This window comes from Carassius gibelio, chromosome B1 (genome assembly GCF_023724105.1).
Source record: "Carassius gibelio isolate Cgi1373 ecotype wild population from Czech Republic chromosome B1, carGib1.2-hapl.c, whole genome shotgun sequence".
In the NCBI taxonomy this organism is placed as follows: domain Eukaryota; kingdom Metazoa; phylum Chordata; class Actinopteri; order Cypriniformes; family Cyprinidae; genus Carassius; species Carassius gibelio.
In genome coordinates this window covers 34312140-34456318 of record NC_068396.1, presented here as the reverse complement: position 1 = coordinate 34456318, position 144179 = coordinate 34312140, and the positions used below count along the sequence as shown (strand labels likewise).

At 35.0% G+C, this 144179-nt stretch overlaps 3 protein-coding genes across 3 annotated transcripts; all 3 read right to left on the bottom strand.

Annotated features, from left to right (window-relative positions):
• Nucleotides 1-58735: 58735 nt before the first annotated feature.
• Nucleotides 58736-85619, bottom strand: LOC127948405 (deoxynucleoside triphosphate triphosphohydrolase SAMHD1-like). The gene is made up of 11 exons (XM_052544838.1): nucleotides 85592-85619; nucleotides 84349-84410; nucleotides 76667-76827; nucleotides 76463-76578; nucleotides 76117-76173; nucleotides 73037-73053; nucleotides 70055-70198; nucleotides 69877-69977; nucleotides 69623-69731; nucleotides 59893-59984; nucleotides 58736-58754 (listed from the first exon to the last, which is right to left on the bottom strand). The coding sequence occupies exons 1-11, from the start codon at nucleotides 85617-85619 to the stop codon at nucleotides 58736-58738; spliced, it is 906 nt and encodes a 301-aa protein (XP_052400798.1).
• Nucleotides 85620-92884: 7265 nt separating this feature from the next.
• Nucleotides 92885-117258, bottom strand: LOC127949473 (deoxynucleoside triphosphate triphosphohydrolase SAMHD1-like). Its single transcript, XM_052546810.1, has 15 exons — nucleotides 117171-117258; nucleotides 114908-115002; nucleotides 110587-110747; nucleotides 110247-110362; nucleotides 109700-109771; nucleotides 109471-109502; nucleotides 109235-109378; nucleotides 109054-109154; nucleotides 108611-108719; nucleotides 98353-98444; nucleotides 98080-98192; nucleotides 97752-97888; nucleotides 97575-97667; nucleotides 97395-97499; nucleotides 92885-93049 (listed from the first exon to the last, which is right to left on the bottom strand). Exons 1-15 carry the CDS (start codon nucleotides 117256-117258, stop codon nucleotides 92885-92887), a joined length of 1623 nt encoding a protein of 540 aa, XP_052402770.1.
• Nucleotides 117259-134018: 16760 nt separating this feature from the next.
• Nucleotides 134019-140606, bottom strand: LOC127949479 (deoxynucleoside triphosphate triphosphohydrolase SAMHD1-like). The gene is made up of 15 exons (XM_052546819.1): nucleotides 140519-140606; nucleotides 139426-139520; nucleotides 137948-138108; nucleotides 137565-137680; nucleotides 137141-137212; nucleotides 136958-136989; nucleotides 136706-136849; nucleotides 136528-136628; nucleotides 136029-136137; nucleotides 135652-135743; nucleotides 135342-135454; nucleotides 134916-135052; nucleotides 134622-134714; nucleotides 134371-134475; nucleotides 134019-134277 (listed from the first exon to the last, which is right to left on the bottom strand). Exons 1-15 carry the CDS (start codon nucleotides 140604-140606, stop codon nucleotides 134125-134127), a joined length of 1611 nt encoding a protein of 536 aa, XP_052402779.1. The 3' UTR covers nucleotides 134019-134124.
• Nucleotides 140607-144179: the final 3573 nt, after the last annotated feature.

The window sequence follows — 144179 nt, the reverse complement described above, 5'->3', positions numbered from 1 at the left end:
ACACTTTCATACTGTCAGTGATCTTACAGAACATTTGAATATATTCTAGCCAACATCGAAATATGTCTGTATTGTCATCTTTTGTGTATTGTCAAATGTCTGAAAATTCACTTCTTAAAGCATTTTTATGTCTAACGTACACAATGTAAACTAAACAAATTACAAATTACTTGAATTTGAGATACTTAGACTGAGAATGAAATTCCTTGAATTTGAGATACTTAGACTAAGAATTAAATTGCAGACATGTCAGTCCGGGTCCTTGAATCTATGCCATCAATCAAACCATGACATGATGAGTTCTCAAACACTGATCATATATGATAACTTCACTCTAGCTGATATTTACATGAAATGCATAGAAATGTGCTGTCATCCTGATGGGAGACTTCTAGATATCCGCACAATAGTTCATTTATGTTATATAGCAAAATGAAGTAAACTGTAACATGTTATACCCAAAAACCCTTCATACAGTGGACTACTAGTAAAATTGAATAAATAAATAGGGGCCATAGATTATTCAGAAACTTTGACCTGAGCATGTTTGGCTCTAGTGTTTTTTCTTTAATTGCTAATGTGACCTTTTTACACCACAGACTGAACTAAACAATGCTTAGTAATTGATCGACAAAGTATTCATTTTGTCATTTTTGGTTGACTGTAGTCCATTACATACCTTTTTATCAAAGTTATCCGACATTATGAAGATGAATTTGTTCTGACACAGTTTAACTCTGAGTTCTTGTCATATTTTATTTTAAATTTTGTTTTGACTGTATATATAATTTGTACAGTATAGACTATGCAGTGCTATCTTACATTTGATTATTCAGTTTTTGTACCTGGAAAAAATGTAAACATTGTGTAAATAGCACAAGTAAATAAACAGAACAAACATACAAATTAAACAACTTCAAACAGGTCCCACTGGTACCTGCACCCAGCCCTGTTTATGACAATTTCACATGCAACTACATAAATATTTTTGCTCATTCATATTTGCCAATTGGAAAAGAACAACACATTACCACGTACTGGACACATAAGTTCACTTCCACCATTTCACTCATACAAATGCTGTTCACATTCGAGAATTCAACACAGTGCTGTACTCTAAGAAGCGTTTCCTGTTGGTACTTATCAAGAAAAATCTGTCTATCTATCTAGCCTTTGATTTATTTTTAAAAACAGACAGAACAGTATAGTGAACTGAGACAAAGTATGACTCGTGGGTGGGGATGAGATGCAGATCAGTCGTCTGGTTTCTAGGGAAGGGAGTTTTTTACTTTCGTTCCTCTGAGATGGGTGAGTGGGTGTTTTAGAGGGTGTTGTGAACAATATATCCACTACAGTCATAGCAAGGTTAATGTGAAGAACAATATCAACCACTTTCTGGAGTTTAACCTGAAATCTGGAGAATACAGGACAAAGTGAAGGAGAAAATGAAAGAATACTATCAGTCATCAGAGAGTTTGTTCATGTGAGCTGCTGTTGTCATTCTCACTTCACAGACTCTTCAGAAGGTGTAGTTTTGTCATGTTTCCTGCAGGAGGAGCTGCAGACTTCTGTCAATGTGCTGGGACAGGATCTGGAAATGACCTCATCAAATAAACCTGTAAAAATACTGTTCCCAAATCGATCCATGCATCTTATTATATCATTATATCTATACATATCATTCAATAAATGATAATGTCACACATCAATATCTTAAACAGGACATGCTTTATCAACACAACTATCAATACACAGATAGAAGTTAAGACCTTCTGGGTAACTGCCAGCACAACAATACAAATTAAACGAGTAAAACATTGACCTGATCAGTGAAAGAATAACAAAGCATTTTAGATGTAAAAGAATAAAAAGGTTATTAAGGTATATTCAAATTGATCCAGACAGATTCAACGATTTTATTATTATTATCAGTAGTAGTAGTTTTTTTTAATCTTAATATCGCCTTCAAATGACAAGTAACAAATCACCCTCCAGCTTTTATTAATTTACTTTATTTACCTAACATCAAGCTATTTGTCACAAACAGCAAAACCCTGCAAAAACACAGAACTGTAAAAGTTATTACAGAGTTTGCACACTTCCATTTTTACCTCCACAGATTTATGTTCTTCTTCATCATCTTTTTCAGATTCATCAACTGGCAAACAGATCTCAACAAGCTGTAGACTAAACATTTTGGACATTTTGGACCAACAATAGTTTAAAAATCAGGAGCATGTACAAAATCTACACTATATAGTCAACATCTGAAGTGGGTCAAAAGCTTTCATCAAAGTTGTTCTTATATCAAAATTTGTTCTTGTCTTAACTTTTTTGATCCACTTCAAATGTTGACTACTGTATTAACTTAGACTGTTTTGTGTGGAAACTGCTGTTCTATTGAGCAATTTTTATTTTCATATTTAATCAATTGCTGCAATTTTGTAAAATGATGACAGCTGTATATACAAACAAATAAAATATATTCAGCACATTTTGGTTCACACGATCTTATTTTGATTTTTGTTCAAATCTGCCCAGCTGGTTTCATTAGTCTTTAGAAACTTTCTGATTAGTGTATCAAAACAGATTAATAAGTGATACATTAATCACAGACACATCTATGAATCAGAGGAATTAATACTCTAAATAAAACAAACATTTATTAGACAAGAAATAAATACTTGCTCCACCATTGTTGTTGATGCATTACAGTTTATTTTTGTCAGTTTTTGAGAATAACAAGCTGAAATGCATTACATTTTTCCCCAATAACTTGTTTTCCCATTAATCAGACAATAAATATATAACTACACTCCTGCATCCTAAAAAAAAATTAAAGATTAGATATAGAAAAAGACTGATTCCATATCAAATTCAATCTCTAAAAATTAGAACCTTCCCAAAATATCTCACAAGAACTGTACCAGATCTCTACTCTACACACACACAGTAAATTACCAAAAAATAAAAAATGTTCCATCAGTTACATATATTTATCCATCAGCAAACAAACCTGTCCTAATATAACACAACCCTTCACCATTATCTTCTGTTAACTAGTGTCTATTCACCCAACATCCAGCAGCACATTGTGAATAATAATAATAATAACAACGACATGCATATAGAAAGCTGCTCAAACACTAACATAAATCAGCTATTAGCCCCAAATATCAAGGTGAAATCCCCTAACCCTAGTTTAATAGCTGTTTCTTTAAACTGATTTACTCATCACTGATATTTCATTGCACTGCTCTTTTTCAGCAGCATCTGCCACACGCTTTATTCACAAAATGATCTCATTTAGGCACATGGGGCTTCAGTAGCTGTCAATCAGTTGTAAGCATTCAATCCTGGCGTTACTCCTTTTTTTTTTTGTAGACGCTTTGGATAAAAGCATCTGCGAAATCAAATTAATTGCATGACATGCTATCATAACAGGATACGTAATTAATCAAGTTATTCCCAATTCAGTGTATATATTGCCATTTGCAGAGAAAACAATTAAGATAAAGTAAAACATATTACAATTTTTGAGAGCAGAGTAAATCCCTGATTAGATTATTTTTGTTTAGAAATTATAATTAAGCATCAAATTAATGATTTACATTGACAGTCCTACTTTAAAGATGAATGTGGGAAATTAGTTATAGAATTTACTCTGTCACACGTTTAACAGACCGAGCAGGAACAGTGGGGTCACTGGCACACCACGACCCAGGATTGGGATACTCCTCCCCCTCCATCAGTTGGTAACGGGGTTCAGCATATTCAGGACCCTCATGGAGATCCCAGAGACCACTGAGCACCTTACAGGAGCGAACCTCATTTATACCACAGCCGTCCAATGAATGACGGTCAACTGTTGTCTCATGCATTGGCTCTTCAAAATCTTCCTTTTCAAAAAGCTGGATCTTATAAGATGTCAGACGTTTCACAGACAGAGCAGGAGCAGTGTTGCCATTGCCCCATGACCCAGGATTGGGATACTTCCCCACCTTCAGTTGGTAATGGGGTTCAGCATAGTCAGGACCCTCATAGAGATCCCAGAGACCACTCAGCACCTTACAGGAGCGAACCTCATTTATACCACAGCCGTCCAATGAAGGACGGTCAACTGTTGTTTCAAAGATTGGGTCTTCAAAATTCTCCTTTGCATAGAGGTGGATCGTAAATGGCAGACATTCAAGACACCATGCAGGATCAGGAATGGGAGCGGGAGCAGGAGCAGAAGCAGTGGGTATGCTATTGCTCAATGCCTTAAGATTGGGATACTCTCCCTCCTTCATTAGGTAATCATCATAGCCACGACCCTTCCAGAGCTTCCAGACGCCTCGGATCACCTTACAGGAGCGAACCTCTGATATACTGCAGCAGTCCAATGGTGAACAGTTCCCTGTGACCACACACTTGGTACCTTTAAACTCATTCTGACCGTATAGCTCAATTACACACTTGAAGAAAAAGAGAGAGAAGTGAGAAGGTGAGTTCTTTTTTTTTTATCCAGGTAATTGTGCTGTTTTGAGCCAACATCAAAACACCTTGACTACACAGCAGAGTCTCCAGTGTTAATTTAACACTCTAAGTGTGGACTCACATAAACACTGAAGCAGTGTTAAAAGTAACACTGAAGCAGAGTTGAAGTTAATGAGATAATTAAGAAGTTAATTGAGTTATGATTGACCATTATTGAAGAAACCCGATGTTAACAAGCAGAATCAACAAACCAGAAAATCACAATTTGTGTGTCACCATTATAGTGGTCAGTGTTTGCTTTAATTTTCTCAGTTGGTGATTCTGCTTGTTAACATCAGGTGTCTTCAATAATGGTCAATCATAACTCAATTAACTTAATTATCTCATTAACTGCTTCAGTGTTTATATGTATCCACACTCAGAGTGTTAAATTAACACTGGAGATTTTGTTGTGTATAGCCGGGTTTCCATCCAAAGTTACAAGAATAAAAAAATATATATTTGCACATTTTAAACATCACTTGTGATTAAGCACCTTTCTATCCAATGAGTCAAAGAGAACAAGATTGTCACTTCCTGTTAAACTGGCATTATATATGGAAACACAGCTTATATGCTCATTATACTGTTTTTTTGTGTGTGGCTTACACACTGTGTCTGTGTGTGTCAGATCTGCAGGAATGACAAACAAACCATAAACACTCACCTTGCCAAGGCGCCACCATATAAAGCAGTCCTTAGCATCCTTCTCCTCCTCATCAGAGATTTTTGTGTAGTAAACTCGACCAACATGTTCACTAAACTTTTTCGGCAGCAGACTGGATATCTGAGATACAAGTGAAATCAACTTGTTGATCAGTCATTACAGATCTAGAAAACTTACTTTTTACCCAAAGTAAGTTTCCCTGCACCCCGGGATGTCTTTTTTTGTGACTATTGAAATAAAAGTTGTTATATGACCATCTGAATACCACTCACCTTAAAGAGATTGTTCACCCAAAAATGAAAATTCTGTCATTGATTACACACCCTCATGTCATTTCAAACCTGTAAGACCTTCGTTCATCTTCAAATCACAAATTAAGATATTTTTGATGAAATCCGAGAGCTTTAAGATGGGTTTGAAACAACATGAAAGTGAGTAATTAATGACAGAGTTTACATTTTTGGGAAAACTATTCCTTTAGCCTCACTATTATCAATCACTTTTGGAACAAATTAATATTGACTTATATATTTTTTTTTTTTTTACAGTTTTGAAAAATATATAATAAACAAAACAAGCTGCTGTTTCACTAAAGATAAATTTTTTCTACATTTAATCTGACACTGTAGGCCAACTGTTAGCTCACAACCCAGCTAGATTTTTTTTATTCTAAAAATGTTCTTAGAACATTACCATGATTCTTCTAAAAATGTTTTTAGCGGGTAGTTTTATTTTTGTTCCCAGAATGTTCTCACAAAAGATAGGATAACGTTCTCCAAAAACATTCTAAAAATGTTTATTAATAACATTATTAGAACATTATCCCCTAACATTCTAATTTAATTATATATGATTTAAGCAGAGGTTTAGATGTTGATGTCTGTTTAAAAGTAATGGTCTGGTCTGATGTCACCATAATGATGATAAGTGTTGGTTTTAGTTGTGCAATTTGACACTTGTCTTGTCAGTGTTGATCTTTGGATGCTGTAATCGTTATTATGACCAAAACAGCATGAGAGCATGTAGTTAGCTGATGCTAGTTGTTTGCTGATGACTAATTAATCATCATTTATGAAGTCTGGTTGCTTGTTTTCACTCAATCTAATGTGTGGTGTTGGCTACTCATTATTTTTTAATGTGATGCAATTGGTTAACAGCCTGAGACCCAGCTGAATTTCAAGCAGATAATTTCAAGGATTTGAAAGAAACACATTTCTTTGTCAAACAAACATCAAGATTCAGTGTATGAATCTCAACAATGGTGACATGCCCCATGTTGCAATGTATTCTGGGTACATCACACAAAACTCATCCATGGCACCCAGAATGCATTGCGGCATGAAGCATGTCAACATTGTTGAGATTCATACACTAATTCTTGAGGTCTCTGTGTCTAAGCATTTATTCATGAACAATGTAATTTAAAAAGAACGGACAAAAATAGATATGATATAAATCAGCAGGATCCTGTGCATTGCAACACATCTACTATAGTCACTAATATTGAATTAATAGCATAGATTAGACTCCAGATAAAACCAGATGATCAGGTCATTACACAAGAAAATCTTTAACATCAGCAAGTAACCAACATCACCTGATGACATTTTTCTCTCACTGTTTTTGCTGTAACAAATATAGTTACAGCAGTTAAATGAACAATAACACTGAAAAGACTCATACTGCCAAATACTGATCACCATAATGGTGATGTCAAACTAAACTATTATTTTCAATAAACCACCAACACCTCTCTTAATCTCAATAAAAACTTTTCTTCATTTATGACAGAAATAAAGTCAATCTTGTTTATAATAAGTGAAGTTGGTAATACTGTTTTTGGAGTTATTTACACTAGAGTTTGACACCAAACAGAGGTTGGCTTTTCACTTTGAACCAACATTTGACTTCTGAGCAATGTCAGTCCACATCTAGTGTGATGGGAAGCTTTATTAGAATGTTAGAGGATAATGTTCTAACAATTTTATCAATAGACATTTTTAGAATGTTTTTAGAGAATGTTATCCTAACTTTTAGCAGAACATTCTGGGAACTAAAATAAAACTAGCCGCTGACAACATTCCTAGAACATTAAACATTTCTAGGTGGGAAGCAGCTGTTTAATGGAAAAAACTGACTGTCAATGCAAGCTGCTATTTTTTGCTTCAGCAATCACTTCATAAAATGTTGTAATAAAATCAAGCATAGAGTTAGTTTTGGCAGATCACATCAAGCAAGCTTGTATCAGCAGACTCAATTGATCCATGACACCTTGTGTTGTTATATTAAAATTGATGTTAATAACATTAATGATATCTTTAATACATTGGTGTTGATTCTGTTCTGTCTAGTGCCAGGGGGTCTGCTCTCTCTGACTGTCACAACAGAACCATGACCATACCACCAATCCACACAGTGTTCTAACTGTCAATCATCTTTGATAATAGTGGCCCTCAAATAATTACTTATTCTACAAAAAACGTTTCTAATATGTTGATCATTTTTGAAGTGGCAAGTTACTTGAGCAGCACAGTGGTGTGAGTACCTCATATTTCCGAATCTTGTGGCCTTTATTCTGCTGCTTCTTTCTGTAGAAATAGACACTGTTGATAGGGTTTTCAGCCTCTTTATTATAATCCAGTTTAATCACCTGTGAGAGGAAATTTACAATGTTACAGTTACTAAACAGTTGCTTAAAAAAAAAACAAAAAAAAAAACAAGAAGTGCTAAAAAAATATTAGTGCTGTCAAAATTAATGCATTAACGTAGGCATTTTTTTATTTTTTCAGTTTAAAATTATTTAACGGAATTAACCCAGGGCAGATTTAGAAAGGTCACTCCACTCATAACTGTTGCTTCAGTCTCTCTCTCTCTCTCTCTCTCTCTCTCTCTCTTTTCATAAATGTATTTATTCCAACGTCTTTAGGATCACATCAAACCGGAGATGTTTCAGACGCTCTAGCATTTATAATTTAATATCAAACTGAAAAATAAACTATGTGAATGCAATTTTGGGGTCAGTTAAGTCATAAAGTTACCCAAAAAAATAAAGAGTAGTGATAAAATAATAATAATGTGTCACACCTGACGGAGGTGTGAAAGACTTGATTCGTGAGAACAAAAGAATCATGAATGGGGGGGGGGGGTTATTCAGAGCCAGCACACAGAGACAGCACACAGCAGAGCTTTACATGAGAGTTTAGATAACAAGGGCCATAAATCAATCAGATTAGCCTTCACTAAAAACACACATGACATGGCCTTAGAAAATATTTCATACAATTCACAGTTTTACAGATTATATTATGAAATTTCAAATGAAGCTTTAGTAGACTTGTGGCTTTGGCTATATTGTGTTTCTAAACTCATGTCCTGTATCAACAATTTTTTTATACATTTAAAAAATATGTTTTTAATATTTTTATTTTTGTATTTGAGCTCATATATCTTTATTAAAATAACAGTCTAAGTAATTCTGATTCTTGAACCGTAAACTTTGAAGTGTCAGCTTTTTAAACATAGGTTGATTATGTATCTAGTCAGAACGAATTATGAACAGAAACCTTTTCATTTTGGGTATGTACATTGCGATTAATGTAATAAAAAATGTGCAATTTGTTTATTTATTTATCTGTATTGATTGACAGCACTAATAAAAATATAAAGACTGTAAATGTTTTTTTGAACACAGCATACTTCAGTGCTGAAATCCTCCTTATACAAGACCAGATCTGGGTGACGTGTGTTCCACTCGGCCACTGCTGTTTCCCACTCAGCCTGTAGAAATGTGGATTTCAGTTCAACAAATGAAAACAAATGATCTATAAGAGTGCGTGTTATTATCTGTGTATGTCACCCCCCCACCACAACCAAAAAAAAAAATAAAAAAAATAAAAAGAGATTGAGTGCTATTTAACTGCAAATTTCTGTGGACCGTAATGTTTGAAAAGATGAAATGATGAGAAAATGAAAGTGATGGTTTGTGTCTGGACAGTAAGCACATTTGTTAAAATGAGTAAACTAGATTAGCTAACATGAACTAACAATGAAAGATACTTCTAAAGCATATTAATTTAGCATGTTAATCATATCTATTATTGTTAATTTGAACATTTAGTATAAAAAAGAATGCATCTGTTCATAGATTTTACTGGACCTGAGCTGACATGAACTAATAATAAACAATAAACTAACGTTACAAAGATTAAATGCTTGTTCATGCATTTACTGATACTAATTAATGGGACATTTCATTCATAGAGCAATCTAGAGTGCTGTTATATTTAAGTTAATTTAGTTAAGGATAGAAAAATAATAATAATTTAAAAGGGAGATGGTTATGATAAGGAACACATTATTGCATTGCATTTTTTCCTTAAAATATTATATTATTTCCTTTCTGTGATCTTCATCACACTGTCCCAGTTTGCCAACCATCCACCAGCAAACTGGGATACAAACAGGAACATGTCAGTTCAATGGAGTAACAATACAAAATGCATTTACCAATTCACAATTTCTAACCCTAAAGTACAGTTCAAAAGGGCAAGATTAGAATTATATTTCTGAATGAAGTTTTAATTATATGCTTCACTATAATTCTATTTGTGAATTACTCGCAACAATGAGCCTTTCAGAATACAGCAGATGTGAAGGGAAAAAAAAGAAACAGTGTAGAACAGGCCAGCAGTCAAAGATGATATTTTAACATTGTAAATTCAGTGCCCTCCACAATGTTTGGAAGAAATCTAAGTTGAAGATGGCAGTTAAATAAAACATTGTGTTTTCTATAATTTCTTCTACCTTGAAGGACTCTTCATCTTTCTCTTCAGTTTCTTGTAGTCGAGTCTCTCCCACACACTTCGGCAGGCGTCGCATCACAACATCCTCAAGCTCTTTTCGGCTGTGAGCACTGGAGTACAAGATCTTCTCAAAGATGTGATCTGATAGAATAAGGAAAATTTGATGGAAACTCTTCTGGTCAAATGACAAGTAGAATTTTTTAACTTCTTCCATGTTTACAACTTACCTGTCAGTTTAATGAACTTTGCAGTCTTTTCATCTTCATGTGTCGTCATCTTGCGTTTTCGTGAGCTGCTTGTAATATTTTCGATCTTCTGTTTGATATCATCAGGTGAAAGGGTTTCTGAAATCGTAGAGATCTCAAGCGGGTCTTTAGCTTCTAAGAGAGCTCTTATGATTCTAATGAACAAATTATAAAAAAAATAATGCATTATAAAAAAGTTTTTAACTGAATAATAATAATAATAATAATGATAATAATAATAATAATAATAATAATAATAATAATAAAAATGTACTTGTCTTCGATGATGTTGACGATCTTGTGCTGGTAGGCCTGCTGATAAAGAGTGTAGCGGGTGTGAAACATGTCATAAATATTATCTGCCACCTGTGAGAGAAAGGATGACACAAACACAGTCACATATTAAAAATTCAATGAAAAACATTAAATGGTTTTACGTGATGACTTACATTAAGTTGCAGATATTGAAATATAAAGGTTTTCAATTTTCATTCATAAATATCACTCTTAAATTTAGCTGAAGTGGAAACTTGTAAGATGACTAAAGACTGGGTGACTGTCATAGTGCACAGAGCAACTAAAGTCAGCGTTTTGTTGTTTTATATGGATGTGAGACTTGCAGTGCTTTCAAACAGACTGAAAACAATCAGCCAAGGAATAAGCACTGGTGGACGAGGGATCTTGTGTATCATGTACCTTGTCTCTGAAGCAGATGTGATTCGACCCTTCGACTTTACAGACTCGAGCAGATTTCAGCAGACGCTGATGGTCAAAGCTGTTTGGGATGCCGAGATAATAACAGTCCCTGAAAGAGAGAACATTAGTCAGTACAGTACTGTTGACTGATACGACTGATCTCTGACTTTATACTGACACCTAATAGCATGCGGCATCAAACATGAGTGACAATTTTCACAGTTATATTTTACTATTATAGAGATGTTTTATCCAGTCATGGTCCATTTGTTCCACAAGTGAAAGTGTCCAAACATAAAGGGTTATTAATACCAGACTGCTCATGTGATCCGAACATGGTGGCCACCAGGAAGCGACCTACAGTAATCCATGTAAATCAGCTTTAATGATGCTTTAACTGGCGCGAATAGAATGACCACCTGTCCCACTTTGTTGTACTGTACAGCAATTTTACCCTTTGTAAAATGTGGATTTCTCTCTGGCGTTCATGGCGAGTCCGGATCGTCATCTTCATCTTAGCAGCGACACAGAAAACACCAGTTTATTACTAAACAATTAATTGACTCCTTGCTAATTGAGACACATTCATAATCATTACTGATTATTTGTGGTAAGCTTTGTGTGAGCAGTCATAACGCTTATTTTCCTGTAGGTTATAGCCTATTTAAGTAATAAAATTAATATAAAGGGGCGACACATTTACTACTTTTAAAAAATGCGGGTGAGGAAGCGGGTCTGGTACTTTTTTTGCTTTGGTTGAAAATCTTGGTCGGGGGTGGGTTGTTTATACACTAACCCGCCCATCACTGGTGGATACACGAGAGGACAACATTTGCATTTTCGCTCTCAATTGTTATTTATTTAATTATTTATTTATTATTATTTATTAATTATTATTATTTTATTTAAACAGTCAATGAAGCAGCTGCCACACTGTAAAAAAAATTGCCGTTAAATAACAGTAATTTTCTGGCAGCAGGGGCGCCAGTAAAGTACTGTTAATTTACAGCTCTTAACCATTAATTTACCACTTTTATTTTTTAACAGTATTTTACCGTAAATTCTACCATAGAAATTAACTCCACTCCCACTGCTTCAAACAGTTCGAGTTTTTAAAACTAGCATTCCTACGATGTTAGTACTATGAACTTATTTCGTTTGAGTCCACTGAGAAGGAATATTTCTTAATATAACGATGCAAACACTTAATGTGCAGTAATAAAGTAACTAAATACATGACTTTTACTCAAATCACTGCGGCTCATTGTCAGCTGTATTACACATGTATGTGCTGAAGTACTTAACGCAGAGATCATCACTGTATCAGCGACTCCACATTTACTACCTTTACATAAAGCAGCAGAAAATCAGAATTTGTGGCTCATCATTGACTGAAGCAAAGGCTCTACTCTCCAGCACAATGGTGAACAACAAAACTACATTAAACGATTTCTCTTGTGCAAACACACATTAATACAGTCAAGTTCAGTATTTACTCTAATTATCAGTGTATGACTTTGCCTAGTTTTTTTCTATGGATGTTCACAAATATTTTAGTTAAATTAACTTTTTTTTCATTTGGTAAATCTGACGTTTACATTTTACAGTATATTACTGTTTTTCCTTGACTTAACGGCAACAAACTGTAGAAAAACACTTTTTTTGCTGGCAACCATTAATTTACGGCAAGAAACAGTTGAAAAACAGTTTTTTACTGGCAGCAGGGGCGCCAGTAAATAACTGTTTTTCTACAGTTTGTTTCCTGTAAATTAATTACAGTTTATTACTGTTAAATTATGTTTCATGCTGTTTTTTCTTCATCTTAAATCTTTAACCCTTTAAACCCCACAAGAAAATCCTCAGTTTTAAATGAACACTTATAATGTGTGCACACTACAGAGTGTTAGAGTAACACTGAATCAGTGAAGTTAATGAGATAATTCGGTGATTAATTGATGATTGAGCATTAGTATAAACACCTGCAGAATCACTGAAGGAAAGAGAAACACAAGATCTACAAATGACTTCAGCCACAGCCTTAGATGAAATCAACTGAATAAAAGAATACATCAAATCTCTCAAGATCTGATTAAACAACTATTAAAACAGCTTCACCAGATTCACATTACTAACCAGACTGACTTTATTTCTGTCAGATGTCTACAGAAGAACTTATGGAGAGTTAAATAGGTTTAGGTGTTTTTTTCACTACCATGATGGAGATCAGTGTTTACTTTAGTTGGGCTCTTGAACATGACTTTTCAACAACTAAGTTTTTTTTTAACATGCTTTAACAATGCGTCTTTGGAACTTGTTATAGCAAAACAAAAGTACACAGAAGAAAAAAAAATCTGATATTGTTGTTTATATATTGACAAGAACAAACACTATTATTTCTGATCTAATCCCGTGTCTCTTCTCTTATTGAATATTGATATTACAGCATAAGAATGAACACTTCTGAGCCATAAGTTATAAAAGACTGTTAAGAAAATTTCACTCATAATAAAAAAAAAAAAACATTTGCTGAAATTTAGACAGAAACATTAAGAATCAGCGTATGAATCACAACAATGGTGACAATCCACAAAATAAATGAACAGATCAGTTCTGAACATCACAACACATGCTACTAAAACTTAAAACAAATGCAAAATTATAAGCACATAAGAATTCAAGAAAATAAGTGAACAATTCAGGGGCATAATTTATTCATGCCCCAATGCATGCTGGGAGTCATGGATGAGTTTTATCCTGTGCTGGTACCCAGCATGCATTGCATCATAAACCTTTTGATTGTCACCATTGTTGAGATTAATATGCTGATTGTTGATGTCTCTCTTTCAGTGTTGTGAGGACTGCTGCCCAAAATATTTAAAGCTCAAAATTTCATTAAATCCATATCCAGATAATCACATTACCGTTCAATCTTATAAAATTGAAAAAACAAACAAAAGAAAAGTGTTATTCACTCATATATTTCAACACCAAATTATGAATTGACTATTATAGCAATAAGTCAGTCTAGTAGATCATGCCTGACAGAAACCGTCATAGTCACTTGACCATGAAGATTAATATTGCTGTAACAGATGTATCATAAAGATACAAATATAACAATGAAACAAAAGTTGAAGTACAAAAGTCAAGGGTCAGGAGCCCAACTAAAGCAAACACTGATCTCCACAATGGTGACGTCAGACGAAACAGTAACATTATCATCTAAATCTCTGTAATTCTCAATAAGATTTTTTGATCTCTGATCTCTGATCTGATAGAAATAAAGTCAGTCTGGTTAGTAATGTGTGAAGTTGGTGAAGCTGTTTGTTGATCGTTTAAATCTTCAGTTGATTTCATCTAAAGCTGTGGCTGAAGTCAGTTGTATTTCATGTGTTTGTCTTGTTATGTTTTTTTGTCTTCAGTGATTCTACTCATTAACAGCAGCTGTTGATCATTGTCTGAATTCACTCATTAGTTTTCATTCTCTCTGTCAGGTGGACTATATTAGTAAACTCATGTAGGGAATAGTGAATGAGGGTGTAGGGTATGATTTGAAACACAGCCGCTGAGTGTCGAATTTGAACTTTGTTATTTTACGATATATAGCAGCAGGCTACTTCTCGAAAACGATTAATATTACCCAGAATGCACTGTTTAAATGAAAAACAGTATTTTACTGTCGAAATTTGGCCGTTTTTTTACAGCGATTTTTAACAGTGCAAACAAAAACTGTAAAATTAATTTACAGGTATTACATTACTTTACAGGTATTGTCTGGATTCTTATTTTGAAAGAATTTGACTTTTTTTTATTATTTTTTTGCTGTTAACCATCAGCTAACAAAAGCACACAAGCGAAAACTAATAACTATTACTCTATCAGCAACAGTCACAGCCTTTAAAGAAAGCGACATGCAGCATAAGATCAATGTTTCTTGGTCTTCTTCCGGACTGAAGTGCAGATTCAAGTGCATCTAGATTCAAGTTTCAAGATTTGTTTTTGTCACATACACAATTATACAGAGCATATATAAGCAGGTTGAGAATGATGACTATCTTACTGATTAAGTGAATATTAAGTGGAGACAAATGGATGTTAAGAGGCTGGTTTTGAGTTTAGGAGCCTGATGACCTAGGGGAAGAAACTCCTCCTGGGTCTCTCAGTTTGGTTCATTTATGTAGAACCAAACTGAGATAAAAACCAGTCTTGACAATAAAACCTCTTGTCTGAATGACTATTGTCTATAAAGTCTCCTGTAAAAACTGTAAAGTCTCTGGAGCTGTTCCCATACCACATTAAGTTACACTGAGAGTCAATACACTTTCTATGGCACCGGAATAGAAAGTCTTCAGGATTGCTGGTGAGACTGTGAATTTGCAAGGGCAATGAAGGTGTCAAAGGTGTTTGATCATAAAAATTCAGGAAATACATGTAGAATAAGTGTTGTCAGCTTATTTAAATAAGGAGGTTTTATTTTAATTTTATGGTTTTTCGTTTGGTAGCTGTGGCTGCTAGACATTTGATAATTTTATCATCTAAAGGTTTATATGTTATTTTTGTAATTTTACATATATTTGTTTGTCATTTAGGAAAACTTGAAAAATACTGTAAAAAATACAGTAGTTTTTCTGTATAAACAAATATATATATACAATGTGTGTGTGTGTGTGTTATTGTATTTATTTACAGTGAGAAATTTGTATACTACTATTGAAAAGGAAAAAAATAAATCTGCATATACAATAATTACCTATTTTAAAGTAGACTAAATGAAAGTTAAGCATTTCTAATAAATCTCCTTAAATCATTAACAAAATGTATATAATGCTTACCAGATCATTATATTATATTCAGTATGTATGTAAATCAGACTATCAACCACCCAGCAGGCACCTTGATATCAATTTGACATAAAATAGTATAACAAAAACTATTAAAATTAGTAAAGACTTGATTACCATGCTGTCAAATTATTTTAAGATCAGTTTGGACAGGAATCTCTTCCAGTGGTGATTGGGTCAAACTAGGAAGTTAATCTCACACTGAAATTATATATATATATATATATATATATATATATATATATATATATATATATATATATATATATATATATATATATATATATATAGGCCATTATGTATGATGTTCACTTTATATCAAATCAACGTCATGCCAAGTTTTTGACATAAGTTTGACCTTTTGTTGGTCAATTTGATTTCTTTGTTTGTTTTAATTTTTTTTTTTTTTTATTTAAAAAAAGGTAATTATATGTGTAAAATATTATTTGTTATTTACCGTGCAAAATAGTCCCATCTTCGCACGTCAATGCCATTCAAATTATTCGCCACAACATCACACAGGAAAGACTTGTTCTAATAAAGAATAAATTCAAACATATTTAAAATTCAACTTAAACTCTGCATAACTTGTTTGATATTGAAGTTTACAGGATTTTACCTTTGGAACTTTATCATAATCCCCCTGAATTAATTTCTGAATAAAGGTGAGATCCTGTTTTTTCAGCTCTGTGTTTAGTCCTTTACTCTTTACTATGTCCAGAAATATCCACATTGAGGCCAGCTAGATAAAGAGAGAGAATATAATTATTGTAAATACATTTGCATGTATTCATAAATTACATTTCTAAAAATTTAAATACACTTAACAGTCAGTGTTTCTCATTAAGTTATTTGCAATTTATAAGTGGCCTGTATTTCTATCATTGTCAGTTTCCACAGAATTTAATGTTGTGCTAAAGTTTAGCACTGCGTTTGTGGTGTTAACCCCACATTGCAGTGTAACGGAGGCCATTTAGCCTCCGTGTTAGTGCATCCGCCTCCCATGCCGGAGACCCGGGTTCGAGCCCCGCTCGGAGCGAGTGCGAGGAGCGTCAGAGAGGACCTGGGTGAGAGGGGTTATATTGGTGCCGTGACCTGGACGGGAGTGAGGTTTAGGGGGGTGAGTGTAACGGAGGCCAGCGAGTAGTGCTGTGCAGGTAAACCTCACTCCCTGATCTCAAAAGACGCACTAGCGACAGATGCTAGTGGCTGTAGCCATTTAGCCTCCTTGTTAGTGCGTCCGCCTCCCATGCCGGAGACCCGGGTTCAAGCCCCGCTTGGAGCGAGTGCGAGGAGCGTCAGAGAGGACCCGGGTGAGAGGGGTTACACAGCATCCAACTATTGCAGTGTGAACCGATGTTACAGCTACATTTTTAGCAACAGGCAACCAATTGTGTGCCTTGTATTTACATGATTTGGACAGTCACAGAAACATCGCATAATTTCATCACGACACACTGACTCCACAAATACGCAGGTTAAGAATGACCCAAGGTTAACTAGTTCACGTGTGAAAAGCACATTTATTGGTTAAAAAAAAGACAATATTTGGAATTCTGTTGATCGAATGTTCAAGGTAGAGCTTAAGTTTTTAAGGTTTTTTTTACTGATTCTATCTAGATTGCTACTGATACAGGTACGTGCTATTTGGATAAGCATGTCTTTGGCTGTCTTGTAAACAAGAAAGCATATCAAACAATGATTTATTTTTATTTTTTTATTATTCACCTACATGGACTGTACATGTGTGATTGCATGACTTATGTATTCAGTAAGGATCTTTATTTAGTAAGTTTGTTTAGCCAATTAAATTCTCTCATACAGCTTGAGCAATTAAGCTCCAAAAGATCTACTCTGTTCACCAAATTTTTTCATTTAACATTATTCACTAAACCCAATTAGTGCAGCTTGTTTTCCCAAGCCTTGGTGTAAACTCTGTTGTAAACTCTGTAAACTCTTGTTTTTTTAAGCTCCTTTTCATACAGTGTTGTTTCGGACATCACATTTATTTTCTTTTTCTTTTTTATATAGTATTATAATGTATTTGTGTCAGATGACTGAGTACATCGCAATAAATAAATAGCACATTCATTTAAGCATAATACAATACACAGAGTTTAAAATGCTACTTGTAATACATGTATATTTGGACAGAAGGGTCATGGTGCTTACCTTCCACTTTTCATCTAAAAAGAGAACAAACAGGGGTTATTAAACATGACATGGTAATCAGTGATCTCACAAGAACCGATATGAAATGCAACTAAATTGACAAACATTACATTAATGATAGAGTTTTTTTTTTTTTTCACACAAACACACACACACACACACACACACACAGACGTTAGGTTTCCCTGTTTTATGGGCATTTTCCATAGACATAATTATTTATATACAGTACAAACTGTATTTTCTGTCCTATAAAACCTTACCCTAAACACAACCTTGACTAAAAGCAAAAAAAAAAAAAAAAGTCCCCCCAAATTCTACCATTTTGAGCCAGGAAAGCAGGGAATACCTGAGGCTCTTTCTTTCTGTTCTTTTTCTGTTCTGGTCTTCTCTTCTGATGGACCTGGTTGTTGGCCATCTCCATTGGCACCTGCACCAGGTGTTAAACATCAAAGAAACAAATCAAACTAACAACTATGCCTCCTGTCCAATTACTTCAACTTACTTCTAAATATTAAACATGAATATAATTATGTAAGTATGCAGTACATGTAAACAAGAAAGGCTATCGGTGACTTTGATTTCAACCTTCATCGAATGACAATAAAAGTCATCAACGGAAAGAAGACAATGTGATAATTCAAAACTAAATAAAATTTCAATTTCAGATTCTTAATGTAAAGGTAAATATGCAGCTGAATATGTACATGGTACTAGACAAAAAAGTGAAAAACATTTGATAAATATTAGCTCCAAATAGCACTGTAAAATAATTAACCGACCACAAACATTGGCATCAGTCGAGAGAGAGGCTCAGACTCTTACCAGGCCAGGCTTTACGGATGAATTTCTCAAACAGATGAGAGAATGGACCATGACCTTAAAGATAAAGACATAAAATATACTGATCAACTCATGGTTCATATGTTGCTCAGCACTGTAAAAAAAAAAAATAATTATTAAACGGCGAAATGCTTGGGAGGGTGCCAAACATTAAGCATTAAAAGAAAAAAATAATGCTTAAAGAATATATATTTTTTTAAAGAATGCATATACATTGTAATACTCCCTAAAAGGGAAGAAGACATAACTTCATAACAGAAGGGTTAAGTAAATTATGTTACTTTTGTTTTCTTTGCTCAAAAAAAGTCTCGTAACATCACAAAACTGATGTTGATTCATTGTTGTCACATGGACTTTTTTACTGATGTACTTACAGTACTATGCTTTTGGAACTGGGAACATTTCAGTTCCGTTGACTAGAGAGAGTCAGATAGCTCTCTGATTTCCTCACAAATGTCTTAAACTGTGTTCTGAAGATGAACGAAAGTCTTACAGGTTTGGAACGACATGAGGGTGAGAAATTACTGACATCATTTTCATTTTTGGGGTGAACTAACCCTTTAAATCCCAACAGAACATTGCACACTAACAGATTTCTCTAGATCTCAGCATCTTCACTTACTACAAACCAGTCTGACTTGATTTCTTTCATACAAAACTTCTTATTGAGAGTTAACAGAGGTTTGGTGGATATTTTATTAAAATTAATAAAGTTTGAAGGGGGATACGTGTTTGCTTTAGTTGGACTTCTGACCCTTGACTCTTTAACATAGGTTTGTCTCCGGCTGCTTCAGATTGAACTTCAGATGAAGTTGTATACGTATTGATGATGATTTTGTCATCGTGTAGTGACCTGATTCCCTAACTTCATCAGAAATGTCTAATGGCAGAGCAATGTTTGCTATAACAAATGTGCTTTAGAAACACAGTTACAGCAATCAGAAGAAAAAAAAAACACTGCGATTATAAATTCAAGGGTCAGAAGCCCACCTAGAGAAAATGCTAATCTCCACAATTATGACTTCAAACTTGATTATTTCCAAAAATACATCCATCTTAACTAACTAATCTCAACAAGAAGTTTTGTATGAAACAAATAAAGTCAGACTGGTTTGTAATAAGTGAAGATGCTAGAGATATCTGTTAGTGTTTTGATATTGTATTAAGAGATTATTTTTGTAATTTTACCTACATTAGTTTGTAATGTAAGAAATAAAATGTATTTTAAAATGTTATTTTCTGTATATAAAATGTGAATTACTGTAATTTGTCATTAACGTCATAATACTTAAAATAACCACCACATAGTTAATTCAGAGATAATTTTACAGAGTTTTGACTGCAATTCAAAACAAAGAAAACAACCTGAAAAAAATGTTAGTTTCTGTAAAATAATATTTTTTTATTTATTTTTTTACAGTGAAGAATATTCCATACTGCACTGTTAAAAATCGCTGTTAAAAACGGCCACATTTTGACAGTAATTTACTGTTTTTCATTAAAACTTTGCATTCTGGGTAATATTCATCATTTTCGAGAAGGTAGCCTGCTGACGTTCAGTCGACACTCAGCGGCTGTGTTTCAAATCAAACCCAACACCCTCATTCACTATTTCCTACTTGAGTTTACTAATATAATCCACCTGACAGAGAGAATGAAAATTAATCAGTGAATTCAGACAATGATCAACAGCTGCTGTTAATGAGTAGAATCACTGAAGAAAAGAGAAACAAGACACACACAAGAACTACAACTGACTCCAGCCACAGCTTTAGATGAAATCAACTGAAGATTTACCAACTTCACTCATTACTAACCAGACTGACTTTATTTCTATCAGATCAGAGATCAGAGATCGAAAGATCTTACCAGAGATGTATAGTAACGAAGTAGAACTACTTCACTACTGTACTTAAGTACTAAAAGGCGGTATCTGTACTTTACTAGAGTATTATTTTTTTCTCCTACTTCCACTTTTACTTCGGTACATATTTTCACTGAGTTTAATACTTTTACTCCGATATTTTTTTTTATGTGCTGCATCGTTACTCGTTACAATTATAATAATGTTACGAATCATTCCATTACAAACCACTGCCAGAACTGTAGATGGCAGGTTTGATGAAGCTGGCACATCATTGAGCGAATCAAGCGAGACTGCGCGTGCTGACTGAACTGCTGTGAAGAGAGAGATGAACACCGAGCCGAGCCAGATAATGACTCGTACACGAGTCAAGAACCGGTTTCATCGGTTCTCGGATGACCAGTAACGTTAGTTCTTTCTGACAGTTCGATTCAATAAACCAGTTGAAGAAAACAGTTCACCGATTCTTTTGCGCTCGATGCAATGGCGTCATTGGCGTTGACTGCACCTGGGCTCATAACAGTAAGAATCAGTTCAGAATCAATCACCAAAAGAATCAGTTCAGTTCAGACGCTCTGTGTGTCGGTTTGCTTCACGCTAAATCACACATGCGCAGTATCATCTGCTCCTCGGTTCACGAATCGGACGCGTCTGACAGAAACGGTTCTTGACTCGTGAATGAGTCATTATCTGGCTCGGCTCGGTGTTCATCTTCAGTTCTCTCTTCACAGTAGTTCAGTCAGTGTACTGTTTGAGTCAATGAATTACTCCGGGATATTGTTTTTTTTTTTAACTCAGAGGGAGTGTCAGACACATTAAACAAGTTAACAGCTTAATTCATCTGTGGATTAATGCGTATTGGAGACGCGAACTGTTTAAAACGATTCAGTTCGATTTGGTGAACTGTTTTAAAAAGATCCGGTTACATCTAATGATTCGTTCGCGAACCAGATATCACAAACTGCTTTGTTTTTAACTGTCTTACAACAGACACGGAAGAGAAGACAATGCTGAATAAAGTTGTAGTTTTTGCTATTTTTGGACCAAAATGTATTTTCGATGCTTCAAAAAATTCTAAATGACCCTCTGATGTCTTACGGGTTTGAAACAACATGAGGGTAAGTTATTAATGACATAATTTTGCAAATTGGGCTAACTAACCCTAGAAACCTTTTTTGTTTACAAGAAGTTAGAGTCAAAGGAATTGTGACTGTCCTTTAGGTTAATCATTTGAAATAGTAAAATGTTAAAATATTTGAGTGAATAACACAATTTTTTTTTTTGTTTATTCAATTTTGTAAGATTGAAACGTAGCCTGATAACCAGTATTTATGGATTTAACGACTAGTTTTAGTAAAAAAAATATTTCGGGCAACAGTCCCAACAACACTCAAAGAGACACATCAACAATCAGCATATGAATCTCAACAATGGTGACAATCTAAAGGTTCATGATGCAATGCATGCTGGGTACCAGCACAGGATAAAACTCATCCATGATTCCCAGCATGCATTGCGGCATGAATAAATTATGCCCCTGAATTGTTCACTTATTTTCTTGAATTCTTATGTGCTTATAATTTTGCATTTGTTTTAAGTTTTAGTAGCATGTGTTGTGATGTTCAGAACTGATCTGTTCATTTATTTTGTGGATTGTCACCATTGTTGTGATTCATACGCTGATTCTTGATGTTTCTGTCTAAATTTCAGCAAAGGTTTTTTTTTTTTTAATTATGAGTGAAATTTTCTTAACAGTCTTTCATATATTATGGCTCAGCAGTGTTCCTTCTTATGATGTAGTACCAATATTAAATAAGAGAAGAGACACAGGATTAGATCAGAGATAATAATGTTTGTTCTTGTCAATCTATAAACAACAATATCAGATTTTTTTTCTTCTGTGTACTTTCGTTTTGCTATAACAGGTTCCATAGGTGCATTGTTATAACATGTAAAAAAAAAAAAACTTTAGTTGTTGAAAAGTCAAGTTCAAGAGCCCAACTAAAGTAAACACTGCTCTCCATCATGGTAGTGAAAAAAACACCTAAACCTATTTAACTCTCCATAAGTTCTTCTGTAGACATCTGACAGAAATAAAGTCAGTCTGGTTAGTAATGTGAATCTGGTGAAGCTGTTTTAGTAGTTGTTTAATCAGATCTTGAGCGATTTGATGTATTATTTTATTCAGTTGATTTCATCTAAGGCTGTGGCTGAAGTCAGTTGTAGTTCTTGTGTTTCTCTTTCCTTCAGTGATTTTGCAGGTGTTTATCACTAATGCTCAATCATCAGTTAATCACAGAATTATCTCATTAACTTCACTGATTCAGTGTTACTCAAACACTCTGTAGTGTGCACACATTATAAGTGTTCATTTAAAACTGAGGATTTTCTTGTGGGGTTTAAAGGGTTAAAGATTTAAGATTAAGAAAAAACAGCATGAAACATAATTTAACAGTAATAAACTGTAATTAATTTACAGGAAACAAACTGTAGAAAAACAGTTATTTAATGGCACCCCTGCTGCCAGTAAATAACTGTTTTTCTACTGTTTCTTGCCGTAAATTAATGGTTACCAGCAAAAAAAGTGTTTTTCTACACTGTAAAAAATTTTGCCGTTAAATAACAGTAATTTTCTGGCAGCAGGGGTGCCAGTAAAGTACTGTTAATTTACAGCTCTTAACCATTAATTTACCACTCTTATTTTTTAACAGTATTTTACTGTAGATTCTACCATGGAAATTAACTCCACTCCCACTGCTTCAAACAGTTCGAGTTTTTAAACTAGCATTCCCACGATGTTAGTACTATGAACATATTTCATTTGAGTCCACTGAGAAGGAATATTTCTTACACTTAATGTGCAGTAATAAAGTAACTAAATACATGACTTTTACTCAAATCACTGCAGCTCATTGTCAGCTGTATTACACATGTATGTGCTGAAGTACTTAACACAGAGATCACCACTGTATCAGCGACTCCACATTTACTGCCTTTATATAAAGCAGCAGAAAATCAGAATTTGTGGCTCATCATTGACTGAAGCACCGGCTCTACTCTCCAGCACAATGGTGAACAACAAAACTACATTAAACTAAACGATCTCTCTTGTGCAAACACACATTAATACAGTCAAGTTCAGTATTTACTCTCATTATCAGTGTATGACTTTGCCTAATTTTTTTTCTATGGATGTTCACAAATATTTTAGTTAAATTAACTTTTTTTTTTCATTTGGTAAATCTGACGTTTACATTTTACAGTATATTACTGTTTTTCCTTGACTTGACGACAAAAAACTGTAGAAAAACACTTTTTTTGCTGGCAACCATTAATTTACGGCAAGAAACAGTAGAAAAACAGTTATTTACTGGCAGCAGGGGTGCCAGTAAATAACTGTTTTTTTACAGTTTGTTTCCTGTAAATTAATTACAGTTTATTACTGTTAAATTATGTTTCATGATGTTTTTTCTTCATCTTAAATCTTTAACCCTTTAAACCCCACAAGAAAATCCTCAGTTTTAAATGAACACTTATAATGTGTGCACACTACAGAGTGTTTGAGTAACACTGAATCAGTGAAGTTAATGAGATAATTCGGTGATTAATTGATGATTGAGCATTAGTGATAAACACCTGCAGAATCACTGAAGGAAAGAGAAACACAAGATCTACAAATGACTTCAGCCACAGCCTTAAATGAAATCAACTGAATAAAAGAATACATCAAATCTCTCAAGATCTGATTAAACAACTACTAAAACAGCTTCACCAGATTCACATTACTAACCAGACTGACTTTATTTCTGTCAGATGTCTACAGAAGAACTTATGGAGAGTTAAATAGGTTTAGGTGTTTTTTTCACTACCATGATGGAGATCAGTGTTTACTTTAGTTGGGCTCTTGAACGTGACTTTTCAACAACTAAGGTTTTTTTTTTTTTACATGCTGTAACAATGCGCTTTTGGAACCTGTTATAGCAAAACAAAAGTACACAGAAGAAAAAAAATCTGATATTGTTGTTTATAGATTGACAAGAACAAATACTATTATTTCTGATCTAATCCCGTGTCTCTTCTCTTATTGAATATTGATACTACTGTTAAGAAAATTTCATTCATAATAAAAAAAAAAACCTTAGCTGAAATTTAGACAGAAACATCAATAATCAGTGTATGAATCACAACAATGGTGACAATCCACAAAATAAATGAAAAGATCAGTTCTGAACATCACAACACATGCTACTAAAACTTAAAACAAATGCAAAATTATAAGCACATAAGAATTCAAGAAAATAAGTGAACAATTCAGGAGCATAATTTATTCATGCCGCAATGCATGCTGGGAATCATGGATGAGTTTTATCCTGTGCTGGTACCCAGCATGCATTGCATCATGAACCTTTTGATTGTCACCATTGTTGAGATTCATATGCTGATTGTTGATTTCTCTCTTTGAGTGTTGTGGGGACTGCTGCCTGAAATACTTTTTAACTAAAACTAGTTGTTAAATCCATAAATACTGGTTATCACACTACTTTTCAATCTTACAAAATTGAAGTGTCATTCACTCAAATATTTCAACACCAAATTAATATTTGATTATCATAGTAACACTTTAAGTCAGTCTAGTAGATCATGCCTGTTAGAAACAACCATAATCACTTGACTATCAAAATTAATACTGCTGTAACAGATGCATTGTTACGACCCTATAGTTTTTGTGTTTTGGTTTGTGTGTGTCTGCCCAGGTTGCTGCTGATTGGTTCCTGCAGACTCATTGCTGTTGCACTCTGATTGGTCTTCGCCCCTTTAAAAGAGATGACAGCATTTCCCCAGGGGGGGCGGCCATTTTGTGAACCATGCTGTTTGTACGGTGCTTGTGTTGTTTTACCCCCATTCGTTGGATATTCCTCTGAGCGTGATGTTTCTTTGTAAATCTTATATTGAATATTGTAAATAGTTTTGGGAAAGTAGGGAGTTAGACGCCACCTTTTGTTTTTGTAATGTTTGGGTCTCTGTTTTTGGATTAGGTAGTTAGGTTAAGAGAATTGTATTTTTGTTTTTTTATTTTTAATTTTGGATAGGTAATTTAGAGGGATTAATATTTAGAACATTTTGTTTATTATTTTGGCACTGTCAGCTCCTGAAAGTGAACTCCCAAATAAAATTCAAAAGAAGTTTATGGTTCACGCTTGTTTTTTCCCATGTTACGCTCTACCCCTAGACGGGGCGTAACATGGAAATTGGGGGCTCGTCCATTCTTGCTAAATTGGTAGCTTGTCTATTCCAGTGGAAAGTAGTTAGTCATTTAGTTGTTCTGTTGTGGTTTCTCTTTGACTGGGATTTTTCTTTTGGTAAGGGAGGAGTTACGGTGATTAGTATGTCATCCAAATTTGAACTCGCTAAATTTACGATCGCGCCGACAGTAGAACAATTGGAAAAATGTCGTAAAGATGATTTGTTAGTTATAGCAGATTTCTATGATATAGTTGTATCTCGAAATGCGTTAAAGAAAGAGATTAAGGCGGTACTGCACATGGAGCTTGAAAAACAGAACATTTTACCTAGTGAGAGTGTGGTTACAGGTGTTGCAATAACTTCGCAATCTGAAGATTTGGAAACTGCGGAGGCAGAATTCAAGTCCCAGGAGGCAGCTCGCATAGATCCTGTTGATCCGTCTCTGGTAAAAGACCCCTTACTGGCCATCCGGTTGAAAGAACTGGAAGTGGAGCTAAGCTGAAGCCAATACCAAAGTCAGCTGTTGCATGTCCGAGCTGTAGAGCTTGAGACACAACGAGATGTCCGAGTGAAAGAGCTGGAGCTCGAATTGAAGTTTGGGCAGGCTAAGCAGTTACAATCTCCAGTGTTACGGGGAAATACTCCTGTGCAGACGCCGGTAATCACTTCTCCTTCCCTTCCTGCAACATTGCCTGTGTCTAAGGTAAGTCCTGACACTGATGTTGATATTAGTAAACAAATTTCATTAGTCCCTACGTTTAGAGAACGGGAAGTTGACACATATTTCACTGTGTTCGAGCGCATTGCAGCCACGTTAAAGTGGCCGAAAAATATTTGGCCTTTATTGTTGCAGTGTAAACTTGTTGGGAAGGCGCAAGAGGTTTGTTCGGCATTGACACTTGAGCAAAGCATGAATTATGATTCGGTTAAAGTGGCTGTATTAAGAGCATACGAACTTGTTCCAGAAGCGTACCGTCAAAAATGTAGGGCTCATTTGAAAAACACCAGTCAAACATTTGTCGAATTTGCACGTGAGAAGACTACATTGTTTGAGAAATGGTGTGTAGCGAGCAAAGTCACTACGTTTGAGCAGTTAAAGGAATTAATTTTGATGGAAGTGTTCAAAAACTGTGTTTCAGAAAAAGTGGTAGTTTATCTCAACGAACAAAAAGTTTCATCTTTAACTGAAGCTTCGGTTTTGGCGGATGAATTTGTGCTTACGCACAAGGTTGCTTTTCAGTCCCCACGTTTGTCACGTCGCACTGTTGTGAATAGCAACTATAGTTCTAAGAGTGCAGATGCTGTTTCCCTAGATAATCACACAAATGAATTATCATTGATGTCAAGAGAATGTTTTTATTGCCATGAAAAAGGACATTTGATTGCTGTTTGTCCTACATTACAGCGGAAAAGCCAGAGGAAGGCTCAGAATGCGTCAAAGTCTGTAGCTTTTGTTTGCCCTCATCCTCCTGACTCATTACCCTCTATTGATCCTACCTTTGAACCTTTTATTTGTGAAGGTGAAGTGTCATTGTCTGAATCAGATTCAAATTCTAGAACCGTACGTATTCTTCGAGATACTGGGGCTGCACAAACCTTCATCTTGGCAGATGTACTCCCATTTTCAGCACAGTCTAGTTGTAACTCAGAAGTTCTAGTTCAAGGAATAGAACTTGGGGTTGTAAGAGTTCCTTTGCATACTGTGTACTTGCGTTCAGACATTGTGACTGGTTCAGTTAAAATGGCTGTACGTAATGAGCTACCAGTAAGGGGTATAGCTCTAATTCTTGGAAATGATTTGGCTGGAAGTAAAGTTGTTTGTCTTCCTGAAGTTACTGAAGTCCCTAGTGTACCTCAGAATGATGTGTTAATTCAAAAATTTCCAAGTGTATTTCATTCGTGTGTTGTTACTCGTGCACAGGCGCGTAAATTCGACAAGGAGATTGGTCTCTCTGATTCATTCATGAATTTAAATGTTGGTGGCACTGAAGACACAAATGTGGAAGCTTGTAGGCCTATACAAAATTTAAAGCTGGAACCAAAATTTGATTTCCCATTTGACAAGAGACAGTTGATGGAGGCACAAAATGCTGATGATACTTTGAAGTCATGTTTTTCTGTTGCGGTTGACAAAGCTGAGATAGCAGACCACACAATAGCGTATTTTATTGACGATGGAGTGCTAATGCGTAAGTGGAGACCTGAGAGCTTAAAGCAAGATTGGAGCTCTGTGTTCCAGGTAGTCCTTCCGAAGTCATATCGAGAACATGTACTGAGTGTGGGGCATGACCATGAGTTGTCCGGACATTTGGGTATTAAGAAGACCTACCATAACCTTCTTAAACATTTTTTCTGGCCCGGAATGAAGTCTGCTGTTACCCAGTATTGTCGATCGTGCTATGAGTGTCAAGTTGCTGGAAAACCAAACCAAGTTATTCCTCCAGCTCCCTTGAAACCCATTCCTGTAATGAGTGAACCATTTGAGAAACTAGTTATTGATTGTGTTGGTCCTTTGCCAAGAACTAAATCTGGTCACTCATATCTGTTAACGCTGATGTGTTCTGCTACTAGGTTCCCTGAAGCCATTCCCTTACGTTCACTAAAGACTCCGATCATCGTGAAAGCCATAGTGAAGTTCTGTACAACATTTGGTCTTCCAAAATTCATTCAATCCGATCAAGGATCCAACTTTATGTCAAGGCTTTTCCGTAAGGTAATGAAAGAGTTGAGTATTAAACACTGTACATCTAGTGCTTATCATCCACAGTCCCAAGGTGTCCTCGAAAGATTTCACCAAACTCTTAAAACTATGATAAGAACTTACTGTCTCCAACATGAGAAAGATTGGGATGAGCAGATTCCTCTTCTGTTGTTTGCTGTTCGTAACACCACTCAGGAATCCCTTGGTTTTGCTCCGGCTGAGTTGGTCTTCGGACATACCCTTCGTGGTCCATTAAAATTGTTGCAAGAGCAATTACTTTCTGGAGGTCTGCCAGGGTTTTCTTCTACGAGTGTCCTAGATCATGTAAGCTCATTTCGTGAACGCTTGCATTCTATGTGGAAGTTAGCACAACAGTCCTTGTCAGCTTCCCAAACCCGAATGAAGGGAACATTTGATAAAAAGACTGTTCAACGCTCATTTGAAATAGGCGATCAAGTTCTTGTGTTGCTACCTTTGCCTGGCTCTGCACTACAGGCAAAGTTCACCGGACCATATGTGATTGAAGAGAAGTTGAATGATACTGATTATGTAGTACAAACCCCTGAGCGGAAAAGAAAGACTCGTGTTTGTCACATAAACATGCTCAAGTTGTATGTTTCTCGTTCTAATTCTAAAAACTCCATCAGTGTTCCTGTAACTTCTGTGACTCCAGTTGTAGTAGCCTCTGTAAATGTAGCTTCTACTGATTATTCTCCAAGTATGGATGATCTTCGGTTAGGAAGTGCCTGTCTTTCTGGTGCACGCCTTCAAAATTCTGAAGCTTTAGTAACCCTCGATTCTAAGCTCTCTCATTTATCTAGATCAGCTCGAAGTGAAATTGTGCAGTTGGTTGAGAAGTATTCACCGCTTTTCTCAGATGTACCTACTGTGACTCATGTGCTAATGCATGATATTGATGTTGGTGACCATCGACCCATTAAACAAAATGCTTACTGTGTAAACCCTGTGAAACGTGAAATCATGAAGATGGAAACTCAGTATTTGATTGAAAATGGTTTGGCTGTACCCAGCTGTAGTCCGTGGTGTTCTCCGTGTGTGTTGGTCCCAAAAGCTGATGGAACTTCACGTTTCTGTACTGATTACCGAAAGGTTAATCAACTAACCAAGGCAGATTCCTATCCTCTTCCCAGGATAGATGATTGCATTGATCGCACTGGCAGCGCTAAGTTTGTAACTTAGCTAGATCTACTCAAGGGGTATTGGCAGGTGCCGCTGACTGAACGTGCTTCGGAGATTTCAGCATTTGCTACCCCTGACGCTTTCCTTCAGTATAAGGTCTTAGCTTTTGGGCTCAAAAACGCTCCAGCGACCTTTCAACGTCTAATGAATTGTGTCTTGGCTAATGTACAGAACTGTGAAGCATACTTGGATGATGTGGTCTGCTACTCGAATACTTGGAATGATCATTTGAAAACTCTAGAAGAAGTGTTTATCAGATTTAAAGATGCCAATCTAACACTTAATCTAACAAAATGTGAGTTTTGTCATGCTACCATTACTTATTTAGGCAAAGAAGTTGGTCATGGTACTGTTCGTCCTGTGGAAGCCAAAGTGCAAGCCATTGTTGATTTTCCTGTACCTAAATCAAAAAGAGATCTTAGACGATTTCTTGGGATGGCCGGGTACTATCGGAGTTTCTGCAAGAATTTTTCTGTTGTTGTGAAACCCCTCACAGATATCCTTCGCAAAGATGCCAATTTCCAGTGGAATGAGAACTGTCATTGTGCATTTGTTTCTTTGAAGAGTCTGTTATGTAGTTCTCCTGTTTTAGCTGCTCCTGAATTCAGTCGACCTTTCAAACTTGAAGTGGATGCCAGTGGAAACGGTGCGGGTGCTGTCCTATTACAAGAAGACGACCAAGGAGTTGACCATCCCGTATGTTACTACTCTAAAAAGTTTAATCGTCATCAAGTAAACTATAGTGCCATTGAAAAGGAAGCCCTAGCTCTTTTATTTGCTCTACAGCATTTTGAAGTATATATCGGTTCTAGTCCACAACCCATTGCTGTATACACTGACCATAATCCCCTCGTTTTTCTCCAAAGAATGTGTAACAAAAACCAGAGACTCATGCGTTGGTCACTCATCTGTCAGAGCTTTAATTTGCAAATCAATTACAAGAAGGGTGCTGACAACGTGATAGCAGATTCTCTGTCTAGGTGTTAATTGTAAACTATGTAAAACATGTTTACTCTTATATGTGGGGGTGTTACGACCCTATAGTTTTTGTGTTTTGGTTTGTGTGTGTCTGCCCAGGTTGCTGCTGATTGGTTCCTGCAGACTCATTGCTGTTGCACTCTGATTGGTCTTCGCCCCTTTAAAAGAGATGACAGCATTTCGCCAGGGGGGGCGGCCATTTTGTGAACCATGCTGTTTGTACGGTGCTTGTGTTGTTTTACCCCCATTCGTTGGATATTCCTCTGAGCTTGATGTTTCTTTGTAAATCTTATATTGAATATTGTAAATAGTTTTGGGAAAGTAGGGAGTTAGACGCCACCTTTTGTTTTTGTAATGTTTGGGTCTCTGTTTTTGGATTAGGTAGTTAGGTTAAGAGAATTGTATTTTTGTTTTTTTATTTTTAATTTTGGATAGGTAATTTAGAGGGATTAATATTTAGAACATTTTGTTTATTATTTTGGCACTGTCAGCTCCTGAAAGTGAACTCCCAAATAAAATTCAAAAGAAGTTTATGGTTCACGCTTGTTTTTTCCCATGTTACGCTCTACCCCTAGACGGGGCGTAACAGCATCATAAAGATACAAATACAGCAATAAAACAAAATTTAAAGTGCAAAAGTCAATGGTCAGGAGCCCAACTAAAGCAAACACTGATCTCCAAAATGGTGACGCTAAACGAAACAGTAACATTATCATCTAAATCTCTTTAATTCTCAGTAAGATCTTTTGATCTCTGTTCTCTGATCTGACAGAAATAAAGTCAGTCTGGTTAGTAATGTGTGAAGTTGGTGAAGCTGTTTGTTGATCGTTTTAATTCTTTAGTTGATTTCATCTAAGGCTGTGGCTGAAGTCAGTTGTATTTCATGTGTTTGTCTTGTTATGTTTTTTTTTCTTCAGTGATTCTACTCATTAACAGCAGCTGTTGATCAGTGTCTGAATTCACTCATTAGTGTTCATTCTCTCTGTCAGGTGGATTATATTAGTAAACTCATGTAGGGAATAGTGAATGAGGGTGTAGGGTGTGATTTGAAACACAGCCGCTGAGTGTCGACTTTGAACGATGAATATTACCCAGAATGCACTGTTTTAATGAAAAACAGTATTTTGCTGTCGAAATTTGGCCGTTTTTTTAGAGCGATTTTTAACAGTGTACACTGTAAAAAAATTTGCCGTTAAATAACAGTAATTTTCTGGCAGCAGGGGTGCCAGTAAAGTACTGTTAATTTACAGCTCTTAACCATTAATTTACCGCTCTTATTTTTTAACAGTATTTTACCGTAAATTCTACCATGGAAATTAACTCCACTCCCACTGCTTCAAACAGTTCGAGTTTTTAAAACTAGCATTCCTACGATGTTAGTATTATGAACTTATTTCATTTGAGTCCACTGAGAAGGAATATTTCTTAATATAACGATGCAAACACTTAATGTGCAGTAATAAAGTAACTAAATACATGACTTTTACTCAAATCACTGCAGCTCATTGTCAGCTATAGCACACATGTATGTGCTGAAGTACTTAACACAGAGATCATCACTGTATCAGCGACTCCACATTTACTGTGTTCATATAAAGTAGCAGAAGATCAGAATTTGCGGCTCATCATTGACTGAAGCACAGGCTCTACTCTCCAGCACAATGGTGAACAACCAAACTACATTAAACTAAACAATCTCTCTTGTGCAAACACACATTAATACACTGTAAAAATTTTTGCCGTTAAATAACAGTAATTTTCTGGCAGCAGGGGTGCCAGTGAAGTACTGTTAATTTACAGCTCTTAACCATTAATTTACCACTCTTATTTTTTAACAGTATTTTACCGTAAATTCTACCATGGAAATTAACTCCACTCCCACTGCTTCAAACAGTTCGAGTTTTTAAAACTAGCATTCCTACGATGTTAGTACTATGAACATATTTCATTTGAGTCCACTGAGAAGGAATATTTCTTACACTTAATGTGCAGTAATAAAGTAACTAAATACATGACTTTTACTCAAATCACTGCGGCTCATTGTCAGCTGTATTACACATGCATGTGCTGAAGTACTTAACACAGAGATCACCACTGTATCAGCGACTCCACATTTACTGCCTTTATATAAAGCAGCAGAAAATCAGAATTTGTGGCTCATCATTGACTGAAGCACCGGCTCTACTCTCCAGCACAATGGTGAACAACAAAACTACATTAAACTAAACGATCTCTCTTGTGCAAACACACATTAATACAGTCAAGTTCAGTATTTACTCTCATTATCAGTGTATGACTTTGCCTATTTTTTTTCTATGGATGTTCACAAATATTTTAGTTAAATTAACTTTTTTTTCATTTGGTAAATCTGACGTTTACATTTTACAGTATATTACTGTTTTTCCTTGACTTGACGGCAAAAAACTGTAGATAAACACTTTTGTTTGCTGGCAACCATTAATTTACGGCAGGAAACAGTAGAAAAACAGTTATTTACTGGCAGCAGGGGTGCCAGTAAATAACTGTTTTTTTACAGTTTGTTTCCTGTAAATTAATTACAGTTTATTACTGTTAAATTATGTTTCATGCTGTTTTTTCTTCATCTTAAATCTTTAACCCTTTAAACCCCACAAGAAAATCCTAAGTTTTATATGAACACTTATAATGTGTGCACACTACAGAGTGTTTGAGTAACACTGAATCAGTGAAGTTAATGAGATAATTCGGTGATTAATTGATGATTGAGCATTAGTGATAAACACCTGCAGAATCACTGAAGGAAAGAGAAACACAAGATCTACAAATGACTTCAGCCACAGCCTTAAATGAAATCAACTGAATAAAAGAATACATCAAATCTCTCAAGATCTGATTAAACAACTACTAAAACAGCTTCACCATATTCACATTACTAACCAGACTGACTTTATTTCTGTCAGATGTCTACAGAAGAACTTATGGAGTGTTAAATAGGTTTAGGTGTTTTTTTTCACTACCATGATGGAGATCAGTGTTTACTTTAGTTGGGCTCTTGAACGTGACTTTTCAACAACTAAGTTTTTTTTTTTTTTTTTTTACATGCTGTAACAATGCGTCTTTGGAACTTGTTATAGCAAAACAAAAGTACACAGAAGAAAAAAAATCTGATATTGTTGTTTATAGATTGACAAGAACAAATACTATTATTTCTGATCTAATCCCGTGTCTCTTCTCTTATTGAATATTGATACTACTGTTAAGAAAATTTCACTCATAATAAAAAAAAAAAACCTTAGCTGAAATTTAGACAGAAACATCAAGAATCAGCGTATGAATCACAACAATGGTGACAATCCACAAAATAAATGAAAAGATCAGTTCTGAACATCACAACACATGCTACTAAAACTTAAAACAAATGCAAAATTATAAGCACATAAGAATTCAAGAAAATAAGTGAACAATTCAGGGGCATAATTTATTCATGCCGCAATGCATGCTGGGAATCATGGATGAGTTTTATCCTGTGCTGGTACCCAGCATGCATTGCACCATGAACCTTTTGATTGTCACCATTGTTGAGATTCATATGCTGATTGTTGATTTCTCTCTTTGAGTGTTGTGGGGACTGCTGCCCGAAATACTTTTTAACGAAAACTAGTCGTTAAATCCATAAATACTGGTTATCACACTACTTTTCAATCTTACAAAATTGAAGTGATATTCACTCAAATATCTCAACACCAAATTAATATTTGATTATCATAGTAACACTTTAAGTCAGTCTAGTAGATCATGCCTGTTAGAAACAGCCATAATCACTTGACTATCAAAACTAATGCTGCTGTAACAGATGCATCATAAAGATACAAATACAGCAATAAAACAAAGTTTAAAGTGCAAAAGTCAATGGTCAGGAGCCCAATTAAAGCAAACACTGATCTCCAAAATGGTGACGCTAAACGAAACAGTAACATTATCATCTAAATCTCTTTAATTCTCAGTAAGATCTTTTGATCTCTGTTCTCTGATCTGACAGAAATAAAGTCAGTCTGGTTAGTAATGTGTGAAGTTGGTGAAGCTGTTTGTTGATCGTTTAAATCTTTAGTTGATTTCATCTAAGGCTGTGGCTGAAGTCAGTTGTATTTCATGTGTTTGTCTTGTTATGTTTTTTTTTCTTCAGTGATTCTACTCATTAACAGCAGCTGTTGATCAGTGTCTGAATTCACTCATTAGTGTTCATTCTCTCTGTCAGGAGGATTATATTAGTAAACTCATGTGGAATAGTGAATGAGGGTGTAGGGTGTGATTTGAAACACAGTCGCTGAGTGTCGACTTTGAACGTTGTTAATTTACGATATATAGCAGCAGGCTACTTCTCGAAAACGATGAATATTACCCAGAATGCACTGTTTTAATGAAAAACAGTATTTTACTGTCGAAATTTGGCCGTTTTTTTACAGCGATTTTTAACAGTGTACAGTTTGTTGTCATTAAGTCAAGGAAAAACAGTAATATACTGTAAAATGTAAACGTCAGATTTACCAAATGAAAATAAAAGTTAATTTAACTAAAATATTTGTGAACATCCATAGAAAAAAAAAAATAAGCAAAGTCATACACTGATAATGAGAGTAAATACTGAACTCAACTGTATTAATGTGTGTTTGCACAAGAGAGATTGTTTACTTTAATGTAGTTTTGTTGTTCACCATTGTGCTGGAGAGTAGAGACGGTGCTTCAGTCAATGATGAGCCACAAATTCTGATTTTCTGCTGCTTTATATAAAGATAGTAAATGTGGAGTCACTGATACAGTGATGATCTCTGTGTTAAGTATTTCAGCACATACATGTGTGCTATAGCTGACAATGAGCTGCAGTGATTTGAGTAAAAGTCATGTATTTAGTTACTTTATTACTGCACACTAAGTGTTTGCATCGTTATATTAAGAAATATTCCTTCTCAGTGGACTCAAATGAAAGAAATTCATAGTACTAACGTCATAGGAATGCTAGTTTTAAAAACTAGAACTGTTTGAAGCAGTGGGAGTGGAGTTATTTTCCATGGTAGAATTTACGGTAAAATATTGTTAAAAAATAAGAGTTGTAAATTAATGGTTAAGAGCTGTAAATTAACAGTACTCTACTGGCACCCCTGCTGCCAGAAAATTACTGTTATTTAACGGCAAAAAATGTTACAGTGTGTCTTCCTTTAATTAAACACAAGAATCACATCTATTGTCAGGCATTAAAGGGTGTAAAGTATGCATTATCAATGTCCACATGGTGTTCGGAGATACATTTAAAAGAGGGTCAGATTTAGGTAAATTCATGTGAACATTATCTCATCACATCATCTTATTGCTAAATCATAAAAAAAAATCACTAAATCATTCTCCTTTTTTTAGCACAAACAATTAAAACAATTGCATGAATGAAATAATTCTTGTGAACATTCATTGTAAATACTTTAACTCACATGTTTATATCTTTATAAGTACTTCATTATATAACAACAACAAAAAAATATTTTTATACTGCTCAATTGTGCATATGCATTGTTATCACTCACCTAAATTATAGCACAGAGCAGCAATTTGAACACATAGCATGTCTTTTTCAGTAATGTGCTCCTCCTTTTTCTCTTTGAGCTCCTCCTTTTTCTCTTTGAGCTCCTCCTGTTTCTTTCCAAGCTTTTTAATATCCCTCTCTATCTTGTCGATGTACTGGTCTTGTTTCTCTCTCAGAACTTTGAGCAGAGATCCTGCTAAATGTGCCATCCTTCACACAGAAAAGTCATCATTTTAAACAAAACGTCATTTGACCAATTGACTCACTGATTCAGAATCTGGTAGAGTAGATTAAGCTTTCAGTAACTCAATAATTATGTTAATAATTGATAATAATTAATAAAAATAAGTCATTTTAAAGGGTCACGGGTAGAAAGAGCACTTTAACAACTGCAAACATGTTACACAGTCAAATGCCCAGTGTTAAATTAACACTCCCAGTGTTTATATAATCCACACTCAGAGTGTTAAAAAGGTAACACTGAAGCAGTATTAAAGTTAATAGAGATAATTTGTTTAGTAATTGAGTGATGATTGAGTATTATAGAAGGGCATCTGTTGTTAAAAGTACAGGTTGTAGGACCTGCCACTAGAGGGCGCACTACCAAAACAATAACAATGGCGTGGTTTGATGACACTAAGAAGGAGAGTGGAAAGATGGGATTTGTTTTCTTCTACCCAACCGCTGATGGCCATCAATCAGACAGAAAGATAAATCATGGATTTAATGGATGAGGTAAAGTTTTATAAATGTTGTGTTTGATGTCATAATTGTATTATATTGTATTAGACCCGAGTAATGGAGGGTTTACAACTAAATACATAGCAAACGTGAGTTACGTAAGATTACATACAAAGTCAATGCAAAGATGTGATCAGACTATGGATCAGATGCGTCCTCGTGCGAGTCTAGAGACGCAATGCCCTGCGTTTGGCGTGTATGCCCCATAATACTAATCTTGTTGATCGTTATAATAGCATACGTTTTCTGTAAAGACTTGAGCACACATCTTTCTGTGTGTCATTGAGCAGCATTACAGTCTGTAGCTCATGAGCATGTTCTCAAAGATGTTAGCATATGTTTATGTTTTTCATGAAGACATCATCTCATAATGTTTCTTCAATGCTTGTCCTTATCCTACAGCTACTGCTTTTCAGAAGCATTGTTTATGAATATGAATTGGGAGTTATATGCCTTTCCTCTTCATGATCAACAGTTTGATAATGTTTGTTTGCAAAGTGTTTTTAGCTTTATGGAGGAAAGGGTCTGGACATTGCATCTGAAACAGCGTCCATCTGTGTTATGAGTGTTTTCACAGATCCCAATACTAATATTTAGGACTCAGTGTCACAGAAAATGACTTATGCTATAAATGCAAAGGCACAATATTAAAATATACACAAGCTGTATACTGAAAAAAGTAATAAGTAAATTTACTTAATTTTTATTTGGCAAGTTATTGCACAAGCATTTTTCAAGTAAATTTAACACATTTGGAAATTAAGTAAATCTACTTAACTAAGTTAAGTAAAAAAATAAAATAATAATAAGTACATTTTCTTGAAAAATTTAATTAAATAATATTAAATAACTGCCTTTAGCAGACACTTTTATCCAAAGCAACTTACAGTGCATTCAGGCTAACAATTTTCACCTATCATGTGTTCCCGGGAAATCGAACCCCCAACCTTACACTTGCTAATGCAATGTTCTACCACTGAGCTACAGGAACACTTCAAGATCTTGTGAAAAATAAGTGAAAATTTCACTTACTTACTTTTTTTATTTTGGAAAAGTTTTTACACTAACAAAAAACCCGAAACAGATATTCTAGAAATTTCTAAATGTAAAATATATATTTTTTTCAAAACAGTTTTATCAAATGAGGGTAAATAAGTCTCTCACTTCTGTCCCTTTAAACCAGTTTACAGCAAAGACAGCACGAAGGGCTGGATGCACGTGATAAATATTCTGCAATTAAGAAAACAGACAAAAGAAATAGCACTGTAAAACCTGATAAGTAAACTTTACTCAAACCGTTTCATTGTTTCATTTGAAGTAACCATGTTAGAGATCAGTGTTTGCTTTAGTTGGGCTCTTGACCCTTGATTTTTGTCTTAGTCTTTTCTCTGGCTGTTATAACCGTGTGTTTCTAAAACATGTTTGTTGTAACTCAATAGCCCAGTAAAAAAGCCATCAGGTGTTAACCTGTACTTAGGTGAAGATTGTTATACTTTATATTGGTGATGATAATCATCAATTATTTATCTGTATGGAGTCTAAAGAAGTCGGTGTTGTGTAATTAGTAGAAGTGATTCTAGTGAAAATGACACTAAGAGCCAGTGATTTTGTAATAAACAGTTAATATAAAAATGACTTTCTAAACATTTTGTACACATAGATTTTTCTTCGATGCCAGTAGTTGGTCAAACACAGACATCAATAATCAGAATATGAACCTCTACAATGGTGACGAAAAAACATGCTGCAATGCATTCTGGGTACTATTGTAGTACAAAACTCATCCATGGCTCCCAGCATGCTCTGGAGCATTTTTTTTTTATGGTCACCATTGTTGAGGTTCATGTTCTGATTATTGATGTCTTTGTGTGACTAACTGACACCACAGAAGACCAAACTGTTTGAAAAATCATTCATATTAACTGATTATCACAGAACCACTAGCTGTTAGCGTCACTTTCACTATAATCAATCAAATTACACAACACATATTTCATCAGAGATTAGACTCTGTACAGTTCAATAATTGATGATTATTATCACCTAAATATAAAGTATAACAATCTACACCTAGGCACAGATTAACACCTGATGGCTTTTCTTCTGGGCGTTTGAGTTACAACAAATATGTTTTAGAAACACAAGGTTATAACAGCTAGAGAAAAGACTAAGACAGAAATCAAGGGTCAAGAGCCCAACTAAAGCAAACACTGATCTCTAACATGGTTACTTCAAATGAAACAATAAATCAACATCTAAACCTTAGTTCATTCTCAATAAGATCTTCTGTAGACGTCTGACAGAAATAAAGTCAGTCTGGTTATTAATAAGTGGAGCTTGTGATGCTGTTTGTGGGGTTGTTTAATCAGATCTTGAGAGATTTCATGTATTTTATTTCAGTTGATTTCATCTAAGACTGTGTCTGAAGTCAGTTGTAGTAGTTCTTGTGTTTCTCTTTTCTTCAGTGATTCTGTTTGTTAACAGCAGCTGTTCATCACTAATTCTCAATTAGCACTTAGTTAATCACTTAATTACTTAAATGCAAAGTTTTAAAACTTACATGGTTTAAATCAAGGCAATCTATTTACTCAAACGGTTTGAGTAAAGTTTACTTATCGGGTTTTACAGTGCTATTTCTTTTGTCTGTTTTCTTAATTGCAGAATATTTATCATGTGCATCCAGTCCTTCGTGCTGTCTTTGCTGTAAACTGGTTTAAAAGGGACAGAAGTGAGAGACTTATTTACCCTCATTTGATTAAACTGTTTTGAAAAAAAATATTTTACATTTAGAAATTTCTAGAATATCTGTTTCGGGTTTTTTGTTAGTGTAAAAACTTTTCAAACTAAAAAAGTAAGTAAGTGAAGTTTTCACTTATTTTTCACAAGATCTTGAAGTGTTTCTGTAGCTCAGTGGTAGAACATTGCATTAGCAAGTGCAAGGTTGGGGGGTTCGATTCCCTGGGAACACATGATAGGTGAAAATTGTTAGCCGGAATTCACTGTAAGTTGCTTTGGATAAAAGTGTCTGTTAAATGCATTAATTTAATATTATTTAATTAAATTTTACTCAATAAAATGTACTTATTATTATTTTTATTTTTTTACTTAACTTAGTTAAGTAGATTTACTTAATTTCCAAATGTGTTAAATTTACTTGAAAAATGCTTGTGCAAAAACTTGCCAAATAAAAATTAAGTAAATTTACTTATTACTTTTTTCAGTGTACTGTATAGTATGGCATAACTACTCTCAGGCAATGTGCAAAGCATGCTGACTCGAAAAGCTAAAGGTGAATTTAGTCAGGATGATTCACCATACTTGTACAGGAAATAGTATAGTTTGTTCATAATACCTAATTTGACATTTAAAAGAGGAGTTGTCAGGGAAAATGTATAGTTTTACTGCAATTATTGTATTATTGATCATCTACAACAAGTCTGATGAGGTCCACACACCAGCAGAGTTTACAATAGCACTAAAACTTATTTTGTATACTGCATATACATTCAAACATTTTTATTTATGTATTTTTTTTTTTTACTTTACCCCAGTGAGTGTTCGAAGCGAGTGTGAGTGGCTCCAGGATACACCAGATATGCTCCTCCCAGCTGTTTGATGTGTCTGAGTCTCTGAAACTGAGGAGTGTCAGTGATCTTCACCAGCAGGGGGTGCAGCTCAATCTGACCATGAATGGGGTCATTGAAGATCTGCACAACGGAAAAAAATGCAAATGTTAGTTCATTAAATGCATTGCCTTAGTTCATAGAGTTTATTACCCTAACAGATTTGAATCAAGGCCTACAACAGAAATATAACTGACGGATAAAATGTGTATTCATTGTTTATTATAACTGTCAGTTTCTAGCAGAGGACAAACCAGCGTGAGATGACAAAGGGAACACTTTCACCATCACTTTTACAGCCCAAAGATTGTAATTTAAAAGACACACAAAAAATCATATTGTATTTTTCACAGCCTTCTCTCCTCACTTAACAAAAATAAACACATTCCCCCTTTCTTTCTAATTTATATATTGTTTAATTGTTGCTCTGATTCGGTCTGTTTTCAATCTTTGTCAGTCAACAAATGAATCATAAAAGTGAAACAGAAATAGAAATAAGTCAGAAATAGCTCCTTGACATTTACAAGCAAAGTGTGAGTCTGAGCACTGTCCTTCAGAGCCCTGAAACTCTGGTGAATCTATCAATAGTGCAGATGATTATAAATCACATATAAATTGAGTGCAAACAAACATGCACTGGCCCTTTACCATGACCATCTGATCAGTTTGTCTTCTCACAAATTTTGCTGCACTGTAAAACCCGACAAGTTAACTTAACTCAAATCGTTTGAGTAAACCGATTGCCTTGACTGTAATACCCGACAAGTAAACTTAACTCAAACGGTTTGAGTAAACAGATATCCTTAAGTTATGTTAACTCAAACCGTTTGAGGAAACCGATTGCCTTAAACCATTTAAGTTGAAAAAATTAACAGTTATGAGTACTCTGAACTTAATTCAGTTGAGTTCCCTGAAAGAAGATATACATTGCAATTAAGTGATTAAGTGATTAATTGAGCTTTAGTGATGAACACCTGCTGTTAACAAACATAATTACTGAAGAAAAGAGAGAAAGGAACAACAGCTGACTTCAGACACAGCCTCACTCAAACCTGACAAGTTATGTTAACTCAAACCATTTGAGGAAACCGATTGCCTTAAACTATTTAAGTTGAAAAAACTAACAGTTACGAGTACTCTGAACTTAATTCAGTTGAGTTCACTGAAAGAAGATGTACATTGCAATTAAGTGATTAAGCGATTAACTAAGTGGAGATTGAGAATTAGTGATGAACAGCTGCTGTTAACAAACAGAATCACTGAAGAAAAAAGAAACACAAGAACTACTACAACTGACTTCAGACACAGTCTTAGATGAAATCAACTGAAATAAAATACATGAAATCTCTCAAGATCTGATTAAACAACCCCACAAACAGCATCAGCAGCTCCACTTATTAATAACCAGACTGACTTTATTTCTGTCAGACGTCTACAGAAGATCTTATTGAGAATGAACTAAGGTTTAGATGTTGATTTATTGTTTCATTTGAAGTAACCATGTTAGAGATCAGTGTTTGCTTTAGTTGGGCTCTTGACCCTTGATTTCACTCTTTAGGTTTTCTCTGGCTGTTATAACCATGTGTTTCTAAAACATGTTTATTATAACTCAAAAACCCAGAGAAAATATTATCAAATATTGGTTAATCATTACTTAATTGCAATGTATATCTTCTTTCAGTGAACTCAACTGAATTAAGTTCAGAGTACTCATAACTGTTAGTTTTTTTCAACTTAAATGGTTTAAGGCAATTGGTTTCCTCAAACGGTTTGAGTTAACAACTTGTCAGGTTTTTAAGGATATCTGTTTACTGTTTTACAGTGACTTCAGACACAGCCTCACTAAAACCTGACAAGTTATGTTAACTCAAACCGTTTGAGTAAATCGATGCCTTAAACCATTTAAGTTTTAAAACTAACATTTATAAGTACTCTGAACTTAAATGAGTTGACTTCAGAAAAAGAAGTTATACATTGCAATTAAATAATTAAGTGATTAAATGAATGATAATTGTGAATTAGTGATGAACAGCTGCTGTTAACAAACAGAATCACTGAAGAAAAGAGAAACACAAGAACAGAGCACAGGGTCTCTCAGAATTAGCTCACTGGCAAACCGTTGACCCCTTAGCACTGGCCCTGCACAGGCAGCAGTGTTTTATTGAAAATAATCAAGTTTAAAGTCACTATTATTTAATATTTAATGTTTTGCTGACTGATATAACATTTGTCACACTGTAAAACCCGACAAGTTAACTTAACTCAAACCGATTGAGTAAACCGATTGCCTTGACTGTAATACCCGACAAGTAAACTTTACTCAAACGGTTTGAGTAAACAGATATCCTTAAGTTATGTTAACTCAAACCGTTTGAGGAAACCGATTGCCTTAAACCATTTAAGTTGAAAAAAACTAACAGTTATGAGTACTATGAACTTAATTCAGTTGAGTTCACTGAAAGAAGATATACATAGCAATTAAGTGATTAAGTGATTAATTGAGCTTTAGTGATGAACACCTGCTGTTAACAAACATAATTACTGAAGAAAAGAGAGAAAGGAACAGCAGCTGACTTCAGACACAGCCTCACTCAAACCTGACAAGTTATGTTAACTCAAACCATTTGAGGAAACCGATTGCCTTAAACCGTTTAAGTTGAAAAAAACTAACAGTTACGAGTACTCTGAACTTAATTCAGTTGAGTTTACTGAAAGAAGATATGCATTGCAATTAAGTAATTAAGCGATTAACTAAGTGCTGATTGAGAATTAGTGATGAACAGCTGCTGTTAACAAACAGAATCACTGAAGAAAAGAGAAACACAAGAACTACTACAACTGACTTCAGACACAGACTTAGATGAAATCAACTGAAATAAAATACATGAAATCTCTCAAGATCTGATTAAACAACCCACAAACAGCATCACCAGCTCCACTTATTAATAACCAGACTGACTTTATTTCTGTCAGACGTCTACAGAAGATCTTATTGAGAATGAACTAAGGTTTAGATGTTGATTTATTGTTTCATTTGAAGTAACCATGTTAGAGATCAGTGTTTGCTTTAGTTGGGCTCTTGACCCTTGATTTCTGTCTTAGTCTTTTCTCTGGCTGTTATAACCGTGTGTTTCTAAAACATATTTGTTGTAAGTCAAAAGCCCAGAAGAAAAGCCATCAGGTGTTAACCTGTACCTAGGTGTAGGTTGTTATACTTTATATAGGTGATGATAGTTATTCATTGTTATTCACAGATATTGATCTATATAATCTCTGATGAAACAAATGTGTAATTAGTAGAAGTGGACCTAATAAAAATGACACTAAGAGCCAGCAATTCTGTAATAATCAGTTAATATAAAAATAACTTCATAAACATTTCGTACACAAACATTTTTCTTCTATGCCAGTAACTGGTCAAACACAGACATCAATAATCAGAATATGAACCTCAACAATGGTGACGAAAAAAACATGCTGCAATGCATGCTGGGTACTATTGTAGTACAAAACTCATCAATGGCTCCCAGCATGCTCTGCAGCATTTTTTTTTTTTTTTTTTATGGTCACCATTGTTGAGGTTCATATTCTGATTATTGATGTCTGTGTGTGACTGTTTGACCCCGTAGAAGACCACACTGTTTGAAAAGTCATTGACTTAACTGATTATTACAGAACCACTTGCTCTTAGAATCACTTTCACTATAATCAATCAAATTACACAACAATTATTTCATCAGAGATTAGACTCCTAGCAGTTCAATAATTCATGATTATCATCACCAATATAAAGTATAACAACCTACACCTAGATACAGGTTAACACCTGATGGCATTTCTTCTGGGCTTTTGAGTTACAACAAATGTGTTTTAGAAACACACAGTTATAACAGCCAGAGAAAAGACTAAGACAGAAATCAAGGGTCAAGAGCCCCACTAAAGCAAACACTGATCTTTAACATGGTTACTTCAAATGAAACAATAAATCAACATCTAAACCTTAGTTCATTCTCAATAAGATCTTCTGTAGACGTCTGACAGAAATAAAGTCAGTCTGGTTGTTAATAAGTGGAGCTGGTGATGCTGTTTGTGGGGTTGTTTAATCAGATCTTGAGAGATTTCATGTATTTTATTTCAGTTCATCTAAGTCTGTGTCTGAAGTCAGTTGTAGTAGTTCTTGTGTTTCTCTTTTCTTCAGTGATTCTGTTTGTTAACAGCAGCTGTTCATCACTAATTCTCAATCAGCACTTAGTTAATCACTTAATTACTTGAATGCAAAGTTTTAGAACTTACAGGGTTTAAATCAAGGCAATCTGTTTACTCAAACGGTTTGAGTTAAGTTAACTTGTCAGGTTTTACAGTGTGGTAATGTTCTGAGAACATTTTTAGAACAAAAAAATCTAGCTGGGTAGTTTCATTTTTATTTGTTACCTTGCTTGTAGAAGTTTCCTCATACTCCTCTTCTTCATCAACATCATCTTCACCTATGAAAAGGCATTTAACAATAGTCACATAACAACAACAACAATAATAATAATAATAATAATAATAATAATAATCAGTATTATCTGGGAAACTATAACAATAGTGTCAGACAAAAAGAGAGAACATCTGACAAGAGATCGGAGACCATTCCTTCATCCAGAATCACTCCAGACCCTTCAGATTCCCAGCTTCTTAATCCTCTTCCAGGCTGTTTTGTAACATATTATGGTGATTAGAAATTCTTAATTATTGCCCTGATGGTGGAAATAAGGATTTTCACTGCTCTAGCTCTTTTCTTAAAGCCACTTCACCAATTTGTGAAGCTCAATTATATTTTTCTGCACATTGGAAATATATTCTTATATTATATATATCGTTTTTCTCATTGTGATGGATGATTAGGAGAATTTGGGCTTTGTTTTCCCTCCTCTTTATATTTTGTGAAACTGGTAGCCATGGCTGGATAATTTCATGTTTATAATCATGCTTGCTAGAGTGCTCAAAATTGTGAACATACTGTACATGGGCATATACTTCAGAGATATTTTACTCATACAGTATTGTTCAAAATAATAGCAGTACAATGTGACTAACCAGAATAATCAAGGTTTTTAGTATATTTTTTATTGCTACGTGGCAAACAAGTTACCAGTAGGTTCAGTAGATTGTCAGAAAACAAACAAGACCCAGCATTCATGATATGCACGCTCTTAAGGCTGTGCAATTGGGCAATTAGTTGAAAGGGGTGTGTTCAAAAAAATAGCAGTGTCTACCTTTGACTGTACAAACTCAAAACTATTTTGTACAAACATTTTTTTTTTCTTCTGGGATTTAGCAATCCTGTGAATAACTAAACTAATATTTAGTTGTATGACCACAGTTTTTTAAAACTGCTTGACATCTGTGTGGCATGGAGTCAACCAACTTGTGGCACCTCTCAGCTGTTATTCCACTCCATGATTCTTTAACAACATTCCACAATTCATTCACATTTCTTGGTTTTCCTTCAGAAACAGCATTTTTGATATCACCCCACAAGTTCTCAATTGGATTAAGGTCTGGAGATTGGGCTGGCCACTCCATAACATTAATTTTGTTGGTTTGGAACCAAGACTTTGCCCGTTTACTAGTGTGTTTTGGGTCATTGTCTTGTTGAAACAACCATTTCAAGGGCATGTCCTCTTCAGCATAGGGCAACATGACCTCTTCAAGTATTTTAACATATGCAAACTGATCCATGATCCCTGGTATGCGATAAATAGGCCCAACAACATAGTAGGAGAAACATGCCCATATCATGATGCTTGCACCTCCATGCTTCACTGTCTTCACTGTGTACTGTGGCTTGAATTCAGAGTTTGGGGGTCGTCTCACAAACTGCCTGTGGCCCTTGGACCCAAAAAGAACAATTTTACTCTCATCAGTCCACAAAATGTTCCTCCATTTCTCTTTAGGCCAGTTGATGTGTTCTTTGGCAAATTGTAACCTCTTCTGCACATGCCTTTTTTTTAACAGAGGGACTTTGCGGGGGATTCTTGAAAATAGATTAGCTTCACACAGACGTCTTCTAACTGTCACAGTACTTACAGGTAACTCCAGACTGTCTTTGATCATCCTGGAGGTGATCATTGGCTGAGCCTTTGCCATTCTGGTTATTCTTCTATCCATTTTGATGGTTGTCTTCCGTTTTCTTCCACGTCTCTCTGGTTTTGCTCTCCATTTTAAGGCATTGGAGATCATTTTAGCTGAACAGCCTATCATTTTTTGCACCTCTTTATAGGTTTTCCCCTCTCTAATCAACTTTTTAATCAAAGTACGCTGTTCTTCTGAACAATGTCTTGAACGACCCATTTTCCTCAGCTTTCAAATGCATGTTCAACAAGTGTTGGCTTCATCCTTAAATAGGGGCCACCTGATTCACACCTGTTTCTTCACAAAATTAATGACCTCAGTGATTGAATGCCACACTGCTATTTTTTTGAACACACCCCTTTCAACTAATTCAACTAATTGCCCAATTGCACAGCCTTAAGAGCGTGCATATCATGAATGCTGGGTCTCATTTGTTTTCTGAGAATCTACTGAACCTACTGGTAACTTGTTTGCCACGTAGCAATAAAAAAAAATATACGAAAAACCTTGATTATTCTGGTTAGTTACATTGTACTGCTATTATTTTGAACAATACTGTAAGAATTTCTATGGGGGCCAAAAATCGTGTCCAACGAGTACCGTAAAAGTCTAAATTTTTTTCATAGTTTTGGCTGGTCCTGCGACTTAAAGTCAGGTGTGACTTATTTATCAAAATTCATCTGACATAAACCAAGAGAAAACATTACCATCTACAGCCGCGAGAGGGCTGAAAAAAAAAAAAAAACATTTCATAAAGATATTTCCCCCCATTTTAAATTCTTATTATCCAATGAAATGTTAGATTTTTCAAATAAAAGAACAAAATGATAAACAAAACAGATCAATTTTCACATCCACCTTTGATCATATTTACCAAAGGTGCCAACTGGCCATGAGTGTAGCAGCAAAATTTCCTAAATTACCTGCATCATGCCCGAAATCAATGAATGTGTTTTCATTGTCTTTGCACCACTCATGAAAGCACTTCTGAGCTTTCTGCTGGACCTCCTTCTGATGCTCCTGATCCTCAGGATCATAATAGACTCTCACAAGGAATTCGTGAAACTTCTCTGGTTTAAGGCTGGACACCTGCAAGGAAAAGAGAATCCAAACTCAACCTGTTAAACATCCTTTCTCAAACCAGGAATCATGCTTTCACTTACCCAGAGATGAACTCTGGTATCTATCTATCTGTCTGTGTGTCTGTGTGTCTGTCTTATCTATCTATCTATCTATCTATCTATCTATCTATCTATCTATCTCTCTATCTCTCTATCTATCTATCTATCTATCTATCTATCTATCTATCTGTCTGTGTGTCTGTCTGTGTGTCTGTGTCTGTCTATCTATCTATCTATCTATCTATCTATCTATCTATCTATCTATCTATCTATCTATCTATCTATCTATCTATCTATCTATCTATCTATCTATCTATCTATCTATCTGTCTGTGTGTCTGTCTGTCTGTCTGTCTGTCTGTCTATCTATCAACTTAATTAAGCAGACGATCTAATGCTCAAGAGAATCATAATCATGAATACTAGTTCAGTATGACAATGTTGGAGAGGAGTCAGATTTCTCACCTGGCATTTTTTCATCTTGAAAGCTGTTTTCAGGTCACTCTTGCTGTAGAAATGAACATTATCAATAGGCTCCTTGCCCACTTCACCAAAACCCATCTCAAGAACCTGAATGAGAAGCATTTTCAGACAGGACAGATACAAACTGTAAAAAGATGAGCAGTACAAAACTGACATTTAAAATAATAATAATAATAATAATAATAATAATAATAATATTTTATAAAGAAACTGTTTAAACATACATAAATTTCAAAGTCCGTTGCCTTCATTTTTTTTCCCAACAGCATATCATCCCAGAGATCCTTCAGTAATATCTATCACAATATATGAAAAGCAAACAAAAAAAAGAGAGAAAAAAAAGAAAGAAAACATTGAGAAGGAAAATGTACACTCGGGTTCAAAAGTATGAGGTCAGTAAGATATATTTTTAAATTAATACATTTATTAAGCATTCTTTAGCATTAAATTGATCAAAAAACATTTATAATGTTACAAAAGATTTATGTTTCAAATAAATGCTATTGTTTTGAGCTTTCTATTCATCTGTGAATCCTGAACAAATAAAATGTATGTGCTATAAGAAAAAGAGTACCTTATACACTTCAATCTTGAAGGCTTTAACAGGCTTGGCGGCTTTCAAGCTGTCATTTTGTATTTCCTAAAGAAATGAAGGATCAGTCGTATGCAAATACCACATTAAATATGAAATGAGTAAAAAAAAAACTAAATATTAATCTGGAAAAAAAACTGCCACATTATGCGTGTGAATATCAAATAAAAAGACATCTTAATATAAAACAAAATAGCAATTTACAGCTAAAGTAAATTTCATTTGTTGTATGGATGTATGGATAGTAGATAATTGAATAACCAACAATTGCTTAAGAAATGTGTAACTGAAATGACTTTTTTGAACCATAAATGTCTGAGACAAGTCAGAAATTGATTACCTTAATCTTGAAGGCTTCATCAGACTGATCTTCCAAACTGAGCAGCAGTATTTTCTAAATTTTTTAAAAGCAGTCAATCTTATGCAAGCAGGCTTAATTAAAGTAATATAAATTATTCATATGATATTTTAGGCTTTTTAACTTCAATAACATTTCTTTTAATATATATTCAATAATAATATATCAAGCAACTCAAACGGTGTGGACACGACATAAAAATATACATTTTAAATAATAATGAATTACACATATAAACATAAAGTAAACTTTATGGTCATTTAAATCATACGAATCTTTCAGTCTCATTCATTTCTGAGCTAAGAGAGATGAGTACCCGATACACTTTGTTCTTGAAGGCTTCCTCAGGATGGTCTTTCAAGCACTTCAGCATTTTTTCCTAACAAGAAATCCAATATCAATCATACATGAAATACTATAGACAATTAAAAAAATTCAAACATATTTGAATGATATTTAAAGATCTTTAAATATTATAAAAACACATCATTCAGGGAGCTCCAACTACAAAATTGTAATTAAATGTTAATTTTATGATGCACAAACGAACACTATGTGCTTCAGTTATATGTGTGGAGTGTCATATGTCAAATGAACTGACATGAATCTATAAGTCTTCAGTGATCATCACTCCACAGTGTCAGTGACAAGCCATTAAAGTGAATGACTTGTAAGGGATCGCATATTTACACACATTAATCTAATTTAACTACACAATTCTGTTTAAATGAAGTTCCTTACACAAAATATTGTGTCCTCAGGATCCAGACTATGGTTATTGACCTTGTCCTCCCAATGGCTTGTCAGCTTTTCCTTTAAGGAAAAAGAGTTACTCAGTAAAATACGTCATGACATTTATTAGAAAATACAATTATGCATTGTTATATATATATATATATATATATATATATATATATATATATATATATATATATATATATATATATATATATATACAGTATAACAATGCATAATTGTATTTTCTAATAAATGTCATGACGTATTTTATATATATATATACTCTCAGAAAATAAAGTACATAATTGTACCTTTATGGGTACAATATCTTGTCACTGGGGATGTACCCTTGGCATAGGGTACAAATTTGTACCCTTGTGATTTGTAAGAGACCAGTTTTGTACCTTTGGTGACAATTTTGTACCTTTATTTAACAGTATAAAAATTCACCCTTCAAAAAGGGTACAATCGTTGACTATAATGAGATATGATTTTATATATATATTAACACACACACACACACACACGCTGAATTAAAATCAGAATTTAAAAATATTTTCATTTTAAAAACAGTGCCTAACTGTAACATAGAAATTATCATCTACTGAGTGAGTCTAATTTGCCTGTAAATCCATTTCATCTCCTGGTTTCAGTATAGTCCTTTTTTATCAGCCTTGACACTGCATGCACTAAAGTGACGCTCATAGGACAAAGGATCCACATGGTGTTTATGTTAAAGAGATACTTGATTTGCAGAGGTGGATACTCCAGGGGTCAGAAAGTAAAAGTCCTGCCACATTTTTGCTCCACCCATGAACTCAGCAGCTGATTTCACCAGAGGAGGAAACAAGTCATTCCTTCCAAGTCACAAACTAGTCTCAACTCAAATCCCAAGTCCTCAAAGAGTTAAAGTCAATGAGATAATTAAGAGACTAATTAAATGATGATTGTGCATTGGTGATGAACACCTGCTGTCATTGTGCGTTACAGAGGATCAGATGCTGATGTTTTATTGGTTAAAATTAGGCCACCATCATGGAGATCAGTGTTTGCTTCAGTTGGGCTCTTGACCTTTGGTTTCTTATGTTAGATATTTCTCTGTAAAAGTACATGTGCTGTTATAAAACAGTGCGATCAGCGCTGTGCAGAAAACCGTTACTAGCTGCTTTTACATGATGAAGTAATTATTAGGCATCAGCCTGTTTATTTCCAAAACAAATTTTATGTATTTATTATTAACAAATGTTCAGTTTTTAAATAATCTACCTTGTGGAACCGTTGGTTTAATCACTATAATGAATACATTTCCTAATGTATGTAATAAATATACATTTTTGAAATCTTTTCCTAATAAGACGCACAGACATCATGACCCAGCATATGAATCTCAACAATGGTGACAATCAACAAAACGCTTCAAGCTGAAGTGCATGCTGGGTAACACCATAGTAAAAACTCTGATTATGCACTGTAGCATGAATAATTATTGTCACCACTGTTGAGGATCATATGATAAGTGCTCATGTCTAAAATCCCGAGCCTGTACATTTTTTTTCCCCCAATATTTAAGCATTACAATAATATTTGTTTAATAGGACTTTTTTTTTGTAGTTCAGCAATTGCTGAACATGTTTTAACAAACCAAAGAGAGACACCTTCGTGAAGTTAATTAAAATGTTTTAGATGAAAAAAGGGCAATTAAATTTTCTACTTCAAGCTTTTAATTCAGCAATGTGTTAATGTTTACTACGTAACACAACCGCAAGTGTTTAAAAACGAATTACTTTGAATTATTAAAAGGGTCAAGAGCCCAACTAAAGCAAACACTGATCTCCATGATGGTGGACTCACCACAATTATGGTGACAAAGTTTTTTTTTTTTTTTTTTTTTCTTCCAGTTGATTTCATCCAAGGCTGTGCTTAAAGTCAATTGTAGTTCTTGTGTTTCTCTTTTCTTCAGTGATGTTGATTGTTAACAGCAGGTGTTCATCACTAATGCAGAATTATCATTTAATTAGTCACTTAATTATCTCATTGACTTTAACTCTTTGAGGACTTGGGATTTAACTTGAGACGTGTTTGTGACTTGAAAGGAATGACTTGATTCCTCCTCTGGTGAAATCAGCTGCTGGGTTCATGGGTGGAATAAACATATGGCAGGACTTTTACTTTCTGACCCCTGGACTCTCCACCTCTGTTGATTTGCCAAAACAATGGAATAGACTCAGAATGCAGTACAATCTTAACGTCGATTAATTCTATGCCTGCTTCTGACATTTTTTGAAGGACCTCCTTGGTTGAAAGCCCTGTAAGAACCAGAGGTGGGTAATCCAGGGGCCGAAGAGTAAAAGTCCTGCCATATTTTTGCTCCACCCATGAACTCAGCAGCCGATTTCACCAGAGGAACCAAGTCATTCCTTCCAAGTCACAAATGAGTCTTGAGTCAAATCCCAAGCCCTCAAAGAGTTAAAGTTAATGAGATAATTGTTTACGAATAATTTCAAATTATTTCATGACGTATGAAAAGTTATGTTTTGGAATTTTTTTTTTTTTTTCATTAAAGTATAGATGACTGTGAATTTAAATGCACATTTTATCTCTAGGTTATATATATATATATATATATATATATATATATATATATATATATATATATATATATATATATATATAAATTAAAATAACATGAACAAACTATACTAATATACGTGTGGCAAGCTAGCATATTAGATTTTCTCATGGCTGCAAACTGAGTATCTTGTTTGTCTGTGTTGAAATACTATTCTGTTAGAAAATAAACATATTTAAATGTAAAACTACATTTTAAAATGATGAGTGTTACACATTAAACACTGTTGCATTTTAATCTTAAAATCATCAACAACAAAAAAACTAAACAAACTACAACAACAAAAAACTATGGATATCTCCACAGGATCTCATTAAGTTATTCTGTTAATATGTCTATCTTGTAAAATGTTATTAAAGTTTGGTTAAAGACCGTTCTTGACTCATCAACTGATTAATGTATTTGAGTAAAATATATATTTAAATGATTAAAATATGTTATGGACACCACTAGAATAGTCGCCTAGTCTTCTGCAAAAATAGAATTAGACTTCTGCTTTTTTAATGCAAATGATGCCTGGCATCTAAAAGAATTTAAACCATTAACAAAACAAATCTTAGATAACATTATTATATACTTTAGCAGTAAAGCGTTAACTTTAGGTAGGTAAGCTTTTATTTGAGATACAGTGGTTTAATATGAGTTATTTTTCATTGCTACAATTGCCCCCAAACACTGTTACAATTGTCCCCACCAAGGGGTCAGTTGTAACACACTGACTGCTTGCATTTAATTTAACTTTATAGTCTTGTTATTAACTTTTGCACAAAGTAAATCTGTTTTATTGGGCCAGTAGGGTACCTTTAATTTGTCTTCATTTAGTCGAGCCTCTCCCACAAACTTTGGCAGCCGTCTGTTGACAACACCCTGCAGAATCCTTTGGGCTTCAGCCAGACCTGGATTTGAGTCTGACGGGTTCAGGATCTGATCGGAGATGTGATCTGTTAAAGGACAGGGGAGATGGCTCATTGAATTTGACCTTTCAGCAAACAAAAATCATTATTATGTTTATGGACCCAGCATAATATGACGTCAAAATTAACCGGTAATTTAAAACAAAAGTCTAAATAATTTAAATAATAATTTCTCTTGATCTGTACCCATGCTTTCTCTGACCTGTGAGTTTGGTGTACTCTAGCATGTTGTCTATGGCATCTGAGATCTTGCTGTCTGGACTCAGCTTGTCATTAGCTTTTACAAGAGCATCGTTAATCCTAATGTACAAAGAGAAACACATGTAAAAGGCAGTAAAATCTAGGGGAAATGTCATAATGTCATAATGTCAATGTCATTGAATATAATACACTGTAAAAAATTTTGCCGTTAAATAACAGTAATTTTCTGGCAGCAGGGGTGCCAGTAAAGTACTGTTAATTTACAGCTCTTAACCAGTAATTTACCACTCTTATTTTTTAACAGTATTTTACCGTAAATTCTACCATGGAAATTAACTCCACTCCCACTGCTTCAAACAGTTCGAGTTTTTAAACTAGCATTCCTACGATGTTAGTACTATGAACTTATATCATTTGAGTCCACTGAGAAGGGATATTTCTTACACTTAATGTGCAGTAATAAAGTAACTAAATACATGACTTTTACTCAAATCACTGTAGCTCATTGTCAGCTGTATTACACATGTATGTGCTGAAGTACTTAACACAGATATCACCACTGTATCAGTGACTCCACATTTACTGCCTTTATATAAAGCAGCAGAAAATCAGAATACGTGGCTCATCATTGACTGAAGCACCGGCTCTACTCTCCAGCACAATGGTGAACAACAAAACTACATTAAACTAAACGATCTCTCTTGTGCAAACACACATTAATACAGTCAAGTTCAGTATTTACTCTCATTATCAGTGTTTTTTCTATGGATGTTCACAAATATTTTAGTTAAATTAACTTATTTTTCATTTGGTAAATCTGACGTTTACATTTTACAGTATATTACTGTTTTTCCTTGACTTGACGGCAAAAACTGTAGAAAAACACTTTTTTTTTGCTGGCAACCATTAATTTACGGCAAGAAACAGTAGAAAAACAGTTATTTACTGGCAGCAGGGGTGCCAGTAAATAACTGTTTTTCTACAGTTTGTTTCCTGTAAATTAATTACAGTTTATTACTGTTAAATTATGTTCAATGCTGTTTTTTCTTCATCTTAAATCTTTAACCCTTTAAACCCCACAAGAAAATCCTCAGTTTTAAATGAACACTTATAATGTGTGCACACTACAGAGTGTTAGAGTAACACTGAATCAGTGAAGTTAATGAGATAATTATGTGATTAATTGATGATTGAGCATTAGTGATAAACACCTGCAGAATCACTGAAGGAAAGAGAAACACAAGAACTACAAATGACTTCAGCCACAGCCTTAAATGAAATCAACTGAATAAAAGAATACATCAAATCTCTCAAGATCTGATTAAACAACTACTAAAACAGCTTCACCAGATTCACATTACTAACCAGACTGACTTTATTTCTGTCAGATGTCTACAGAAGAACTTATGGAGAGTTAAATAGGTTTAGGTGTTTTTTTCACTACCATGATGGAGATCAGTGTTTACTTTAGTTGGGCTCTTGAACGTGACTTTTCAACAACTAAAGTTTTTTTTTTTTTTCATGCTGTAACAATGCGCCTTTGGAACCTGTTATAGCAACACAAAAGTACACAGAAGAAAAAAAATCTGATATTGTTGTTTATAGATTGACAAGAACAAATACTATTATTTCTGATCTAATAATTGATACTACAGCATGAGAAGGAACACTGCTGAGCCATAAGTTATGAAAGACTGTTAAGAAAATGTCACTCATAATAAATAAAAAAAAAACTTTTGCTGAAATTTAGACAGAAATATCAAGAATCAGCGTATGAATCACAACAATGGTGACAATCCACAAAATAAATGAACAGATCAGTTCTGAACATCACAACACATGCTACTAAAACTTAAAACAAATGCAAAATTATAAGCACATAAGAATTCAAGAAAATAAGTGAACAATTCAGGGGCATAATTTATTCATGCCGCAATGCATGCTGGGAACCATGGATGAGTTTTATCCTGTGCTGGTACCCAGCATGCATTGCATCATGAACCTTTTGATTGTCACCATTGTTGAGATTCATATGCTGATTGTTGATTTCTCTCTTTGAGTGTTGTGGGGACTGCTGTCCGAAATACTTTTTAACTAAAACTAGTCGTTAAACCCATAAATACTGGTTATCACACTACTTTTCAATCTTACTAAATTGAAGTGTCATTCACTCAAATATTTCAACACCAAATTAATATTTTATTATTATAACAACACTTTAAGTCAGTCTAGTAGATCATGCCTGTTAGAAATAACCATAATCACTTGACTATCAAAATTAATACTGCTGTAACAGAAGCATCATAAAGATACAAATACAGCAATAAAACAAAATGTAAAGTGTAAAAGTCAATGGTCAGGAGCCCAACTAAAGCAAATACTGATCTCCACAATGGTGACGCTAAACGAAACAGTAACATTATCATCTAAATCTCTTTAATTCTCAATAAGATCTTTTGATCTCTGTTCTCTGATCTGACAGAAATAAAGTCAGTCTGGTTAGTAATGTGTGAAGTTGGTGAAGCTGTTTGTTGATCGTTTAAATCTTCAGTTGATTTCATCTAAGGTTGTGGCTGAAGTCAGTTGTATTTCATGTGTTTGTCTTGTTATGTTTTTTTTTTTTTCTTCAGTGATTCTACTCATTAACAGCAGCTGTTGATCATTGTCTGAATTCACTCATTAGTGTTCATTCTCTCTGTCAGGTGGACTATATTAGTAAACTCATGTAGGGAATAGTGAATGAGGGTGTAGGGTGTGATTTGAAACACAGCCGCTGAGTGTCGAATTTGAACGTTGTTAATTTACGGTACACTGTAAAAAAAATTGCCGTTAAATAACAGTAATTTTCTGGCAGCAGGGGCGCCAGTAAAGTACTGTTAATTTACAGCTCTTAACCATTAATTTACCACTTTTATTTTTTAACAGTATTTTACCGTAAATTCTACCATAGAAATTAACTCCACTCCCACTGCTTCAAACAGTTCGAGTTTTTAAAACTAGCATTCCTACGATGTTAGTACTATGAACTTATTTCGTTTGAGTCCACTGAGAAGGAATATTTCTTAATATAACGATGCAAACACTTAATGTGCAGTAATAAAGTAACTAAATACATGACTTTTACTCAAATCACTGCGGCTCATTGTCAGCTGTATTACACATGTATGTGCTGAAGTACTTAACGCAGAGATCATCACTGTATCAGCGACTCCACATTTACTACCTTTACATAAAGCAGCAGAAAATCAGAATTTGTGGCTCATCATTGACTGAAGCAAAGGCTCTACTCTCCAGCACAATGGTGAACAACAAAACTACATTAAACGATTTCTCTTGTGCAAACACACATTAATACAGTCAAGTTCAGTATTTACTCTAATTATCAGTGTATGACTTTGCCTAGTTTTTTTCTATGGATGTTCACAAATATTTTAGTTAAATTAACTTTTTTTTCATTTGGTAAATCTGACGTTTACATTTTACAGTATATTACTGTTTTTCCTTGACTTAACGGCAACAAACTGTAGAAAAACACTTTTTTTGCTGGCAACCATTAATTTACGGCAAGAAACAGTTGAAAAACAGTTTTTTACTGGCAGCAGGGGCGCCAGTAAATAACTGTTTTTCTACAGTTTGTTTCCTGTAAATTAATTACAGTTTATTACTGTTAAATTATGTTTCATGCTGTTTTTTCTTCATCTTAAATCTTTAACCCTTTAAACCCCACAAGAAAATCCTCAGTTTTAAATGAACACTTATAATGTGTGCACACTACAGAGTGTTAGAGTAACACTGAATCAGTGAAGTTAATGAGATAATTCGGTGATTAATTGATGATTGAGCATTAGTATAAACACCTGCAGAATCACTGAAGGAAAGAGAAACACAAGATCTACAAATGACTTCAGCCACAGCCTTAGATGAAATCAACTGAATAAAAGAATACATCAAATCTCTCAAGATCTGATTAAACAACTATTAAAACAGCTTCACCAGATTCACATTACTAACCAGACTGACTTTATTTCTGTCAGATGTCTACAGAAGAACTTATGGAGAGTTAAATAGGTTTAGGTGTTTTTTTCACTACCATGATGGAGATCAGTGTTTACTTTAGTTGGGCTCTTGAACATGACTTTTCAACAACTAAGTTTTTTTTTAACATGCTTTAACAATGCGTCTTTGGAACTTGTTATAGCAAAACAAAAGTACACAGAAGAAAAAAAAATCTGATATTGTTGTTTATATATTGACAAGAACAAACACTATTATTTCTGATCTAATCCCGTGTCTCTTCTCTTATTGAATATTGATATTACAGCATAAGAATGAACACTTCTGAGCCATAAGTTATAAAAGACTGTTAAGAAAATTTCACTCATAATAAAAAAAAAAAAACATTTGCTGAAATTTAGACAGAAACATTAAGAATCAGCGTATGAATCACAACAATGGTGACAATCCACAAAATAAATGAACAGATCAGTTCTGAACATCACAACACATGCTACTAAAACTTAAAACAAATGCAAAATTATAAGCACATAAGAATTCAAGAAAATAAGTGAACAATTCAGGGGCATAATTTATTCATGCCCCAATGCATGCTGGGAGTCATGGATGAGTTTTATCCTGTGCTGGTACCCAGCATGCATTGCATCATAAACCTTTTGATTGTCACCATTGTTGAGATTAATATGCTGATTGTTGATGTCTCTCTTTCAGTGTTGTGAGGACTGCTGCCCAAAATATTTAAAGCTCAAAATTTCATTAAATCCATATCCAGATAATCACATTACCGTTCAATCTTATAAAATTGAAAAAACAAACAAAAGAAAAGTGTTATTCACTCATATATTTCAACACCAAATTATGAATTGACTATTATAGCAATAAGTCAGTCTAGTAGATCATGCCTGACAGAAACCGTCATAGTCACTTGACCATGAAGATTAATATTGCTGTAACAGATGTATCATAAAGATACAAATATAACAATGAAACAAAAGTTGAAGTACAAAAGTCAAGGGTCAGGAGCCCAACTAAAGCAAACACTGATCTCCACAATGGTGACGTCAGACGAAACAGTAACATTATCATCTAAATCTCTGTAATTCTCAATAAGATTTTTTGATCTCTGATCTCTGATCTGATAGAAATAAAGTCAGTCTGGTTAGTAATGTGTGAAGTTGGTGAAGCTGTTTGTTGATCGTTTAAATCTTCAGTTGATTTCATCTAAAGCTGTGGCTGAAGTCAGTTGTATTTCATGTGTTTGTCTTGTTATGTTTTTTTGTCTTCAGTGATTCTACTCATTAACAGCAGCTGTTGATCATTGTCTGAATTCACTCATTAGTTTTCATTCTCTCTGTCAGGTGGACTATATTAGTAAACTCATGTAGGGAATAGTGAATGAGGGTGTAGGGTATGATTTGAAACACAGCCGCTGAGTGTCGAATTTGAACTTTGTTATTTTACGATATATAGCAGCAGGCTACTTCTCGAAAACGATTAATATTACCCAGAATGCACTGTTTAAATGAAAAACAGTATTTTACTGTCGAAATTTGGCCGTTTTTTTACAGCGATTTTTAACAGTGTATATAGCAGTAGGCTACACTGTTAAAAATCGCTGTAAAAAAACGGCCAAATTTCGACAGTAAAATACTGTTTTTCATTAAAACAGTGCATTCTGGGTAATATTCATCGTTTTCGAGAAGTAGCCTGCTGCTATATATCGTAAATTAACAACGTTCAAAGTTGGAGTGGAGTTAATTTCCATGGTAGAATTTACTGTAAAATACTGTTAAAAAATAAGAGTGGTAAATTAATGGTTAAGAGTTGTAAATTAACAGTACTTTACTGGCACCCCTGCTGCCAGAAAATTACTGTTATTTAACGGCAAAAAATTTTACAGTGTACTTCTCGAAAACGATGAATATTACCCAGAATGCACTGTTTTAATGAAAAACAGTATTTTACTGTCCGAATTTGGCCGTTTTTTTACAGCGATTTTTAACAGTGTATAATAAATGTTCTCTTTCACACAAAACCCACTTGACGTCAATGATGTAGCCGATCTTGTGCTGAAGAGCCTGACGATGAAGAGTGTATCTGGTGTGAAACATGCCATAAATGTTATCTGCCACCTGTGAAAAAAAGAGAGAGACAGGGACTAGAACTTTTATATAAAAGTGATCAAATAAAATGTTGATAAGCATTTGAAAACAATAAAATATTAATGACTAAGTTTTATTGTAAAATTTTATATAATTATTAAATTGGTTATGAAAAAGATAATAAAATTGTATTGATGTTTACACATATGAGATGTTAATGTACAATAAACACAAACTGCTAATTTTTTGACTCAAAACTAACTTCCCAATTTAAAATATGAATAATAGTTTTCTTCCCTTCTGAAATGGCCAGATTTGAAAGAGGTGAATTGTGATTTCCCAATTCCCTTCGACACACCCTTAACATGTGTCACTGTCATGTGGAAACAAGAATGATCTGAACAACTCATATCTGCTGGTGAGGTAAAGAAATAAATTTTGGGTAAAATAATAGTAATAATAATAATAAAATAAATAAATTGCTTTTATTTTATATACAGAAAGTGATCAATGATCAATCTCTTCTTAATGACTGGAGTTCAGTGATTCAAGTCCTCCATTTTTGCCAATCTCATAATATCAGTGACCTAATTTACATCATGTTTTCACTGTTTTAACTATGATTAAATAATTTAATGTGATTGCAGAAATCATGCTGCAGTAAGAAGAGCACTGTGATTGTAACGTGGTGTGTTTCCTATAATCAGAATTTGTGATCTGCATTTACCCAAACAAGTGCACACACACACACACGCACACACACACACACACACACACACACACGCACACACACACACACACACACACACACACACACACATGTTTGTTTTTGTGTAAAGTGTGTTCATCCCATAGGTGTAATGGTTTTTATACTGTAGAAACTGTATATTCTATGGCCCTTCACCAACCATACCCCTAAACCTAACCCTCACAGGAAACTTTGTGCATTTTTACTCCCTCAAAAAAACTCATTCTGTATGATTTATAAGTGTTTTGAAAAATGGGGACATGGGTTATGTCCTCATAAGTCACCCTCTCCTTGTAATACCTGTGTCATACCCATGTCATTATACAGAGTTGTGTCCTGATATGTCACAAAAACATGCCCACACACACACACACACACACACACACACACACACACACACACACAGCAGTGAGTAGTGAACACACTCACACACCGTGAACACACATCCAGAGCTGTGATCAACCATTTTTTCTGCGGCACTATGGAACAATTCAGGATTCGGTGCCTTGCTCAAGGGGACCTTAGTCATGTGTGGAATGGATTAATTTCCTCCACCTACAAATCATGCCTTTACTGAGACTTGAACCCACAACCTCCTGGTTACCAGAGGTGGGAAGTCCAGGGGCCAAAGAGTAAAAGTCCTGCCATATTTTTGCTCCACTCTGAACTCAGCAGCTGAGGAGGAACTTTTTAAAACACTGTTTTAATGCATAAAGCCACGCACATTCACGTTAAGCGAGCTTTTAGAATGTCCCAATTATTCATATGTGAATTAATCTGGTCAAGAAGAGTAAACTTGCAGCAGCTAACATCTCTTGATTCAATAAATCAGACATAGTAAGTCAAGTTAACAATAAAAAACTGCATTATAGTCAAGACTTTGTAAAACTGTACAGCGTTTTTAGCTTTTTAAACAGCATTCTCCGTCCTACACCAACTACGCACACATTTCCTATTATGTAAGTCTATGAAAGACGATTGAACCAATCAGAGTAGGTATGCCCCGCCTCAATCTGCAGGCTGCACCCGGTTGCTTCTCAGTACTTTTTTTAAAGAATTATTGAGAAAACTTAAGTAAGCACATTCAATTATCTAAAGTGTAAACTGTCTGTTAGTTCAAGACTTGTTTCAGCATAGCACAAATGTTTGCTGTGAAACAGTATTGCAATTGGTTAGAAGCAAATCTATCCAAGTTTCTAAAAAATTTGTGGTGCCAGTTTTTTTTATCTTCCAGTTGATTTCTGTGCTTAAAGTCAGTTGTAGTTCTTGTGTTTTTCTTCAGTGATGTTGATTGTCACTTAATTATCTCATTGACTTTAACTCAGGACTTGACTCAAGACTCATTTGTGACTTGGAAGTACACTGTTAAAAATCGGCCAAATTTTGACAGTAACATACTGTTTTTCATTAAACAGTCGACATTCAGCGGCTGTGTCTCAAATCACACCCTACACTAATATAGTCCACCTGACAGAGAGAATGAACACTAATGAGTGAATTCAGACAGTGATCAACAGCTGCTGTTAATGAGCAGAATCACTGAAGAAAAGAGAAACAAGACACACACAAGAACTACAACTGACTTCAGCCACAGCCTAAGATGAAATCAACTGGAGAATTAAACAATCAACAAACAGCTTTACCAACTTCACTCATTACTAACCAAACTGACTTTATTTCTATCAGATCAGAGATCGTAGATCAAAAGAACTTATTGAGAATTACAGAGATTTAGATGATAATGTTAGTTTAGTTTGACGTCACCATTGTGGAGGTAAGTGTTTGCTTTAGTTGGGGTCCTGACCCTTGACTTTTGTATTTTACATTTTGTTTCATTGCTGTATTTGTATCTTTATGGTACATCTGTTACAGCAATGTTAATTTTGATAATAAAGTGATTATGGCTGTTTCTGTTGGGTTTTATCTACTAGACTGACTTAAAGTGTTGCTATAGTAATCAAATATTAATTTGGTGTTAAAATATGTGAATTGCACAATCTTTTGTTTATTCAATTTTATAAGATTGAACAGTAATGTAATAACCAGAACATATGGATTTAACGACAGTTTGTTTTAAATGGGGTGCCAGTAAATAACTGTTTTTCTACAGTTTGTTTCCTGTTAATTAATTACAGTTTATTGCTGTTAAATTATGTTTCATGCTGTTTTGTTCTTCATCTTAAATCTTTAACCCTTTAAACCCCACAACAAAATCCTCAGTTTTAAATGAACACTTATAATGTGTACACACTACAGAGTGTTTGAGTAATAATGAATTAGTGAAGTTAATGAGCATTAGTGATGAACACCTGCTATTTAAAAACAGAATCACTAAAGGAAAGAGAAACACAAGAACTACAAATGGCGTCAGCCACAGCCTTGAATTCATCAAATCACTCAAGATCTGATTTAACAACTCCTAAAACAGCTTCACCAGATTCACATTACTAAACAGACTGACTTTATTTCTGTCAGATGTCTACAGAAGATCTTAATGAGAGTTAAATAGGTTTAGGTGTTTTTTTTTTCACTACCATGATGGAGATCAGTGTTTACTTTAGTTGGGCTCCTGAACGTGACTTTTCAACAACTAAGGTTTTTTTTTTTTTTTTTTACATGCTGTAACAATGCGTCTATAGAACTTGTATGTTTTGGAACTTGAAAAACAATTCAACTGAAGAAATAAATCTGGTCTTGTTGTTTATAGATTGACAAGAACAAACACTATTTTTGTTCCAATCCCATGTCCCTTTTCTTATTGAATGTTGATATTACAGCAAAATAAGAAACACTGCTGAGCCTTAAGTTATGAAAGACTGTTAAGAACATTTAACTCATTAAAAAAAAAACCTTCTCTGACAGGTAGACAGAAACATCAAGAATCAGCGTATGAATCACAACAATGGTGACAATCCACAAAATAAATAAACAGATCAGTTCTGAATAATTTATTCATGCCGCAATGCATGCTGGGAGTCATGGATGAGATTTCTCCTGTGCTGGTACCCAGCATGCATTGCATCATGAACCTTTTGATTATCACCATTGTTAAAATTCATATGCTGATTGTTGATGTCTCACTTTGAGTGTTGCGGACACTGCTGCCCAAAATATTTAAAACTCAAGTCGTTAAATCAATATGTTCAAATTATCACATAACTGTTCATTCTCATAAAATTAAAGAAAAAAGAAGTGTGTAATTCACTCACATATTTCAACACCAGATAAATATTTGATTACTATAGCAACACTTTAAGTCATTCTACACTGTAAAAAATTTTGCCGTTAAATAACAGTAATTTTCTGGCAGCAGGGGTGCCAGTAAAGTACTGTTAATTTACAGCTCTTAACCAGTAATTTACCACTCTTATTTTTTAACAGTATTTTACCGTAAATTCTACCATGGAAATTAACTCCACTCCCACTGCTTCAAACAGTTCGAGTTTTTAAACTAGCATTCCTACGATGTTAGTACTATGAACTTATATCATTTGAGTCCACTGAGAAGGAATATTTCTTACACTTAATGTGCAGTAATAAAGTAACTAAACACATGACTTTTACTCAAATCACTGCAGCTCATTGTCAGCTGTATTACACATGTATGTGCTGAAGTACTTAACACAGAGATCATCACTGTATCAGTGACTCCACATTTACTGCCTTTATATAAAGCAGCAGAAAATCAGAATATGTGGCTCATCATTGACTGAAGCACCGGCTCTACTCTCCAGCACAATGGTGAACAACAAAACTACATTAAACTAAACGATCTCTCTTGTGCAAACACACATTAATACAGTCAAGTTCAGTATTTACTCTCATTATCAGTGTATGACTTTGCCAAAAAAATTTTCTATGGATGTTCACAAATATTTTAGTTAAATTAACTTATTTTTCATTTGGTAAATCTGACGTTTACATTTTACAGTATATTACTGTTTTTCCTTGACTTGACGGCAAAAAACTGTAGAAAAACACTTTTTTTTTGCTGGCAACCATTAATTTACGGTAAGAAACAGTAGAAAAACAGTTATTTACTGGCAGCAGGGGTGCCAGTAAATAACTGTTTTTATACAGTTTGTTTCCTGTAAATTAATTACAGTTTATTACTGTTAAATTATGTTTCATTCTGTTTTTCTTCATCTTAAATCTTTAACCCTTTAAACCCCACAAGAAAATCCTCAGTTTTAAATGAACACTTATAATGTGTGCACACTACAGAGTGTTAGAGTAACACTGAATCAGTGAAGTTAATGAGATAATTATGTGATTAATTGATGATTGAGCATTAGTGATAAACACCTGCAGAATCACTGAAGGAAAGAGAAACACAAGAACTACAAATGACTTCAGCCACAGCCTTAAATGAAATCAACTGAATAAAAGAATACATCAAATCTCTCAGGATCTGATTAAACAACTACTAAAACAGCTTCACCAGATTCACATTACTAACCAGACTGACTTTATTTCTGTCAGATGTCTACAGAAGAACTTATGGAGAGTTAAATAGGTTTAGGTGTTTTTTTCACTACCATGATGGAGATCAGTGTTTACTTTAGTTGGGCTCTTGAACGTGACTTTTCAACAACTAAGGGTTTTTTTTTTTTTTTCATGCTGTAACAATGCGCCTTTGGAACCTGTTATAGCAACACAAAAGTACACAGAAGAAAAAAAATCTGATATTGTTGTTTATAGATTGACAAGAACAAATACTATTATTTCTGATCTAATAATTGATACTACAGCATGAGAAGGAACACTGCTGAGCCTTAAGTTATGAAAGACTGTTAAGAAAATGTCACTCATAATAAATAAAAAAAAACCTTTGCTGAAATTTAGACAGAAATATCAAGAATCAGCGTATGAATCACAACAATGGTGACAATCCACAAAATAAATGAACAGATCAGTTCTGAACATCACAACACATGCTACTAAAACTTAAAACAAATGCAAAATTATAAGCACATAAGAATTCAAGAAAATAAGTGAACAATTCAGGGGCATAATTTATTCATGCCGCAATGCATGCTGGGAATCATGGATGAGTTTTATCCTGTGCTGGTACCCAGCATGCATTGCATCATGAACCTTTTGATTGTCACCATTGTTGAGATTCATATGCTGATTGTTGATTTCTCTCTTTGAGTGTTGTGGGGACTGCTGCCCGAAATACTTTTTAACTAAAACTAGTCGTTAAACCCATAAATACTGGTTATCACACTACTTTTCAATCTTACTAAATTGAAGTGTCATTCACTCAAATATTTCAACACCAAATTAACATTTGATTATTATAGCAACACTTTAAGTCAGTCTAGTAGATCATGCCTGTTAGAAACAACCATAATCACTTGACTATCAAAATTAATACTGCTGTAACAGATGCATCATAAAGATACAAATACAGCAATAAAACAAAATGTAAAGTGAAAGTGGTCAGGAGCCCAACTAAAGCAAACACTGATCTCCACAATGGTGACACTAAACGAAACAGTAACATTATCATCTAAATCTCTTTAATTCTCAATAAGATCTTTTGATCTTTCTCTGATCTAACAGAAATAAAGTCAGTCTGGTTAGTAATGTGTGAAGTTGGTGAAGCTGTTTGTTGATCGTTTAAATCTTCAGTTGATTTCATCTAAGGCTGTGGCTGAAGTCAGTTGTATTTAATGTGTTTGTCTTGTTATGTTTTTTTTCTTCAGTGATTCTACTCATTAACAGCAGCTGTTGATCATTGTCTGAATTCACTCATTAGTGTTCATTCTCTCTGTCAGGTTGACTATATTAGTAAACTCATGTAGGGAATAGTGAATGAGGGTGTAGGGTGTGATTTGAAACACAGCCGCTGAGTGTCGAATTTGAACGTTGTTAATTTACGATATATAGCAGCAGGCTACTTCTCGAAAACGATAAATATTACCCGGAATGCACTGTTTTAATGAAAAACAGTATTTTACTGTCGAAATTTGGCCATTTTTTTACAGCGAATTTTAACAGTGTAGTAGATCGTGCCGGACAGAAACAGCCATAATCACTTGATCATTAAAACTAATATTGCTGTAACAGATGTACCATAAAAATACAAACACAGCAATGAAACAAAATGTAAAATACAAAAGTCAAGGGTCAGGAGCCCAACTAAAACAAACACTGATCTCCACAATGGTGACACTAAACTAAACTAACGTTATCATCTAAATCTCTGTAATTCTCAATAAGATCTTTTGATCTCTGATCTCTGATCTGATAGAAATAAAGTCAGTCTGGTTAGTAATGATTGAAGTTGGTAAAGCTGTTTGTTGATTGTTTAAATCTTCAGTTGATTTAATCTAAAGCTGTGGATGAAGTCAGTTGTAGTTCTTGTGTGTGTCTTGTTTCTATTTTCTTTAGTTTTTCTAATCGTTAACAGCAGCTGTTGATCACTGTCAAAATTTGGCCGTTTTTTTTACAGCAATTTTTAACAGTGCAGTTTGTTGCCGTTAAGTCAAGGAAAAACAGTAATACACTGTAAAATGTAAATGTCAGATTTACCAAATGAAAAAAAAAAGTTAATTTAACTAAAATATATGTGAACATCCATACAATATATATATATATATATATATATATATATATATATGCAAAGTCATATACTGATAATGAGAGTGATGGCAAGATGAAGCCTCATGAAGCTTTTAGCTTTTCAGCCAAGTGGTTCACAAAAGGTTTAATTTTGGAAACTTCATTTGCTCACAATACCACCTGGTGGCCAACAGGAGTAAAAACAAGCAGATATATTACAGACAGAGGTGTAATGTCCAGGGGTCAGAAAGTATAAGTCCTGCCATATTTTTGTTCCACCCATGAACTTCAGCAGCTGAATCCACCAGAGGAAACAAGTCATTCCTTTCAAGTCACAAACTAGTATAGTCAAATCCCAAGTCCTAAAAGAGTTAAAGTTAGTGAGATAATTAAGTGACTAATTAAATGATGATTGTGCATTAGTGATAAACACCTGCTGTTATTGAGAATTACAGAGGATCGGATGATTTATTGGTTAAAATGATGCCACCATCATGGAGATCAGTGTTTTCTTTAGTTGGGCTCTTGACCCTTTTAATAATTCAAAGTAATTTGTTTTTAAACACTTGTGGTTGTGTTACATAGTAAACATTAACATATTGCTGAATTAAAAGCTTGAAATAGAAAATTAAATTGCCCTTTTTTCTTCTAAATAATTTAAATGAATATCTTGAAAGTGTCTCTCTTTGGTTTGTTAAATGATGTTCAACAACAACTATATGGCCGGCTGCCATATCACCCTGGAGCCCAAGACCGGTTGCCCACTGAAGCTAAGCAGGGCTGAGCCTGGTCAGTACCTGGATGGGAGACTCCTGGGAAAACTAGGTTGCTGCTGGAAGAGGTGCTAGTGAGGCCAGCAGGGGGTTCTCACCCTGTGGTCTGTGTGGGTCCTAGCGCCCCAGTGTATTGGCTCCATCGCTCTGTCTCCTCTCCAACAGTAAGCTGGTGTGTGGTGGGCGTTCTGGCGCAATATGGCTGCTGTCGCATCATCCAGGTGGATGCTGCACACTGGTGGTGGATGAGGAGATACCCCCTGTCTATGTAAAGCGCTTTGAGTGCCTAGAAAGCGCTATATAAATGCAAGGAATTATTATTAATTATTATTATAACTACAACTGAACTACAAAAAAGTCATATTTATCAAATATTTCTGTAATGCTTAAATGTTCGGGAAAAAATTGTACAGGCTCAGGATTTTAGACATGAGCACTTACTGCATTTCGTTGCCTTGTACCTACATGTGCAGTGACAATAAAGTTGAATCTAATCTAATCTAATCATGTGATCTTCAAAAGCGGTGACAATAATTATTCATGCTACAGTGCATGATGGGAGTTTTTACTATGGTGTTACCCAGCATGCACTTCAGCATGAAGCATTTTGTTGATTGTCACCATTGTTGAGATTCATATGCTGGGTCATGATGTATGTGCGTCTTATTAGAACAAGGTTTCAAAAATGTATATCCATTACATATATTAGAATACAAATCAATTATTTACATCTATTAAAACACCAGTTCATTTGCATGTGGCAGTTCCACAAAGTATGTTATTTAAAAACCGTACATATGTTGAATGAAATAAAATTATTTTGGAAATAAACAGGCTGATGCCTAATAATTAATTCATGTAAAGCCAGTTAGTAACAGTTTTTTGCACAGCACATGTACTTTTATAGAGAAATCTCTAACACAAGCCAAAGGTCAAGAGCCCAACTGAAGCAAACACTGATCTCCATGATGGTGGAATCATTTTAACCAATAAAACATCAGCATCTGATCTTCTGTAATGCACAATAACAGCAGGTGTTCAGACTAGTTTGTGACTTGAAATGAATGACTTGGTGTCTCCTCTGATGAAATCAGCTGCTGAGTTCATGGGTGGAGCAAAAATATGGCAGGACTTTTACTCTTTGGTCCCTGGACTTCCCACCTCTGCCGGTAACAAGTCTGAACCATTAGGCCATGTGCTCAGAAGACATGACTGCAGCGCTGTAAATGTTCATGCAATAGGAGTAGATCTACATGTAATGCTATAATCATCACTTTTCACAATGAGTTAATCTGGGCAGCTGTAAAAGTAAAATGCAGTTTGAGAGAGCTCCACATGTAATACTTGTTATATGCAAAGGTTTTAGCCAATCACTGCAGTGTGTGTTTCCATTGATGTCTGACAGCAGACACACCTATTCCAACAAAGTCTTCAAATCAGATGCTAAAATCAGGGCAGAAAATAACCATTTATTTCCAAATTATGACTGCTTGCAAAGTTTAGCCAAGTTTCTTAGAAGTGGCCAGTTATAAAGTGTTGAATTGATGGTGTAAATGAACAGGTGAATTAACAGGTACCTTGTCTCTGAAGCAGATGTGTTTCCTCCTGTTCACCTCACAAACTCGAGCAGATTTTAGCAGACGCTGAGAGTCAAAACCACATGGAATGCCGAGATAATAACAATCTCTAAACATAAAATAAGAGAGGAATTACACTAACACAATAACTGATAAAACATGAATACACTTACAATGGGCCACATTTATTCTTTATCTTCAGCTGTTCAATACCTGTTCAAACCATTTAAATATAATTTTAAAATACAACTAACCGAGCCAAATAGTCCCATTTGTCCACATCAATGCCGTTCACTTTATTTGCCACAATCTCATACAGGAAGGATTTGTCCTCAGTCCTGCCCTTCATTGACCACTGCAAGATGGGAAATATTTTGAACTTTAACACTGTATCCTGATAAATGCTGAAACAGCAGCTTAAGCACATTTTACCTTGCCATCCTTTTGTCCTTTCAGAATTAATTCCTCAATGAATTTGATGTCTTTCTGTAAATCCAGTCCATAGAATTTCATCTCTTTGTCCAGTCCATTCCTCCTTTTCATGCAGCGAAACATGTCAACAGATGCCTGCTCATGCTTCAGAAGATCAACATAAACACTAATCAGTACAATTAAAGTGTACTCATAAATGGCTAGTGCTGCCAATCAATAATAAAAAAAAAACTAATTAATAACACATTTTTCTGCAATTAATTTTGATTAATTATATTGTCACAATTTCACACTGAATCTCCAAATGAATGTAGAGATTTTTCTTTTTTTATTAGTTTAATGCCATCTTTTTACTAACTAGCCTGCTAATGAAGATACCAATAATGCTACTGATGTCTCTATTAAATTCACTTTTCCCTCAGTTTTAGTCATTAATTACTGCCATTCAACATAACAGTATAACTAAAAGCTATTATTTTTTGACAGTTAAAAGGCAGAGGTGGGTAGTCCAGGAGCCAAAGAATAAAAGTCCTGGACTAAAGATAAAATATTGAGCATTTTAAACTTTTAGAACTACGGCGCACGGTATTACTATAATATTTACATTGAATGTAAATATAACAAAAAAACAAAATGTATTTTTTACATATTTGTGAAACCTGTCATTATGTCCTGACGGTAGAATATGAGACAGATAATCTGTGAAAAAATCAAGCTCCTCTGGCTCCTCCCAGTGCTCCTATTGCCATTCACAGAAATACACTGCTCCCGGTAAGAAACAACCAATCAGAGCTGTGGTCCATAACTTTTTTGTGTACAAAATTTACATAGTAATGCATGTGTACACCATGAATCCATTTTCTAAACCATGTTTTTAGACTGTCCTGAATCACTAGGGTACACCTTTAATAAGTGTTTATATTCTGACCATTTTAGACTGCTTCGGGGGTACCGCGGCGGAGTAACCCACTACCTTAGCAGCTGAGTTCATGAGTGGAGGAAGAAAATAGCAGGACCAACTCTTTGGCCCCTGGACCACCTACCTCTGTTTATAGGCTTTGAAAAATATAACTTTTACGTCAACTTAAAATAATCTTCACATAAACTATAAATCGTATATGAATGGACTATAAAATGTATACAGTTAAAAAAAAAAAAAAATTCAAGCTACAAAGGTTTATCAGCGATTAAAGCAGTTGAGTGATTTCTCTTTTACTTTGTTCTTTGATTTTCATCAGTGACAGACTGAAGCAGGTTTCACTTTAAAAGCAACGCTGTCACTTTGAAACCTGATGCATGTGACATGGCTCTGACCCACATATGATTTTCTCCCAACTCTTCACGATCATTTGGGCTTTTAAACTCATTTAAGACTGTTTATGAACTGCACATTTTGACATAATTGTATGTGTGTTTTTGTCTATTGAAGCACTACTGGCAGTCTGTCTGAAGAGGGTTTCTGTGCACGTGCTTGTGCTGGATGCCTGTGTTCACAGAGAGCTGCTTCACAAACAGAGCACCAGTACTGAATAAACTTCAACTTATTTTGTGTTTTATTGTACTTAATAGCATTGTCACATAGTCTAAAAAAAAAAAAAAAATGATGCTGTAATTTTTTCTTTAATTTAATAATTGCGTTAAACTGAAAAAGATTAATTGCAAAATGAACATGTTGATTCTGACAGCCTTATTAATTAAATAACCTTGCTTTGTAGTGTATATTAATTTTTATTATTATTAGTCAATGCTCTCTGAAGAAGCAACATTGTCATGAATTTTTGACAGTTTTGACATTACTTAAAGTTGAAGACATTACTGCCTTTTACTGCTTCCAGTTTGCACTTGTACTACAATAAATGCAGTCACAGTCATTTTTCATTCAATTACAGTAAAATAAAAAAAACAGATTCATGTTTTATGAAATTAAATTTTTGATTTGATGTTTTATGCAGCTCACTGACTTTGAAATAGCCTGCCATGTATATTATCATATATTTGTATCTGTACAGAAGAGTTATGATGCTTACCTCCCAATGCTTATCTGAGAAAGGAAAGAAATTTTAGATATCATGTAAGGCAAATTTAACAATGTACATACATACACCGACTCAGATCTGACTTAGATCTTGAGAGATTTAAAGTATTTTATTTTCAGTTCATCTAAGGCTGTGGTTGAAGAAAATGTAGATGGTGTTCTTATTTCTCTTTCTTCCAGTGCTTGTTCACAGCAGATGTTTGAATTATTACATTTGAGGGACATCATACACTGTAAAACCTGACAAGTAAACTTAACTCAAACCGTTTGAGTAAATAGATTGCCTTGATTTAAACCCTGTAAGTTTTAAAACTTTGCATTTAAGTGATTAAGTGATTAACTAAGTGCTGATTGAGAATTAGTGATGAACAGCTGCTAACAAACAGAATCACTGAAGAAAAGAGAAACACAAGAACTACTACAACTGACTTCAGACACAGCCTTAGATGAAATCAACTGAAATAAAATACATGAAATCTCTCAAGATCTGATGAAACAACCCCACAAACAGCATCAGCAGCTCCACTTATTAATAACCAGACTGACTTTATTTCTGTCAGACGTCTACAGAAGATCTTATTGAGAATGAACTAAGGTTTAGATGTTGATTTATTGTTTCATTTGAAGTAACCATGTTAGAGATCAGTGTTTGCTTTAGTTGGGCCCTTGACCCTTGATTTCTGTCTTAGTCTTTTCTCTGGCTGTTATAACTGTGTGTTTCTAAAACACATTTGTTGTAACTCAAAAGCCCAGAAGAAATGCCATCAGGTGCTAACCTGTACCTAGGTGTAGGTTATTATACTTTATATAGGTGATGATAATCATCAATTATTGATTCATAAGGAGTCTAATCTCTGATGAAATAGGGGTGTTGTGTAATTTGATTGATTATAGTAAAAGTGATTCTAAGAGCCAGTGGTTCTGTAATAATCAGTTAATACAAAGACTTTCCAAACAGTGTGGTCTTCCAGTCAGTTAGTCACACACAGACATCAATAATCAGATTATGAACCTCAACAATGGTGACCATAAAAAAAAAAAAAGGCTGCAGACCATGCTGGGAGCCATGGATGAGTTTTGTACTACAATAGTACCCAGAATGCATTGCAGCATGTTTTTTTGTCACCATTGTTGAGGTTCATATTCTGATTATTGATGTCTGTGTTTGACCCGTTACTGGCATAGAAGACAAATGTATGTGTACAAAATGTTTATGAAGTCATTTTTATATTAACTGATTATCACAAACTCTTAGTGTCACTAGTATTAGGTCCACTTCTACTAATCACACATTTGTTTCCTCCGCAATTAGACTCTGTACAGATCAATATTTGTGAATAATAATGAATAATAATCATCACCTATGTAAAGTAACAACACCTAGTAGACCTAGGTACAGGTTAACGCCTGATGGCATTTTTTCTGGGCTTTTGAGTTACAACAAATGCGTTTTAGAAACACACGGTTATAACAGCCAGAGAAAAGACTAAGACAGAAATCAAGGGTCAAGAGCCCAACTAAAGCAAACACTGATCTCTAACATGGTTACTTCAAATGAAACAATAAATCAACATCTAAACCTTAGTTCATTCTCAATAAGATCTTCTGTAGACGTCTGACAGAAATAAAGTCAGTCTGGTTATTAATAAGTGGAGCTGCTGATGCTGTTTGTGGGTTGTTTAATTAGATCTTGAGAGATTTCATGTATTTTATTTCAGTTGATTTCATCTAAGTCTGTGTCTGAAGTCAGTTGTAGTAGTTCTTGTGTTTCTCTTTTCTTCAGTGATTCTGTTTGTTAACAGCAGCTGTTCATCACTAATTCTGAATCAGCACTTAGTTAATCACTTAATTACTTAATTGCAATATATATCTTCTTTCAGTGAACTCAACTGAATTAAGTTCAGAGTACTCGTAACTGTTAGTTTTTTCAACTTAAATGGTTTAAGGCAATCGGTTTCCTCAAACGGTTTGAGTTAACATAACTTGTCAGGTTTGAGTGAAGCTGTGTCTGAATCAGCTGTAGTTCCTTTCTCTCTTTTCTTCAGTGATTCTGTTTGTTAACAGCAGGTGTTCATCACTAAAGCTCGATTATCACTCAGTTAATCACTTAATTACTTGATTGTAATGTTTATCTTCTTTCAGTTAAATCAACTGAATTAAGTTCAGAGTACTCATAACTGTTAGGTTTAAGTGGTTTAAGGCAATCAGTTTCATCAAACGGTTTGAGTTAACATAACTTAAGGATGTCTGTTTACTCAAACCGTTTGAGTTTAGTTTACTTGTCAGGTATTACAGTCAAGGCAATCGGTTTACTCAAACGATTTGAGTTAAGTTAACTTGTCGGGTTTTACAGTGTACCTTTTAAAAACCTTCCTCCCACTGGGCAAAGTTACGTCCAGTGTACGTCTTTTTATGTCTTTGCTAACGTTGAAAAGACGTCAACTGAGGAGCCAGAATGAAAGTTTTTAAGACGTCTTTTTTTGACGTCTTCTGTACGTCTGATTTAGACGTTCACAGAATTCCTTACAAGGTTAAAAACTAGTCCAAAAGTGGTCAGTGGACATATTTTCAACATCATTTAAGGTTAATTTAGGCATAATTTATACTGTTTCAAGACCAATTCAGGATAATGTTCTAACAATGTTATCAAAAGACATTTTTGCAATGTTTTTAGAGAATTTTATCCTACCTTTTAATAGAACATTCTGGAAAGTAAATTAAAACTTTCCTCTGAAAATATTCACTGAACATGAAAAATTTCTAGGTGGGTTGTCTCTGGATGTTTTTGGATGTTTCTCTGGATGTAATTGTGCATTATTAAACACTCTCATTGTGGCAGAGATTAACATCTTGCTCTTAATAATGACAAATTTTTACTCAAAATATTTTGAACGCATGCATTTTTTCCATCTTCATAATAAGCAAGTATTTTGCTCTTGGTGCCTGTAATGTAGAATCAAAAGGTTTGAGGGCTATAAAAAAATAAAAAATAAAAATCTAATTTAATGAACTCAGATACTTACATGATGACTTTTCCATCATTAACAAAGAGCTGAAAACACCTGAACTCCTTTAATTTCACCTTCATTTGCCAGTAAAACACACAGTTACAACAACCAAAGACAAACTAACACAAAAAGTATGAGGACCAAGATCCCAACTAAACCAAACACTGATCACCACAATGGTGACTTCAAATGAATCAAATATCAACATTTAAACCTCTGTTAATTCTCAATAAGAGCTTATCTATATGTCTGACAGAAATAAAGTCAATCTAATGAGTGAAGCTGTTTGTGGAGATGTTTGATCCTCCTCTGCTGAGATCTTCAGAGATTTAATGTCTTTGATTTGCAGTTGATTTTACCACATGCTCAATCGTTAGTTATTTCATTATTTCATAAATATTATTTTATTTTCTTGATTTTAGGACAAACACAGTGTCTGAAAATTACATTGAAATAACATGACTCTAAATCTAATGCATCCTGAGAGTGCTGATTTGGTCCAGAAACAGTATAAATTATGCCTAAATTAACCTTAAATGATGTTGAAAATATTTCTACTGAACACTTTTGAACTAGTTTTTAACCTTGTAAGGATGTTCTCTGAACGTCTAAATCAGACGTACAGAAGACGTCAAAAATAGACATCATAAAAACTTTCATTCTGGCTCCTCAGTTGACGTCTTTTCAACGTCAGCAAAGACATAAAAAGACGTACACTGGACGTAACTTTGCCCAGTGGGCTCTATAATGTCAAGAAAACTGGACATGTTTTATGTTCCCAGAACCAACACTCAATATTTGGAGAACATTTTTGTAACAAAATTAGCTGGGTACTCATTTACACATTTGCCAGTCTCCACACACACACACACACACACACACACACACAAACACAAATGACTACACTGATTGAATAAAGACCACAATGCTTATTAACAATGGCAAAATATTTAGTTTGCTCTCTTTATTGCTGAAATGCCAAGCTGAAATCACTGAAGTGAGAAAACTCAGACACTCACCAGGCCGGACTTCAGGGATGAACATGCCATCAAACAAATGAGAGAACGGACCATGACCTGAAAGGACAAAGTAACATGTTTATTATACATAATTGTTTTTATAAGTTCAGTTATGAGTCTCATTTTTCAAAAAAAAATTAAAACCTTAAAAGAGAACCATAAGAAAAAATAAATAAAGAAAATAAGAGTTGACAGGGCAAATTGTTACCCCACTGTCCATATGATAACTATGGGGGGGGGGGGGGGGGGGGCTGCAACAAATAGCAATTGAATACACACCAGCATGCTTTTAACAATTTCTCTAAATTGTTCTATGTAAATATTCACATGAATGTTTGGTACTCACCCATGTCATGGCACAGGGCAGCGATCTGAACACACAGGAAATCCTTTTTCTTGATGTTGAGTTCTGGCTGATTCTCATTTAGTGTCTTGAGAAGACAGCCTGCTAAATGTGCCACACTAACACACACAAAAACAAACAGTGTTAGTGTATTTCAAGGAAAATAAATGTAAAGGTGCAGTACAAAAAAAAAGAGGGAAAATTTACCCAAGTGAGTGTTCGAAGCGAGTGTGAGTGGCACCCGGATACACTAGATGTTTCGTTCCCAGTTGTTTAATGTATCGAAGTCTCTGAAACTGAGGAGTGTCAATCATTTTCACCAGCAGCGGGTGCAGCTCAATGTGACCATGAATGGGGTCATTGAAGATCTGCAGGACAGAGAAACAGTTTATAGAAACTGACCTAGAGAAAACTGTCAGAAGCAGAAAGAAAAAGGATTTAATCTGAAGTTACTTTGAAAAAATAATTACACTTTTAAATGTGACATTCATTATGGGCTTGTGTGAGGTTCTTAGTTTAATTATAGCCTAAATTGTTAAAGAATAATTTTAATTGCTGTTTAAAATATCCACCTTGAAACAAGATGTTAAAATGTAAAAGAATACAATTGTTTGAGCATGTCACTATTGTTGAGATTCATACACTGATTCCTGATGTCTGTTTTTCCACTTGTGTCTTCTTTAATAATAAATGTTTTGATCTGAATCAAACATTTAGGATGTGTCATGGGTCTGAGTTGGCTAGTACTATATTGTAGACAAAATTAATGCTAATAAACATGCTGCTCAAATTAAAACCAATACATTTAAAGCAGTGTAGTATTTAAATAATTTCAGCAGATTGCAGGTCCTCATTTTATGTCAGACTGTGGCGACAACAGCGTGGACTTATTGCTGACATAATGTATCTAGAATAACAGGAAAACATATAGATCTCATGACAAAAAATTGTTTTAACTACATAATTATATTGTTTTTACAACATAACATCTCGTTATTATGAGAAAATATGTTGTTTTAATGAGAAACAGCTCGTTATTATGAGAAAATGATAACAAGCATACATCTTGTTATTACGAGTAAAAATGTTTTTTACGAGAAAAGATGATGTTAAAATGAAATAACACTCGTTATTATGACAGAAGTGAGTGGAAAAAACAATATGTGTGTGGCAGCAATGCGTCACCGTAGATTAGTATTCTGATGTGTCTCAGTCTGTAGAATCATTGAGCTGCCATAAAAAAGTGAAATAAAAGCAACTAATATCATAGGTAAGACTGTAGCAAATCAGATAATCAGGTTGCCTTCTGATGATGTTTTAATCATCAGCAAGCAACCAGCATCATCTACTCACAAAACAAACATAACAGCCAGAGAAAAACATTTAAAACTCAAGTGTAAAATACCTTTTATCAGAACATTCTTGGAACTAAAATAGAACTTGCCGGTGAAAACGTTCCCAGAACATGCAATGTTCTTGGAACATTCTTAGAATATTAACATTCCTAGCTGTCAGCTGACAGTCCTTACAAATATATAAATAAATGAATAAACAAATAAATATTTAAATAATTAATAAACAAACAATTGAATAAATATTTCGATAGAGACTTGGACTATGAAGTTTAGTTACAGATAGTAAAGCTTGGGTTTACATATTATAGGGATGTACATTTATATGGAATATATTTTCTCAAATGGGGTCATGTAAGAATGAAAGAACCTGAGATACTTTGATCTCCTGAGAAACAGGACAATACAAACATACACAGGCATCTTCGAGACACCCCACAGAGTGGAGGAGCAGGAGACCTCTTTCCCTTCTGGCCATTTGTTTCATTTTAAATCCCTTCACCCATTCTTCCTTCTACTCAGTTTGCTCAAAATGATTACATGAAAATGTCAATGCAAGTGAACTAACACTCATGTCTAGTATCATTTGAAATGTTTTAGGGGCAACTGGTACAATGGTAGGGGCAACTGGTACAATGGTCCCAATCTTAAAAAAAAAATTTAGACTAAAAGATAATACAGATCCTAAAAGATAAGGTATATTATGCTGTAATGGGAGAGCCCTTTTCCAGGGTCATCCATGTAAATTACCTTCTGTTCCCTTTGAGGTGTAAACTATCCCGGTCTGGGACCTTGGTTAAGGCAAATAACAACTGTTTGTTCATGCCTCATTTGGGGGATATTTTATCTTGGTTTTGTATTTAAAGGACTGCAGCAAAAGGATCAGGGCAATTCTGTAGCCAGAAAGCCCGTAGTGTGTTGAGTGTCTCTTCACTTCATACTATGTATTTTCTAAGGTCAGGTATGCATATTTTAATTTTAGATTAATCTTTGAGAATTTGATGTTTTATATTGATATGATTTGATATGTTTTAATTGGATATGTAGTTGGCAGAATACATATTTACCTGACTGATAATAAATTGTTACATTTGATTTTATTCTGTTTTACTCTATAATTATTGACTCGTATTGTACGTTGAATCCTTGCTAGTTATATGAGCACCTGAAAGAATTAGTTAATATGAGATAATGAGTTTAACTAAAATAATCAAATGTCAGAATACTAATTAGAAACCAATTTGTATTCCAACATAAATTGGAGGTAATAATAAAATGTAGTCAGATTAGATACTAAAATGGAGTCAGATAAGAGTTTAACCTAAATTGAATAACTCTTTGCGCTGAAAAGACAGAACACATTCCTTGGGCCATGTGCCTGGACCTTACAGTCATATGATGCAATTTCAACTGTTCCTTTCTCTTTGGAGTGTTACAAACACTTGGTGCATAAAGAAGATTTGTAAAGTTGACTTGGAAGGAATGACTTGGTTCCTCCTCTGGTGAAATCAGCTGCTGAGTTCATGGGTGGAACAAAAATATGGCAGAACTTTTACTCTTTGGCCCCTGGACTACCCAAATCTGGTTCTTACAAGGCTTTCAACCAAGGAGGTCCTTCAAAAAATATAAGAAGCAGGCATAAAAGTAACCAGGCTTTCTCAAATCTTGTCCTGGAGGGCCAGTGCACTGCAGAGTTCAGCTTCAACCCTGATCACACTCTAATGATTTTCTAATGATCCCAAGGACATGATTAGCTTGCTCGGGTGTGTTTGATTAGGTTTAGAGCTAAACTCTGCAGGAAAGTGGATCTCGTGGGCCAGATTTGAGGATACTTTGAAGTAACTGACGTCATTTCAAGTCATTCCTTCCAAGTCACAAACTAGTCTGGAGTCAAATCCCAAGTCATCAAAGAGTTAAAGTTAATGAGATAATTAAGTAACTAATTAAATGACGATTGTGCATTAATGATTAACACCTGCTGTTATTGAGAGTCTGATCTATTGAGAAATCATCTGCTGAGTTCATGGATGGAGCAAAAATATGGCAGGACTTTTACTCTTTGGCCCCTGGACTACCCAAATCTGGTAAGAACCATGCGAAACCGTGCTATGACTTTGTCTCCACTAAAAGAAAGAAACAGAAGAAACCAGACTTACCATACATGTACCTTGAGGTCCAATAATAAATCCTATGATGTACGTTAGTCTAGATTGTACCTTGGGGGACAGAAATGGACACCTAATGTACCCCTATTTCTGAAAGTGAATAGGTTATACTAAAATGTGGTTAATGTGCATGTACCCCTAAATAATTGTACCCCTAAAGGTACAATCACACATCACACCCTACACCCTCATTCACTATTCCCTACATGAGTTTACTATAGTCCACCTGACAGAGAGTATGAAAACTAATGAGTGAATCCAGACACTGATGAACAGCTGCTTTTAACGAGTAGAATCACTGAAGAAAAGAGAAACAAGACACACACAAGAACTACGACTGACTCCAGCCACAGCCTTAGATGAAATCAACTGAAGATTTAAACAATCAACAAACAGCTTAATCAGCATCACACATTACTATCAGGCTGACTTTAATAATGTCAGATCAGAGATGAAAATATCTTATTGAGAGCAATATTGATGATGCAATGCTTTTGTCTTTAATTTTAGTAGCATGTTTTGTGATGTTCAGAACTTAACTGTTTATTTTGTGGATTGCCACCATTGTTGTGAAAAGTGTTGAAAAGTCACTGTTCAAGAGGCCAACTAATGTAAACACTGATCTCCATCATGGTAGTGAAAAAACACCTAAATCTCTTTAATGCTCAATAAGATCTTCTGTACACTGTAAAAAGTGTTTCCCTATATTTATTCAGTAAAATTGTGTCAAAAATTTACAAGCAATATTAATAATTAAATTTAACACATTTTAATTAAGTAGAAATAATCATTAAAAATGAGTAGAATAACATGAAAAAAATTAAGTAAAATTTACATAAAAATATTGATTTCATTGGACAAAAAAAACAAACAAACAAAAAACACTATGCTAAAGAATACTATGTTATGCATGCCAGGCCAGTAGTTGGCGATCATGAAACACCCTTCGAAAACATTATATGCATCACATGACATCAGCCTTTTTACAAATTCACATTTGTGTTGCTTACATAGATATGATAAAGGCATGATGTTCAAAAGGTTGTAATGCCCCCAAAACAGTTATTGAAGACACCTAAAGTTCACAAACCGAATCACTGAATGAAAAAAAAATAATAATAATTTGCTTACCATTGTACTGGTCAGTGTTTGCTTTAGTTGGACTCTTGACCCTTAAAGTTTTAAACAGATTTTATTTGGTTGCTAGTTGTGATACAGCAGCTAGATAAGCCAAGAAGGAAACGCAACCAGGTGGTGTTATTTGTTTTTACATCATCATTTGGTCTGAGTTCGGTGTGTCTTATCAATAACATGTGTCCTGTGATTGAACAACATAAGCTCTGGTGTTTTCAGCATTATCAGAGAAATTCTTAGAAGCACCTCTGATCAAAACCTTATTAAAAAAGAAAAGTGTTTTCATTTAGACACACAGACATCAAGAATCAGCCTGAGAACCTCAACAATGGTGACCATCAAAAAGCATGTTGCACTGCATTCTGGGTGCCACCAATCAAAACTCATTTTATTGCTCCCATCATGCTTTGCGGCATGAATAAATAATGAGCAACAATTCTATAGTAGCTTGTTTTGTGAATCTTACAGTTCGTCTGAGTATGCTGTGTGTCACCATTCTTGAGATTCATACGCTGGTTCTTGATGTGACTGTGTGTCAAAAGAAAGTTCCCCTTTCTCTGTTTAAAACATAATTCTCAAACTCTGGTTTATGCTGAAATTTCCACTTTTTTTTCTTTTTTGCTGAATCACAGGGCTGCCATAATGAATGTTATCTTGTCTCAGAGATCAGACTCTGAATGAGTTCAGATATTCAGGAAAAACAAAGATTATGTAATAGCATGACCAACACTACCTGATCATCTTCATTCTTAGTTTGTCTAGCTGTTATAACTGAGTTACAACAGCAATGCAAAATGCAATATTAAAACATCAAGGGTCAAGAGCACAACTAAAGCAAACACTGACCACTCTAATGGTAACCAACAATTTACCCTTTGATTCTGTTTGTGAACTTTAGGTGTCTTCAATAACTCTGTTTGGGGGGCCTTAAGACACAGCCTTTTGAACATGATGCCTGTATCATATCTATGTAAGCAACAAAAATGTTAATTTGTAAAAAGGCTGATGTCATGTGCATGCATATAATGTTTTCGAAGGGTGTTTCATGATCGCCAAATACTGGCCTGGCATGCATAACATAGTATTCTTTAGCATAGTGTTTTTTTGTTTGTTTGTTTTTTGTCCAATGAAATCAATATTTTCATGTAAATTTTTCTTAATTTTTTCATGTTATTCTACTCATTTTTAATGATTATTTCTACTTAATTAAAATGTGTTAAATTTAATTAATAATATTGCTTGTAAATTTTTGACACAATTTTACTGAATAAATATAGGGAAACACTTTTTACAGTGTAGGCTGTTTTAGGAGTTGTTTAATTAGATCTTGAGAGATTTGATTAATTATTTTATTTAAGTTGATTTCATCAAGGGTGTGGCTGAAGTTGTAGTTCTTGTGTTTGTCTTTCCTTTTGTGATTCTGTTTGTTAATAGCAGGTGTTCATCACTAGTGCTCAATCATCAATTAATCACATAATTAGTTTTTCTACAGTTTGTTGCCGTCAAGGAAAAAACTGTAATATACTGTAAAACATAAAGGTCAGATTTACCAAATGGAAAAAAAAAATAATTTGACTAAAATATTTGTGGACATCCATAGAAAGTTATGCAAAGTCATACACTGATAATGAGAGTAAATACTGAACTCAACTGTGTTAATGGGTTTTTGCACAAGAGAGATCTGTTAATGTAGTTTGAAGTTCACCATTGTGCTGGAGATTAGAGCCTGTGCTTCAGTCAATGATGAGCCACAAGTTTGATTTTTGCTGATTTATATAAAGACAGTAAATGTGGGTCCGCTGATACAGTGGTGATCTCTGTGTTAAGTATTTCAGCACATACATGTGTGCTATAGCTGACAGTGAATTGCAGTCATTTAAGTAAAAGTAAGTATTTTAGTTACTTTACTACTTCACATTAAGTGTTTGCAGTGTTATATTAAGGAAATATTACTTCTCAATGGACTCAAATGAAATAAGTTTGTAGTACTAACATCATAGGAATGCTAGTTTTTAAACTCAAATTGTTTAAAAAATAGTGGGAGTTGAGTTAATTTCCATGGTAGAATTTACCGTAAAATACTGTAAAATAATTAAGAGTGGTATATTAATGGTTGAGAGCTGTAAATTAGCAGTACTTTACTGGCAACCCTGCTGCAAGTAAATTACTGTTTTTAACGGCACAGTTTTTTACAGCGTATATATGGCACTATAAATAACTGTTTTTTTTCAAAAGTCAAAAAAAAAAAACAGCAATATACTGTAAAACGTAAAAGTCAGATTAATCAGATTAAAAAAAAGTTAATTTGACTAAAATATTTGTGGATATCCATAGAAAAAAGTTATATAATGGAGAATGGTCTGGCTGCAGACTAGCATCTCCTCAGACGCAGCTTGGGGGTCTGTTTGCGCTTCTGTTAGTGACAACACTTGCAGTCTTTTTATTTTTACTTTTTACTTTTAATCTTTTAATCTTTTTTTCTCGAATTGACTACTGAACCTGAAAGATAAATAAATGTTTTATTATTTAATGTCACTTAAAAATAAGGTTACTAAACCTTTCTGACTAATTTTTTTAATTTGATAATTTAGTGGTTCAGCGCCAACATTTTTCTTGTGCTTCAGGTCAGAACATAGTTCATTCCCATTCCCTTAAAGAAATATTTAAACTTTAATAATTTACCATAACTGAGAAAATTGAATACAACCAGCAAATACAAATAAAATAAAAAGAAAAAATTGCCAGAAACAACTTTTGATTCTTATCTGTGAATGAGAATACACCAAGATCTGTTTTTATTATTGTGCGATGGTTTGTGGACCCCCAAGCTGTTGACAAGTCAGGTGTGTTTTCCTCTGTCCTGATGTGAGAGTTATGGAAAGCTGCCAGCTCCAATATGGTGGTGACGCTGATGTGCGGTCGAGCGGCCAATGAGGCGTCTAGGTATTTATGACTATGTACATGTATATTTTAGATGAGCATGATGTGACATTTGCCAATCAGATTCCTTGTTGCTTTTATGTTGCACCACATGTTCACAACCAATAGTTTAGAATAGACAGTATTTTCCTTACTTTAATGATTATAAATATATATTTTCACTGAATTCAAAAATTGAATTCTTGAAAATTGAAAATTGACTTGGATGGCATTCCAATAATATTATGAAATTGAATATAATTTTGCTATAATTTCCCATAGAGGAGATTTTCTGCCTTCCTCTTAATGCTTCACTTGCCTTCATGATGTCCTTTGAAAAGTCTAGGGAGTTTTTCTGCAATTCCTCAGCGATGTTGCTCACTGCAGAGAAAGCATATGCAATTTTATACCTGTTAGAGATATACTGAGTTGTTTCAGATTGAAAACAAAAATCACTGTACATAACAAAATTATACGCATATATTATATATTAGGGGTTGGACGGTTCAAAAAAAAAAAAGAAAAATAAAATAAAATAAACCGTGCGGTTCTCCACACATGGTCCGGCACGATCTAGAAAATCTGACAACGCATCTGTAATAGGCTATGGTTTCTTATAAATAACACGTAAAAGAAAAACGGGTTGGCTAATGTATGTTTCTGATGATGGACGCGCATTCTGGCTTGCCAATACATTAGCTACAACAACAGCGAGGAGAGAGAGAGAGAGAGAGAGAGAAAAAAAAACCTTGGACCAACTCTTGTTCACAGCTGGAATATGAAGTCATATTTATTCCGTCATCACCCGGGAGCTGATAGCGCGCGCACAGGTGAGACCTTTATAGAGCACGTTAATATGTGCTTAAACTAAACTCATTTAAGCTTTGCCAGTTTCAACATTTAAGAGCCAGAGGACTCGAGCTCACGCACACAGTGAGACGATTTGTGCATGCGCTCATCCGATGCGCGCAAATTTTACGCTTTCTCTGGAGTATTGTGTTTGGACAAATTAATACAAAACGTATTATCAAAATGTCTTTTAAGTGTTCTTTTAAAGTAACAATCTTTATATTAATCAAACAGCAACAAGAAAGAAATTACGCTCTGCTCTTGATTGAATAGCATTTGCTTATTTACTAAATATAATCATTAATTTATTACTTTATTCAATATCTGTATTCATATATATATATATATATATATATATATATATATATATATATATATATATATCTTATTATGTATAGTTTTTCCATAAACATAGCACATACCGAACTGTACCGAAACTGTAACTATAAAAAAGTTTAACCGTTCCATCCCCAGTGTGTGTGTGTATATATATATATATATATATATATATATATATATATATATATATATATATATATATATATATATATATATATATATATATGAAAACTATTTCCATTACATTTAATTTGACTGCATTCTGATATATTTCTAAAACTGTAATTACAGCTTTTTAAAAAAAAATATCAAGCTAAAGCATTTCTTCACTTTGTTCATGTATATATATAGTTTATTTTGTTTTGTTTTCTCACCATCTTTTGCACCTTCAAATGCAGACATCTCTTCTTCTCAAGTATCTGATGATGTTCTTGCATGTAGTTGAAAACGATGATGATGTTAATCTGCAGAACAGTCTAGAGATTTTATATCAGCCCATTGTGTCATGTCACCATAGCTTTACATATTGAGGATGTGTCATAATGACTGATGAGTTTGATCATCTGTTGTGTTCTTCTGTGAATGTCCTGGTGGGGGCATTAGCTCCTACTGGAAATGAAAGCTGTTTCAGATTCCAGATTCCTAGATTTCAGTCTCATTGCATTTGTAATATATATATATATATATATATATATATATATATATATATATATATATATATATATATATATATATATATATATAATTCATATAATTAATTTTAATAACTTAATATGTTCAAAAAATGTATCCCATCATGTTTATGTGGATTAATGAAATAAGCGCTTTAGATTTAAGGTTTAAGGTTTATATGTTAATAAAAACTGCAAAACAAAATCTTTCTGAATAAACAATGCTTTGAAGAAATTAAAAATCTGCAAATTCCAATAAAAGAAAGAAAATGAAGTATTTGAACTTAAAACATTTTCAGGCATAACATATAATTATTTGTTTATGAGTTCATTGAGTTGTATTGCTCATTTAAGTACTCGGTCCTCGATAAGTTTCTCATTATCAGATCACTTACTGATGCTATAATACTACAGTGTACAACTGTGATGTAAAAAACTGCCAAATTCTAACAGGAACATACTGTATCCATCTTAACAGTAATATTCAATACAAAACAATAAATACTGGATAATATTTGCTGTTTTCGATAAAGTAGCTGACTGCAATTTAACTGTGAATTATCACACCATACATCTTCATTCAATATTTCTTGCATGAGTTTACTAATATAGTCCACCTGACAGAGAATCCAGAAACTGATGAAACCCCGCTGTTAACAAGCAGAATCACTGATGGAAAGAGAAACAACAATAACAGAAAAAAGAGAAACAAGAGATTTTAAATAATGGATTTCCTTAAAATCACCATTATCGAGAGCAGTTTTTACTTTTGTTGGGCACTTGATCTTACTTTTCAACATTATCTTTCTTGGGCTGTTTTGATAGAGAAGTGGTTTTTAGCTATGTGATAATCATTTGTTATGAAAGATTCTGAAAACACAAAGTGCTAATAATATTTTAAGTTACGTTAACATTTAGATACACATAATTATCAAGAATCAACATCTCAACAAGGAGACGTTAAATGTTTCATGTCGCAATGAATGCTGGTACAAGCACGGCAAAACTCACCCATGACTCCCAGCATGCATTGCAGCATTATCACCATTGCTGAGATTCATTTGCTGATTCTTGATGTGTTCAGAACTGTTTGGTAAAAGTGTGTTTAAAATCTTTTTGTAATTGACAGCAGCAGTGTGACTTTTACTGTACTTTGAAGTGAAAGGGTGTATAGAACAAAACACAATAGAAGATTAGATGCTGGATGAGATATGTCAACCAGACTGCTATATGTTTTAAAATCATCACAAATAAATAATCCATCTCAATAAGATATTTGTTATTTCTTTATTATTTTCATGTTACAGCATTCCCCATCCATCCAAATCCTGTTGTTGACAATTGAGTTCAGTGGAACTTGTGATCGTAGTTACTGTAGCTAAGGATGCTTTTGGGAAGCACAGTCCATTGAAACACACCATGGCAATACTGTTTGTGGAGTTATTTAATACTCTGCTGACATTTTGAGAGATTTTTAAGGTGTCTTATTTTATTTCATTGGTAGTTATTTTCTCTCTCTCTTCCTTTCAGTGATTCTGCTTGTTGACTTCATGGGTGTTCACTAATGCTTAATTTTTAATTAATCACTTAATATCTCATTAAAACCTCTTGAGACCCTGTGGCCTCATATGAGGACATTATATTTTTGTGAATTTCTCTGAGTCTGTTCATGCCACAGTTTTAGATCTGGATGTCCTGTACAGAGCACATTCAGGGCTTTTCAGAGATACCAAATGATTGGACGTTTCACATGACCACTCCCTCTCCTTGGTCATCAAAATGTCTGAAATTAATTTAGTGACACTCTTATAGAAATATGATAATATTTCTATAATATATTGTAGTTATCATTTAAATCTGTCTAATTTTTAAATTCTGTGTCATAAATCAACATCTCAGAAATATGTTATGGGGTTTCAAATCAAAATATGACTTTCTGTTACTAAACAGGACATTGATTTCATACATGTCCTCAGATGAGGACACCGGGACTAAACGCATGCTTATTACGCATTTTTGGAGACATAACAAATGAATAGAGAAAGAAATTATATTTCAATATTCTATTAAATATTATATATTATTATGAAAATCTTGTCAATTATTACTCCCATTATTACACTTCTTTTTTCATTACATGTTGTCCCAAAAACACATTAATATGCAAATTAGATTTAGTTTATAGATACATTGTATATAATGAGAAAACCCATTAATTGTAATTTAACACACATTTTGCAGAAAGAAAAATAGTATATTGAATCATTATGTTATACCATAGTTGAGAATGATCTTTATACAAAGTTTGGTTAAAAAAAATAAAATAAAAAATCTTGAACATTAAAAATGTATTTGTGATTTAAAAAAAATGTTTTTGCCTATGCATTTCCATTCATGTCTTTTCCTTTTTTTTAAGACATTAAGTCCCGATGTCCTATACGGAGGACATAACATAACTTATGAATGAAATGCATGAATGCAGAGCACAAGGCTGCACTGGAAAATCCTGTGTGCGATGCATGACATGCAATTTGCATCTGTGCTTGCAAAGTGAACGAAACTACTTTGCATCATTTCACATTATGATAGACCCACTGTCCTCACATGAGGACATATTTTTCTGCGAAAACTACTTCCTGTACAAAAACTAATTTTAGGTATTTTACTTATTAGGTCCTACATATCCCAAATAGCAAGAACAATTCTAAAATGCACAACAGGCAATCTATCGGGTCTCAGGATGGCAAAACTGCTCCAGTGTTACTTTTACTCTCTGTAGTGCGGTTTTCCTGTGGGGTTAAACGGGTTAATCAGAATCAGAATCAGAATCAGAATCAGAATGAGCTTTATTGCCAGGTATGTTTACACATACAAGGAATTTGTTTTCGTGACAGAAGCTCCGCAGTACAACAGAATGACAGACAGAACATAAAACACATAATAAAAGAATAAAAAATACAAATAAGTAGATAGTGAATGACAATATACAAATGACAATTGTAGGCAGGTATATTACAAAATGAAGTTATGTATTTACATATATATTGTGTGCAAAATTTAAGTGTATGCTAAGTATGTGTGTTAGATAAATAAGGTGTGTGTGTATATAAATATAAAGTGTAGTGTGTTCGCCGTTATTATAAGCTGTTCATAAGATAGATTGCCTGAGGGAAGAAACTGGTCCTGTGTCTGGTCGTTCTAGTGCTCAGTGCTCTGTAGCGTCGACCAGATGGCAACAGTTCAAAGAGGGAGTGTGCAGGATGTGAGGGGTCCAGAGTGATTTTGACAGCCCTTTTTCTCACTCTGGATAAGTACAGTTCTTGAATAGAAGGGAGAGTTGAACCGATGATTCGCTCAGCAGCCCGGACTACTCTCTGTAGTCTTCTGAGGTCAGATTTAGAAGCTGAGCTGAACCAGACAGTTACTGAAGTGCAGAGGATGGATTCAATGATGGTGGAGTAGAACTTTTTCAGCAGCTCCTGTGGCAGGTTAAACTTCCTCAGCTGGCGAAGGAAGTACAACCTCTGCTGGGCCTTTTTCACAATGGAGTCAATGTGAATGTCCCACTTCAGGTCCTGAGAGATGGTGGTTCCCAGGAACCTGAATGACTCCACTGCAGTCACAGTGCTGTTCATGATGGTGAGTGGGGGGAGTGCAGGGGGGTCTCTCCTGAAGTCCACGATCATCTCCACTGTTTTGAGCGTGTTAAGCTCCAGGTTGTTGAGACTGCACCAGACAGCCAGCTCTTTTACCTCCTGTCTGTAAGCAGACTCGTCACCGTCCTGGATGAGGCCGATGAGTGTGGTGTCGTCTGCAAACTTCAGGAGCTTGACAGAGGGGTCCTTAGATGTGCAATCGTTGGTGTACAGGGAGAAGAGCAGTGGGGAGAGAACGCAGCCCTGGGGAGCTCCGGTGCTGATTGTACGGGTGCTGGATGTGTATTTTCCCAGCCTCACTAGCTGCTGCCTGTCTGTCAGGAAGCTGTTGATCCACTGACAGATGGAGGTGGGCACAGAGAGCTGAGTTAGTTTGGGCAGGAGGAGGTTTGGGATGATCGTGTTGAAGGCCGAGCTGAAGTCCACAAACAGGAAAGTGTAAGATAAAAAGACACATCAGTGAAATGTATTTTAACAATAATAAATTGTAAATTAAGTTTACAGTAAGCAAACTGGAGAAAAACAGTGATATATTGAGAACGGTATAGCTGCAGCCTCCAAAATAGGGCGTGGCTTCCTCCCTTTGAGAGACAGGCACATGACACATATGCACAATTTTCCCTCCAGTCCACTTCAGTGCAAACTTTTGAGTGCAGCATGCTTAAAGTTTAGAAACTAAAACCGCAACAGCAACTGTTGATGATGATGGAAAAAAAAAAGAAAGTAAGTAAAACTAAGCAGAGAATTAAAGTAGATATTTGACGTCAATCAATATAAGGCAATTTGAACATCCAGTTATTTGTAATTAAAGCATATGAGGCCAGATAACATGACACATGTTCAACTGATGGCTATGCATTAAGGACTTGTACACCTTCAACAACAACTTCAGTATAACGTGGTGTCTGGAGAGGATCCTCCCTGAAGACAAACACTGCCTTTGTTCATCTCAAACTCTATTTGAGAGTCATCCTTCTGAACGATCTGACAAAACAAATCAAGTAAACCATTAAACACAGCTAACCTCCAAAAATGTATAACATCTGCTTTGTAAAAAATACAATAACATTAAATAGTAAAATACACTAAATATACTTGTCAGTTGGGGACACTTCAGAGTAATAATAGATCTAAGCAAATAAACAAAAGCCAGAATGTTTTTTTTTTTCAGACCAGAAACGTGTAAATGTTTACAATTAGGTTTAATCTTATCTAAAGTTAAATAATTACGGTAATTAAAAAAAATACCATATACTCCTTGATAAGTTTTTCCACATATTTTCCCAGCTGATGATGTCAGTGGTCACATGCTTTTCACACAACACAAAATTATCACTAGATTTGAAGCAAAGAGTTTAAATTTCACCAACAAATGTTAGTTTTACTTCAATTAACTAAATTAACTATAATATTTAGCTCAATGACGAGACAGAAAAGTACATTTATTAAGTTAGATCAAGTGTGAAATGTTCTCTAGAGTATCGACAAGCACTCTGATAAAAACATGTCAATGTCAATAGCAAACCGAAAATCACATTAGTGTCATAATTCACACTCATTCATTTCAATTATAGATGCAAATGATTGAATCGGCGTAGCAGATTACTTAAAGGGGTCTTATGGCGTTGCTTAAAAGAACATTATTTTGTGGATTTTATGTAATGCAATGTGTTTATGCGGTTTAAGGTTAAAAACACACATTATTTTTCCACATACTGTACATTATTGTTGCTCATCTATGCTCCACCTTTCTGAAACATGCACTGTAAAAAATAAGTGTAATTTTAACTGTAAAATTTTGTAAAAACGCTACGGAAAAAAACTGATAATAGGTTAACAGTAAGTTCCCGTACTATATACAGGGACAAACTGTAAAAGATCTAACAAAGCATTTAATGTAAATTTACAGTAAAATTCTGTTAATTATACAGCTAAAAAAAGAACAAATCAATGTATAATTTACAGTCTAAAACTGTAAACTGATATTCCCAGAATTCCCTGCGTGTCACTCCACGTTTGAAAGTATTTTGTTTAAATAATCATGTTTTTAAATAGTTCTTGTTATCAGTTATGTACATTTGAGCTTTATGTTACATCTTCTGTTGCTTAATGAAAGTTTTTTGCATTATTTAAGTATCACGTGTGTTACCATGATGGTGTTTTGTGTTTCCATAAATGTGCACCTTCTATATGTTAATATATACTTCTGCTTGTGGTGAAGCTACTTGTGATGAGCTTTGATACTTCATGTGGCTTTCTCTTATACAGTACCATCTTTATTATTATGGTGGTTGTCAGTATTTTCAAGGTACAAAACAGATTTAATTTTGTGTGTTGTTGAATTTACTGGTTTATATTCACATTTTCTTGTTTGTAAATTACAGCTTTATATTGTAAAATTAACAGTTTTTGACGTAAATGTGTTTACAGTTTTCTGTATTTTTACAAAATTATTCTGGCAACCACAGCTGCCAAAAAGTTTTTGTAAAAACAACAAGAAATTGTTTACAGTGTGACGATTTTAACAAAACTCGTGTTTTGTAAAGAAAGGTGTGCTCTGATTGGCCAGCTATCCAGTGTGTTGTAATTGGCTGATTCCTCAAGTGTGTGACGGAAATGTTACGTCCCTTACCATACTGTGATGCCGTGTCCCATTGTTCTGACAAGAACTCCATGATGAGACAAAACCAATAAAACCTATTACAAACAAAGCATTTGCTGCATCACGTGGAGACATGATTACTGATTTTAATGACTTATACTTTCTTTTTACGCATTGTGTTGTGTATTGTGCTGCGTAAATAAAACCATGTCTGCATTTGTGATCAGAGAAACGACAAACAGCAAGCACTACTCTTCACTGCTCAAAACATACAGGCTGTGAGCAAGGCCTTGTAACACTCCAAAGAGAAAGGAACAATTGAAATCGCATCATATGACCCCTTTAAGAAAATAATAAGATATATTATAATATAAATTATAAATTTACATCCCTAAAATATGAAAACCATTACATGTAAATAACTTATTGCTGCTCCCTTTTGCAAATAAATATGCAACACAGATAAATTAAACCTTTTTTTATTAATTCCACATTCATCAGTCCTACACAATCTTAAAACTCATAACTCAACACACGCACAAAAAAAAAAAAAAAAAATTCTGCCACCAGAATTTCAAAAAAATTTCTTTTTAATTTTGATTACATTTTTTCATTATTAAATAACTATAAACCATTACCTTAAAACTGATTTTAACTGAATGTGCAGATGATTTCTTGGAGTAAACCAATTTTGTGTTACAGTCACAGAAAATATTTATATGTCAATTATTCAGCTGCCTATTTGACTCCAAAATTGGAGCCACACCACATTTGGAAGCACTTTTCTGCCTCCTCCACCTTCTTCTTCTCTTCCTTCTTATCTTCAGCTGCCTGATCATCAGATGGTTTGTAGTAAACTCTGACCATCTCTTCATTAAACCTATTTGGCAGGAAACTGGAGAGCTGAAAATAAGACACATAACACAACCAGTTTTCAAAAATATTTTATACAAAGTTCAAGTCTGTGTGCAATTAGTTATTTATTATTTATTTGCTTGTTTGTTTATTAATTATTTAATTGTTTATTTGTTTATTCATTTACTTATTTATTTGGATGTTTCAATCCAAAGTTGTGAATATCGCAAAATTTTAATATTGCATAAAACAAAATCGCCACTTCCTTATAGACTGGTGCCTAACACGTCAAATAAAAGACTAATTCACTGCAGAAGTAGAAGCTAATGTTTTTTAATCTATTTTATTTAAATAAATTACTTGCTCCCCAGAGCAGCAATAACTGCTGTCATGTTAAAATGCTTTTTGGAGGTGGACGACTGCTGTTTGAGAACGCAGTCATTCTTTGAGGCCATTATGCTGAATCACTTTGACGGATACTTTGGCTCAGGCATTTCAGAATAACCAAAACAACATTTAATTTCATATTCTGTAAATATGTTTCCATGATAGTTTATGTATGTGTACTTATTTATATGTATTTTTTTATGTTTGTTTTATATTTAGAATTTAATTGCCATTTCCATCCAGCCTTATTTTTTCTTTTTTTATGTGATATTTTAAAATGTGCATAAAAACCAGTGGATGGAAACATAGCTGATCACACTCGTTTGGAAAAATACATAGAGGTGCAATTGGTGATTGTCTTAAGATTTTTTTTTTTTTTTTTTTGTTTGCTATACATTGGTCTGGGAACGAAGAAACCCTTGGGAAGAAACACTTATTCAACATTCATTTTTGTTTCAGAAAGTGGCATAAATGTATAATTCATAATCATTTTTACCTGGAGATTCAACCAGATGACAAAATATGTCTGGAAACGACATTTGGTTGGGTCATTGACCCAGTTTTTAATTAAATAAGGGCAATCATAAGCTATTGCAGTTCATTTTGCAATGTATCATTGCCAGTCAGTAGGCGTCAATGACTCGCAATACAATTTTTTTTTCATTCAAATACATGATGTTCGCGGTGTTTTCCCCCACGCCGACTCAACCCTCCCCACGCCAGACCATGGCCCAAACTATGACTAGATGCTGACTGTATGTATGCTGGATGAAATTTTCGTCACAACACTCGGTCCGAGAATTTTGTTTGGCTTGGCTACCTGCGTGCCAACAAATGTATTTGCATGTCTCTGTGCACCGATACGCGCAGACACGGTACATCATCAGCCCGTTCACATACGATGTGCAGACAGAGCGAGAATGGCAAGAATGGTATAACTGCAGCCTGGAGATTTCCAAATAGGGGCGGGATCTCCAAAACGGGGTGGGAGCTCTAAAATAGGGTGTGGCTTTCTCCCATTGAGAGACAGGTGCACGACACGCATGCACAGTTTTCCCCCAAATCCACTTTACTGCAAACTCCACCCCACAACTGATTCTGAAGTTTTTACTGGTTGTGTCAATTAAAGTGTTTCCTAAACTATGCAACAAAAAATGCTAATCCCTAATCCTACCTTATTTAACAGAATTTGCCTACAAAAAACGACCCGTTTGGACTACATCCCTCTAGTTCCTGCAGTAATGACGTCACTACAACAGTTTTTTGACTAACCTCCGCCCACATGAATACAAAAAAAGGGGGGCGTGGTCTTGTTGCACTCTGATGGAGAAGAGGAAGAGTTGCGTTTGTGTTTGTCGCCATGCCATGTCGTCGAAACGCTGTTATTTTCATCTCGGAGTCCAATCATCTTTGTTTGGGCTTCCCAGGGACGCTGTACTTGGAGAATGGTTACAATTTATGTTTAACTCAGTTCCGAAAATTATAATCCACATGTAAAACTATGTGTAAAACTATTTTGCTGAGGACAGCTTGCTGAGGACAGTTTCCTCAATCTCAATCAGTTTAATGCCAGATTCGCACAAATCGCATTCGGTATACAGATAGGTGAATTTTGTGAAAAATACTGTTTTTTTTATTTAATACTGTCCACGCGAAACATGAACACATGTTATATTGCACACTGTAAACACAATCAAAGCTTCAAAAAAGTGCGAAAAACAGGACCTTTAACCAGTGAAACTGACTGAATGGCGGGATTGGCGCTGAATAGTGTGGTAAAGAAAGTTGCGGTTCAGGAGATAAACAGTCAATAAGATTAAGCAATATGAGACTCACCGGACAATGGCACCTTTTTAGTTACACCCAGCATCACTACCCCCTCCTAGCCTGCGAATTTCGTGTTCCGGGATGGCCCCATTGATTGAAATCAAACGATCGAGTAAAATCTTTCCCCTCCGCTGGGACGGCTTCTGAGTGATTCCTGTTTACATCATGAAGCAGAGGTTCTGACTTGGGTCCAAACACCACTGGCCACAAGCTTTGGCCTCTGCTCTCATGGAGAATGTTTATTTATATAGCATATTTTATTTTAGATGAACTAAAAACAATCTTTAATTTATAAAGTTTTATTTGAAATATAAGTCAGTAACAATTGGCTGAAGCCACAGCCAATGGTGAAAGTCTTTGCGAAAAGAGACCCCGCCCCGTTTTGGAGATTCTGTCCAATTTTGGAGTTCACGCCCCATTTTGGAGATCTCTGGTTTGCAGTTATTCCCACTTGAGAATGGCAGACAAACATCAAAAACCTGATCTTCCTTCCTGGTATTGTAGTAGAGGAGACCGGGTATAGTTGTAACACTGGGAGAGCTGTAACACTACCAATTCTATGAATCGTGGATATGCTAGTCATGTGACAGTTTCAATTTCCTCAGGCTTCCGTACGATCCCACATGGAGGTTTTCCTGTCTGTGTTGCTATCTCTCCTGAAGCTACAGCAGAAAATATAATTCTGATGTAAGATAGTAACAAATGGAATCTGCCATGTCACCTTGAACAGATCTTGGCAGAAATATAAAACTATGAGTATTTACAACATTCCAGACATTGTTAGGATTGCCCCGCCTACAGCCGCAACACAGAAAAACATACAGATGGGCTTCCATTGTACAGGCAAATGGCCTTTCAATTGTAACATTTTTCAGGACTGTGACTTTGCGCCTTCACAAGTCACAACTTGTCCTTATCCATCTGGGTCTCTTTAACAGAGCTCCTCTCCATCTAACCCTTTTATTTAAGTATATTTATTAATGTTTTTAGAAGTGTGAAAAATAATTTGCTCTGCACCTCAGGAAGATATATGTGCTCAGAGACACGGACATGTAAAGTCATCTTTTAGCTCAAGGTGAGTGCCTAAACGGTCAAATACACGAAAAATATTTTTAAAATGCTGCATCATGATTATTCACGTATACCTTTGTCAGTCATGAAATAACTTAACATAAAGAGTTGAGTATATAGAATGAAAATATGCGTGTAATGGTAAACTGGATCTGTGCAGCTCTTAATGTGACAGTGGGCTATTTTCCTGTTGCGACAGTGTGCTTTATGTAACGGAGGCCAGCGAATAGTGCTGTGCAGGTAAACCTCACTCCCCGATCTCAAGAGACGCACTAGCGACAGACGCTAGTGGCTGTAGCCATTTAGCCTCCTTGTTAGTGCGTCCGCCTCCCATGACAGAAGACCCGGGTTTGAGCCCCGCTCAGAACGAGTGCGAGGAGCGTCAGAGAGGACCCGGGTGAGAGGGGTTACATTTATAATCAAACAAAAAAAGACAAATTCAAAATCACACACTGCTCTTGAGTGAAGGGTTTTTGTAGCTTTAAGAAACAAAAAAGTGTATTTCTTACAGTGAAAACTATGCTGTTTTATTTGACATTTGATTATTAATTTATGTAGTAGCCAAGGCTGTAAACTGCTTGAAACTTGCATAAAAACAACTAAATAATAATAATAATAAATAGCACAGTTTGTTTCATTTGTATCTATTTATTCTACTGTATTTGCCCTTTGTTTTTTTTATTACTGACAGTTTAATTATTTTCAATAATTTTGAATAAATCACTCACATAAATTTTTGTTCATATGACCCCCTCATAACTGTGTTGAATAACCGTGATTACAATATTGACCAAATTAATCGCTATTTAGATTTTTGCCATAATCGAGCAGCCCCACATTATATACACATATATATTTCCCCCAGGGAAAGTGGCGCCACACATAGAGTGCAAGTCTATGGGAAACACTGTGATGTATTGTTGTAATGTTTCTCTGGTCATCAGGTCTAAGGGTGTGTTCATGCACTCAGGGGACGTGGCTTTGCTCAGCGATTGCAGGGAGGGTGCGATTATGGATTTTAGTGCTATCAGGCTAAAGTTAGCATTTTCTGAAATCTCCTACTGCACCCTTAAATATTCTGAAATAAAACAGTTAAAGTGTCGAGTACCTGATAATCTTTAATGGGAGAGGCTTCGTTGGGTTTCCTCTTGCTGTAGAAAAAGACCTTTTCAATGGGGTTTTTGTCCTTCATTCCATGATCCAGATCAACCACCTGAGTAAGAAGAGATGAAATAGCTAGTTTGTGAAGATATGAAGGCAGATGTGAATTGTTTGAAACATAACTTACATAAACTGGTAAATCTTCAGCGTTCAGAGAAACAGTCAGGTCTGTAGGTCTGTACTGCTCTAATGCTGTTTTCCATGTTTTCATCAGCTCTTCCTGAAATTTCAGATTCGAGAGGGCTTGTCAGTTCTAGAGGGTTAATCAAAGTGTAAGCCAGTGTGCTTTTCACTTCTGTCTAACCTTTGACATGCTGTTCTCAGTCAGTCGAGCTTCTCCAACAAACTTTGGCAGTTTTCTTCTGATGATCTTGTTCAAGATGTCTCTGGATTTCTTCAAATTATCAGAAGTGGAGGACGATATCTGCTCAAAGATCTCATCTGACAAAAGAACAGAAGAGTCATTATTATCATCAATAAAAATTTGTTATTTCCTGTATGGTATGTCCTGAGACACATTACCACAAGTCTATAATAGAGGAAATGTGTTTATCTTGGTATAATAGGGCACATATTACTTCTTTAATTTATATATATTTGTGTGTATGTGTGTGTTTTGTGTTTTTGCTGACCTGTGAGTTTGCTGTAGTCCTCTGCTGTCTTTATGGCTTCAGAAATCTTCAGCATATCTTCAGGTTTTCCTTCATGAAGATCACGATCAGCTTGTACAAGTGCTTCTGCAAACCTAACACAGGAAAAAATACATCTGAGTTAGTGTTTCAAACATGTATAAGGTGTGCAGTCAGTTACCTAATTTGTGTAATATTCTGGAAGGAAAAATTAGAAATGCAAGATTTTTAAATCAGAAACACAGATATCACCACTGTCCAGACAGCGAAACTCACATGTCTTCAATGATGTTGCAGATTTTGTGCTGATAGGCCTGGCGATGGAGAGTGTATCGAGTGCGAAACATGTCATAAACATTATCAGCCTCCTGTTAGACACAAACATCATAGTGTGAGAAATGTTTTTTGTCTATACAAAGAAATTCTCAAGGGCCTCAAGGGTTATTCTGGAGCTCACTGACTCATGACATGGACAGAAACAATAGAAACATGGTATCACAGGTTTAGAAAAGCAGGAGGATATGTAATTAACTTAAACATACTTTAATTTAAAGTCTTCATTTGAAAGTCATATTAGTATGTCTGACATGATATATAACTATAACATATTCTGTATATATTAATAGAGCTTCTGCTAGGGCTGGACAATTAATCAAATTTCTAATCGTAATTACAATTCCCTCAATGCTGCGGAGAAAAATAGTTGAGCAATATTAGAAAGGAGTTTCTCAGAGAAAATGTAAAATAGTGTAAAGTTATCATCATCTACAGTAAATAATATCATCCAAAGATTCAGAGAATTTGGAACAATCTCTGTGCGTAAGGGTCAAGGCCGGAAAACATTGTCGGTGAAAAAAATCCACCGTGCCATTCGCCATTGCCTGCTATAACTCTATAGGTCAAAAAAGAAGCCATATCTAAACATGATCCAGAAGCGCAGCCATTTTCTCTGGGCCTATGCTCATTTTGTCAAGGTAGCCGCTGTATCATCCTAGTCTTGTGTGTTTGTGTGTGTGTGGGCGTCTCGTTACGCTGATTGTTTTATTTGGGCATTACCTCTGATCATCAGTGATCAGTAGCAGCTGCATGTAATTTCCCCAGCCTATTTAATTGCCTTGTCTTTTGTATCATCTTAGATCTTTGTTGAGTTTGAGTTTGTTGTGTCAAGCTGTACCTTTTCCAGTCTCATTGTGGATTCTACACCTGACTCATCACTCACCACTCCGGGGAATTCTTCACTGTCGTCACTCATCTCAACTGGATTGCCCATTGAAGTCCCTGTGCCACCACTCTCCTGCTGGTTGCGACAGGAAGACCTTTGCTGTAATCTCAATAAAGAGTCATTTTACTTGCGACTTTCATCCGCTTATGTTTCACGTAACGGAACGATCTTACCATCATTATGGATGCAGCGAGTTCCACTTCACTGAGTTCATCAACCACATTATTGCTTGTATGGATCAGCAGCAGGAGAGTATCTCCACCACGGGGCACGCTGTGCAAGCGCTTTAAACGCAGGTGTCCGAGCTCTCCCAAAAGTTCCAACTCCTGAGTAATCCCACTGCGCCCCCCCCACACCATTGGACCCGAGTAACCAACCTGAACCGTGCCTGCCCATTCATCAGAGCTATGCTGGTGAGCCCGATTTTTGCAGAGCCTTTCTCACCCAATGTTCTATGGACTTTTCCCTACATCCCAGGACCTTTGAGAGAGAAGAGTCCAAGGTGGTGTTTGTACTCACCCTTCTCACTGGTCAGGCGGCGCTATGGGGGACGGCGGTGTGGGAAACCAAGGACCCAAGCTGCACCTTGTTCCAGGCACTCACCACCAAGATGAAGAGGGTCCTCGACTGTGTGGTAACAGGCAAGGATGCTGCCAGACTCCTTGCAGATCTAAGACAAGGTGATCATATGGTAGCTGACTACTCCATCGAGTTCAGGACGTTGGTGGCAGAGTGCAGATGGAACGAAGAGGTGCAGTAGGATATGTTCTTGCATGGGTTGGTTGACCGTATCCAAAGGGAAATGTACATCTTGGACCCCCCCCCCAGAGTCTCAACAGACTTGTCAACCTGGTGTTGCATGTATATCCTAGTCCCAACCGCCTTGAGAAGTGCACTCATCCTAACCGCAGATCCGGAGGCGCTGAAGGCCAAACAACCAGCGAGGGAGACACGGTCGGCCCCGCCACTGATCCTGAGCCCATGGACGTAGGGAGATCCGGAAGACTTTGTCTATACTGTGGAGGAACGGGCCATTTCCTACATTCGTGTCCAGTAAAAGAGCAGGCCCGATAGTATTGAATAGGCTACTATCGGGTGGGATCTGGGCCGAGAAGTCCTCACAATCCACTCTTCTTCCGGTAAGACTGAGATGGGCCAATCACACTCACACCTGCCAAGCTTTACTGGACTCCAGAGCCAAGGTTAATTTCATGTACACTCACTTTGCCCAGAAATTTCCGCCACCCCATCACACAACTCACCAGACAGGTCTCTGTTAGTGGACAGAAACTCCCCAGTATCTCCCTTACTACCTGTCCAATAACCCTTACCACATCAGGCAACCACACTGAAAAATTCTAGGCTACAAGCTCCAGTTCTCAAAAATCCCAGGAACCATTGTTCTTTATGTGTTTTATGGCCTTATTCAAGTGATTTAAGATTTTAAGTTTTTCACTAACCACGCATAACATTTTGTTTCTCAAAAATACAATCATGTACATGCATGCATTTCACATATTATTATAGCCCAGTTTGTGTTGATTACAGTGAGATTAGACTTTACCCATTTACATATTTATAAGAAACTGAAAAAAGCACAAATATCAGGGCATGACACAACTTCTCCAGGCCCCAAATATTCCCTTAGATTCTTGTGTCTGCTTGTCCTTCTGTTTCTGTTTCTGTGTTTCAGGAGAAGGCAGTGGACATATCAAACGTGCCGTGGAGAACCTGGATCTGAGGGAAGTCTTCAGTAAGTCCCGTGCTGCTTCTCTCCCTCTGCATTGTCCCTATGACTGTGCTATATATTTATTGCCAGGTAAGTCTCTGCTTAAAGGCAAGCTTTACTCTCTTTCTGCTCCTGAGAGGGAGGCCATGGAGAAATATATTTCTGGTTCTCTAGCAGCGGGGTTCTTCCGACCTTCCTCTTCTCCAGCGGGGGCGGGGTTCTTTTTTTGTGGGGAAGAAGGATGGTTCCTTGCGGCTTTGTATTGATTAAAGATGGCGGCGCGATCACATCGCGAGGCTCAGCGTCTTACCAGATTTCGGAAATTAGTGTTAATCTACCTGGTTATTTCACTCGTGTTCGCGCGATTCAGTTATGCGAACTACATCTATACTAAACAGTCACTTTTGGACATCAACAAACGGTGTTCCAACATAGTTTTAGATTATCCTTTCGACTTCAGCGAACTCCCACCGGAGCTACTGAGGTCACCGCGGACAAGCGGATCACTCGTACCGACTGGAAGTTCTCGGCGTCGGCGTCGAGACCGTAAACAAAGACGAGGAAAGCGTGGAGGGCTGCGTGCTAAGCTAAGGCTAAATCCACATCGACCAGCTCTGCCCAGCATCTTCCTTGCCAATGTACGGTCTCTGATGAACAAGATGGATGAACTAAAGATCTGGACCCTCACACAGAAATGGCTTATGGACTGTAATGTTATGTTTTTCACTGAAACATGGCTCTGCAACGATGTCCCAAACAGCGTGGTACATATGGATGGACGCTCTTTCTTCAGGGCTGACAGAGTAGCAGCAACCTCTGGTAAAAACAAAGGTGGTGGAGTATGCATTTATGTTAACAAATCATGGTGTAAAGACTCTGTCATTGTTGATACCTACTGCTCTGCTGATCTGGAGTTCCTGATTATCAAGTGCAGGCCATTCTATCTACCACGTGAATTTACTTGCATTGTTGCAGCTGCAGTTTATGTACCTCCGGACGCTAATGCTAACGTGGCTATGAAAGAACTTTGTGCTGCTATTAGCAAATTACAAACCCTGCACCCGGATGGAGCCTTTATTGTTGCTGGGGACTTCAATCACTGCACTTTAAGATGTTTTCTCCCTAAATTTCATCAAAATGTCTCCTGCACTACAAGGGGACATAAAACACTGGACCACGTTTATACTAATGTGACTGATGCCTACAAAGTCACACCCCTCCCCCATCTGGGTCAGTCAGACCACCTCTCTTTGTTCCTGCTCCCCAAGTATACCCCGGTCATCAAATGTGTGAAACCTACAATAAGGACTGTTAAAATCTGGCTGGAAGGTGCAGACTCCACTCTTCAACATCAGTTCCAGCACACAGACTGGAGTGAGTTTGCTGCCCAGGCCACCATAAACTCTCAGATTAACATTGACACTTACACAAATTCTGTCCTGGAGCACATCAACAGATGTGTAAGCAGAGTGACCACACTCAAAAAAATAAAAATTTTCCCCAATCAGAAGCCCTGGATGAACAGAGAGGTTCGCCTCCTGCTCAAAGCAAGAGATACAGCCTTCAGGTCTGGAGACCAGGAGGCTTACAGCTCAGCCAGAGCCAACCTGAGGAAGGGTATCTGCCAGGCCAAACTCACACACAAACAAAGGATTGAAGAACACTTCAATTCTTCAGACCCCCGGCGTATGTGGCAAGGCATACAATCTATCACCGATTACAAACCACCTAACTCTGTGCCCCCCTCCAGCTCTGCCTCCCTCCCAGACGAGCTCAATCACTTTTATGCTCGCTTTGATAAAAATAATAAGGAGATCTCACTCAAAACTGAGCATCAACCCAGTGAACTGCCTCTCACACTCTCCACATCAGATGTTTACTCCACTCTGCGTAAAGTGAATGGACGGAAAGCAGCTGGCCCTGACGGAATACCTGGTCGTGTGCTTAAAGCCTGTGCGGAGCAGCTGGCTGAGGTCTTCACAGACATTTTCAATCTGTCCCTGGCCCAAACAACTGTCCCCACTTGCTTCAAAACCTCCACCATCGTGCCTGTACCGAAGCATTCCACTGCCTCGGTCCCTAACGACTTCCGTCCTGTTGCACTCACCCCCATCATTGCCAAGTGCTTTGAGAAACTGGTCGCATCCCACTTAAAATCCTGTCTCCCTGCTACATTAGACCCTTTCCAATTTGCCTATCGCAACAATAGGTCAACAGAGGACGCCATCTCAACGGCACTTCACTCTGCCCTCACCCACCTGGACAGTCAGAACACACACGTGAGAATGCTGTTCATAGATTTCAGTTCTGCATTTAATACAGTAATCCCCTCCAAGCTGATCTCCAAGCTCAGCCATCTTGGAATCAGCACACCCATCTGCAATTGGATTCTAGATTTTCTGACTAACAGACCTCAGTCTGTTAAGTTAGATAACCTCTCCTCCTCCATCATAACCCTGAACACTGGAGTGCCACAAGGCTGCGTACTTAGCCCTCTCCTGTACTCCCTATTCACCAATGACTGTGTTCCTGTTTATGGCTCCAACACCATAATCAAATTCGCAGATGACACCACGGTGGTAGGTCTGATCAAGGATGACGACGAGTCAGCCTACAGGGATGAGGTGCAGCACCTGGCTGAGTGGTGTGCCAACAACAACCTGGAACTGAACACCCAGAAGACTAAGGAGATCATTGTGGACTTCAGGCGGACTAGGAATCATGCACACACACCCATCTACATCAACGGAGCTGTAGTGGAGCGTGTGTCGAGTTTCAAGTTCCTTGGCATCCACATCTCAGATGATCTCACCTGGTCCCTAAACACCTCCACCCTGGTCAAAAAGGCTCAGCAGCGCCTTTACTTCTTACGGAGCCTTAAAAAAGTTCACCTCAGTCCTAGGATCCTTTCTGAATTCTACCGCTGTACCATTGAGAGCATACTCACAAACTGCATCTCAGTGTGGTACAGCAATTGCTCCGCATCTGACCGCAAAGCACTCCAGCGGGTGGTGAAAACTGCTCAACGGATCACCGGCACTCAGTTAACATCCATCGAGAACATTTACCAGAAGCGCTGTCTGGGCAGGGCAAGAAACATCATCAAGGATGTCTCTCACCCAAACCATGGACTTTTCACCCTCCTTCCATCCGGCAGGCGTTACAGAAGCCTACGCTCTCGCACTAGTAGGCTCAGGAAGAGCTTCTTTCCTGAGGCTGTGACACTCCTGAACGCCACACCACCAATCTAACCTGCACCTGCTCTTTTACTGCACTGGTCACAGTACTTTACATACATGTATTGCACTACTCATATTTTGCACAGACTGCACATGGTTATATCCATTACACTATAAACTGTCTAAAGCTGTTACTGTACAAGCACAGTAAACTATTCTACAAAAAATATAATTGCACTACTGTTATTTTGCATATAATTGTTAAACAATACTTTTGCACACTCATTCAACTGTATTTATTATTACTGTTCTCAAGTTCCTGCTATTCATAATGTATATATAATCATTCTTTGCTCTGTTCATAATGTACATACAATCCCTACATTAAATTAATATTTACATTCTGTATATACTCTGATCAATATTGTATATAGCAACTCCACTGTACATTCTGTATATCATAAGCTTTACTTACTCTGCACTTTTATGTATATATATAACACTATATTCTTGCACTTCTGGTTAGATGCTAACTGCATTTCATTAGCTCTGTACTTGTACTCTGCATAATGACAATAAAGTTGAATCTAATCTAATCTAATTAACTAGGACTGGACAACATCATGTTAAAGCATACCTATCCTTTGCTGTTGATGTATTCAGCTTTCGAGAGGTTTCAGGGAGCATCCGTTTTCATAAAATTGGATTTCCGTAATGCTTATCATTTGGTTCACATTCGGAAAGGGGGATGAATGGAAAACCACTTTTAACACCCCCAGAGGGCATTTTTAATATTTGGTTATGCCGTTCGGCCTTTCCAATTCCCCAGCAGTTTTCCAGGCACTCATGAATGACGTGTTTAGGGACATGGTAGATCAATTCATATATGTCTACCTGGATGACATATAGATTTTTTCATCTTCTTTCCAGGAACACATTCAGCATGTCAGAAGAGTGCTTCAGAGGCTGCTAGAGAATAGTTTTTTGTCAAGGTGGAGAAATGCAATTTTCATGCAGTCTGTTTCTTTTATAGGATACATCATCTCGTCTGAGGGAGTACATATGGATCATGACATGGTTAAGGCTGTGGTAAATTGGCCAAGTCCAGATTCCCATAAGGCCCTACAGAGGTTTCTGGGGTTTGCCAATTTTTATTGGAGTTTCATGCACAATTTCAGCCAACTAGCCGTTCCTCTGACTGCCTTGACCTCCCCCAGAATGACATTCAGGTTGTCTGATACAGCTGAGGCTGTATTCGCTATTCTCATAGCCCCTGATACTTCACATCACTTCATGGTGGAGGTCGATGCATCAGAGGTGGGGGTAGGTGCAGTTCTATCTCAACGTCCTTCCACAGACGACAAGATGCATCCCTGTGCATTTTTTCCCCATTGTTTATCACCCGCCAAACGTAATTTTGATATTGGGAACAAAGAGCAGTTGGCAGTCAAATTAGTGTTGGAAGAATGTTGTCATTGGTTAGAAGGGTCGGAGGTACCTTTTATCAGTTGGATTGACCATAAGAACCTGGAATATATCAGGTCTGCTAAAAGACTTAACTGGCAGGCTTGGTGGGCACTTTTTTTTGGACGATTACATTTTTCTCTTTCATACACCCCGGATTCCAAAAATGTCAAACCGATTCTTTGTCACATATTTTTGATCCTTCTGAATGCCCGTCTACTCCTGAGTGTATTTTACCAGAGATATTAGTGGTCTCCACTCTGACATGGGTGATTGAATCGAGGGTCAGAACGGCAGAAGTGGTAACGCCTCCAACCTATTGCCCACCGAATAGAAAATTTGTGCCGGAGGGGTTAAGGTCCAACGTCATTCAGTGTGGGGATTGTTCCAACATTGTGTGTCATCCAGGAGTTAATGACCAGTTTTTTTGTCAAGCAACGATTCTGGTGGCTGTTGATGGCTCATTACATTCATAATTTTGTTTTGGCTTGTTCGGTTTGTGCCACTGGTAAGACTTCCAATCGACCCCCAGATAGGCAACTCCAACCGCTGTCAGTCCCTTTGAGACCTTGGTCCCACAATGCTCTAGATTTCATTACCACCCTCCCACCCTCACAGGGGAAAATGGTAGTTTTGACAGCAGTGGACTGGTGCTCGAAGGCGGCTCATGTTATTCCCTTTCCCAAATTACCATCTGCCAAGGTCACAGCGGTAACTGTCGTACATCACGTCTTTCAGCTATATGCCCTCCCGATGGACATGATTTCCGACAGAGGACCCCAATTTGTGTCCAAATTTTGGCAGGAGTTTTGTAAGTTACTGGGTGTGACTGTCAGTCTATCTTCGGGGTTCCATCCCCAAAGCAATGGCCAAACCGAGAGAGCCAACCAAGATTTGGAGAGAGTGTTGCAATGTTTGATATCCAAGAATCCTTCCTCTTGGAGTCAGCAACTCTCTATGGTTGAGTATGCTCATAACTGGTTACCGGTGTCATCCACAGGCCTTTCTTCGTTTGAATGTAGCTTAAGTTACCAGCCACCTATTTTTTCCAGTCTGAAATCCGATGTCGGGGTCCTCTCTGCCCATGCCTTCATCCAGAGGTGCCGCCACACTTGGAGTAGAGCCTGTGAGACTCTTCTTCAGGTGGGGGAGCACACCAAGGCCCAGACCGATCGCCACCGGTCGAAGCCTCCCATATAAGTTGTGGGTCAAAAAGTGTGGCTTTCTACCAAAACCATTCGGTTCTGCTCCATATCTAACAAGTTAGCTCCAAAATGTATTGGCCTTTTTTTCTGTCCTACTCAAACTTCTTCCAACGTACAGGAAGATTCATCTCGCCTTCCATGTATCAAAGATTAAACCCATGTTTCATTCACACAAGGAACCGACATATTCGGTGAACCATATTCCGTACTCGAGATGGAGTGGACGTGGATTCAAGTACTTGGTGGACTGAGAAGGTTACGGTCCGGAGGAGAGAAGATGGGTACCTGCTAGGGACATCCTGGATCACTCCCTTATCAATGATTACAATCGACAGGTAGGATAGTCTGTGAACGCCAGTAGGCGTTCCTATGGGGGAGGGTACTGTCAACTTTCATCTGATTATCTTTCACGTAACATATTTAAAATGGACTGTGGCAAAGTGGAAAACTGTTCTGCGGTCAGACAAATCAAAATTTGAAGTTATTTTTGGAATACTGGGACACCATGTCATCCGGACTAAAGAGGACAAGGACAACCCAAGTTGTTATCAGCACTCAGTTCAGAAGCCTGCATCTCTGATGGTATGGGGTTGCATGAGTGTGTGTAGCATGGGCAGCTTACACATCTGGAAAGGCACCATCAATGCTGAAAGGTATATCCAAGTTCTAGATCCACATATGCTCCCATACAGACATTGTCCCTCTAAGGGAAGACCTTACATTTTCCAACATGACAATGCCAGACAATGCCAGACATACTGCATCAATTACAACATGATGGCTGCGTAGAAGAAGGATCCAGGAACTGAAATGACCAGCCTGCAGTCCAGATCTTTCACCCATAGAAAAAAAATTAGCACATCATGAAGAGGAAGATGTGACAAAGAAGAACTAAGGCAGATGAGCAACTAGAAGCCTGTATTAGACCAGGATGGGACAACATTCCTATTCCTAAACTGGAGCAACTTGTCTTCTCGGTCCACAGACGTTTGCAGACTGTTATAAAAAGAAGAGGGAATGCCACACAGTGGTAAACATGGCCTCGTCCCAACTTTTTTGGAATGTGTAGCTCTCATGTAAACCAAAATGAGCCAATATTTGGCATGACATTTCAAAATGTCTCACTTTCAACATTTGATATGTTATCTAAATTCTATTGTGAATAAAATATAAATTTATGAGATTTGTAAATTATTCCATTCTGTTTTTACTCACAAATTCTACAGTTTCCCAACTTTTTTGGAATCAGGTTAGTACTTAATCGGCAATTAATCGGTCAAAGCGGCAATTAATCTTTCAAAGTACACTTAATGTTTTTCTGCTTAAGATGCATTTTTTTCTTTCTACATGTTATCTTAAAGGTTTTTCCCATTATTTACAATTTAGTTTTAGTGTAACATTAGAATACCACTATAATATTACAATATTTTTATTTTTTATAATTTTAAGAAGAAACCAATTAGATTTATAGTTGACATTTATGCTTAATACTATAGCACTAAAAGTTTTTCAGTTAGAGTGTTTTCATATTGTTTATTTTCATGTAAAATTATGTCATGCATTTGCATCATTCAATGTAAATTGTGATAATTGTAATCGATAATCACAATTACTATTTCAAGGGAATTATCAACAAATATGATTTTTGTCATAATCGTGCAGCCCTACCGTTATATGTCAAACACAGAGTGGGTGTGTTTGGTTTGAAATAATGTGTGATGATTGTATGAGGCACCTTGTCTCTGAAGCAGATGTGATTTCTTTTGTTCACTTCACAGACTCGTGCAAACTTCAGCAGACGTTGATGGTCAAAACTGTTTCGAATGCCCAGGTGATGACAGTCTCTGTCAAATAAGTATTCAATATGAAAACACAGTGGATGCATAAATAATAGGATCATCTTTATCACAGCTTGTAATAAGGTAAGACATGGTTAAAGTACAGCTGTGAATATGTACATTACTAAAATGATTACACCATAGTAGATATTTTCTCAGTTTTTTTTTTAGGCTCTTAAAGTGAGTAATGGTTTTATATTTGTCTGGCATTTGTGACGTCACATCTCAGAATAATCATTAGTGATTCAGCCAATCGGTATTGCCATTTACCTACAGATCCAGAGACATTAGTCACATGACATCAACAGCCCTTGCATCTGTGCAAAATTCTAATATTTACCGTGCAAAATAGTCCCATTTGTCCACATCGATGCCATTCTGTTTATTTGCTACAATCTCATACAGGAAGGATTTGTCTTCATCTCTGCCCTCGTATCTCCACTGAACAGAAGAGCGGTTCAGACTTCATTCTACTGAACTGTCAATTTTATTAACACACCATAAAGAGTATCAGTCTGTACCTCTGAGGTTTTTGCCCCTTCGATTAACTCTTTAATGAAGGTGATGTCTCTATCATCCAGTCCATGTTCTTTCATCACATCTTCATTCTCAGCCTTCAGACTCCTCACAATGTCATCGAACATCTGGACTGACATCTGCTCATGCTGCAGTAAATACAGAAACATAGATGGCATCATGAATACATGTAATACACAACCAGTTGCTTTGGCTGCATGAGCAGTGTGTTTGCGCTTACCTTCCAGTTTCCAGGGATGTCATCATGCAGCCCTAAGAAAAAGAAGCAGCTCTCAGGTTGAAAGTCATATTGTACATTATATTTGATTTAAGTTTATTACAAACTTTTCCAGTAATATTTACAAGGCATACATTTACAGTAGTTCGACATGTCAAAATGTAACAATGATTTGAGAGGAAACTTGTCCACAGATTCTTCTGATTAGATTTCATGTCACACTGCTGCTTACCTCTTAATTTTTTCATTTTTTTGGCTCCTGGAATAACCAGACCATCAAATACATGAGAAAACGGACCATGACCTTAAAAAAAGAAAAAGAAAAGAAAATGCATGTTTTGCAGTCTTATGTCTCTTTTTATGTCTTAAGTGTCTTTAAGGCCATTTTGCGCATGACCTCTAAAAGTGATAATCACCGTTTGAAACTTGCAGTATCTTCTTGTTTTTCAAATTTATACACTTAAACGGGATTCTAGTTTTGGGCCACTAAACTCTGTGTCCCTTTTGTTTCAAATATCACAAAACTATCAGTAATAACTATTACTGTACTTATCACTGTACTGTGTAGCTAAGGTCAACATAAATCTCTGCTGAAGTTTACGAAGGTTTGGGTGAAATGGAAACCATTACAAATACAAAAATAGTATTAAATTAAATTTATTCTTAGTATTTATTAACTTTGGAACAACAATTTTGGAGAAAATAACAAAATGTTAAAAATAACAAGAGATGAAGATTCCAGTATAAATAGTTCATAAATAAGTATTAGCACTACTCACCCAAGTCGTGACACAGACCAGCGATCTGAACACACAGGAAATCCTGTTTGGTAATTTTGAGCTCTGGCTGATTGTTGTGAAGAACTTTTACCAGACGTCCTGCTAAATGTGCCACACTAAAACACAAACACACACACACACACACACACACACACACCCGCGTGACTTTACCTTAACAAAATCGAAAGCACCGAATCTTACAAAAAGATTAATAATGTTCTTTTTTTTTGCTTGCATGTCATGTGACTGTTATTCATCACATGGAAGAGCATGCCTTACCTTTTTTATTATTATTATTTATTTTTTTATTTTTAATATGGTATTATTAATTCAGTCTCACCCAAGCGAGTGTTCAAAGCGATTGTGAGAAGCACCCGGATACACCAGATATGTTCCTCCCAGCTGTTTGATGTGTCTGAGTCTCTGAAACTGAGGAGTGTCAATGATCTTCACCATCAGGGGGTGCAGCTCCATGTGTCCATGAATGGGGTCATTGAAGATCTACAGGAAAAAAAAAGAAAAGAAAAATAAATCCCTGGTTTATCTCACTAAAATGAATTTGTGACTCAATGTACGAAGTTCTGAGGATATTCCTGTTAGCTGGGTTTATGAGTGAGTCATTGAATCATTCGCTCAACTGATTTCCAATGATTCATTGGCTGATCTGGTTCATTCAGAAACAGAAATCTGCTCTAGTCAGTTTTTTTTTTTTAATCCTGCTTCTACAACACGTGTATTCCGCTTTTGAAATTGCTTTTGAATGAGAGCTTGCTGTTCAATTTTCACTTTCAATTTTTTAATCATGCTCACTCTGCGTAAAGGGAGCACATCTTACAAAATCAAATATTTGTCAATGAGTTTGTCAATGAGCTCAGGATCTGTTGAGCAGCAAATCCTTCAGCATGGTTTTGTCAGTCAACTCCTGTATGGAGCAGAGCGGAGGCTTTCAGTTTATAACTGTAGTGAACGTTTCCAAATTTAACTCAATTATTTTTATTTCAATAAAAAGCATATGACCAAACACATACACCCACTACTGTAGAAAACCGTCATTTGTTTAACTCCATTATTCTTGTAATACGCAAAATATTTGATCCCTGTCCATTGCCAAAAGATTTTAATCCAGGATCCCAATCCCAGTGCAGCCCCCTGCTCTGCTCTGAGTTCATTTATAAGTGTTTGTTTTGTTGTTGGAGCAAAACTTTCTTCACAAATAGTTCCTCCCATTGAAATGATTCCTCTTTATGTACACAAATTGAGGAAACTTTTAACACACTGACCAAAGGCGGACTTACCCATTAGGCAAAAACAGGTGACCCCCTTGAGCCCAAAAAAGCCAAGGGCCTAATGTATAATTTCCTTTCCTAAATTAAGTATTTACATAACCAATTTATATTTAGTTAAAATAGACCTTTTTAAATGTTTTTTTTTTTGGTTAAATTCCTAAAATAAGATACTTTCACATTTTATTCTACGACATAAAACAGAATGCTTACACCCCACTCGTGACTTCTTTTAATTGTTGTGTTTCTTTAAAAGATGGTTGCTAGCAAGTTGCTAAATGGGACTGTGGGCACTGTCAGGGGCATTAATGTCATCACGCCAAACAGTTGATCAATTTGCAGTGTTTTCCAGCAGTAGTATAATTTGTAATACAATTAATTGTAGTATAACTAATTTATTGTTTGAGGTATTTTATATTTTTGGTCGACAATGTTTTTTTTTTTTTTTTTTTTTTTTTTTTTTTGTCCTGTAATGGAACACAAGTCTTCAGATAGAAAATGCTTGTTTTATCACTTTCCTACTGATGCAGAGACTCCACACCACACCACATTTAATGGCTTAGTCATGGTGAAAGTAACCTTAACTATGTATAGCACTTAAAGCCACATTAAATTTAAATGTTTACGTCCACATGAAGCTGTTAGAAAGCATAGATTGATGATTTCCTACACAGCAAAAAATCCAGAGTGAAAATAACTCTGCTGGGAGTTCATGTGAGACCACACTCAAGAGTGTGAATGGTCTAAAATAGGAGTGTTAAATTAACACTGAAGCTGAGTTAAAGTTAATGAGATAATTAAGTGATTAATTGAGTGATGATTGACCATTATTGACGGGACCTGATGTTAACATGCAGAATCAACAAAGATGAAAATCGCTATTTTATGTCACCATTATAGTGGTCAGTGTTTGCTATAGTTGGGCTCTTGACCCCTAAAATTTTAAAGTCAGATTTTAATTTGAGTGTGGTCTCACATGTACTCCCATCAGAGTTAATTTCTCTCAGATTTTTTTGCTGTGTAAAAGCAAGGATAAAATAATATTTTGTGTAACTTACCTAGCCTAACAAAGATGAAATGTGGTACTTTATTCACTAAAATAAGTTTAATCTGACCATATCCAAAAACTCACTCACTCTAGTTATGATAATTTTATTTATTCACTATACTGTTTATTATTAATGTCTCATTTCAGTTTTAGTTTGGATCTAGTTTTGTATTTATTCCAATTTATATGAAAGGTTCATGTGGTGTGAATTAAAATTCATATACAGAGTAAATCCTTTTCAGTGAACACATTAAAAATAAGTTAGAAAACATCGTGCGAAGCGTGGAGGTGGTGACGCTGAAGTCGAGCGCCCGTGGTGCTGTAGATCAATTGTAGCCTGAGTTTAGCTTTTAAATTCTGGTGCTTTTATTTAGGCTTCAAAATTTATTAAAGTTATTTTACTTTGTGAAGATTACCTTGATAGACAAAACGTGTAAGTTTCATGAACTATGGTTGAACACAGAGCTTATTTTTTTGCGAATCCTATAAGCTTTTTGTCGAGGTAAATGCCCATCCACCTCCAGGGTGATGTCATATATCCTTCTATTTACATTAAATACTAGCTTCACTGACAGTCCCAGTTCGCGCATGCATGATAAGTCCAATACTGCACAGATGCATCAAACATCCAATACATATAGGATCTGATCCAGCTAATGTCATCATGACAGGCTGCAGCGAGGACCCTTTGTTCTATTCTGGAAAAGAGGGCAGGGAGCAGCAGCTCATTTGCATTTAAAGAGACAGGCATGAAAAAAAATTATGTTTTGCTTTCACTCAAAATTTTTGAAATGATAAATGATCTGTGGGGTATTATATATATATATATATATATATATATATATATATATATATATATATATATATATATATATATATATATATATATATATATATATATATATATGAATGAGTTTCTGAATGGAATTAACTGTCTCCAGAAAAGTTTCAATGGCATTTTCATTTTATCTGATGAAGTAGTGTTTATGAGCACTGCTTTGTTTATAGCTATCACCGGGAAAACCACTATAGTTGTGACGTTCCAAAAGTGCTTCTGCTGGCAGAGGAATGGGCATTTTCATTAATACCATCTGCAGTTTTTGTTCAGAATAATGCTAGAATCCACCCACAACCCCCTTTTATAATTTATATAATTTTTACTTCTGACTCATCCCTTTCTTAAAAAATAATTTAAAGGCTTGATTGTGAAGTTTATCATTTAAGAATTTATTTCACTTCTGTGAAAACCCATATCTCAACTGTAAATCAAATGATTTCCTTGGTCTACAACATGAAAGTATTCCATTATAACACATACATAAAAATGTAGAAACATTGGACACAACTATTGGGCACCATTGTGCAGCACCAAGCATCACACAAAACACCTCAAGGTGGATCTAGATAAATGTGTGCAAATGTATTGGGCCCATCACTGTAAAACCAAACAGTGAAATGAATCAAATTAAATTAGTTAATTGCACTCAAATAAAAATGAAAGTACATTGGACTTAATTTAAATAAGTTCTGTAAACTAAAAATTTTGCTGTAGTAAGGTGAACTTAAAATGATTGTGTTTTCAAGTTCCCAGCATGCTTTGCATCAGAAAACAAGGGAAATAAATAAATGTAGAAATTGAGTGTTATTTTGTGTGTTTTTTACAAGATTAGCATAGAGGGACTTAAGTTAGTACTTGAATGTTGTGTTATGTCAGAACTTACAAAGGTTACTATTATGTTGTTTTTGTAGTGTTACCGTTGTGGTGAAGAGTAGAGCCTGTGGTTAGGTTGAGAATGGACAACAATAGACTAAGTTTGAGTTTATTTCCCACATTATATGAGTTGAAAAAAGAGAACATTTTAAGTGAAGTACTCTCTAATTATAAGTTGAGAAATATCAATATTTATAAGATGACTGAGCTAATTTAAGGCAACTGGAAATGAAATTTCTAATTTAATGTAAACTTAAGAGTTCTGTGAACTTATTAGGGTTTACAGTGTATGGTAACAGACACTTGAAAATATATATTTTATTGAACTAAAAATGTTTAAGTTAATTTGACTTAAAATTTTCAACTATTTTTTCGAGTTAAGTGAACTTTTGTGAATTGAGGTTTTACAGTGTAGATTTTGCCTGGTGCCCCCAAATCACTAAATATGCCCCTCACACTGACATAATGTGATGACTTGGCATTTCAGTTTAAAGATAACAAATAATTATCTACTAAATGAATACTGTTGACAACATAACTATAGACTGTTATGTTTCTGCATGGAAGTGAGAATAAAATGATACCATCATCATAATATTTTTTATTATTTTTTTTTTACCTTCATTTGTTCTTTTGAGAAGTTTAAAGAGTATTTCTTCAGGATGTCCTGCAATTCATCCTTGATAATCTCCCATAACTGTTGTTTCTCAGGCTCTGTAAAGGCATAACATTTTTAATCCTCAGTATACTATATATATATATATATATATATATATATATATATATATATATATATATATATATATATATATATATATATTAGTGCTGTCAAAATTAGAGCGTTAACGCATTCGATTAATTTGAAATTTTTAACGCGTTAAAAAAAATAACGCAATTAACGCGGTTGCAGTTTTTTTTATTTCCAGTTGTGGCCTATGTGTGTTCAACGTGCAAAGAAATATGGATAAGACCAAGGAAGGACTTTTAGACGGAAAGTCTGCCACAAGAAACATTACTCTTCATTCAGTCTGCCACAAGAAACAGCAACATTAAAATCATGAACTCAAATGTCATTGTTTAAAAAAAAAAAAAAACAATGACTGTAACAGTGCGTAAATCAGACCTTTCTGTAACGCTAACATTAATAAGCTTAAACAAAAATAACGAAATAATTGTGTAGCGGAGTATTTTTTGTACACAGTGCCGCGAACTGTCAATCACTCCTGTACGCGTGCATCACTGTCCTCCTCGCAGCTGCAGCAACTTGCGCTCTCTCTCTTCATCAAGCTTTAAAACAAAAAGGGGACAAAAAGATCATATTGTCTTTGTGCATAGGCTATAGATTAATTAGATAAATGAATATCTAAATTTGTGCCTTGCCGTCTACAGTATTTTTTTAGAACTTAGAAAAAAGATGCTGCAGCCAATGAGCAGCCGGCGGGGGCTGCAGGACGACTCAACCTCCGCAGACAGTTTTTAATGTTTATCAGACAATAAATACTCAAGATTTTGCTTTAGTATAACTCACAACGAGTTTCACACACCTTCTCCGGCCACGTTGAGTTGTTGACACTAACAGTGGTAAAAGCGACACATGCGCTATTCACTTGTATAACTTAAGGGTGAATGGGTAATGTAGTTTCTGCTCTGGGTGGGATGAATTAGGAAGCTTGCATTGTGAAGGGCGCTCTGAAAATCGGCAGTGCAGGTAAAAGATTAAAACCTCTATTAAAACAGATGTCCAAATGAGCGTACCGGTACGCTACAAGCACGTTCTGGGCGCACGGAGAGGTGGCGGTACGCTCAAGAGCTATATTTGGAAGTGGCGGTACTGAATACCGGTGCATACCGGCCCACTTAAAGCACTGGCAATGACTATACTTAGGAATTTTTTTGCAGTCCACTTAGAATTCAACATGGAAATCATTTTTGTTTTTTATTGGCATTGATTGTTTTGAAATTCAAATGGTACTTACATGCCTGTGTTTTTATTTCTGTAATAAATATGGCTTTCAAGCCAACAGTTAATTTGGAGGATATTGATGGTTTATTGCAGGTATGTTGTTTACATGAGAAAATCTGTGTTACAAGTTAAACAAAAATTCCAATAAACAATCATATTTTGAATTTAAATAGTTTCTTTGTCTTGAGTTTACATTAATTATTTACATTTTACATTTACATATCCAAAAAGTTTCAGTCTTTTAATTGCGATTAATCGCGATTAATTTTAAAAAAATGTGCGATTAATTAGTACATTTTTTTAATCGATTGACAGCACTAATATATATATATATATATATATATATATATATATATATATATATATATATATATATATATATATATATATATATATATATGCTGAATGTAATTGCTATGGTAAATCTCGGCTACACAGTACACCTAGCAAAGTTTATATATATATATATATATATATATATATATATATATATATATATAATATGTACAGGATAATACATTAATATTACTACTAATATTCACTAATATAATATAACACATATATAAAATTGTCCCATACAAAATTTATGCTGAATTGATATTCAAGTAGTGTGACTAGTTTTAGGGATTCGAGTAGATGATGTTATGTTTATGTCTCTCTGACGTAGTTCCTGTGGGTGGATTTTCCTCTTGCAAAACAGTAGGCTGTCTTTCTACCTTGATAAATCTATCGGGTTTACTGTCTTTACAGAACAGGTTATGTGATGACAGGAGTTGAAAGACTGGATATAATTTGTTGCTTAATTTTTCAGTAATCTAATTCCTTGAAGCCTATTTTGAAAACAGAAAATTACTCTCTGCGCAAATGAACCTTACGTTTACATCCACACACAACACACAACACATCTGTCTTCCCTTACCTTCACTTGCTTCATAGGACTTTTTTAGATCCTGGAGACTTTTCCTGTAATCGGAGAGAGTTTTTCTGGTTGGTTCAGCTCGAGGCATCTTCTCTTTTATTTTATAATTGTGGGTTTTAAGAAAACTCGGGTGAAGCAATAAAGGTCTGTCTATCTGCTTAGAGATTTCACAGCTCCAGCAGCTCAACTTACTCGCAGGAATACACGTTCAGGAAAGTCTTGTCATTATGAGGGTGTGTCTCAGACCAGCCTGGTTTCATTGTTTAGATGATGGTGTTAGTGTGTTCCTGTGGCTCAGTGATAGAGCATTGTGATCTCAGTGCAAATGGCTGTGGGTTCAATACCCAGGGAACACATGTTAGGTAAAAATAATGTTAGCTTGGAACCACTGCAAGTCACTTTGATAAAAGTGTCTGCAACATGCATAAATGTAAACAGCACGTGTGTGGAGGCGTATATTGTGATTGCACAGAGATGTATACTAAACAAAACTGCACATCAGCCACACAATGCTGGACATTGGGTGCTCAACAAATAATGAAAATAATAAAAAACAAACAAAATTCAGCCTATCATAGACTACAAAAATGCTAAGCAATTTAATAATGGACTTCTCACAAGGTAATGTTTTGTGCTAATACATGACATACATGTTCATTATGAAGGTGTGTCTCTGACAACTGTTCAGTTTGTTCAATGCCATGAGACACATTAGATGGACTACTGCTGAAAACACTATACAATTATGAGCTGCCAGCGGAACAATATTTTCTATATAGTTATTTTGTATTTATTTGTCTTACAGTGTTTGATTGGTTAGTCTGTTTAGCAAATATATGTTAATGTAAATCCAATATTTGTTAATAAAGGCTAGGAATAATTTATTCTCCCAATGTTATTCCAGGCGTGTATGACTTCACTGTAAACCCGGATAAGTGGAATCTACTTTACAAAAAAAAACAAGGTAACTCGTTGCCTTAAAAGTTTTAAGTAATGAAGCATTAGTTGAATAAGTGAAGTGTACTATGTTCAATGTACTTAAGCCCATAATATAATGGAATAGAACATTTAAGTTGAACGTTTTAATAACCGAGTTATAGTAACTGAAGATGCTTAGTTTAAACAATAATTTGCCACTCAGCTTGGTAAGCATTACTTACTCCATTACCAATTCAACTAAATTGTATATTCTATCTGACCAAATTAACTTTTAGTCCCTGAAACTCTGTTTCAAAATGCCTTTCAATTAATAGAGCTGTGTAAAATACATTCATATAATGTCAACATTACACTGATCCAATTTCTTTATTTTATTTTTTTATTGAACATGCCTTTTTTAAAAAAACAAAAGAAACAAATCCATGGCCTAATAAGCTTCTGGATGTTTAGTTTCCTCAGTGATGGCATAAAAAAAAAAAAAAAAAAAAAAAAAAAAAACTTAGCTATTCGCTGACAAATGTCCATCAACACTAATGTCGTTTTAAATGAGGTTTCATCAATTGTACGTTAACATCAGTGACACAACAATAACATCCAGAAATCACGAACTTGACTCCATGACTCCATCTGGAAAATAATTTGCGATCTTGTATTTTGTTTTTGACCCTATGAACCGCTGGACACGCCTCGGCATGAGACGGGATGCCATGACACGAGAAGCGCCAGGCTGCAGCCAGTCTTGTTAGTAACAGGAAAAACTTGATATTGAGTTGTTTGAGCTCAAACACATAATTACAATAAGATAGGCCATTAAAAAGTACAGTTCAATTCATAAGTAATGTACAGAAATGAAACATGTTTAAGTAATACAAACTCAGTTTGTTTGATTAGAAACTACTGATTGGACTTAAAAACACAAGTACAAGAAGAAAGGACATGAAAAAGTTCAGCTTACTCAGAATTAACAATTAATGTCAATAAATTAGAAACATTTATGTAATAAGATCTCTATCTCCTGAGTTGAATCAAAATCTGGGTTTACATTGTTCCTTTCTTCTGTGTTAAAGTTATTTTGAGAAATTGCACCTCACAAATATATCTCCTAAAGCTGTACATGTACAGTACACAACAGGTTTGATGGGTGAACAGCTGGGGTATTTGTCACGTTTGAAATCTTTTCTTTTGTCAGGTGTTTCTTAGTGCGTGTCATGACTTTGTCTGAATTTTCAGGTATGTCTTGTTAGTAAAAGTAACAGGTATCTATAATATAAAAACATAAAACATACCAACGCCCCTGAAAATAAAACACAGTTTAGCATGTTCAGCTGTAAGATGTGGAAATGATGTGTTGATGCTCACATAAACAAAACCTTCTGTGGTTTACAGGAAGTAAATGTTGACAGGGAAACAGGTTCAGTTACACGAGTGAAGAACAGGTGCTGTTTGATGAGATGAACAGCTGATCTGTGTTGGCACACAACACATCTGTCTTCCCTTACCTTCACTTGCTTCATAGGACTTTTTTAGATCCTGGAGTCTCTTCCTGTAATCAGAGAGAGTTTTTCTGGTTTGTTCAGATCGAAGCATCTTCTCTTTTATTTTATTCTTGTGGGTTGTTAGAAAACTCGGGTGAAACAATAATAAAGATCTGTCTATCTACTCAGAGATTTCACAGCTCCAGCAGCCCAACTTTATGACTTCCTTTCTTCTGTGGTAAAGTTATTTTGAGAAATTTCCCCTCACAATTAGTGTTAGATTCAAATATATCTCATAAAGCTGTACATGTACAGTACACAACAGGTTTGATGGGTGAACAGCTGGGGTATTTTGTCATGTTTGAAATCTTTTCTTTTGTCAGGTGTTTCTTAGTGCGTGTCATGACTTTGTCTGAATTTTCAGGTATGTCTTGTTAGTAAAAGTAACAGGTATCTATAATATAAAAACATAAGACAACGCCCCTGAAAATAGAACCGCACAGTTTAGCAGGTTCAACTGTAAGATGTGGAAAGGTGTGTTGATGCTCACATAAACAAAACCTTCTGTGATTTACAGGAATTAAAGGTTGACAGGGAAACAGGTTCAGTTACACGAGTGAAGAACAGATAGTGCTGTTTGACGAGATGAACAGCTGATCTGTGTTTGCTTTCCGTTGTGTTTTTGCCTTTAATCGCTATTTCTTTAATTGTATTCAATAGTTTCTATATTGATTAATCAAAAACTATAATAATAATAAAAAATAATAATAATTAAGTACATTAACTGCATAAACATTAAATCCATTAATATTAACCAATGGACCCTCACTGTAAAGTATTACTGATTTCTGTAATCTCAGTGCAGCACTTGAAATGTTTTGTGTCCTCTTTAATGAATTGCTGCAGTTTGCTTTCGGTCTCATTTGTAAATCAGGCAAGAGATTAATGTAAATATACATGTAAATGTAAAAAAAAAACATGCTGTTTGCCTCTTTTAACCTCCATACATTTTGTTGAGAAAGATGCGTTGAGTATAAATATTTTATATGTGTTATATAAGTTACACAGACCTTCTAAAGTGTATTGGAAGGCATCCCAATAACATTGTGCAATTTTAAATAAATATATAGTACAATACTTTATATTTTAAAGTTTATATTTATTTTGCTTTTTTAACAAGTAAACTAGTTTCTGTGTACTATTCTGTTCTTGTTTTCTCATATTGTAAACTGTTCTTGTGTTTTATTAGATGAGTAATTTATCAGAGGAGTTTATTCATTAGATAAGTCAGAGCAGTTTGAGAAAAGGACATATCTGTGCATTAGACCCTGGAATATCACACACCTTTACAGATATCTTCAAATGTAAGAATGGTTCAGTGTACTGATTGCTTATCAAAGCTTTTTTGTGTTCAGAACTGAAAGAGAGAACAAACACACAGCGGACAGATGGACATTCATTCAAATATATCTTGTCCTGAGGCACTTTCCTCTCCTGGCCTTAACCTGAAGCTCTCTGATTTCATCATGGCCATACATTTCCATGCCGTGACCTTGTGAGTGAGGTTTTGTCAGTCAAATCTCTGATAGCATGCAATGCAAATATTGAATCTATTAATCAAATGTTGGATCAATGATGGGTGTTTGTTTTGGTGTTGCTTAATGGAAATGTTTGATCATACATGCAAATAAAAACCCGAGCTGCTGGACAAATATAACCTCCATACTTTCTCTAATGTCACGCATCTGCTCTTTTCTCTGCAGTGACGGACTTAATTAGAAACTTGTCTTAAATTTTGTTTTACATAATTGTTTTTAAGAAAGTATTATTAGATTGTGCACTTTATTCTTTATCAAGCACATTTTATATGGATGTCCTGCGATCTGTAGCCAAACACCCAACATAATAATCTTCAGTGTGTGTGCTTGTGATTCATAGGAACACTTTTCTGTTGAGATTCCTACATTATGTGGCAGATGTAATGACTGAAAGTCTTTGAATGTTGCAGGGTTTTCGTCTTGATCTTGTGCTGCAGAGACGATCGTCTTCATACAGCTGAACTGTTTGTTATTTCAATAGTCTCTCATGGTAAACTGCTTTATGAATGTTGCTGATATTAATCAGTATATCAGTTATCATTTCATGAAAGACCCATTTTGCACAGAACAATCAGATTCCTTCCAGATCTAAATACAGTTGTTGTGAATTTGAGTAGATGAGGCCACTGTGTTACTTTCTGATTCAGGAAACATCACACAGGTTTTGATTAACTCTTTTATACAACATTTACAGTATCTACAGCTCAGTCTGTATTTCTAGATAAATATGTCATTTACATGCGTGGAAATGTTATTTTAAAAATGGAAATGTTATTTTAAAATGGTCAATCATACGATTTAAAACAGACATTTGAAAAACAAGCACTAAAAACACTAGCGTGAGTTGACATCAGTGTCATTTGTGTTGTCATCACAAGTTGTATTTTCAGTCTTTTTATCTTTGGTTGCATTTGTTAAAATCTTTTCACTTGAGCAATTATTCACAGATACTTACACTATGTAATGCAGTATATTTTCTTTGTAAATAGTACTTATAAGATATGTATACTTATATAAATATCTATCAAATCAGACATAAGTCACTGCAGTTTTATTTGGTTCAAACATACACTGCAATACAAACATCTAAATATTTTGTTATTATATATACTGATTTCTAATAATGTCATTGTATATGACATATATCTGTTATCTCAGCTGTATTTTGTTCTTTTTGTCTTCTATAACTCTTACATATGTCCATTAAGGTTTATGTTTTTGCTTTTATTTTGTAAGTCTAATAGCACAATGTGTTTTCACCAATGGAAGCACCTTTTGTTCTTATGGCTGGGGAAAATATTTGATTAACATTTTACAGCAAAGCTTAACAAAACACTTGTGATCTCATATTATCTGAGTATACAGACCATCTCTGTTTGTGGAAGGATGTTTCAGAGAGTTCATCAATCCAGTCATTGTTAGTTGATTGTTTATGAGAGATAGATGAGTTAATGAATGCTGATAAAGAAGAGTGGTAAATGTTTAGTAATGTTTGTCACGAAACAGAGTGCTGAATATCAGCATACGTTTTCCTTATTAAACCACATGAAATGGTTCTGATATCTAGTTCCCATGTTAAATGTAATTATAAGTAACGTGCTTTCAGCAGTGTTGGGAAAATTTAGTTTTAAAAGTAGTACATTACAATAATGAGTTAATCCCTAAAAAAGTAACTATTTGAATTTCTTAGTGACGTGTGCTTCTGCTGTTTGAGTTTCAGCTTTCAGAAACTGTGTGACACGTAAAGAATTTGCGAGTAAGCAGTTGAAAAAAAGAAACAAGAACAACAAAAAATATATTTTGAATACAGGGGTTCATTTTGGATGAGATGTGAGGCATTTTGCATTGTGTGTTTGCAGCTCTTGGATTTGTGTGTGAAATTTTGAAATATAAAAAGAGGCAATGTTTTGGAAATCAGTGTAGGCAGATATAAAATGTGAAACAGCACAGCTTCAGTGTGTCAGAGGAGAGTGTGCTGCTGCTCTGCGCCGCTAGAGGGAGCGAGAGTGTCCTCATGAGCCGAGCTAAAAACGAAAGTGAAAGTACACGGGAAATAAGCGACTATACTAATACATATATATGGCAAGCCGTTCAGGAAATAATTCATGTATATTGTGTGAATATGGATTGGTTTACTGGTTGAATGTATGGTTCAATGACAAACACATTGGTTTATGATACATTGGTATAACCAGACATATACTGGTTTAGATACATCGGTCTGATCAAGTGTATATGGGTTTGCTCCTTTATACACTGGTTTGTTCGAGTAAACATTGGGCTCCTCAAATATGCATTGGTTTCCCCAACTATATATTGGTTTAGATACATCGGTTTCCTCAACTATACATCGGTTTCCTCAACTATATATCGGTTTCCTCAACTATTTATTGGTTTTCTCAACTATATATCGGTTTCCTCAACTATATATTGGTTTCCTCAACTATATATTGGTTTATATACATCGGTTTCCTCAACTATATATTGGTTTTCTCAACTATATATCGGTTTCCTCAACTATATATTGGTTTTCTCAACTATATATTGGTTTTCTCAACTATATATCGGTTTCCTCAACTATATATTGGTTTCCTCAACTATATATTGGTTTAGATACATTGGTTTCCTCAACTATATATCGGTTTCCTTAACTATATATTGGTTTTCTCAACTATATATCGGTTTAGATACATCGGTTTCCTCAACTATATATTGGTTTTCTCAACTATATATTGGTTTCCTCAACTATATATTGGTTTAGATACATCGGTTTCCTCAACTATATATTGGTTTCCTCAACTATATATTGGTTTCCTCAACTATATATTGGTTTAGATACATCGGTTTCCTCAACTATATATTGGTTTTCTCAACTATATATCGGTTTCCTCAACTATATATTGGTTTTCTCAACTATATATTGGTTTCCTCAATTATATATTGGTTTAGATACATTGGTTTCCTCAACTATATATCGGTTTCCTTAACTATATATTGGTTTTCTCAACTATATATTGGTTTCCTCAATTATATATTGGTTTAGATACATTGGTTTCCTCAACTATATATCGGTTTCCTTAACTATATATTGGTTTTCTCAACTATATATCGGTTTAGATACATCGGTTTCCTCAACTATATATTGGTTTCCTCAACTATATATTGGTTTAGATACATCGGTTTCCTCAACTATATATTGCTTTTCTCAACTATATATTGGTATTATCCACTATATATTGGTTTAGATACATTGGTTTCCTCAACTATATATTGGTTTGTTCAAACACACAAGTTTGGATATTTTCAGAATTGATGTGTGAAATTTCTGGTCACATGATCAGATCACATGATCACAGAATCAAACTAACTTCCTTATCTATTTAGAAATGGTTAAAGGTTGTGGAAAATTAGTTCAGATGAAGTTCGGGCATATTTTGATGGATTGCAAATAATTGTTTATAGTATCATCTTGCCCACTTTGGAGTCTTCAGAAACAGAAGTTTTATCAAGACGTCTTGAGGATCATAAATACATAATTTCATCTTTTATTATATGTCTATTTTCTAACCAGGCCTATTTGCTACTGAAATCTACAACATTTAAAATAAAAAGAAAAATTTGATCAAATTAGCACACAGTTAACAGTGCTGCTGCTCACGATCGACAAAGGATCAGACAAATTTCCATGTGCATCTTGAAAAGCTAATGTTTTGGAAAGTAAACACAGCTACACTATCCCTTATGACTTTTTAATGGAATTTTGTTATTTACACTGCATATACACAGTGACCACAGGTAGGATCCTACTGTACTGAGTATAATACTTGGTTAAAAAGTACCTCTCAACCATCCCCTTAAAGTCAGTTAAAGTCAGTTATGCAATTCTTAAATTTATCATGCAACTGAAAATCAACTAAACATACATGGGGTATTTGGTAAATCAACACTGGGACTAACTTTAATATTTGTAATACCCAATTCTGAGTATGCTCTTTGCAGTCCAAACAGGGTTTCTGGCTCCAACTTTTGCTTGTTGAAGTTTTTAAGTTGATCCAAAAGCCCATTTGCAGGTTAAGCTCATAAATATTTAGTAGTATTTCATCCATCTCAACCTCCAGTAATGGGATTAAAGAAGATACTATACAAAAACAAAAAAACAGCACAGCATAAAATATTTTTCAAGAGTGTGCCTGTACTACTATAATTTTTTTATAGTATTTTTATAGTATAGTATAAGCCCACTTCTTCATGTACCGTTTCCTGCAGGCCTGGTATGACATATGACCTCTCTTCTATTTTATCGTACACGCCACAATTGTCAGTTATCCAGTTGTGCAATCTTTCTCCAATGCTCATAGGAAGAAACATCTCAAATGCTCATAAAAGATCCTCTAAAGAAATTTTTAACATATTTAATTAAATTATCTTTTTTTTGCTCATGAATGCATAAAACCAGCACACTATGTGCATATCTTTGAAGAAACTGTCAGATACAAATGTTTTAATTATAATAAAAATCAACAGGCCTGATCAAAAATGTTTTTATTAAACTCCTACTTCTTATTTGTGTCTGTGTTGTTAATTTATTACTGTGTAGGACTAACTCCCGACAATACCCCGACAATTTCACTTGAGTAACAAAGAAATCACTCAAGGAAATACAATTTGGATGAATCAATATGTTAAGGAGTATATATTAATTAAAATACTTAAGCAAATGATCTGCACTCTTTACACTCTTTTGGTTATACACTGTTAAAAATGTATTGTATTTTTACAGGAAACTCCTGGCAACTAATTGCTGTGAACTTACAGCAAACAATATCTTACTAAGACATTGAGAGACACAGTGACTGATATTTATATAATTTAATGTAAGTTTCTGTTAGACTGTTATAAAGATCTCGTCTATTTATTAGCATTATTATTAGTACTTTATTTCACTGTATACAAATATAGACTCTGTATGCTGTGTACTTCTATTATGTATATTTGTGTTAAATGTTCATTTAAATGTTGCAATATTTTTTTTTACCAAGCCAATAAAGCTTCTTTTTTATTTTAATTAAGACATCAACATCTTAACCTCTGTGAATTCTCAATAAGAACTTCTGTAGATGCATGACAGAAATAAAATAATTCTGGTTAGTATTACTACAAGTGAAGCTGGTGATGCTGTTTGTGGAGTTGTTCATTCAGATCTTGAGAGATTTAAAGTCTTGTATCTTCAGTTCACCTAGGACTGTGGCTGAAGAAAGTTGTAGTTTGTGTTATTATTTCTCTTTCTTTCTTGCTTGATCACAGCAGGTGTTTGAATGACTGAGAGAATGTTGCAGGAACATTTTACTAACCTTAAAATAACATTACACTAATATGGAAACTGAACCTTTTTATGTTCTTGGAATGTTACAAATCAACGTTCCTAGAATGTTGAATTTTTAAAATCAAAATTAAGTTGAAAGAATGTATGAGAAACATCATACCTTTTAAAAAGTTTATTTTAACGTAAAGAAAACTGGACTTTTTATGTTAGAAAGAATATGAAAGTACCAGTTTTAATGCTATCCCACAATGCTTTGTGGTGTCTGTAAAATAATGCTTCTAAAGTGTAGTTATAATAATATTACAGGACTGTAAATCAATTTCCCATCATGCATTTGCATTTACAATAAAAACCATGAATACAGTGAATTGTTGTAAAATATATGGTAAAATTACATCAATTACTAACAGTGTACCTCTTGTTTAAAGTAATAAAATAATATGTTGACGTAGAAAACAGTTGTGACAACCCCATCAATTCACCAGCAAACCAATGTGTTCTTACCAATTTACATTTGAGCCAACCTGTATTTTGACAAACCACTGTATAAATTAACTAACTTTAATGTATCTAAACCAATGCATGAGCTAACCAATGTATCTAAACCAATAGTTGAGGAAGCCAATATATAGCTGAGTAAACCAATATATAGTTGAGGAGAACGATGTACCTAAACCAATATATAGTTGAGGAAACCAATATATAGTTGAGGAAACCAATGTATCTAAACCAATATATAGTTGAGGAAACCAATGTATCTAAACCGATATATAGTTGAGGAAACCGATATATAGTTGAGGAAACCGATGTATCTAAACCAATATATAGTTGAGAAAACCAATATATAGTTGAGGAAGCCAATGTATCTAAACCAATATATAGTTGAGGAAGCCAATGTATCTAAACCAATATATAGTTGAGGAAACCAATGTATCTAATCCAATATATAGTTGAGGAAACCAATAAATAGTTGAGGAAACCGATATATAGTTGAGGAAACCGATGTATCTAAACCAATATATAGTTGAGAAAACCAATATATAGTTGAGGAAACCAATGTATCTAAACCAATATATAGTTGAGGAAACCAATGTATCTAAACCGATATATAGTTGAGGAAACCGATGTATCTAAACCAATATATAGTTGAGAAAACCAATATATAGTTGAGGAAGCCAATGTATCTAAACCAATATATAGTTGAGGAAGCCAATGTATCTAAACCAATATATAGTTGAGGAAACCAATGTATCTAATCCAATATATAGTTGAGGAAACCAATAAATAGTTGAGGAAACCGATATATAGTTGAGGAAACCGATGTATCTAAACCAATATATAGTTGAGAAAACCAATATATAGTTGAGGAAACCAATGTATCTAAACCAATATATAGTTGAGGAAACCAATGTATCTAAACCAATATATAGTTGAGAAAATCAATATATAGTTGAGAAAACCAATATATAGTTGAGGAAACGATATATAGTTGAGAAAACCAATATATAGTTGAGGAAACCGATGTATCTAAACCAATATATAGTTGAGGAAACCAATATATAGTTGAGGAAACCAATATATAGTTGAGGAAACCGATGTATCTAAACCAATATATAGTTGAGGAAACCAATATATAGTTGAGAAAACCAATATATAGTTGAGGAAACCGATGTATCTAAACCGATATATAGTTGAGAAAACCAATATATAGTTAAGGAAACCGATATATAGTTGAGGAAACCAATGTATCTAAACCAATATATAGTTGAGGAAACCAATATATAGTTGAGGAAACCGATATATAGTTGAGAAAACCAATATATAGTTGAGAAAACCCATATATAGTTGAGGAAACCGATATATAGTTGAGAAAACCAATATATAGTTGAGGAAACCGATGTATATAAACCAATATATAGTTGAGGAAACCAATAAATAGTTGAGGAAACCGATATATAGTTGAGAAAACCAATATATAGTTGAGAAAACCAATATATAGTTGAGGAAACCGATATATAGTTGAGAAAACCAATATATAGTTGAGGAAACCGATGTATATAAACCAATATATAGTTGAGGAAACCAATATATAGTTGAGGAAACCGATGTATATAAACCAATATATAGTTGAGGAAACCAATATATAGTTGAGGAAACCGATATATAGTTGAGAAAACCAATAAATAGTTGAGGAAACCGATATATAGTTGAGGAAACCGATGTATAGTTGAGGAAACCGATGTATCTAAACCAATATATAGTTGGGGAAACCAATGCATATTTGAGGAGCCCAATGTTTACTCGAACAAACCAGTGTATAAAGGAGCAAACCCATATACACTTGATCAGACCGATGTATCTAAACCAGTATATGTCTGGTTATACCAATGTATCATAAACCAATGTGTTTGTCATTGAACCATACATTCAATACATATATATATATATAATATGCAATTCAGTAACATTAAGTTGATGTAATTAATGAAACATTGTTAAGAAGAAATAATAACTTTTACATTACCATTTTGAATTAGTTTGTATGTAGAATACAGTAGGTGGGATGGTGATAGTGACAGGAGTGTTCACAGTAGAGATGGGAGTGTTGACCAGAGGAGAAATAATACAAGTAGACATGCTAAGACTGAGAGAAGATGTGCCACACAAGAGAGTGCGATGAGGATGCTTTTGGAAGTACAGTGACCCATACTCAAAATTCGTGCTCTGCATTTAACTCATCCAAAGTGCACACACACACACACACACATACACGCGCGCACACGCACACACACACACACACACACACAGCTTAAGTTAAACAGGATTTCCAAACTTGCTTTTAGACAGATGTGTTCAATTAAAATCAACATGGAAATAAAGGCAGACTGTGAGATATGGACAGATATCATGTACTGTTAGAACGGGAAGAGACTGCGCTAATAAAGGATACAGTGGACTCAATATAAACTTTAGGATATAACGCTCTGACTACTTACAATGGGCAGAGTCTGCATGAGAGCTGAGGTGATGGCCAATGACAGCAGGAGGAAAAACTGTAGAATTTGTATGAATTATTAACACTTTGTTTAAATTTAACCTAAAAGTAAAAAAAACAAAAAAACAAAAAAAAACATCAAATTCAGTGCAAAAACTGCAATAAAATAGTGTCGAGGTGCTCAGATCCACACAGACGTACCACTGGAAATGTTTGCCTTTACAACTTTTGGTCTTCTCTGTAAATGCACAAGACGATCAAATTCATCCCTCTCCACAAACAAGAAAGGTTTGACAAGAGTTTGACAGACCTTCATTTGATCTACTGTTTCAGCTGAAATAAAAAAGGAAAATGTTGTTGTTGTTTTAATACATAGATGTTGAGACAGTGTGTGAGAAATGATTTGTGGACAAAATATTTGAAAAGAAGGACTATAAGGAAGGTTATTAAACATAAAGTAAGGATACATTAGTTAAAATATATCAGTTATAGCTAAATGTCTTCAACAAAACCTGTGATGTGTTGAACCTTTGAAGGACTTCAGCTTCCCTGACAACTTCTTCAAGTTCAGGATTTAGCTTCAAGTTCAAGTTCCCTGTTAATACAAGAACTGATCCAAATCTGATTCTGAGCTGTGAAAATATGACATGATGAACAAGAGAAAGCAAGAAAGAAAAATATGTGTCTGAATTATGAATTACAGTTCAGAAAAAAAGGAAAGGAAAATGAGAGCGAGAGATTGAGAGAGAGACAGAGAGAGACAGAGAGAGAGAGAGAGAGATTCACAAAGAGCTGCTGGACACTGAATGTTGTTGTAGATGGAGATATGTGTGATATGAAGAAACTTAAAAATAGAAAAGTAAAAAAAAACCCACTGAATTACAATTACATTGCAAAATTGTATAAAAGGTTGTTGTGGTTGAGCGACATATTACTATGGTAAAAACATGGTAAATGTGTGACTTTTACATGACCTCTTTCCTTCTCAGGTGAATTTCAAATCAATATCACAATGAAAACTAATGTTATAATGCTGGTGGAGTCCGATTGAATGATCTGAACGTCAAACAGGTCAAATAGGCCAAAAAGCGTCCAGTAATTTGAAAAAAGAACTCATAATATTATTCATAAACACGGGATGATCGAATACTTTATGAGACGGATGGAAACCCTATCTGTACATGTCTCGATGTCATCTTAAATCCATTTCTTTTTAGCAAAACATTTCGAACAGCTGGGAGAGTTTAAAACACAAACAGTTCAAAACGCAATTAGCAAACATATTAAAATAGACCCACAATGCATTCAAAGTTCATGTAGCATATCTCCTGTGTCCAACAGGGGCACTAATTTAGGGAACGGTCATGGGTCGTATTTGAGGATAGTGACCTACACGGGTAAAAAGTGCACCTGTAGCTCAAGTGGTAGAGCAATGCTTAGCAAGTGCAAGGTTGATGGTTCCAATCCCAAGGAACACATGTTAGGAGGGAAATGTTAGCCAGAATGCAATGTAAGATGCTTTGGATAAAAGCATCCTGCTAAATGCATAAATTTATTTTAATTTAAAATGTATACGGTCATGTGGGTTGGAGGACTTGTTGGTACTGTTTAGCAGGTTCAACTGTAAGGTGTGGAAAGATGTGTTGATGCTCACATAAACAAAACCTTCTGTGGTTTACAGGAAGTAAAGGGATGAGAGGAAACAGGTTCAGTTACATGATTGGTGAACAGGTGCATGATTGGCACACAACACATCTGTCTTCCCTTACCTTCACTTGCTTCATAGGACTTTTTTAGATCCTGGAGACTTTTCCTGTAATCGGAGAGAGTTTTTCTGGTTTGTTCAGATTGAGGCATCTTCTCTTTTATTTTATTCTTGTGGGTTGTTAGAAAACTCGGGTGAAGCAATAATAAAGATCTGTCTATCTGCTCAGAGATTTCACAGCTCCAGCAGCTCAACTTTATGACTTCCTTTCTTCTGTGGTAAAGTTATTTTGAGAAATCATACTTCACAAATAATTTTAGATTCAAATATATCTCATAAAGCTTTACATGTACAGTACACAACAGGTTTGATGGGTAAACAGCTGGGGTATTTTGTCATGTTTGAAATCTTTTATTTTGTCAGGTGTTGCGTGTCATGACTTTGTCTGAATTTTCAGGTATGTCTTGTTAGTAAAAGTAACAGGTATCTATAATATAAAAACATAAGACATACCAACGCCCCTGAAAATAAAACTGCACTGTTTAGCAGGTTCAACTGTAAGGTGTGGAAAGATGTGTTGATGCTCACATAAACAAAAACTTATGTGGTTTAAAGGAAGTAAATGTTGACAGGGAAACAGGTTCAGTTACACGAGTGAAGAACAGGTGCTGTTTGATGAGATGAACAGCTGATCCATCTAGGAATCTTTCATGTTCTGGGAATGTTTCAACGGCAAGTTTTATTTTAGTTCCCATGTTCTGATAAAGCTTCCCATCACACTAGATGTGGACTGACACTGCTCAGAAGTCAAATGTTGGTTGAAAGTGAAAACCTAACCTTTGTTAGATGTCAAACTCCAGCGTAAATAACTCCAAAAAACAGTATTACCAACTTCACTTATTATCAGTGAGATTGACTTTATTTCTGTCATAAATTAAAAAAAAGTTCTTATTGAGATTAACAGAGATGTCAATGGTTTATTGAAAATAATAGTTTGGTTTGACTTCACCATTATGTTGATCAATAGTTATACAGTATGACTCTTTTTAATGTTAGTATTTATTTGATTATTGTAATTACTGAGATGGGTAGAGTACCCAAAAACTGTGTAAAAATAAAAGTTCTAGTCTGAATATTTACATGAGTAACAGTAAAAAAAAAAAAAGTATCAGATTAAAATAACTACTCTTTAATTACTTTGGGTCATATACTCAATATCTATAGTCTAATTTTATTTAGATGTATAGTTAAAATGTATGTGTGTGTAAATATTTTTAATTATGTTCTTTAATTATGTTTTTTCAATTATGTTCTCTTTAGACAATCCAAAACAAAATATCACAGGTTCCAAAAAATATTAAACTGTTTCCAGCACTGGTAATTAATCAATACATTAGAATTATTTTTGAAGAACCGTGACTCTGGAAACTGGAGTAAAAGCTGATGAAAAGTGTGATTTGCATCACTGAAATAAGTATGTAATATATATGTATAAATAATCTCTGACACAGAGAAGTGTAAAAACTCCTCACATGACCACTAAGTTACTGAACATCTGAACATAACAAACCAAATGCGGTCTCACACGAGAGTGTGCTGCTGCTCTGCGCCGCTAGAGGGAGCGCGAGTGTCCTTCACATGAGTCGAGCTAAAAAACGAAAACGAAAACGAAAGTGAAGCTGAAAGTGAAGTACGAAAGTGAAGTACAGCTGCTTGCAAATGGTATTCAGTTCAGTTTGAAAAGCTGCTTTTGTATTGTCTGAGCTGAGCCAGGAAGTCCAGCAGGTCATTATATCTGTATTCAACAGCAGATTATATGCATGCTTAACAATATATGATTGTATGTCATGTCTGTACTAAAGTGTATTACTTAAATAGATAGTCCACCCAAAAATGAAAAATCATCATTTACTCACCCTCGTGGAACTACATGCTTCTCTGTCTGTCGGTCTATTTTTACTTTTAGGCAAACTATATATATATACATAAGAACTACAAGTGACTTCCAGCCGCAGTCTTACATGAATTCAGCTGAAGATAAAAGACATTAAATCTGAAGATCTCAGCAGAAGAGGATCAAACAACACAAACAGCTTCACCAGCTTCACACTAACCAGACTGACTTTTTAGTCTACAGGAGATCGTATTGGGAATTACATAAATTTAAATGATAATATTTATGTTCATTTATTTTTTTATGGCACAACTGTAGCATACAGGGATATAATTTCAACTTTTATCTCATACTGTAATTATGATTTATGTCACAATTTCAACTTTTTATATCAATATTTTTGCATAATTTCCACCATGTCAATTTCAGTTTTATAATTACAATTTAGTATGTCATAATATTGACTTTTTATGTCATAATTATGACTTTTATCTCACATATAAATGTGTTAATGTCTGTATAAAAGGCAGCTCCAGTCATTTCTTCCAGCATTCATCTAGACACATAATTTGCCTTAAACCAACAAATTCAAAGCAAACTAAACTAAGATTTAATCAGAAACTGATGCTTAAGATTATTGCATGATTGATTCAGTTTTAACAATCATTTAATATCAGACAGAGAGTTATAAACACAGGTGCAAAGTGACTCAGGGAAACCTTTACCAAAAATAAATAGATTATGAGAACAGCGTCCTCTGCTGGTCACTCTTCATGCCTTACAGTGACAAGTCTTTTACTCATAAAATAAAAGTGTGCTTAATTAATTTGCAAATTTCATACTATCAATACAACTCCTGTAATTTATTTTCCATTATCATTTTTCTTTGTCTTGTGTAGTAACAATAATGTAAAAAAGGTTTATATAAACTGTCTCTATAGTTTATTCATTAAACAACCAGTGAAATTACAGACACTTGTACTGATTGTGCAGCCACAATCTTAAATATTATATATTATAAACCATTAAAGGCATCCGAATTTGGATTTACACCAATCCTGAAAGCACTTCTCAGCCTCCTCCACTTTCTTCTTCAGCTCATCTTTATTCCCATCAGTTGTTTTGTAGTAAACTCTGACCAGCTCTTCATTAAACCTCAGTGGCAGGAAACTGGAGAGCTGACAGAACAAGACCATTCATTCATTAATCATTCACAATCATTCATATCTAAAGAATGATTTGAAATATAATGGTGTAAATGCAATGGATACCTGATAATCTTTAATGGCAGAAGCTTCGTTGGGTTTCCTCTTGCTGTAGAAAAATACCTTTTTAATGGGGTTTTTGTCCTTCATGCCGTGATCCAGATCAACCAGCTGAGTAAGAGATGAAATGGTTTATGAGGAAAAGATGAATCCAGTAAACAGCTGAGCATCTTATTTCAGTGAAAAAAAAGCTGTATCTAAACTCCTGCAATCTAGTTTAAGTTTGCAAATCCGCCCTGAAATATAACATAACTTACATAAACGGAGAAGTCATCAGCGCTCAGAGAAACAGTCGGGTCTGAAGGTTCATACTTGTGTACAGCTGCCTTCCATGAATCTGTCAGCTGTTCCTGATTTGAGAGAGTCAGCAGATACTGGCTTGTGTTTGTGACTCAGAGTTTAAAAGATCATGTTTGTAATGACATTTGGACTGACTCCTTGTGATTTTATGACTATTGTCTGATCTGTAGTTATTTAAATACATGATAAGGCATGTTTTTTTTTAATATTGGTGATATCAGACAAACACTAAACCAGTGTTTTTCAGTTACCTTTGACATGCTGTTCTCAGTCAGTCGAGCTTCTCCAACAAACTTTGGCAGTTTTCTTCTGATGATCTTGTTCAAGATGTCTCGAGCTTCCTTCAGATTATCAGAAGTGGAGGATGAAATCTGCTCAAAGATCTCATCTGACAGAAGAACAGAAGAGTCATTATCTGGAAACCGTAGCAAAACATCGCGCACCATTTTGAACTTGAATATGCCCCAGGTCTCATCAATAATGGTCAATCATCCCTCAATGAATCACTTAATTATCTCATTAACTTTAACTCTGCTTCAGTGTTATTTTAACACTCCTATTTCAACACTAATGAGTGTGGTCTCACATGTACTCCCAGCAGAGTTAATTTCACTCAGATTTTTTTTGCTGTGTAGTGTTTAATATATATTTGACCTTCAGCATGTCTTTCAGCTGACCTGTGAGTTTGCTGTAGTCCTCTGCTGTTTTTATGGATTCAGAAATCTTTAGCATATCTTCAGGTTTTCCTTCATGAAGATCACGATCAGCTAGTATGAGTGCTTCTGCAAACCTAACAGAGAAAAAAACATAAAGTTAGAGTTTGTTTTAACATGCATAAAGATGATTCACAAAAGATGAATCTGTATAATCTTCATAAAAGAAGAATTGGTGATGCAGCATTTTAATATCGTGGCAGCACAGATGTGCTGTTTGGTATCTGCAGGTGTGTTATATATCCACATCCTCTTCATGCTCAGAGAAACTCACATGGTGTCAATGATGTAGCCCATCTTGTGTTGATAGGCCTGGCGATGGAGAGTGTATCGAGTGCGAAACATGTCATAAACATTATCAGCCTCCTGTTAGACACACAAACATCAGAAGTTCCACGGGTGACTTTAAATTATTGACTGTTAGGCTGTCGATCAGCGTAACATTGGTGTTTTTCCAGACATGTGCACACATGAAGAGGCTGTTTTACCTGGATATTTGCACACGAGTGAAGTAAAACTTGTTTAGAAGCTTATAATAGCCTAATTATAGTTTAGAATGAATGCCACTGTAATGTTTATAATGTTTGTAAATGTTTCATTTACCAATACTGTACATAATTTGTGTGTGTGTGTGATAACTGTATCAGGCACCTTGTCTCTGAAGCAGATGTGTTTTCTCCTGTTCACTTCACAGACTCGAGCAAACTTCAGCAGACGCTGATGGTCAAAACTGTTTCGAATGCCCAGGTGATGACAGTCTCTGTCAAATTAAATATTCAACATGGGTCATAAATAATAGGATGATCTTTAAACCAGCTTGTTGATGGATAACTTTATCACACTAACAAATGAACAAGACACGGCTAAATTAAAGTTGTCACATATAACATAATAATATTAATATATGTTTTGTTTCAGCTCCTTTGTGGAAGTAAAAAAAAATACTACTACTACTACTACTACTACTACTAATAATAATAATAATAGGTTTTAGCTGATAATTTATACTTCAGTTCATTGACTTGTCATTGTCTTTATACTCAAGAAAGCACATAATTTAAAAGCATGGGATGTAAATAATCAAATTAGGTTAAACATGTTAACACATTTTTAGACAGATGGAAAAATAAACAGAGATAATAATATTTACCGTGCGAAATAGTCCCATTTGTCCACATCGATGCCGTTCTGTTTATTTGCCACAATCTCATACAGGAAGGATTTGTCTTCATCTCTGCCCTCGTATCTCCACTGAAAAATAATCACTTTAACATTTTCCACGACAGACTGTGAGTCGATTAGGTTTAATTAACCACATCAATATGTACCTCTAATTTTTTTGCCCCTTTGATTAATTCTTTAATGAAGGTGACGTCTTTATCACCCAGTCCATGTTCTTCAAACACATCTTCGTTCTCAGCCTTCAGACGTTTCACAATGTCATCAAACATCTGGACTGACATCTGCTCATGCTGTTGATAAGAAGAGTGAATGTAAGCGATTATGAAATTGTTGATTATTTTCAGTATCTATAATTTTAACTGTTTTCAATCAGTTGTTGAAGTCCTAAAATTTCTCACCTCCCAATTTTCAGGAATGTCATCAGGCAGGCCTAAAAAAAAACAATGAACTCTCGATCATATCAACTATTTCAAGTTCAGTTTGATCACATATACACTGTCCAAATATAGCAATGACACAAGTACGATACTTGCATGTTCACTGATCCTTCTGATTAGATTTATTTTTTCACAAGCACTTACGTTTGGATTTTTTTATTTTTTTGGCTTCAGGAATAACCCACCTCTCAAATGAATGAGAAATTGGACCATGACCTAAAAAAGGAAAAAGGGTTTATAAGAAATAATTATAATAATAATAATAAACAGCATTTTTGTGTAGAATTGAAAATATTACTGGGGGGGGGGTCTATTATATTAAATGTTATAAATATTATATTCCTCCTTAAGATTTTAACCTATAAGACATATTTATTTTTTAAATAACTTTAATCCACACAAATAAATACACACACAAATATCAACAGCACTTGAAACAAAAGTATCAAATCAACACAAATATGAGATGAAGATATTAGGACTGATTAATAAAGGTTGCTGATTTTTTATTTTATTTTTTATTTATTTTTTTGCTGTATAATATTCCATAAGTATTAGTGCTCCTCACCCAAGTCGTGACACAGACCAGCGATCTGAACACACAGGAAATCCTGTTTGGTAATGTTGAGCTCAGGCTGATTGTCATGAAGGATCTTCACCAGACAACCTGCTAAATATGCCACACTAACACACACACACACACACACACACACACACAATCACACAAGATATAAGCTCACTGATTCTAGAATTTTTACTGATCAGACTGAGGGATTATGCAATAAAATAATATCTGCAAAATAGTCAATCAATAAATGAAACAAAAGATATAGAGCGCCCACTGAATGTTGACAACCAGCTTTCTACAGTTGCACAGTATTGAAGGCTCAGTTCAGATCAGTTCTCACCTGAACTGAATTTAATAAACCTTTGAATATAATAATATCTCACCCAAGAGAGTGTTCAAAGCGATTATGAGAAGCGCCAGGATAGACCAGGTATATCCCTCCCAGCTGTTTGATGTGTCTGAGTCTCTGAAACTGAGGAGTGTCAATGATCTTCACCAGCAGGGGGTGCAGCTCCATGTGTCCATGAATGGGGTCATTGAAGATCTACAAGACAAAAAGCATCTGTTTGCTAAGTGCTCTAACTGGTTTTAACTTATAACTAAATATAATTTACCAACTGGGATAAGATAGTAGTTACATAGAAGACCTAAAGATGTTGTTTTGAGATGTTGACCAATATATTCGCTGCCTAGTAAAACGCCAAGCCTGGGATGGAGTTTGTAAAGCACACTGATACTGGATGCTGACTCATCTCAATTTCTCAAAGCATATCCAATAGCTCAGAAAAACAGGATATAAACAGGATATAAACAGGATATAGAAACTATGGACTCTTTTCTAGCACATTAGATACAGTTACTCCTTTACGCTTAAATAAGATTAAAGAATACAGTCTGACATCATAGTATAACAAGCACACTCGCCCCCTAAAGAGAGCGCATCAAAACTAGAAACTAGAGGTGTTTCATATAGCATGGAGGGAAAGTACTTCTACTTATACATTAACTCTTAAAACTTCTAGGTCTACTTACTTGTTGCCTCTTTTAGAAGAAATCAAACAAAACCACAGGTATTTATTCAGTGCACTAGCTAAATTAATAACACATAAAACATCAACAGGTGCAGACATTTCCCAAGAGCTTAGCGGTAATGACTTTATTGAAATTATCAAAGAGAAAATTATAACCTGCTGTGTGTGTGCACTTGGCTGAGTTAAATGCAGAGCACCAATTCTGAGTATGGGTTACCATCCTTGGCAAATGTCACAACCAGGCACACTGTTTAGGTGCAGGATGTGTATTGTGTTTATTAAACTTTATTTTTCATAGTACATGAGACCACTGCCTGCAGCGTTTTACACATGAAACTAATAATAGAAGTGTGAAGTGTGACATAATGTAGCCTTCCTCTGTAAATAAACACAATTTAAATTTGCATCTTACACATATTAATGCCCTTTGAATTGAACATTTCCACGTCCTTCGAACTTGAAACATGGCGCAATATCCTGTAATGTCCAATTCTCAGGGCATTTACTGTCAAATAGAAAAATACATGTAACAGAGCTTTGTTCTGTTTCTGCTTTCACTCAAAATAGGCTTTTTAAAAATGATCTGTGGGGTATTTCATATATAAAAATGCAGAGGAAAAATTCTGCATTCCTAGATTTTTCCTGGGGCCCCCAAATCACTAAATCTGCTCCTCACACTGACATCATGTGATGACTTGGCATTTCAGTTTAAAGATAACAAATAATTATCTACTAAATGACTACTGTTGACAACATAACTATAGACTTGTATGTTTCTGCATGGAAGTAAGATTTAATATGATACCATCATCATCATTTTTTTTTTTTACCTTCATTTGTTCTTTAGAGAAGTTTAAAGAGTATTTCTTCAGGACGTCCTGCAATTCATCCTTGATAATCTCCCACAACTGTTGTTTCTCAGGCTCTGGAAAGGAATGACATTTTAAATCATCAGTATAATATATAGACTGGATATTGAACGTGTTGCTTCATTTTTAAGTAATCAAATTCATTGTAGCCTTTAAACATTACGTTTACATCCACACAAAACACATCTGTCTTCCCTTACCTTCACTTGCTTCATAGGACTTTTTTAGATCCTGGAGACTTTTCCTGTAATCGGAGAGAGTTTTTCTGGTTGGTTCAGCACGAGGCATCTTCTCTTTTATTTTATAATTGTGGGTTTTAAGAAAACTCGGGTGAAGCAATAAAGGTCTGTCTATCTGCTTAGAGATTTCACAGCTCCAGCAGCTCAACTTACTCGCAGGAATACACGTTCAGGAAAGTCTTGTCATTATGAGGGTGTGTCTCAGACCAGCCTGGTTTCATTGTTTAGATGAAGGTGTTAGTGTGTTCCTGTGGCTCAGTGGTAACATATTATGATATCAGTGCAAACGGTTGTGGGTTCAATTCCCAGGGAACACATGTTAGGTAAAAAATAATGTAAGCTTGACTTCCTTTTTACTTTGGTAAAGTTATTTTGAGAAATTTCCCCTCACAATTAATTTTAGATCCAAATATGTCTCATAAAGCTGTACATGTACAGTACACAACAGGTTTGATGGGTAAACAGCTGGGGTATTTGTCATGTTTGAAATCTTTTCTTTTGTCAGGTGTTTCTTAGTGCGTGTCATGACTTTGTCTGAATTTTCAGGTATGTCTTGTTAGTAAAAGTAACAGGTATCTATAATATAAAAACATAAAACATATCAACGCCCCTAGAAATAAAACTGCACTGTTTAGCAGGTTCAACTGTAAGATGTGGAAAGGTGTGTTGATGCTCACATAAACAAAACCTTCTGTGGTTTACAGGAAGTAAAAGAGGGAAACAGGTTCAGTTACACGAGTGAAGAACAGATAGTGCTGTTTGGTGAGATGAACAGCTGATCTTTATTGGCACACAACACATTTGTCTTCCCTTACCTTCACTTGCTTCATAGAACTTTTTTAGATCCTGGAGACTTTTCCTGTAATCAGAGAGAGTTTTTCTGGTTTGTTCAGATTGAGGCATCTTCTCTTTTATTTTATTCTTGTGGGTTGTAAGAAAACTCGGGTGAAGCAATGAAAGTTTGTTTATCTGCTCAGAGATTTTACAGCTCCAGCAGCTTAACTTTATGAGTTCATTTCTTCTGTGGTAAAGTTATTTTGAGAAATTACACCACACAAATAATTTTAGATCCAAATATATCTCATAAAGCTGTACATGTACAGTACACAACAGGTTTGATGGGTGAACAGCTGGGGTATTTGTCATGTTTTAAATCTTGTTTTTTTGTCATGTGTTTCTTAGTGTCGTGACTTTGATTTTTCAGGTATATCTTGGTAAAAGTATATTAAAACGTAAAACACACCAATGCCCTTTAGCAGGTTCAACTGTAAGGTGTGTTTATGTTCAGAAAAAAACAAAAAAACTTATGTGGTTTACAGGAAGTAAAGGTTGACAGGGAAACAGCTTGAGTTACACGAGTGAAGAACAGATAGTGCTGTTTCACGAGATTAACAGCTGACCAACCTAGGAGTTTTTCATGTTCTGGGAATGTTTCAACGGCAAGTTTTATTTTAGTTCCCAAAATGTTCTGCTATAAGTTAGGATAACATGCTCTAAAATTAACATTCTACATTCTAACATTCTAAAAATTTATATTGATAAAATTGATAAAACATTATTCTCTAACATTCTGATGAAGCTTCCCATCACACTACATGTGTACTGACATAGCTCAAAAGTCAAATGTTGGTTGAAAGTGAAAACCCAACTTTTGTTAGATGACAGCATTACCCGCTTCACTTATAAACAAGGTTGACTTTATTTTTGTCATAAATTAAAAAAGTTCTTATTGAGATTAACATACCTGTTGATGGTTTATTGAAAATAATAGTTTGGTTTGACTTCACCATTATGTTGATCAGTAGTTATTCAGTATGACTCTTTTTTAATGTTAGTTTTTATTTGATTATTGTAACTACAGAGATGGGCAGAGAACCCGAAAACTGTGTTAAAATAAGTTCTAGTCTGAATAGTTACATGAGTAACAGTAAAACAAAGTATCGGATTAAAAAAACTACTCACGTAGTTAATTTCTTTGGGTCATATACTGAATATCTATGCTCTATTTTTATTTAGATATATAGATAAAATATATGTGCGTATATGTATATTTAATCAGCCTTTATTCCAGTCTTCAGTGTCACATAATCCTTTAGAAATCACTCCAACATGTTGATCTATGTTGATCATGTGACACACAGCAGCCACAACATCATATTGGCAAATTATTATTAAGCATTATTATTATTTATTTTTTATTAGAAACATTCCCAGTTCCCAGATGCATAAACTGTATCATGAAATATCTCGATTCTCACCTTCATAGACTATTTTAATAACGATAATATGCAATGGTCAATATAACCTAATAATGTAATCTGTTAAGTATGCATAAAAACCTGTCTGTTTACTTAAGTAACAGATATGAGCCTCATGACATAACATATTTTAATACGACTGACTTTATATTAAATGTTGAAACATTTAAAGTTACTGTGACATAAAATCGGCTACAGAAAGAGAGCAAATAACATTTACATTATCAAAGAACACTTTCACTGAATGTCTAGAGTTCAATCACTCTCACAAACTATTTATTTATTATTATTTTTGAGAATTAACAGAGGTTTAAATGTTAATGTTTTATTTGAAAATGTTTGATCACCATTACTGTGATCAGTGTTTGCTTTAGTTGGGTAGTTTGACTCTTGGCTTAGTAAGTTTTAGGTTCCTGTAATAGTGTTTACCAAAACACATAATTTGTTATAAATTATTATTAATTAACAATATTCAAGAATGTTTTCTTCCATCAGCAAAGAAATCTGAGTGAAATTAACTCTGTTGGGAGTACATGTGAGACCACACTCAAGAGTGTGAAAGTGTTAAAATAGGAGTGTAAAATTAACACTGAAGCACAGTTAAAGTTAATGAGATAATCAAGTGATTAATTGAGTGATGATTGACCATTATTGACGAGACCTGATGTCAACTTGCAGAATCAACAAAGATGAAAATTACTATTTTAATGGTGTCACCATTATAGCGGTCAGTGTTTGCTTTAGTTGGGCTATTGACCCCTAAAATGTTAAAGTCAGATTTTAATTGGCTGTTATAACTGAGTTATAAATCTGATGGACAAGCAAAGCCCATTGTTATTTCTGAGTTAAAGTTACATTGTTGATTATTGCAGCTCTATGAGTCTTCAACAAAGTTTTTCCAGCACCAAAACCTCTCAGTTAGACATGCAAACATCAAGAATCAACCTGTGAATCTCAACAATGGTGAAAATCAAAAAAGCATGTTGCAGTGCATTCTGGGTGCCACCTATCAAAATTCATCCATGGCTCCCATGATGCATTGCGGCATGATTAAATTATTAGCTGGATTGTTTCAGTAATTTCCTTTATTCTTACTATTCTATTTTTTTTTTATGTTTCTTTTAGTAGTTTGTTTTCCAATGTTTATAGTTGTTCTGTTTTTCTGAAAATGCTGTTTGTCATACACAAATTTGAGTTTCATACACAAATATTGGATGTATGTGTGTGCCTAAAACAAGCTTTTTTATTATCAGAACAACTTTCAAGAAATCATTTTAATTAACAGTTACCATTAGTGATGTGACATTTGAACCGAGGCGTAGGAGCTTGTGTTGAGAAAAAAGGGGCGTGCCAGATAAAGCCGGTTTTCGAGGCTTGTGTTGTTGACATGGAGAACACGTGACTGATGGCAAACGAGGCCTCGGTTTGTGTGGACACGTCATCGGTTCGGTCTGAGTGTCGGTTCCGGATAAAGGCGGTTCGAAACTCACGCCACCTTGTGGGTGTTTTCAGGTGTAGATGAATCAGTTGTAGTAGAGAGAGTCAGAGTTAGAGTTAAATAGTTGTGTCGTAATCGTTATTGTGTCATATATGTGTTAGGGCTGTATAATATTAGATTATATCAGGTTATATTAGGTATAGTATATTTTTATTATTAATTAAAGTAGTTATGTTATAGTATTGTTATATTAATTAGATACGATTTTTTGGATTGCTTTGGTTTTTTGGATTTGGACTGGACTGCTTTTTGATTTGGATTGCCCTCTTGGATTTGTTTGCTTTTTGTGAACTCTTCCTTTTTCCTTGTAATGGAGCCAGCAAGAAAGAGGAATCCTCCTCTGTTTGGGAGTTTTTTTAAATGGTTGGTCACAATAAGGTATGTGTATTATTATTATTGTTTTACTGTCTTGATCTAATAATAATACTCACTATAAGGCTTTATTATATTTCATGTCTATTCGTTTATGTTTCTAGGTGAAATGTTTGCTGTGCCTAAAGGAGCTGACATACAACAATAACACCTCCTCCATGCTCAGGCATTATCGAGCACTGCACGAGCATGCACAGACTACTAACAATCTTTATCAATCAAATCAAATCAATATTTATCCAAAGTGAATCTCACAGGATCCACTAGTATATTGGGCTCAACATAAACATCTGTATCCTCATTTATAACAGTTGGCCCTGCGTTCCTCTGTTCCAATGCGAAATGATC

Coding starts and splice junctions, on each gene's coding strand:
- LOC127948405 (XM_052544838.1), bottom strand. CDS start 85,619: ATGTCTGCATTTGAAGGTGCAAAAGATG. Junction 76,174..76,462: donor TGCCCTGTGCCATGACATGG/GTGAGTACCAAA, acceptor TTGTCCTTTCAG/GTCATGGTCCGTTCTCTCAT. Junction 69,978..70,054: donor AAGGACAAAAGGATGGCAAG/GTAAAATGTGCT, acceptor CCCATCTTGCAG/TGGTCAATGAAGGGCAGGAC.
- LOC127949473 (XM_052546810.1), bottom strand. CDS start 117,258: ATGCCTCGAGCTGAACCAACCAGAAAAACTCTCTCCGATTACAGGAAA. Junction 115,003..117,170: donor GTCCTATGAAGCAAGTGAAG/GTAAGGGAAGAC, acceptor ATGCCTTTACAG/AGCCTGAGAAACAACAGTTA. Junction 98,445..108,610: donor ACATCTGCTTCAGAGACAAG/GTGCCTCATACA, acceptor TGTGTCTAACAG/GAGGCTGATAATGTTTATGA.
- LOC127949479 (XM_052546819.1), bottom strand. CDS start 140,606: ATGCCTCAATCTGAACAAACCAGAAAAACTCTCTCTGATTACAGGAAA. Junction 137,213..137,564: donor TGGTCTGTGTCACGACTTGG/GTGAGGAGCACT, acceptor TTCCTTTTTTAG/GTCATGGTCCAATTTCTCAT. Junction 134,476..134,621: donor CTGATGACTTCTCCGTTTAT/GTAAGTTATGTT, acceptor TCTCTTACTCAG/CTGGTTGATCTGGATCACGG.